The sequence below is a fragment of the Nothobranchius furzeri genome, chromosome 13 (assembly GCF_043380555.1).
Source record: "Nothobranchius furzeri strain GRZ-AD chromosome 13, NfurGRZ-RIMD1, whole genome shotgun sequence".
NCBI lineage: Eukaryota > Metazoa > Chordata > Actinopteri > Cyprinodontiformes > Nothobranchiidae > Nothobranchius > Nothobranchius furzeri.
The window spans coordinates 41,657,404-41,798,634 of NC_091753.1; the positions used below are offsets into that span (position 1 = coordinate 41,657,404).

General features: G+C 41.4%; 10 protein-coding genes, 1 long non-coding RNA gene and 1 other non-coding gene across 14 annotated transcripts in view; 7 read left to right on the top strand and 5 right to left on the bottom strand.

The window, feature by feature from the left end:
- Positions 1-8,711: 8,711 nt before the first annotated feature.
- On the top strand, positions 8,712-61,615 carry ppp1r37 (protein phosphatase 1, regulatory subunit 37). The gene is made up of 13 exons (XM_015951452.3): positions 8,712-9,677; positions 39,172-39,269; positions 50,529-50,574; positions 53,159-53,259; positions 55,863-55,982; positions 56,614-56,764; positions 56,871-57,026; positions 57,174-57,286; positions 58,077-58,218; positions 58,292-58,458; positions 58,632-60,072; positions 60,171-60,251; positions 61,387-61,615. The coding sequence occupies exons 1-12, from the start codon at positions 8,942-8,944 to the stop codon at positions 60,245-60,247; spliced, it is 3,348 nt and encodes a 1,115-aa protein (XP_015806938.1). The 5' UTR covers positions 8,712-8,941; the 3' UTR covers positions 60,248-60,251; positions 61,387-61,615.
- Positions 61,616-65,637: 4,022 nt separating this feature from the next.
- On the top strand, positions 65,638-71,105 carry LOC107380284 (uncharacterized). Its single transcript, XM_015951451.3, has 7 exons — positions 65,638-65,894; positions 67,042-67,108; positions 68,104-68,697; positions 68,999-69,211; positions 69,298-69,566; positions 69,644-69,831; positions 70,659-71,105. The coding sequence occupies exons 1-7, from the start codon at positions 65,775-65,777 to the stop codon at positions 70,951-70,953; spliced, it is 1,746 nt and encodes a 581-aa protein (XP_015806937.3). The 5' UTR covers positions 65,638-65,774; the 3' UTR covers positions 70,954-71,105.
- An 828-nt stretch (positions 71,106-71,933) lies between these two features.
- Positions 71,934-72,020, top strand: trnastop-uca (transfer RNA opal suppressor (anticodon UCA)). Its single transcript has one exon. It is a non-coding gene; the product is annotated as a tRNA-Sec (tRNA).
- Positions 72,021-75,631: 3,611 nt separating this feature from the next.
- mrpl28 (mitochondrial ribosomal protein L28) lies at positions 75,632-77,964 on the top strand. The gene is made up of 6 exons (XM_015951450.2): positions 75,632-75,768; positions 76,279-76,592; positions 76,779-76,931; positions 77,007-77,141; positions 77,247-77,333; positions 77,551-77,964. The coding sequence occupies exons 2-6, from the start codon at positions 76,308-76,310 to the stop codon at positions 77,644-77,646; spliced, it is 756 nt and encodes a 251-aa protein (XP_015806936.1). The 5' UTR covers positions 75,632-75,768; positions 76,279-76,307; the 3' UTR covers positions 77,647-77,964.
- A 6,828-nt stretch (positions 77,965-84,792) lies between these two features.
- On the bottom strand, positions 84,793-94,430 carry relb (v-rel avian reticuloendotheliosis viral oncogene homolog B). 3 transcript variants are annotated; one of them, XM_015951448.3, is made up of 11 exons: positions 94,259-94,430; positions 94,106-94,180; positions 92,871-93,052; positions 90,413-90,733; positions 89,477-89,643; positions 89,281-89,372; positions 89,064-89,195; positions 88,840-88,944; positions 87,444-87,659; positions 87,256-87,330; positions 84,793-85,295 (listed from the first exon to the last, which is right to left on the bottom strand). In XM_015951448.3, exons 1-11 carry the CDS (start codon positions 94,290-94,292, stop codon positions 84,928-84,930), a joined length of 1,767 nt encoding a protein of 588 aa, XP_015806934.1. In that variant the 5' UTR covers positions 94,293-94,430; the 3' UTR covers positions 84,793-84,927. The 3 variants fall into 3 exon arrangements, with proteins under 3 accessions (XP_015806934.1, XP_015806933.1, XP_015806935.1); XM_015951447.3 differs by having other exon boundaries at positions 94,106-94,183; XM_015951449.3 differs by lacking the exons at positions 92,871-93,052; positions 94,106-94,180; positions 94,259-94,430 and adding an exon at positions 91,607-91,744.
- A 2,180-nt stretch (positions 94,431-96,610) lies between these two features.
- clptm1 (CLPTM1 regulator of GABA type A receptor forward trafficking) lies at positions 96,611-110,052 on the bottom strand. Its single transcript, XM_015951446.3, has 14 exons — positions 109,916-110,052; positions 105,192-105,322; positions 104,095-104,218; positions 103,596-103,754; positions 103,288-103,405; positions 103,102-103,187; positions 102,148-102,268; positions 101,813-102,057; positions 101,450-101,543; positions 101,174-101,364; positions 99,885-99,980; positions 99,440-99,575; positions 97,581-97,748; positions 96,611-97,073 (listed from the first exon to the last, which is right to left on the bottom strand). Exons 1-14 carry the CDS (start codon positions 109,988-109,990, stop codon positions 96,898-96,900), a joined length of 1,920 nt encoding a protein of 639 aa, XP_015806932.1. The 5' UTR covers positions 109,991-110,052; the 3' UTR covers positions 96,611-96,897.
- Positions 110,053-111,592: 1,540 nt separating this feature from the next.
- tbcb (tubulin folding cofactor B) lies at positions 111,593-119,471 on the bottom strand. Its single transcript, XM_015951445.3, has 7 exons — positions 119,330-119,471; positions 118,850-118,996; positions 118,581-118,724; positions 113,638-113,734; positions 113,206-113,397; positions 112,330-112,402; positions 111,593-112,239 (listed from the first exon to the last, which is right to left on the bottom strand). The coding sequence occupies exons 2-7, from the start codon at positions 118,967-118,969 to the stop codon at positions 112,125-112,127; spliced, it is 741 nt and encodes a 246-aa protein (XP_015806931.1). The 5' UTR covers positions 118,970-118,996; positions 119,330-119,471; the 3' UTR covers positions 111,593-112,124.
- Positions 119,472-120,991: 1,520 nt separating this feature from the next.
- six5 (SIX homeobox 5) lies at positions 120,992-126,397 on the top strand. The gene is made up of 3 exons (XM_015951444.3): positions 120,992-121,755; positions 123,697-125,159; positions 125,411-126,397. The coding sequence occupies exons 1-3, from the start codon at positions 121,082-121,084 to the stop codon at positions 126,085-126,087; spliced, it is 2,814 nt and encodes a 937-aa protein (XP_015806930.1). The 5' UTR covers positions 120,992-121,081; the 3' UTR covers positions 126,088-126,397.
- A 1,812-nt stretch (positions 126,398-128,209) lies between these two features.
- Positions 128,210-130,149, top strand: six9 (SIX homeobox 9). The gene is made up of 3 exons (XM_015951443.3): positions 128,210-128,777; positions 129,127-129,287; positions 129,810-130,149. Exons 1-3 carry the CDS (start codon positions 128,235-128,237, stop codon positions 129,964-129,966), a joined length of 861 nt encoding a protein of 286 aa, XP_015806929.1. The 5' UTR covers positions 128,210-128,234; the 3' UTR covers positions 129,967-130,149.
- A 604-nt stretch (positions 130,150-130,753) lies between these two features.
- On the bottom strand, positions 130,754-134,478 carry qpctla (glutaminyl-peptide cyclotransferase-like a). Its single transcript, XM_015951442.3, has 7 exons — positions 134,027-134,478; positions 132,848-132,994; positions 132,484-132,777; positions 131,947-132,108; positions 131,394-131,493; positions 131,200-131,316; positions 130,754-131,126 (listed from the first exon to the last, which is right to left on the bottom strand). Exons 1-7 carry the CDS (start codon positions 134,243-134,245, stop codon positions 130,981-130,983), a joined length of 1,185 nt encoding a protein of 394 aa, XP_015806928.1. The 5' UTR covers positions 134,246-134,478; the 3' UTR covers positions 130,754-130,980.
- Positions 134,479-136,220: 1,742 nt separating this feature from the next.
- LOC139062515 (uncharacterized) lies at positions 136,221-137,450 on the bottom strand. The gene is made up of 3 exons (XR_011516055.1): positions 137,414-137,450; positions 136,434-136,528; positions 136,221-136,356 (listed from the first exon to the last, which is right to left on the bottom strand). It is a non-coding gene; the product is annotated as an uncharacterized lncRNA (long non-coding RNA).
- Positions 137,451-137,603: 153 nt separating this feature from the next.
- LOC107380274 (ribonucleoside-diphosphate reductase large subunit) overlaps positions 137,604-141,231 on the top strand; it is a 6,374-nt gene continuing 2,746 nt past the window's right edge. Inside the window, exons 1-3 of the mRNA XM_015951441.3 lie at positions 137,604-137,766; positions 138,610-140,591; positions 140,671-140,859. Coding sequence (XP_015806927.1) covers positions 137,745-137,766; positions 138,610-140,591; positions 140,671-140,859 — 2,193 coding nt within the window. The 5' untranslated portion in view covers positions 137,604-137,744. The remainder of the gene's footprint in view (positions 137,767-138,609; positions 140,592-140,670; positions 140,860-141,231) is intronic.

The following is a 141,231-nucleotide window of genomic DNA, read 5'->3' on the forward strand; positions in this document are numbered from 1 at the left end:
GCATTTCAAAATAAAATTCCGCAATAGTCAAATGTTTTCGTAATCAGACACTACAGAAAAACCACACGAACACACACACAGATCGAACTTGTGTGCGTGTGTGACCACGTGAAGGGGTGTGTGGTTTTGGGTGTCTTTTCACAGGAGCAAACAGGACAGAGAGGTATAGAAAGTCTGGGGCAAGCAGTTAAGATGGATGACTTTAAATTAATTATGGAAGTTGAGAAACACAAGGAGCTGTACGACCCCCGAAAAACATGATTATTTACGTACCCATTTCGGAAGAAACTGCCAGGATACAGCTGCAGAATTGGAGCGGGTTCCAAGAGATTCAACTGGCAGAAACAACTCATACCATGGGTTCACACACACACACACACACACACACACACACGCACGCACGCACATGCGCGCGCGCACACACGTAGAGGAAAATAGCTGAGAAAAGGCAGAGAGGAAATGGAGGACACCAAGTGTTTTAAAAGAAAAACTACAGTTGAGCCGAGGCGCGCCTCGACTGGGGCGCGTCTGATCTGAACTGAGGAGCGGCGAGCAGCGGCCGAATTTCGTGAGCGATTCGCTTCTCGGCGCTTCGCGGCGCTTCCGCGGCCGGTGTGTCCCCGGCCTAAGTGTGAGGAGATGAAGGTGTGGATTACTGTCTCAAGTTCATAACGGGACAGAATGGGACTCAGCTTTGCAATGTTCCTGAGATGGAAGAAGGAAGTGTGAACAAGAGAACTGACAGGAGAATCCAGGGTGAGAGCTGGGTCAAAGGTCACACCAAGATTCCTGACAGAGGGTTTGGTGTGAGTAGCAAGCTGACCAAGAGAGTCTCTGACTTTGGGAACCAGCTTGTCTGGGGCACAGATGAGGATCTCAGTCTTATCTTCATTCAGCTGTAGAAAGTTCCCACCCATCCAGGTTTTGATAGAGTCTAAGCAGGTGTGTAACAGCTGCAGCTTAGACATCTTGTGGGGCTTAAAGTAGATGTACAGTTGGATGCCATCTGCGTAAAGATGGTAGGAGATTCCTTTGAAAGAGCTCAGGATGTGCTGAAGAGGAAGCAGATAGAGGAGGAAGAGCAGAGGCCCCAGCACAGAACCTTGTGGGACACCATGGGTAAGAGAGGTAGTGGAGGATCTAAACTTGGAGATGGCCACAGAAAAGGAATGTTCAGAAAGATAAGAGGAGAACCACTCCAGAGCAGTTCCTGATAGGCCTACTCAGTCTCTCAGCCACTCCAGTAGCAGGTGATGGTCAACAGTGTCAAAGGCTGCAGTCAGGTCCAACAGGACCAGAACAGAACAGTAAAGGAATGCAAGTAAAGCTGCTCGTGTGGGCTATTCAGAGATCAAGGTTGCCAAGGTCAGGGCTTGCTTCATTTCAGGAAAATGTCAAGTACATGAGCATGACAGCAAGGCTTGGGAGTATTGAGTTAATTCAATGCAATTCAATGTGAATGCACAAAGCAGGGGTCTGTCACTTTTTTTAAAGGACAGGCCTATGGCCTTGTTTAATTTTTCACCATTCAGTACCACTGTCTGACTGTATGGTCTTTATGGACATTAGGACTTCTCATCTGAGTATATTCCTGTCTGTCAGATCTGTGCTTCCTGGAAGCAGCATGGAAAATGTTTAAAAATTAAAAGTGGCCAGCTCTGATCACTGCAGTTGATGTAGAAGAAAACAACTTCAGAGTCAAAATGGTGTTCACATTTTTCTAAAGTTTGGGTTTGTTCATTTTGATTTTTTTAATAAGAAGTTTGTTTTACTTTCATGGTTTTTCTGTGTATTTTGATGGCTCCACTCCCACAGATGTCCTTCTTACCAGGCATAAGGGTTTAGTATATTGTAACGCTCACTGAAGCTCAGGAGGCAGGTGTTCTTCCTTTCACAGCTTTATTACTTCAACCAGCTTTGTAGAACCACGGGAACTCTTTGGCCATTCCCACGCCAACATGAACGAGAGCTCACACACAACAACACACTCCTTCACCACCGACGCTGGATAGACCCATGACCTCATCCCACTGTGGTCGCCGCCCACTCTCCACCCAGTGGCAGACAGGCAATAGGTCAGCGTCGGCTTCCTTCTGGGCTTTCCACTCCGCTGCGTCCACCACCTGGAGCACTCTACAGGATGGTTGCTCCACTCCGTTCACTGCGCTGCGCTCCACCTTGTCCCTCCTCTCGCAGTACCGGCAGCCGGCTGCTGCACACGGACGGCGAGACAGGGCATCTGCGTTAGCGTGACGGGCCCCCTGGCCTGTGCTCCACAGAGAAGATGAATGCCTGGAGCTCCTCAAACCAACAAGCAACCTGTCCCTCAGGCTCCCGGAATGACAACAGCCACTGCAGGGTGGCGTGGCCAGTCCTGATGCGGAATGCTTTTCCACATAGGTAGTACTTGAAGTGTCTCACTGCCATCACCACAGCCAGCAGCTCCCACCGGGTGACACAGTAACGTTGTTCGCTCTTGTTCAGGACCCGGCTGAAGTAAGCCACCACCCTCTCGCCGGCTGGACCCACCTGTGCCAGTAAAGCTCCCAGGCCCACATTACTGGCGTCAGTGTCCAGGACAAACTGCAGATCAGGGTCAGGTGGGGCAAGGACTGGAGGCTTCGCCAGGTACCGCCGTAAGTCATCGAAAGCCTGCTGACAGTCCTTGGTCCAGTTAAATCTGCAGTCCTTCTTCAGCAGGTCAAACAGTGGTGCTGCAACAGAGGAAAAATCTTTAACAAACCGTCTGTAATATGAGGCCAAGCCGAGGAAACTTTTGAGGTGGGTCTGATCAGTTGGAGCTGGCCAGGCACTGATGGTGCGGACTTTCTCCTCTAAGGTGCTAATGCCCTCCTGACTAAGCTTGTGGCCCAAAAACTCCACCTCTCTCCTCATGAAGTGGCACTTGTTAGGGTGTAGTTTTAGACCTGCAGTGGCCGCCTTGCCCAAAATGTGTCTCATGGAGTCTAGGGCACTGTCAAAGGAGCTCCCATGCACCAGGAGATCATCCAAGTAAACCAGGCACTTCTGCCCTGGGAAACCTGCCAGTACACTGTCCATTAGCCTTTCAAAGGCGGCGGGCACGTTACACAGGCCGAAACTCATGACACGGAATTGCCACAGTCCCCTATTGGTGCAGAAGGCCGTCTTCTGTCTGGACTCAGGAGACAGTGGCACCTGCCAGTATGCACCTCAGATCCAGTGTGGAGAACCAGGAGGATCCCACAACCAGGTCCAGACTCTCATCAACTCTGGGGAGGGGGTATGAGTCCTTTTTGGTGACCTGGTTAAGTGGTCTGTAATCCACACAGAACCACATGCGTGAACTGTTCTTTTTGGGGACCATCACCACAGCAGAGGCCCAAGAGCTGTCAGAAGTCTCGATGATGCCCATCCTCAGCATCTCATCCAGCTCTTTATCAGCGGCTTCTTGGTGAGCCAGTGGGAGGCGGCGTGGGTGCACTTTAATGGGTCGGGAATCCCCTGTTTAAATAACATGCTCCACGAAATGTGTCAGACCCATGTCGTCCTCCCAAAAGGCGAAAATGTCCCTGAACTCCCACAACACCTGCCACAGGCTCTCCTGCTGCTGGTGTGCTAGCCCCTCACAGTTTACAGACCAAATTTCTCTCATCGCTGTCATCTGTTCTCCCTCCATGCTGGGCTGCTTTGTAGATGGTGATGGCCAGGTCTCCGCGGCGCATATCGCAGCAGCAGGAGGGGGTGGGTGTGACGATGGAGGAATTAGCTGGACACCCTCCCCCCTCCCCCAACAGTCCTGGTCCAGCACACCCCGATGATTCGTAAAAAGTCCAGTCTGAGGATGCAGGAGTCCGAGGATGCAGGAGTCCTGCACATCAGCCACCCAAGCAGGGCACGTTGAATGCCCCCACCTTAAAATTGAACATTCCTCTCCCTCTCATGGGGGCCAGGGCCCCTATGACAGTTCTCAGTTGCACCTCTGTTCTTTGCACCGCAGCTCCAGGGGGAACAACATCAGGCCGGACCAGCATTGCATTGGATCCGGTGTCCAGCAGTGCACCCCTGATATCATAATGGGTAAATGACAGAAGTCCCCCACCCTGGTCCACCCCACAGCAATGACCATTCTTGGTGAAGGTGACGATAGTTGCCGGCAGTGTGTGCGATGATTTCACAGGCCCGTGTACCCTCCTCTACACGGGCCTCTGGCTGTTTACCGGCAGTCCTGTGAGCCTAGGGCACTGACTGATGAGGTGACTCACCTGCCCGCATCCCCAGCAGTTCTGTGGTTTGCGTCAGGGGCCACCACGAGCGGTGGGTGGCCGAGGAACAGTCAACTGTGCTGTCTCGGGCAGGTCCTCAAACCTCTCTGTCCGCTGGACAGGCGTTGATGTAGCCCTCACCACTGGCATGTTCTTGGCTACCCCGGTGGCTCCCATCAGCATATCTCTCTCCACCGCCAACTCCAAGGCAGCGCTGAGTGTGGCTGGGCGTGCAAGCTGGGTCTGAACACGGAGGTCTGTAGGGCTGAGGGCCTGCAGGAACTGGTCCTGGGGAAGTTCTGCCTGGACTGCGAGTGGTAGGTTGATGTATGCCCGTCTATAGCGGCACTCTATGTCATGGGTCAGAATACACAGTGGTTCCCCTGGCAGCCTGCGTCTGTTATGGAACTCAGATCGCAGCAGTACAGGCTGATCATGCTGGCCAAACCGTCTCTGCAGCGCCCCCACCAGAGCATCATAGTCCCCTCTCTCCTCCTCGCTTAGTAGCAACAAACAAGCAGCTGCATCCTCACATAAACAACACCCCCCCCCCCCCCCCCCAACCCTAACTCACCTACAAGACTTCTAGCCTGTAGCCTGAAAATAATAACATCACGTTGTTGTGGGAGTTTAGTAACTTAGATCATGTACAAAACAAACTGTCTAATATATGTGCTTTATAACATTGCTGGTGAGTGATCGGACTGCTCTCAGAGCTAACTCAGGGTCCAGAATCAGACATGTTCTAATGAGAACCGGGTCAGCTTTTTAGCAGAAGGAGGAGCTACTCTTCAGTGTCCCTCCTGCTCTGCATCAGCGCTGATATTACTAACTGGCACAAAAACTTAACACGAACCCGTCTGTGACATTATAACACACACACACACACACACACGCTCGCTTCGAGCCTGCGGCAGTGTGAACTGATTGTCTAAATTACGTGAACCACTCTACGTCTCTCTTACTTTGTATTTATAAATATAGCAAATATAGCTGCAAAATTACAGGTAGGGAACGATCTTTAGAAGCTTCGTCTTCGTCTTCGTCTTCCTCCGCTTATCAGGGTCCGGGTCGCGGGGGCAGCATCCCAATTAGGGAGCTCCAGGCCGTCCTCTCCCCGGCCTTGTCCACCAGCTCCTCCGGCAGGACCCCAAGGCGTTCCCGGACCAGATTGGAGATGTAACCTCTCCAACGTGTCCTGGGTCGACCCGGGGGCCTTCTGCCGGCAGGACATGCCCGAAACACCTCCCCGGGGAGGCGTCCAGGAGGCATCCTGACCAGATGCCCAAACCACCTCAACTGGCTCCTTTCGATCCGGAGGAGCAGCGGTTCTACTCCGAGTCCCTCCCGAATGTCCGAGCTCCTCACCCTATCTCTAAGGCTGAGCCCGGCCACCCTACGGAGGAAACTCATTTCGGCCGCTTGTATCCGCGATCTCGTTCTTTCGGTCATTACCCAAAGCTCATGACCATAGGTGAGGATTGGGACGTAGATCGACCGGTAAATCGAGAGCCTGGCTTTCTGGCTCAGCTCCCTCTTCCCCACGACAGATCGGCTCAGCGTCCGCATCACTGCAGACGCCGAACCAATCCGCCTGTCGATCTCCCGATCCCTCCTACCCTCACTCGTGAACAAGACCCCGAGATACTTAAACTCCTCCACTTGAGGTAGGACCTCTCCCCCGACCCGGAGGTGGCAAGCCACCCTTTTCCGGTCGAGAACCATGGTCTCAGATTTGGAGGTGCTGATCCTCATCCCAGCCGCTTCACATTCGGCCGCGAACCTACCCAGCAAGAGCTGAAGGTCAGAGCTGGATGAAGCTAGGAGGACCACATCATCCGCAAAAAGCAGAGGCGAGATTCTCCTGCCACCAAACTCGACACACTCCACACCACGGCTGCGTCTAGAAATTCTGTCCATAAAAGTGATGAACAGAACCGGTGACAAAGGGCAGCCCTGGCGGAGTCCAACCCTCACTGGGAACAGGTCCGACTTACTACTTACTTACTTACTTCTTTAGAAGCTGTTAAATGTAATTATTTAGCTTACTCACATCAAATTGGGCCCAAAATCTCCATTTTGAGGAAGCAGCAGTCGGCGGGATCTGGCTAATTACTGGAACGACTTGGACTAAAGCCTGATTCATGCTTCTCCGTCTGCGTCAGTGCGGAGACACGCAACGTCCTTGCGTGCCTGCCGCAAGGACAGACGGAGTCGAGCTCTCTTTTCTAAACATCCGTCAGTCGAGACGGACAACGTAAGCTTGTGATTGGTCAGGACGCCGCTGTTGTTTACAGCGCTGCCATTGCGCCCTCAAAAACATAAAGAGAGCCGATGATAACAAGCGGCAGACATGGAGAAGCTTGAAGAATACCTCACGAAAAAACTCTAAAAAATGAATGTTTAGTTCCCCCGTGACTGGAGGAGTGAAAAGATGCGCAGCAAGCGTTTTATTTGTGGACGGAAATGACAGGAAACGTGGGTTTAGAGGTGGAGAGCGCATGAAGAGGTGGAGGAGAGTGAGAGACAAATATGTCCGTGTTAAAAGTCTCTTATATACACAAAAAAAACACAATATAAACACACTATCTTGGACCGATACATGACAGGATACCACAGAACAGCGCTACGCCCTCTGTTGTCCTGCCGGGCAATTGCTTTGCAACACTCTCCAGGAGACGGAGAAGTATGAGAGCAAAACGCTTCCGTCAATCCGTGCGTGTCTGTCCCTTGCGGAGCTGACGGAGAAGCATGAACCAGGCTTTATTTGTGAAATGCACTTCAAACCAGCGTAACCCGGTTCAAACTCCATCCCGGTTAAAACTCCATCAAGTTGCTGTTGTACTCGACACAACGTCACGTTATCGGCCATACATTACCTGCCATTTTTTATCGCTGAAAGTTTTATTCTAGTTTTTTCTTTTTATTCTATTTTATTCTATTTTTAATCTTATTATTCATGTTATATGTAGCACATTAGTACCGAAGCAAGTTCCTAGTTTGTGAATTGTTTGTTCACTGACAATGGCAATAAACCTATTCTGATTCTGAAAGAGTAACATGTAAAAAACACTTAACTACAAAATCTAACAGCCAAGCTACTAGAACTAAATAACTATAATACTAGAAGCTTTGCTGGGACTCTGACACAATGCTAATGCTGACTACAGCACAACTCACTTGCGGCTAATCCAGCCTCAACTGCTACAAGGCTGTTGAGACCGCAGTGATTGTATAACCTACAGCCACAGAGCTGCTACGTAGTACTTCTCTAAAATACGTAGCATTGTTCTGCCATTGGCTATAACTGACTCAAAATAAACGTGTTTTTGAGCTGAAGATGGCGCTAGACTGACGTTTTTAGACAGAATTTAGAGCTTTCAAAGAAAATGCAAAAAAATGAAAAAATAATAACTACACATGTCTAAAACACTATTAAACACTCATTTATACTAGTTATCAGCTAAAAAGGTTGATTTTGATGTGACTTGCTCTTTAAGCGTCATTATATTAATTGTACCTGACCCAAAAAACGATTTCAGATGAATATCCACTCCTGTAACAATCTGCTGAATAAAACAAGATAAACGTTTTAGTGAAAAATAATAAATTATATGTTATAAACAGTGAACTTTAATCTCAAATCACCTTGTTTTTGCAGCGTTTCAACATCCCTGCGTTTGCTGAACGTTCCCAGCGTGGTTAAGAACGTGCTGACGTAAGACGCATGAACAACAAACGGTTGTTGGACTTCAACAGGCTCGCGAGGGGTACCGCCGAACAAAAACAGGCTCAGCTGACTTCACCCAAGACCGAAATACTCTCAAACCCGTGAAGCTGGGAGTCGTGTAACTATACTTTTCTAAAAACTCAGCAGTGTTTGCCCCGCCACGGTTCTATAAAGCTACGGCTAGCTGCCGAAACGTGGTCGTTGCTCGGGAGTGTGACGCCTGTTTTTTCCGTCGCTGCCGCTGGTCGATGGTTGTGATGTGAGCAGAGTTGCAGCACGACAGAGAGGGTGAGACCTACTGGGGCTACTGTGGGAATATATTGTTTTGTCGCGAAAAAATGAACTTGAAGAAACGGACGGGCTCACCTAAAAGAAGCAGGAATGCGACCTAACTCGGGCCTGGACGTCCGGGCTAACAAACGTTAGCTCTCTTTAATTCATGTTGACTTGGTTTGGTGTCGGATTGTGAGCTCACTTTGCTACCGTAATGGAGGCACCTTGAGTGACTTATTCGTTTCGGTGTATTGGCCTGGTCATATTTATTACTGCTGATAATGTGTTGACGACTAGGTCGGTTTCTACTTGGAGCAATAGACCAGTTGACACTCAATCATTTAGTTTGCTTTGTGAATAATACTGAAACATTGTCTGTTTTGCACAGGTATAACACATTACCTGTGTTATGTTTTTTGTATGAATTTGCACTTTAAATAGTTAAATCTTTAGGATGCACCAAAGTCATTCTGTGACGTTTGGTTTTTGAAATCAATTTTTCAAAAATTCTCAATGACAAAAAAAATTCTAAAGCACTTAAAAGTGATTTGTCAATACAGGACCAGCATATGTGCCCATCTGCTCACATTTTCTGAGGCCACGAGCACAGGCAGTCTTGTTAGTTTTTGTTAGACACTTGGTTAACTTCCATTCAGTGTGGCAGTTAAAAAACAGTTTCACTGGAAATGTAAACATGAATATTGAGGAGCAGCGTATAGATTTGTGTAATCTCAAAACACAAAGCAATGATGCTACCATTGACTCAGAAGGTGTTACTCCTCCGATTTCTGAAATAATGACAGACGGTAGCACAGAAACACAAAACATCGTTCCTACAGGGGGCTCTGAAACATACCCGATGCCTCAGCTCACAGACAGTCTTCAGGTCGCTGAGAAGGACAACCAACAGGAGCAGGATGCACTAGAAATAGATGAAGTCAATGGGAATATAAAGAGCTGTACCTTGGACCCTCCTGTTGATAATCCCACCAGCTTGATCTTTTCCAATGATGAGCAGCATAAGACTGTTATTAAGGAGGAAAGAATGAAGGAGGATGTGGACAATAATTCTGCAAGCCATGTCATGGAAATAGGGGATGATGGTGGGGATATGGACATTGGTGTGGATCTCAGTCTGGACGAAAGTGGGGTGTTGGAGGCTGAATCTAGAAATGTTCATTTGAGTTCAGATAATATTCTGGACTCTGAGTCTACTCCTCAGGATACTCCAGCTGGTAGAACTGCAGAGAGCCAGGAAGATGCAGACCAAATGTGCAGCACTGAAGCTTCAGTCACTAATCAAGCCGGACTCTATCCTTTGGTGGAGGAGGGGGACGATAAACAAAAAACAACTGGCAAAAGGGTGACATTTCCTTCAGATGATGGTATTGTCTCTGGAGCAGTGGAGCCAAAGGATCCCTGGAGGCATGGTAATGTTTATCTGTTTTTGCTTGTCTACATGTGTAAATTACTTTTCTAGTAATTCTGATTTGCTTGCATAAACATGTCAGGTCACTGGGGGTTACCAGAACTGATTTTAGCAGCATTTCTGATTAGTTTGTGCCTGATAAGAAAAGTGTGATTGTATTATCGACACACAAGAGGTCTGTGAACTTCTGGGTCTTTAGGTGGAACCTTTCTTTGTCTTTCTGCTAAGCTTCTTCCTGCATGGCCCCTTTACTGTGTATTTAGTCATGGGGCAGCTCCCATTTCCCCACCTCCTTCTTATAAAAGATTGAATAGTCAGCTAAATAAATTCTCCTTGTTTCTGATTTCCAAACTGCATATTTAGGTATTGGCCCACGTTTTAGTTAAATGTGTTATATAGACTGATTTCCACCACTCCTTGAGGTGTGCCATTTTATCATGGCAAGTTCCTGTTGGTTCAATGAATGTGTCTTGGAAAGTTCATGAAGGATGTGGCACTACCATAACTTTGACTCATAGAGGATTTAGTGTTACTTGTTTCAAAGTTAGTGGCGTGGTGGAAAATTGTACAAAACTGTCTAAAATCAGCTGTAACCAGGTCTCGTTTTGCTAATTAACTGTTTTTGAGTCTCACTCCTCACAATATTAATCATTTTATATAAATGCAGTAGCCTCACGGTGGTGGAGCTGGGAGGTCTTGTGTCACTCACATTTAATCAGTATGTGAGGATAATGTACTCCATTAAAAAACAAACATACAGGCTTAACATAAAAACTGTTATTTGCTCACAGCAACTGACATCAGTTGACACAGTTACACAGTCGACTGCTGTCTGGGAAAATGAAAAATGATTTTAATTTAACTGCCAGCCTTACAATCTGCATGTTTGTGATAGAATAGAAAAGAATAGTCTTTATGGATCCCACAGTGGGGAAATTCACTTGTTACAGCAGCACCAACACTTAAAAGAATAATTTGAAGAAAAATAATAACAATGGTGAAATGAGTGTCTTTAAGGGTAATCTATCGAGTCTTTCTTTTTACCTGCATTACAGTGTATTTAACCAAAAGGTAGGCAGGACCAGTGGAAAGCTCACATATGTGGGTTGTCCTGATGTAACAAAGGGTTGTAGAAATGTTCCAAGGAAAGGAGCAAAGGTTATATTCATACTTCTTATTCTGTTGCAAAAGACCAGCCACTGACGATGACAAAACTAAAGTATTGTTAAGCGTGTGCCACTTGCCCCTTTTCTGACCCTGTAATCAGGCAGCCACAGTTTGGTTCTTAACTGGGGAAAACATCTTTAGTTAGACTGTGGGGAGCAAAGTCCAAACCAGTTAGCCAAGTTTTCTGGGCTTTGTGGAGCACATGACAAACAGTTAACTAACTAAATGACTCCACTGTATTTTTAGACAATTTATCAAACAAGTTTATCATGCTGCTTATTTAAGTTCCAAAGTTCCTTCAAGATTGGGCTTTGGGTATGGGGTAGACAGGCAGCTGATGGCTATGAACGTTATCACATGATAAAATGTTTGTCTTACCAGAATGAAACAATGTTTTCATGTTTTAGCCTGTTGTGTGTGCATAGCGGTATACTTTAAAAATGACTGAATTAGTGCTGCTCGACTAATGGAATTTTAATCACAATTACGATTTGGGTTTTAAATGATTATCAAACCAAAATGTGCCGATAGTTTGCTCCTTCTTCGCGGTTTACTTTTTCGCTGCTCTGAGTTACAAATCGAGTGCACCTCCCACATAGCATTGCCAAATTAGCAACTTTGCGCAGACTGTATTGCTGCCGTGCGGCGCCATGGCCGAGTCTATGTAGGAGTAATGCTGATTATGAATTATTCAGATGTTTGTTTCTTCAGTAGGTGAAAGGCATTTTAATTGGGTAAAAATAAGGTGATTTACTCTGACATTGTTAATTAACTGATTTATTTTATCATCAGTTTCTTTGGCTGATTTCCAACCTGTCCATTTTTTTCAGTAATAGTTTACTCTCCTTAAGATTTTATTTTGATGGATAATTTAATATGGCCAACTACCAGGAAAGGAAATTTTCAAGCATCAAACTGTTAATTTGGCAGCTCGCTATCCTTGTGGTCTGATTTTATTCTAATACTGCTGAAGGATGCCCAGATATACGTATAAATAACCAATAATAGAAATCCATTCATCAAGGAGTTGTCCGTACCATGAGCAATTTATAAATACCAAAATACATTTCTATGTATTTCTAAATGTTTCTAAATCATCTACAATACATTTAAATACATTCAAAACAAAATTCAGCCTGATTGGGTCTAAATGAAAGCTATTTCAGTGATGCATTTAATGCAGTTTTAACAGCGATTCAGACGTTTCTGGGGAGGTGTCTTTTGTCTGAAATTTTCTCAGGCCTCAGTATATTCACAGTTTATCCACACCTTTCATCTGCAAGTCTAGTGTTGGTTCAGCTATCTCCTTGTCTCGTTTCATTTGTCAAAAACTTAACTGTGAAATGAGCTCTTAAAGCCTGGAGCTTTATTCACAGAGTTGTAAGTTCAGACAACAGCGAAGAATATTGCTGAGAAATATTTGCATAGGAACCAACATTTGGCCTAATATGTACAAGAAAGTGAGCGTCTGAAATGAAATGGTCTACAGTAGGTTGCCATTCAGAGTAAGCACTTGATTTGAGAGGGAATAGTCTCAGAGGAGCATTAGTAGGCAGCTAAGGAGTCAAATTTCCATGTGCTTCTTGGCACTTGTATTTTCAAGTGTTATCTGGTTTTGTGGTTTCAACAGTCATGCAATATGTGAGGCTAGAATTAAAGAGAAACACTAGCCACGTTTACATGCGCATATTTAATCGGATTGAATGCCCATTCAGATTGAAAATTCTGCATGTAAACATGTCAATCAGAATATTCTGATCCGATTCGGCCCGATCGGATTGAAATTTCAATCCGATTGAGAGAGGTGGTTTATTCCGTTCTTCATTCCGATTGACGTGCATGTGCACAGCCATTCGGATTGTTGGGGTAAAACAATGCCCACTGCGCATGTGTGCAACAGCCAGCGGGCCTCTCCGCTGTCATTTGGACTGCCTGACTTCAAAAATGACGGTGTAATTAACAAGCGGCGGCTTTTAAATCCGACAACAAGCCGTCCCGTTTCAGTAATATTTAATTCAGAACTTGCATTTTGTGGAAGTAAAATAAAAATCTGATTATTGCACAAATCATTCGACAAAGATGTTCAAATCTTTACTGGAAATACGCAGGTTTATCGTGGGGGTTGCAGCGCACGGATCCCCGTTTCTGTCAGCTTTGAACACAGCAGCTTCTGCAGCAGGTGATGGAGACACGCTTGTAAAGAACACAGGATAATCTGGGTTTTACAGACCTGATTGGAGGCTGATGTTGGGTAGGAAAACGTCCTCGGTTAAATACTCTGGACGACAGTAAAGTCCGTGTTCGTTAAAAGCACGTAAACGCAGATGACCTGAGATGCGGTTCGTTAATGATGAACACAGGCTTCTAAACTTTCTGAACATCTTCTGTTATTTTGTTTGAACAGATTTTTCTCAACAGTTTCAGCTGATCGTCACATGTTATTAATAATAAGCCACAACAGAGCTCAATAATAAAACATGAGGCTAACCCACCCCCCACCCCCCACCCCCGCTCTGTGCCGCAGCGCAGCGCAACATCTGTCAATTCAGACCTGCGGACCAGCTGATCAAGAGGCAGACATAACCCTCCCTTATTTTAATCAACAATAAAATGCAGCAAAGCATATATCTGCAGTTATTCACTGAAGAAAACGTAACTTCTATGAGCTAAATAAAAATATTAAATTGAATAAATGGATCAGGAAAGCAGGAAGAATGGTTATTTCTGTTTTTACATTTTTCTTTTCGTTTCATGGCGTTTGTTTACAATTTTTCTTTCGTGAAAGGCAACTCTGCGCATGCTCAACCTATTTAATCGGATTAAATGCTTGGTGCATATGTACGCACGGCATGATCGGATCATTTCAGTTCGTGTCCATGTGAACAGAGATTCGGAAATTCCGATCAACCAAGATTTCAATCGGATTGAGGAAATTTGCCACATGAAAACGCAGCTATTGATGTACAGCAGCTCTACTGGTGAAAACGGACTTTGAGCTTCATTTTGTTCCCATACACATTAGGGCCGAACGATTAATTGCATATGCAATTAAATTGCGATGTGACAAAAGGAGATTTTCTAATCGCAAAGGTTGCAATTTGACTGGCAGTGAGTGGTTAGCACAATGCTAATATACATTGAAAAACCCATAGGGATGCTAATGCTAATATCGCCGATTACATTCTTACAAATTACGAATTAGGAACGTGACTAATTATTACATTTGGAGTCTAAAAAAAAGTAAAAACTCTTATTAATCAATTAAGTACAGACAGATATTTTAGTAAAGCTAGAAAACTGTTAGAGACTTTAACTCCACTGGCTAGCAGCTATGAACGAAATTGAACTACGGAAGCTCTGCATGGACAAAACGTCAAAAACTCTAAAATCAAAATACTTCAATAAATGGGACACACCTCCTGCAAATCAATTTTCACAATTGATGCTAATATCTATGGTTCTTCAATGTATGTGCTCCTGGCTGCAAAGCATTGTACCATAAAATACAAAATTTTGTTTTTACTTGTGTTTATGTAGACAAATAAACTTGTTGATATATGTTGATAAATATGTAGATTAGGGTTGTCACGGTATGAAAATTTAACCTCACGGTTATTGTGACCAAAATTATCACGGTTTTCGGTATTATCGCGGTATTTTTTAAACGGTGTTGCATATGTTCAGAAAGCATTGATAGTCCTGTTCTACACAAACTGAAATAGTTCTGAAAAGGTTTAACAGTGTTTATTAAACCTAAAATAACACAAAGCCTTAGCAAAAGTGCAACTTTTCACAAGTAAAGGAACAAATAGCTTATTTTTCTGGAACTTGTTACAGTAGTCAGTGCAGGTTTAAATTATACAAATCCAAACATTCAAAACATAAACAATATGTAAACAAATCAAAGAAACACCACTTGTTTTCTCATATACTTGTTTTCTTCATTATCAAAATGAAAATATAAAACTCCAGTCCACACTTGACTTGAGCACTGTACAAGTCAACCATAAAAAATATGTATTTAAAATAAATATCCACTTTAAACAAATTACTAAAATAACTACTACACTATGTAATCAAATCCAAATGTTCAAGTATAAATGGCATTGAATAAGTAAACAAATCCATGACAAGGAACTAATTGTATATTTCTCTTCATCATCAACAAATAAGATGCTTCATCCAGCAACAGGGTGTCCGTGACACGGTTTAAATGCTGGCAGAGGACGCTGCGGCTGCAGTATATAGTGACTCGTTGCATTCTCCCTCAACCAAAAGTCCTCACGTCATGCATTTCAGCTAAAATGCTAATGTTATCTTACCTTGCACTGGCTGTGGAGACGTGGGTGATCGTCACGCAGATGTGCCATGAGATTTGAAGTGTTGCTGCCTTCTGCAGACACTTGTTTCCTGCACGTTCTGCAAACGGGATAGCCGTCTTCTATTAACTGTCCCTCAGCATTTTTCAGAAATCCCAAATATGCCCATACTTCCGATTTAGTCTTCTTTGAGGGCTGATGGATGTCCTGGGCGCTGCCGTCGCCTCCTTCGGCCATTATTTCAGCTTCAAAGTTTTGGTGCCGTTGCAAATTAAAAAGTGCGTGTGCGCGCAGCGGGAACTTCAGCTGAAGCGACGGTGGCTGGTAAGGGTCATCGCGCCGAAACCGCGGCCACGGTAAACCCACCGAGATAATATAGTTTTTTAAAAACTGGACGGTTATTTTTATTGTCAACTTTTTTACCGGGGTTTACCGCTATACCGGTTACCGTGACAACCCTAATGTAGATACATAAACTTGTTTATATTCAGTACAAGTTACATAGATTATTTATTTTATTTTTATTTTTTTGCTTCCGTTAGTTGAAAAATGAGAAAAGCCCCTTGAGAAAATAATCATGAATTAAATCGCAATTGCAATATTGAAGAAAAAAAATTGCAATTAGATTTTTTTCCAAAATCGTTCTGCCCTTATACACATCATAAGGACAGTAAAATGTGTGATTTTCTCTCTCTCTCTCTCTCTCTCTCTCTCTCTCTCTCTCTCTCACTCTCTCACTCTCTCACTCTCTCTCTCACACACACACACACACACACACACACACACACACACACAGGTTGCATAATGATTTGGGGAGTTTCCTTACCTCCCTGGGTCAGTACTTGAGGGATGCTTGTTTTTTCTCTTGACCAAAGCAAATACTTCATCATATCCTGACATTCCTCGGCTTCTGCGTGTGCTTCATACCTTCCACCACCTCCTCTGTTTCTTTGTATTCCCAACAGGCAAGACCAGTGTAGGAGCAGCTCCAGTTTTTTTTTATTGGCACAGTGCACATCATGATAAAAGTGCCTGATCATGCTTGATGTGCAAAGGTATTAGTTTTAGCAGACTCATTAATTAAAACACAATAGTGCTAGAGATGGGAATTGATAAGTTTTTATTAATATCTGTGACATTGTCCATTCTGTTTATCGATCCAATGATCAATTCCAGAGTAGTTCAGTAGGTGGAAAAAAACTAATAGCTCATGGCCTCCTGCATTATAACTGTAGGTTTACTTATGATAAATCATTAGTTGTACCTGTATCGGTTGGAAAGCTCTTTCCAAATGTTCTCCTTTATGCTCCATGTGAAGGCAGAGTCATCTTCTTGTTTGGTGTAGTGTTTCTGTAGCTTTTGCAGAGTGGGAAAAATCTCACCACAAATCGGGCTTTAGTCACTGGAGTCTGCTAGTGTGGAGGTGTGTATATAAGGTAAATGATACTAACTTGATAGGCTGTGTTAGTTGATTAGTTACCTGCAGTATTAACAGGAGAGGATGTGTGAACGACACCGCTGATGCTGCATTGAAATTCACTTATCCGGAGCGGATCAAAACACATCATTACCTCGAAAGCCCGATTCATGTGTCAGTGCAGAGACACGCAACACCATTATCCGTCCTTGCAGGCCTGCTGGAGAGCCCCGCAAGGACGTACGGAGTCGAGCTCTCTTTTCTAAACATCTGTCCGTCGAGACGGAGAACGCAAACTTGTGATTGGTCAGGGCACCGCTGTCATCTACACCACCGCCATTGCGCCCTCAAAACCATAAAGAGAGCCGAGAATAACTAGCGACAGACACGGAGAAGCTTGAAGAATGCCTCGCGAAAAAACTCTAAAAAATATGAACTTTTAATTCCCCCGTGACTGGAGGAGTGAAAAGATGCGCAGCAAGCGTTTTATTTGTGGACGGAAATGACAGGAAACGTGGGTTTAGAGGTGGCAAGCCCATGAAGAGGTGGAGGAGAATGAGAGACAAATTTGTCAGTGTTAAAAATTCTCTTATATACAAAAAAAACTAAACACACTATCTTGGACCGGATACATGACAGGATACCACAGAACAGCGCTACGCCCTCTGTTGTTCTGGCGGAAAATTGCTTTGCAACACTCCCCAGGAGACGGAGAAGTATGAGGGCAAAATGTCTCTGTCTGTGCATGCGTGTCTCTCCCTGTTAGAGCTGACGGAGAAGCATGTATCAGGCTTAAGTTTTCGCATGTTTTGTGCCCAAATGCTTTTTCCTTCTCTTGATGAAATATCTACTATGCAATTATTGCAAGTTACCCTATTATCCTTTCTAGTAAAGTATAACCAAACTTTTGAGCGTTTGTGCCGTTTAGACACCATGTCCGCTACACAGCCTGCGTGGTGACGTCATTCGCGTCGACTGGAGTTGAGTTGATAAGGGGAATTGTTTGAAAGAGTGGCGAACGATTCCTAGGAATTGAAACAATGGGAACCGGTTCTCAACAAGAACCGGTTTTCGATTCCTAACCCTAAAATAGTGCACATATTCAATTTTTAAAGACACAATGTGTAGTTTTTAACAGTTAATCTCTGGAGATATCCATCAAAATGTTGTTGAAAATGAATTAAGTGATCAGTCAAAGATACTTTATTAATTCCAGAGGGAATTGATGCCCAGCTGTTGAAAAATATTGGTGGCTTCGTAACATATAACCAGAAAAATCAGGTCTAAAATACATGGGAGCGGGTCTAAGTCTCTGGGGATGCCGTATTGGATGCAGTGTTTGCTGGAGGTTGCGCTCCCAAGGATTTTTGACCCCAATGGGGTTGGTAAGGTCTTACTCGAACACAAAAATGCTGCTTGCTTGCAATGATTTAGGGATCATTGCCCTCCATCGCCAGGGAAAATGCACATTGTCACTTTAATGTGCGTGTTTATTAATAATCACTTGACTGCATTTTGCTATGCACTAAACCTTTTAATGTTATTTTTCATTTTAAAGTCAACCTAACTACCTGGCCTACATTATACTCAATTTCATGTTACTGTTTTTCCCTAGACCCCGCATGAAGTATTGGTTATTGTGCCTGGCCAAATTACAAACTTGAAAGCAAACCTTTGGAGTAAAGCGCTGACAAAAGCATTGTAAAATTACCACAGACAAGTGCAGGGTTTTGTGGTCCATTAAAGCCATAGGTTTTGTAAGTCATTCCAACAGAACATTAAAACATTTGATTGTTGAACTACAAGTAGGGTTGGGCATCGAGAATCTAGCATCGATTGGAACCGGTTCCAACTGTTCATTTTTCCCGGAATCGCTCAACGTTTTTTATTTCGATTCCTAGTGTGCAGACGGAAGAGGAATTTGCGGCCGATCTCCGTGAAAAATAAATGTGATCTGCAAATTGTGATCAATGCTTTTCAGAGCTGATCACACCAGCTGTCTGTCTGCAGCACCGAGTCCTCCCTCCCCCCAGCCGGCGCGCAGCGGCCAGATATAAACAAACGCGTCTGCCGAACTTTTACTCCGTAATGTAAACTTTAAGTCCTGCAGCGTAGGGGAAACTTGTTAAAATACGTCAACAGGGTGGATTTAATAGAAGCTTAAAGAACAAACTCTGGATGTTGTGAGGTCAGTTTGTCTCACTGCAGAAATAAAAACACACACGGAGCATCAGCAGTCAGACACGTGGGCGTCGGTAGGCTGAACAATAACCTGTAGAATAATTAGCCATCATACTAGAGCAGCCTCTCTGTGGTGGACCACACCAGCTTCTGCCACAATAAATAACTATAATAATAATAATAATAAATCACACACAAAGCTGTAAACATTTTAATTTTCTTTCTGAACTATTTCTGTTGAGAGTTTTAATGTGTAAAATCTGTTAGTTTGTTACTGACAGCAGCTACATTTAAGTTTCACCTTCTGTTCTGACTGAATGCTTCTGCAGCATGAAGGTGTAGTTCTCAGTCATCCTGGACATGATCATCATGAGAGTTTTAGCTGAAAACAGCTGGACGTTTCTGGATATGTTTGACACATTTAGCCTCTCATCCCAGAGGCTTCTTCCAGACTTTGGTTGTGGTCAGAAACAAACACACTGGTGCTGTGCTGCAAGTCTTTATCTTTTTTCTCCAAACATATTTTTGTCTAAATGAAGGTAATGTTGTTGTTCATGTTGAAGTTGAGATTATTTCATCAAGTAGGACCTGTGGTTAGCTGGCTCATGTTAAACATGTCGTCTTCAAAGAATCTGAATCGGGAATCGATAAGAACCGGAATCGAAACGAGGAATTGGAATCGGAATCGTTCTAAATCAAACAATGCCAACCCTAACTACAAGTTTAGCCACATTTTTACGTACATATGTTAAAGTTCTGCTTTTTCTTTTGCATCGAGATGACGATGTAGAATCCAACGGAGGCATATCTTGTGCTAAATTATCCATGTTGCTTTTATCAAATGTCTGGCGTTTCTGCTCATTTTCCATTAAACTGACAAATATGGGCCGAGGTCACTGGGGCAGAAAGACATGGAAATAGTAAACCACTGACACAGATTTAGATCTGGCTCCCTGCTTTATGCTGACTTTCATCTTTCATTCACAGTAGCTGCATTAAAATGCAAAGCAATTAAAAAGGAAAAGTACTTAAACACAATTTACTCATGTCAGTGGTTTTGCAGTGAGACTTTAATTGCATCTGTATATTCTATACAAGCATAATTTGATATTCAAAGTATTTTGGGTCTATCGGCAGAATCAGGATCAGTTTTTTCTCAGCAGACACGTTTAATGCCATAGTATAAATATGTATTTAAATACTTACTATTTTCTCTAAATTCATTGGTGCTGATATTTTTGTCTTGTTTTTGCATACATACACTTTCACCTTTTGTTTTTTCCTGTGTATTTAAGAAGTAAGCATGTGTCTGTGTTTGTTTTCTGCTGAACCCTGCTCTGTGACTTTTTGTCTGTCTTTGCTGTGACCTTGAAATGCAATAATTTTACAAACAAGGCGAGTGATTCATGGTGGGTGCAGCGAACAGTTTTGCAGCGTCTTTCCTCGTCGAACAGGAATTTCTTGCTCTTCTCTCATACTCCAGCTTTTCTCACCTGTATTAAGTCTTAAAGTGATGAATGACCACACAGTTCTCAGAAGATTCATGCATTTAAAGTTAATGCACAGGCGCACAATTCTGATTTCTAGCGTAAATCTAATTTTTAGCTGAGAGGTTGTTCTGAACAGACAATTATTGTTGTGTTACTAAATCCTGGAAATCCACATGAACATGTTGTGGTAATGTTTAATAACCTCCTGTAGTTGCTGTGTCAGCATTTATGTGCAAGAAAACCCAACACACTATGATCTACGTGGATCAGTACCCTGTGATTTGGGAACCAGTGTTGTGTGATTGTGTGTAATATTAGGCTTTTGTTAAAAGCTTGGTGGTTTGTAGGTGCTTTTCCCACCAGTCTTCTATTTTAAACATTGATCTGGAAGCAGTTAGTTGGAATACATCCCTTTGTTTGTAATCAAACTGATTGTAATATAATCTCTAAGCACTGGCATCCCCCTAGACTGCAGAGAATTATCACCTGTTTGTATTTTGAGGATTATTATTGTCTTCTTTTGGAAGCTAGTTCAAACACTTGGCCTTGCCTTTTTTTTTACTGCTGTGTGTTAATGATGCTGCTGCCACAACACAGGACACAGCACACAGCAGTGTGAAATGGCACTGAACAGGATGGGAGAATGGGAGGGCAAGACTATTTTGATCACTGACGCCTGCATGTTAAGTAGGCAGCTCTTTTGTTCTGATGCCAACGTTTCCAAAATTTTGCTGAAAATTTGTCCTGGCATGTTATAGAAGTCGTGGACCAAAAAATATCAAAGTCACCAGAAATTTTTTATTTTGTTCGTCAGTTTGACAGAAAAATAAACACTTATGGAAAGAATTATGTATGCATTTTACAAATTATGCATTTATTTGTAATAGGGCTGCAACAACGAATCGATAAAATTCGATGAAGAAATGCGTTGGCAAAGCTTTTCGTCATCGATTCATTAAGTTGTGCAACCTTTAAGTAACAGTCAATGCGCGTAGCTCATCTGATGCGGTATCAGAGCATACCGAGGAAGATCAGAACGAGAGGCACATATATGTCGCACGTGTAATTATTGTGCAAGGAAGATGCCTTTTACTGGCACACAATGTGCTAATCTAGGTGCTGTGGAGGAAAACGGAGAAACCAACAAAGACACAAAGGCAGAAACAGTCCAAAGTTTGGGATGAAAAGTGTAACTACAAGCAGATTAGCTAATGCTAGTGAGTAGCAGGCTTACAATCAAATGGGTTCCAAAAAAACAAGACTGTTTAGAATATCTAAACTCTAGAAGCAGAAGAAAAGTCCCCATCGTCATCCTGTTCATTAGCTGTCTGCAGCTCTACGGAGCAGAACCAGTGTCGCTGCCGTCAGGTTGCTGCTTCGAGTCTGCTCTGCCCAACACCGCTGAAGGAATACGGCAAGCCACTGTAGCGTTTAATTCACAAACGCATCTATCTGTGAACTTAATTTTAACTGGATTATTGTTAACACATACATAATGGATTTGTCACCATTCCATTTTAGGCAGGAGAAATTAAATGTTAGTAGCATTTTAGTAGCTTACTACTGAACATGTTAATGAAATGCATAACATTTTCCTCATCATAGTTTAATTATGGATATATTTAGGTGACGGCATGTTGTTTTGCACGCTATTGAACCGTTTTCTATATGTTCTGTTGTTAAAGTAAAGGAAGAAGAGAAAAGGTTTTAACCTAGCAATGTTTAAATTGGGGGGGGGGGGAATATATATATATATATATATATATATATACACATTCCTGATCAGGTTTTTTGCATTCAAGTCCAAATAATTTTATTTTGAGAATCTACTGATACAGAGTATCGATCTTTTATTTCAATAAAGAAAGCGAAGAAACACATCCAGAATGTTTATTTTTTATTTAATTAACTTTATTTCAAAATTTTAACTACTCTGTTAACAAACAGAGCACAGTCGTGTTCTGCTGTTAAAGTAAAGGAAGGAGAGAGAAAATGCTTCCCTAGAAATTTTATAATTTTCCTGTTTAATCCAATTGAGTGGAAACCCCATCCGATTTATCGATGATCCAAATGATCATTTGTTGCAGCCCTAATTTGTAAGCCCTGATGAATGTAAAGCTGTTTTGTAGGTGCTTCGTGCTTCGAATCCAATCATTCTTGGTCAGTGCGCCCCAGGGCAGCTGTGGCTACATCGTAGCTCATCACCATCAGTGTGTGAATGTGTGTGAATGGATGAATGATACACTATAGTGTAAAGCGCTTTGGAGTCCTCACTCTGAGAGGCGCTATGCAAATGCAGGTCATTTATCATTTATCTTGTTAGTGCAACATTTTTTTAAAAGACTTACCTGCCAACACAGTTTCTTGTTTGTCAACTAAAATTTATTTTTTCTGCTTTTAAATTATAAACTTTAGGTGACTTATTTCCCCAGAGTTGTACTATGTATACATGTTTTTTCACCCTCCTATGACTATGCTGTTCTCTTAAAGGGAACCCAGGTTACAAAACTTTGCGGTTCTTAAAAGATAAATGTTGGCATAAGTTATATTAAAATGGTGGGAAAAAAACGTAATGTCTTCATTTTTATAAAATTTGTAAAAATAGTTTAATTCGTATGTCACCATTGTTGTTAGCGTCACACTGCACTCTGGGTAGTGACGTCATATGGTTGCACCGGCCGGCTTTGGGACCCTGTAGGGACCGTTCAGCGACATCAACATGTCATCTGTTCAGCCTTTTCAAATTGAACCAGAGCGAAACATTAATGAGGACATCACTGACGATGTTTCACAAAACGAGCATCAAAATGAAGGGTGAGATGAAGCGAGTGCAGGACGAAGCAGGTGGTGCATGTGCGTTTGTCAAGAGCTCACATTTTTGTCAGCAGAAGTTAACAGTAAGCTATCGTGTGATCAAACTTATTCAATTATGAATGATTTTGGAGAAGATTAGCATCCAGAGCTGTCGTGTGCTTTATAGATGATTAGGATATTCAGTGAAACGACTGAAATCATTTTTGCAGATATTATATATGTGGAGAACACTGTATTGCTACACTTACTGCTTGTTTTTCTGACGGGAGAGGTGAATGTTCAGCTTCATCCGAGACGAGTGGCGTGTCCGATGGTTCGCCCAACATGACAGAAGCAGAAGCTGCAGGAGCAGGTTGTCGGCTCAGGAGAGCGTCCAGCATCTCTTGTCTCTCCGAGGGTATTTAGGCTCCTTGTGTGGGGAAATGGTCAGTAAACCATTTAGTTTCCGCCTTCTCTTATACCCAGCTGGTCTGGTGAGCTCTTTAAGTAGTTGTGGTCTACTATAAGCCTCAAACGCATCAGGAGAAAAATGTTGGGAACACAGCCGTGGATCTTTGGGAAGTTGTGTCCACAAGGCATCTTCCCACTGCTTTCTCCTCTTCTTGCCAGTGGGAAAGCTGTGTAAACTCGCATCACTCCCCTTGTTGCCCTCTGACTGGAAATTACATCCAAAAGCAGCACAATGCGGCATTTTACTTAATTATTAATACAGTGAGCGCGTAAACAAACACTAGCGTCAATGGCTATTCTTCCAAGAGCAACCAATATATGTCATCGCCCCAGAGTGCATTGTGTGTAAAACATGGCGCCCTACGTATGTCCAAAAATGTACCAAATATTATAGATTAATAAATAAGCAGAAATTTTTGTGTGTTTCTAACATAGTTTGGTACAACAGAAAACTTGTGGCTTATTAGGGCATACATGTCCTCATAGCTGGAGTTCATTTTAAAATGTCAGTTATGGTTTTGCTAGGGCTGGGTGGTAAGACATCAAATCAATATCATGATCGGTTAAACAGTTCACCTTGATAACAATAAACATGTCTACCTGCACAGTGGCAGTTAGAGGGAGCAGTAGTAGATTTGGTGGAGGAGAAAAATCTTTCAACAACATTTGTAATTGTTCGCTGCCGTCGACGTCTGCCAGCCGCTAGTCACTGCCCCGCCCACCTCTTTAACATTCATATCATTTTCCATTTCCTCACCATCTTTCCTTTCTTGTTACAGACAGGATGGTGTAGAATCGTGTGACTAAAGCTTGGTTTATGCTTGACGCATTCAATTTCCGCGCAGTGATGCGGCTTGCGGATGGAACGCGCTTCACAACTCGCAGCGTTTATGGTTTGTGCGGCTCGTCTCTGCGGTGAGCCAATATTCTCCCAAACTGAACGGGGCAGCATGGAGCTCTACAGCATGCATCCAACACTACACCATAGTATAGGGCTGGGCGATATGGACCAAAACTTATATCTCAATATCTTTAAGCTGAATTCCGATATACGATATATATCTCGATATTTTTCCTCCTGTAAACTGTTGACAAGTTAACTCACTTCAAGCTCTTGAGAAATTATATACATAAATCAGTAGGTTAAATGCATAAAAATGAATTGATTCTTGTCAAACTTTAACCATAGTGCCTATTCTCTACCAGTCTGAGCTTTAGTAACACAGGTACAGCTGTCTGCTAACACACACACACACACACACACACACACACACACACACACAGACAGTTGAGAGCCAGAGATGTATCGAATGTCCCACAGGCACTTTTTAATTATATATTTATAATTAATGTAAAATTATTTAAATTTCATCTAGAGGTGGCCCATATTGACTACGTTTACATGCAGCCAATATCCGGGTTATGATCGGGTTAAGGTCGGTATTCGGGTTTCTGAGTTGATCAGAATAACCCGTTTACAAGCATAAATGGAAAGAGTTACCCCCTAACTTGCATAACCCGATTTAAAAGTGGACGTTGGGGTAGTGTCAGGATGTATGGACTACGTCAAGACGCAATATGCGTCATATTTCGCTGTCTCTGTACTTTCGGCCGTCAACAAAAGACATAATGTTCATACTTTTCACCAGACCGATGAAGACAGGTTTCCTCGTCACTCCAAAAGTGTGGTGCTGTGCCGCGACTTGCCATGTTGCTCCCAACTTGTTGTTTACCTCCGGTGTTCTGGCGCATACAAGATGTCTCGCTACTCAAAAGACCAAGATTCCTTGCGAACAGAGCATGCGCAGAACACACACTTTGATGGGGAAATCCCGATATGCGTTTACACGACCAAACATTCGGGTTAGAACAGGGTTACCCCAGGTGTAGTAACCGGGTTTTTAAAAACCCGGTTATGAGCATATCCGGGTTTTTGGCTGTGTTTACATGGCCGTGCGGAACCGGGTTATTGTGAATATTCGGGTTTTAAAAGGGTTACTGGCTGCATGTAAACGCACTCATTGTATAGGTCTTGTCCAGAGAAAAAAAATCCTTCATGTTAAGCTAAATGTACGATGATATAATTGCATCTACTGAAGATCACATGGGTCATACACCATGGATTATTAGTTATTAGAAAAACTAGTTATTAACTAGTTGTTAGTTATTAGTTAGCAGTGTTGGCTCATATCAGCGATTATAATGTAATGATTCAGAGTCTCTGGTTGCTCTTTTATGAGTGTTATTTTCGGGCTACTGTCGCCATAACCCACACCTTACAAACTCAACTTTTTCATCAGAATCACTCGTAACGGAGTATTTACTAGCATAGCAAACCACAGCGGAAAAAAACGGAACCGGAACAACATTTCTCACCCGTTGAGTTCGCCTTCAAAATAAAACGGTAACCCTATAGTTTACTATTCAAACCCTTACAATGTTTCAGGTCATTTGGCCATTCCGGCTTTCCGTAGCCGTTTCCTCATTACACAGGGGAGGGAGGGGTTTGGCTCGTCTCTCCGCACAAGCAGGATGGAAAACAGAACTCCGTTGGCATTGAACGTCCCCAAATAATTAAAAACCAGGAGGCCAAATGCAAAGTTTAGAGCAGCACATTTACCCAGAGACCCTCAGACTGAGCAAACTTGTGAAAATACACGTAATAGCCGCTTAGAGACGGAGCAACATGTCGCTAGCATAGCAGCTAATCGCTAGCATAGCAGTTTGGCCAGTTATATCGATATAAAGATATAAAGTCATCTTATATCTTGTTTAAAAATTATACCGATATTTAAAGAATATCGATATATCGCCCAGCCCTACCATAGTAGAAGTAGAAATTACTGTTTACAACACGGCATTTCAGCATTTTTAACAGCTTCCTCGTCTTTTCCGACAGCGCAAGCTCTTTCTCTCCAAGAATTATTAACAACATGTTCATCACGGTGGTCTCTGAGAGCTGAATCATACAAATGTCTGTATTTACGAACCTCTGCAATACTAGTTCTTGCCGGTCCGCCATGTTTTTCCGCGTCCGTCCGCGTGGTTAGAAATTTTCCGAGGTGCACGTTGCGGAAATCTTGGGCCGCGTGGAGGGGCGTGGTTGTTAAAATGACACAACTTTTCCGCGCAGAGCCGTGCGGACCTCGCGGACGCGTCAAGCATAAACCAACCTTAACTAGCCTGGCCTGCCAGGCTCCTCCTCTGTTTAATTATGCACAGAGAAAGGGTCTGGGAACTAGGGCTGCTCAATTAATCGAATTTTAATCACGATTACGATCTGAGTTTTGAACGATTATAAAAAACAAAACAAGCCGATTATTTGCTCCTCCCGCTTGCGCTGCCCTGAGTTGCAAATGAAGCGCTCCTCCACAGTGTTGCCAACTTAGCGACTTTGACGCTATTTCTAACAGCTTTTCAGACCCCCTTCTTGACTTTTTAATCCTAAAAGTACCTAGCGAACACCTCAGAAACATCTCTGGTAACCCTTAGCTACTTTCTGGATAACTATCGTCGACGTTTCCTGCAGGTTAGCTAAACACTCCGCCTGCACTCCGGACCGTTCTTCAGGACATTAGGAAAGGGAATGATGTAGTGATGTGTCGGTCGCTAAAGACAGCTCTCGGAGCCGCCCTGCTCCCTGTTGGAGTAACCAGAGTGAGTGACACACACACCGCACCTGCGGACTCCTGAGCCGCTAAAAACAGCTAAATGTGCGCGTGCGGCGCGCTAAACACACGTGCAGCTTGCCCCTGATTGCTGTGAGACCGGGTTGGGGGGTGGGGGGTGCAGCTGTGGTTGGGACAATTATTACATTAACTGATGGACTTGTAAATAAATAGTTTGTAAATAAGGTAGAAATAACTTCCTCACGCTGATAAATAATAACTAATCTCTCTGAGGACACGGTGCTAGTGCACTCTCCTACAGCACCTTGACACAACTCAATAAATGTTATGCAACATTTTGTGAACATCAATTTATTTGCATTTATTTGTTATAAATGCCACTGTATAATTCTTGCTGTCAGTATTTGCAAGATATTGGTATTTGGTTCTGTACTGGTTAGACTTAAATGAGTTAAACCAAGGTCTACAGCCCTTGGGTCATAGACTATGAGCTATAAGTATATTGGTCTTTTATACAGGGAATCAGGAGTTCTTTTAGTGATCATCTTGTTTCTTATTTTTGTCCTGATTGTGCTCTGAGCAATTTTATGACTGAATAAAAACAAATAAAATCAACATAAATTGAAAAATCGTCCTAAATAATCGTGATCTCAATTTCAGTCACCATAATCGTGATTATTATTTTTGCCATAATCGAGCAGCCCTACTGGGAACTCTCTTATTCAAATAACCACACCCCCTGAGAATTCTAACCGAGCCAATCAGAGCTGAGTAGCGTATGTCACACACCATAACGCCGAGTTTGTCATAAACATGGCGACTGAAGCGGAGTTTGCTGTGGTTCTTTCCTCTGTTCCAAATGAAGTGGACATGTCTTTAAAACCACCACAAGTCGAAGCGCTAAAAGCCTTTCTTCTAAAGAAAGATGGTTGCGCTGTTACCAGACGCCATTTTTGACTACAGCAAAAAAAAAAAAAAAAAAAAAAAAAAACTACAGCGGTGCAGTCGGCATTTCCATCTTTTTTCTGATTGGTTATTTTTGAGCTGGCTAGTCCCGCCCATCATGTGCCTCCCTGCCTGTGAGTAACCAAACTCTTTCTCTGTGCAGAATTAAACAGGACAAGTCTGGCAGGCCAGGCTAGTGACTGACTACACAAAGTCATGTGAGTCCACACCATCCCGTTCGTAACACGGCATCTTAAAGGAACATGAACATTGGCAATCTACACGCATCTTTCCCTTTTTTGTTCAGGACCTGATGCCTTGATATGGCCAAATTGGTGTTGGTAATAGACTCTAAGATAGATTTCTGTACCAGTAAAAAATTTTGGCATATTGCTCACCTCTAGCAATTGCTACATAACTAGATAAAACAAGTGTCTTATCAGTCGTTTGTTATTTCATACAATTTTTTTCTCTGCTGAATCCTCAGCGAACCCTGCAGCTCCATGTGCATTATAGCAGTAGGTGAGCAGGTTTATCAGCACTAGTCCTGCTGATTCAACAGTAGTTTTCACAAGTCAAACTGAAGAAGTACAGATCGTTTTGTGAGTTAATGCTCTTCCAGTGAAATCCTTTCTTTCAACCAGATTTTTCTTCCCTTTCTTTAAATTGGAACAGACATTTCTGAGAAGACGCCACAAGTTGGTACTTGATTTCACACCAATTAAAGAGTAAGACTGGGGGTTGAAGGTGGAGAAGTGAAGAGAAAAGCAGACTTCCAACGTGTAAAGAAATGGACTCAAACTTAATGAGCCCACTCAGCTTTTCAGCTTATTTAGCAATTTTCTGGGATTATGAGCAATTTACATCTCTTACATGACTTTTTGGTATTCAGAAGTAAAGTGAATGCTGACAGTTGTTTGTCATATAAATTATCTTCATTTGTCAGCTTCTTCTCTTTAAAAGTAAGATGTTAACTCGTTATAGTGTGTTGAAAGGTGAAAACTGCATGTGAATACAAGCCCTTAAGGTTTGGCTTCAACTTCAAGCACTTTTCTAGCCCTTCATGAGGTAACCGTAGGTGTTCTTAGATTCCTATGGGTGGTTTTAAAAAGTACATTTGATCAGAAGTTTCAGGAGAAAAGTGTGTCATAAACTCATTTTGACATTTCAGTTTCTTCAGAAATTAGGCCAGTATAGGTTCATATCCTGCCTACCTTTACTAATGGTTAAATGGAAAATGGCCTGTATTTGTATAGCGGCTTCTTAGGGTTTTGTTTGCTTCCTTTTGTTGAGTTGTTGCATAGCAGAGTGGAGAATACACATCCAGGACAGTGAAATGCATTTCTAAGGTCTACAAAATCCTCCTTTAGGAAAGAGGTTTTAACCAGATTTTTGGACAGCTTTTGAGCAGTTTAGCATAAAATAGGAGAAAGCAAGTTTCATGCATAGTATTTCCATATTAAAGCATGTTATTGTGTTAGTAGTTTGCTCATTTGGCCCAGAAAAGTAGCTCAAACTTAACCAATACTGCAGCAGACATTTGTTTAATGGGCTTGTTGTGGGTCAGTCTGTCCTGACATTTTGTGGGTGGCTTTGTTTTGATGTTCAGCTTCAAGGAAGGAGGAGATGGCTTTCAGTTTGTGTGTAAATCCTAATAATGATACAAACTAAAGTGTTTATGAATTTTTAACAGTATGAATAGATAAATTGTTTGTGCTGTCTTCCAAATGACTAAATTAAATAGACAAAATTTAAAGCCTGTATAAAAAGCTTAAAGTGGGGGATTATTTATTTGCCTTTAGTCTAATGATAGAATATGGACAAAATGGATCACATAACACATTTTTCACGTTGTAACTCGGCTGCCTGCTCTACCACCCACACCCGCGGACCCTGGAGATACAGTGATCAGCCTACCTGCTGCACACCCAGACTCCAACCGTCTGCCAGATCGAGCCAACCGTAATGTGGGCCATCAAGATTGCCGCTCTGTATGTCCTCCTCTTTGCTCTCCTTCCTGACTGTTTTCATCTGATAACTGGCCTGTATCAATACGTGGCCGCTGAGTTCTTCCGACTCTGGGCCTCCCATGCCGGGCCTCCACCTCCTGGATTACTTTGGTGCCCCGAAATTGTCCTCCCTCTCCGGCGGAGATACATACACCGGGGCACCTGCAGAAGTCACAACTTCAGTGGTCATAATCCTCACTCGCTCTGGTCTGCAACCCGTCGCCCTTCAAGGAGGCCTGCTCGCCGTGTCGACCACTCTGTGTTAGCCTACCCAGCTAGGACGGCTAACGCTCCAGCTGGCCTGCAGACCTCCTCTGCCGCCAAATTTGGCCTGCTCAATATCCACTCCCTGATGAACAAAGGCCATCATATCCACTTTCTCCTCTCTGACAACAATCTGGATTTTCTCTTTTTGGTCGAAACATGGAAACATCCCGACGACTTCTCCTCAATGAACGTCGCTACTTCACCAGGCTATGTTTACACTTCTAAATCCCACGGATCACGAGGAAGCGGTCTCGCGGTCATACACCGTGAGACTTGGAAGGTCCTCCCCGTGCCTGTTCCTGCACTCAGCTCTATGGAATGTCTGGCGTTTCAGCTCCCTGGACCAACTCCCACCATTATTGCTGTTATTTACCGTCCGCCTAAACCCCATCTTGACTTTCTGTCCCAGTTTGCTTCTCTACTCGCCCATCTCTCCACTCTATCTTCCAAATTAATTTTGCTGGGAGACTTAAATGGACAATGACACTCTCCCCATCACCAAAGACTTTTCTTCATCCTCAGCCATGGACTTCTCCAACACATCGACACACCGACCCATACCAAAGACATATTCTGGATTTAATATGCTGTCCCGGTCTCACTCCTCTCAACTGCTCAGTTACTGATCTCCATTTATCTGATCACTTCTTTCTTTCCTTTTCTGTTAACTCCCTCTCTGTCATACCAAGACTACCCGACTTATCCACTTTAGGAAAATTAAGGACATTAATCTGGACACTCTCTTGTCCCAACTCATCCCTTAGCTTTTCTGATATACTTTCCTGTCCTGATGAACTGACTGACCACTATAACTCCAATCTACATAACATCCTTGACACCTTGGCTCCATTAAAAACCTGTTCTGTCAGTTTCTCTACCTCTGCCCCCTGGTTCACCCCTGATCTTAGGACTTTGAAAGCTGAAGGCCGGCAGCTGGAGCGTCAGCTTACTACTCCGGTCTCATCTACTGCAACAGTGAAAATTCTAAAACTCTTATCTCTCCTCCACAAAAATCTTTCAGTCGCCCACACACTTTATTCTACTGACACCTGCAACAGCATTCTTTCCGTCTTTAACCATAAAATATACAAAATTCACCAGAGTCTTCATCTAACCAACCTCATTCACTTCCCTCTGATGATCTGACCTTCACTGAATCATTTTCCTGTTTTCCAGTACCTGACTCCTCCCCTGTCTCAGACCTAATTTGCAAATCCAAGCCTTCCACCTGTCAGCTCGACCCACTCCCATCCATCCTGGTTAAATCTTGCCTCCCATCCTTGCTACCCTTGATCTGCTCCATCATCCACGCCTCCCTCCAGACCGCAATCGTACCTCCAGCCTTTAAAATCGCAGCTGTCACTCCATTTCTCAAAAAGCCTGGTTCAGATCCTAACAATTTCATTAACCTCCGCCCCATCTCCAACCTACCATTCATTTCCAAAATTCTTGAGAAAGTTGTCACCAACCAACTTCATTCTCATTTATCCTGAAATTATGTGTTTGAATCTTCCAGTCCGGTTTTCGCCCTCACCATAGCACTGAGACAGCTTTGATAAAAATCACTAACAATCTCCTAGCTGCTGATTCTGGCCAAACCTCAATTCTCATCCTACTTGATCTTAGCGCAGCATTTGACACCATTCCTCATCCAGTCTTACTCCATAGGCTCTCTGCAATCGGCATTTCCAAAACTCCCCTAACCTGGTTCAAATCATATCTAACAGATCGCACTCAATTTGTCCAACTACGCACCTTCCGCTCTAACCCCTCCCCTTGTCACATCTGGTGTTCCTCAATGCTCAGTCTTAGGCCCCCTTCTCTTCATATTTTACTTACTTCCACTCAGCAATATCTTCCATAAATTTAACATCAATTTCCACTGCTATGCCGACGACACCCAGCTCTACTTCTCTACCAAACCCAACACTCCGCTCCCTGTATCCTCTCTTCTCAGTTGTCTCTCTGAAGTTAAATCCTTTTTCTCTTCCAGCTTCCTTCAGCTTAACAGTGACAAGTCAGAAATCCTCCTCACCGGCACCAAGCCTTCCCTCTCCAAGATCAGTTCATTCTCACTTAGCTTCGATAACACTACACTTTCCCCTACCATTAAAGCCAAGAGCTTGGGTGTCATTTTGGATCACACCTTATCATTCATACCTCACATCAACAATATTACAAAAACTGCTTACTTCCATCTCCTCAATATTAATCGACTCCGCCCCTCCCTCAGCCAACACTCTGCTGCTATTTTGATTCACAGTCTTGTCACCAGCCGCATCGACTACTGTAATGCCCTCCTCTCCGGTCTCCACTAAAGTCACTCACTAAACTTCAGCGGGTCCAGAATTCCGCCGCCCGTATAATCACCAAGACCTCCATCTACGATCACATTTCTCCTGCTTTGCACCATCTTCACTGGCTCCTTGTTAAATACTGAATTGACTTTAAAATTATTCTGTACACTTTCAAAGCCATCCACAGTCTCGCTTCTCCATATATTTCTAATCTCATCCATGCCATCACTCCCACTCGCTTGCTTCATTCAACATCCTCTGTTTCCTTATCTGTTCCCCGTATTCACCTCAGTAACACTGGAGCCAGAGCGTTCAGTTACTCAGCCCCTAAACTCTGGAACATTCTCCCGTCTGACATCCGCAATATCAACTCATTCTCAACCTTTAACTCCCAACTCAAAACTCATATATTCCGCTTGGCTTATCCACCATAACTATACTCCTTCTTCTATCCTTCTCTAGCCTAGCAACCGAAATCCTCCATTCCTACATTTTTATCTAGTCTTAACTCATGTTTTAATTAGATTATTTTATGTATTTATTTGTAATGGTGGTTTTTTTTTCTTGTATGTACCTGCACTTGTAAAGTGACCTTGAGAGTCTTGAAATGTGCTTGAAATAAAATGTATTATTATTATTATCATCATTATTATTATTATTATTATTATTATGGTTCAATCAGTGCTAAAATATGTCATTTATTGTACTGGACAGAAAAGGAATGTTGTGAATAAAAAAGGAGGCATTTGATTTTTCTTTTCCAAATTCTGCTTATAAAAGCTCTTTATGAGTAACCAATGCCCTGGGAAAGGTGTGCAGCATGTTCGGGGAAATGCTGCAGCTCTCTGAATCCAGCTGAACCAATAGAAAAAAATTAATACTAATAATTTATCAGGTTGTTTATGATCATCAGGTGCATTGCCACTCTGTGAGTCTTTTGTTCTTCCTTAATAGGTTGCAGCTCAAAGACAGTGAAGGTGTGAGGTTAAAAGAACATTTTGTTGATCACACTGCTGGCAACGCTCTTTTCCCCAGATATGTGTGCTTTTACTTGTTGCAGGTCTGCCTGTTCTTCAGGCTGAGTAATTGATTTAAAATTTGTGAGTGGTACGCCTGCAGTTTTTCCTCGCCCTGGGATACTGACCCAGCTGGTTATGTACTGTTAAAAACAGGTGCAGCAGATCTAAGAATAGCTACTTTTGCTACAGTAAGCTAACAAACATGAATTAAAATCAAATACAGAAGTCAAGCACCATGTTATGATGCATTACCGCAGCCACTGAGGAGCTTATGTCACCATTTTCTGTCTTAGAATCACGGGAAAACAGATTTTCCATGAAAAATAGGTGACCCTGTAAATTTGTCTATTGTCATGTTTGATGGCCTTGGTTTCTTTTTGACAAACTCCTAAGTCATGACTCTGAGTATGTACAGTTCTTCCTCTGGCCTCAGCTCAGACAGCAGCACACAAGATGCTGAAGATGGTAGCCAGCAACAATAATGGAGAGGCTGGCTGTGTTGTTAAGCAAATTTTATGTGTCAGGGCAGATATATCCCGTCCCTCCTGACCCCGCTTCAGCAGAAATATGACCATCTCGTCTTTAATTCGTCATGTGTGGAACTTTTCAATAATGCCAAGTAGAATAAAAAACAATAACTCAGGAAGGAAACTGAGGAATTTCAGACAGTAAGAGTCCTGCTGGTTTGCAGGCAGTCTACTGACTCCGTTATGTGTTGTGTGCTGCTACCCCCTTCCAAGAGCCACTAATCCTCACATATTTGAGTCCAAAATTGCTACTGTCTCCTTAAACTTCTGAAAACTTAATAGAAAAAGGGCAGAAAGGATAACTGCTTTGAGTTTGTCCTGCAGCACATTTATTCTTTGGATAACTGAAATAAGGGCACAATTTTCTACATGCTGAAGCCTCAGTGGCCTTTATCTTTTACATGTTTCCCCGTTCACATTTCCCGATGGTGCATTAGATTTTTTGCTGTTTCCTGTGATGTTTATGCTTTAGCTTAATGCCTGTGGTTCACAGACGAAGCACATTTCCTGTGGTGGTTGGTTGTTTTTTTTTCTGTGTTTTGCCCTTGGAGCCACCATATTCTGTATATTATTAGTTGTTTAACCTGATTCTTACAGATGTGGTTTGGAGCAGTCTGTTTTGGCCTCTTCTCTCCTCCCATTTGCCTCCTCATCGCCACTCCCTTCATGCATGTTGCTGCAGCTTTGGGGAGAGTGCAATAAAACAAGGATGGAGCTAGCAGAAATGTAGGCAGCAGCTGTAACTCAGCCTTTAATGGCTTTGTTTACTTAAAGCTCATTCCTCTGCCTTATTTCTGCATTTCAACTTTTTATTTCACATTAACATTGTGTGTCTATTTTTGACCCTGGTTAAACACCAGTCTCCTCACACAGCTTTCCCAAGTACAGCAGTGATAGATTATTTCTAATTACAAGATACTGATCCTCATTACTCTTTAAAGCTGTTTCCATCTTCCTCTCTTGTCCCTCCCCTTGCTCTAATTAATAAGCTGTGTGAAAATACCCCATAGTAAGGACTGAACACTCTCCACCTCAAACCTCACCTTCCCTCAGGAAATGTTTACAGACACACTTGCTCCACATCAACTCTGCACAATAACACTTTTCCAAGGAACACTTTGTTCACTGGAACGCAGACTGTACTTGACAAATTTTAAAGACTGCTCTCTTTTGCACTCATTGGAGTCACACTTAAGGTAAATCCACAAAGCTTGCCAGATTTTTTTTCTGAGTAAGGCACAAATGTCCAAATTAACATCCGTTGAGTCAAAAAAGCACATTATGCAGAAGTATTCATTAAGTGTACAACCTAATTACCGTCTTACAACATGCAAGGAAATGGAATTAATGACTGCTGCGTTTGTATGCACTCTAAGGAAGGTGCATTTACTCACAGCCAGAGGTCACATGATCCATTTTCCCAATCACTTTCATTGTGAAAGTAATAAACATTCAATAGTACCATTTAATTTCCATTCATTTTTAATTAATATTTAGTCCAAACAAGCTGAACAGAGTACCCCAGTAACAGAAACAATGCAATTAAACTGTTTCACCTAAAGGTGCAACATGTAATCTAGTGAGAATATACAGTAAGAAAATCCCAAAAGAGTCTAGTGTTCAGTCATTTTGGAAGGAAGGTTCTACTGAAACATATTTCATATCCAGCTGCTGTGTGAATTTTTCTCCTTTCAAAACAAAGGAAGGAGGTAACCACTATTTACTATCAGTGAGTGTGGGGTTTCCGTGTCTCCTGCGAACTAATACTGCAGTGCAGACAATTGTAATTTGACGGCTGACCAAAAGCTCCATATTTGTCTAAAGTGGTTGCATTAACCACATTTTTCCACAGGATGTCATTTTTACTTCATTTCTACTAAATGCACTTTTCAATTAGGCGTGTTTCACCCGCTGCAGCTCAAATGCCTTCTGCTCCACGTAAACTTGAACTGTGCACCTGCTTGTGCATAGTCTATTGTCTAAGAGGGCTTGCTGAAGAGGCTATAGAGCTCCGGACGTCACGTGACTCTCGGAGAGTAGACACCATGTTGGCAGGCAACAAATGTAAACAAAATGAACGGGATCGGCTTGGATTATACTTCGTCGGAGTTTACTTCACTCTTAAAACCGAAGAAATCGTTTTATATAGTCAGAAATTAAATAGACTAAACATCTCCGACCCTTACCGTGCCCCTGGGATACTTTTTAAAAACGCCAGAAGCTGTCGGAGCGGACTTCTTACCGGACCTGGCCGGGGAACCCCTTGGGATTCCCCCTTTAGGAGCTGGGCCTCTTGACGCTACTGCCCCCGCAACCCGACTCCGGATAAGCGGATGAAAATGGATGGATGGATGGACAAATAACATAGAGTTTAAATAGAGTGCTGTGCTGTTTGAATGTGTAAACTGAACATCAAGAGAAATCACTAGTCTGATTTTTTTCCATGAATAAAATAAATATGTCAGGCAGGATCGTCTCAGGATCTGTCTGAGATCGGTCTCGGTGAGACAGATAATAGCAATCCAAAGTGCTTTTTATGTGTGATCTGACAATTGATCAACCATTGCTTAAAAATTAAATACTGCTTAGCCGGTTAATTGCTGTGATCATAAAACACGTAAACGGCAGCACGCAGAACTCACGAGGCAACGTTTTACGTGACGTTTACTTGTTACTATGAGTAATAAGACGGAAAAAGCCACGCCAAAATAAGTTTAGGAAGCCCACTAAGAATCGTAATAAAAGCATTTAAAATAAATACCATACACAACTGAGGAAACGTTGGTTTAAGTACGTGATAGGAAGTGGTCGCTGCATAAGCGAAAACCTTTACACTCTGGGTCCCACAGCTTCATTTTAGCCCGGTCACTAGCGCGTTTTATTACAATGATCCAACGTTTGCAGCGTTCCAGATCTTGGGGAATCCTGTAGATGGCTTATTCCTTATGTCGTCCGCGTCTGTTCTGCATCCTGTGGCACAACAGGAATCTACCATATTTCCGATTTGATTGAGTTTTATGACAATAACAAATAGTCCAGCTGCGGGCTTCTTCCTGCCAATATGGCGCCGTTTTGATTTGAACTGTTGCATGCCGGGAGAAGTGACATCAACTCCTGGAGCTCTATAGTCATGAGGTTCAGGACTTTTGCCTCAGACTCATGGCTGTTTAAATGTTCTGGATGAATCCACCCTCCGCTGGCACACTTGAGACTGGAATAACAAGTGTTACTTCAGCCAAAGTTTTAAGATCAGGAAACATTTCTCCAAATGAAACTACCAGAAGTCTACCAGACTCTGAAAGATAGAAGGGTTTCCACTTTCCAGATCTGGAAACACTTGGCATTGTGCTCTTGTGCACTGGCCTGTCATGGACGTGCTCCGAGCGCCTCTTTAACGTGCTGTCAACAGCAACATGCGCCAGATGTGTGACAAAGTGTGAGCTAATGCTCAGACACTCGTTTGGGAATATTTTCTTGATTCATTATCTTACCTCTGTAATGTATTCTGTGCATAACATGTAAAATATCTGTGCACCTGCATAAACTGGTAACAAACTTACTCATTAAGCTATTAACAAATAAAATAAATAAACAGCTCTTGTAAAAATGACCGTTGAAAGGCTCAGCCTATTGTTGATGGTCAAATAATTTGTCCAATCACACTTCAGCTTAATCATTGAATTGTGAGGAACCTCAAGATTCCCACCTCTATCTTAGACCAGGGCTTGTTGCAGGATCAGGGTTCAAATCATTTTCTGTTGTGGGAGACAATTTAGTCTGGATCTGAAAACAATGTACAACATGCATTTGCAGGCTTATCTTATTTGCGTATCGCAGTTTCATATGCTGTATGTGTCTAGTGTGAGTTTCAACACTAGTGGTGGATGATTAACTGAAGAATGAGAGTTACTATAAGAGCCACTGTGGGAGATGAATGATTGCAGCGTTAAATGTAACTGAACAGTGAAGTGGGGACGAGTTCTCACCTTGGCAAAATCAAGATGCTGACTGCAGCAAAAGGTACATTTACAGAGAGACATAACAGCCTATGTGTTTGTCCAGTAATGCTTTAAAAGCCCATATCAGGCAAAGCATGTCATCTTATTGGTTTGAATGTTATTTATTTTCTTTCATTTATTTCTGCATATTTTTTGATTTTCATTTCTGATTTGGTCCCTTGCTTGATCCTTGAGCAGAGTTTATCAACCAGAACGTTGTTTTTGAATGCTGCCCAGTCATCTGACTGGAGTTAGCCCCTGCAACAGTCTGGGATGGTAGCTGCAGCTAACCCACACAAAGACCAAGAACAATGCTTCCTTTTTGCTGACTTTTAAGTAGGGGAACTTCTTAAGGGACTACATTTTCTGATCGTTTGTCAGCAGAACGCTCTTTCTGCGGAACAGTGAAGCATGAATATTCTTGTTGTCTCAAGTAAATAGTGTCATAGCTATACCGCAAATAAATATAGATGTTCAGTACATTCACAAATTCATTCCAGATGGTTAATTTGTGATTTATGATTCTTTGGAAGAGATGAAAATCAGAACACATATTTTTACTGGCCTCACTGGTTCATGTGACCAATAATTAAACTGGTGAGCTCTAGCCGTTAGATAAACTAATGATAAGAGTGTCTGCGAGCAAGCAGTTATCACACAACCGTGTTTGTCTTTTGTATGTATTTTAGGGTCATATTTCACCAGTGCACACTTTCCAAACTTAAATGTTTTAACTTCAGAACTGTACAAGAACCGTTTCTAAATAATTTATTTTTATTTATCTGTTACTTTATTATTCTATAAAGGAATAGAAAGTTATAGAACTTAAGATAATAGTAATTATAAAGGATTTGGACTGGATTTTTTTTTCATCTTGTGGTTTGATTCATTTCAATTGTCTACTTCTTATAAAGAGCCTGAAATGAAGCAGCGCTAACCTTTTGATATTCATTTTTTGTTTTGCAGCTCATAATGTGACCGTGGAGGAGATCCTCTCTTCCTATAAACAGGCCTGTCAGAAACTCAACTGTAAGACTATACCCAAAGTGCTCAAACAAATACAGGTAAGGGTCAGTTTACACACACACACTGGGTTTTTCCACCATAGTGGCTTCAGTGTTAGACTGAGGCTAGTGCTGAGGCTGGATCATTAAAAGCTTTAAATAAAAAGAAGTCAAGTAAAGAACAGCAAAGATCTGGTTATTCCAAAGCTCATTTAGCCTTTTTACTATAAAATAAATAATCTGTTTATTCTCCTTTTCATCCAATTTGAACTGTAAACACTGTCCTACAGGCCATGTGTTACTCCTATCGAATTTAATCATGGCTTAACATCGTTCTTTGGTTTTAACAAACATTTATTGTGGGCACAATGTCTTGAAGTGCCTCACAATGCTCAAAAATGCCATCAGTATTAAAAAAAGAAACACAAACTTTAGTCTATAAAAAATATCGCAGATTTGCACAAATAACACACAAAAAGCCTGCAGAAAGGTACATTTATTCACATGGCTCTCTGATTGTCTCGTCTCGTCTTCCTCCGCTTATCCGGGTCCGGGTCGCGGGGGCAGCATCCCAACTAGGGAGCTCCAGGCCGTCCTCTCCCCGGCCTTGTCCACCAGCTCCTCCGGCAGGACCCCAAGGCGTTCCCGGACCAGATTGGAGATGTAACCTCTCCAACGTGTCCTGGGTCGACCCGGGGGCCTTCTGCCGGCAGGACATGCCCGAAACACCTCCCCGGGGAGGCGTCCAGGAGGCATCCTGACCAGATGCCCAAACCACCTCAACTGGCTCCTTTCGATCCGGAGGAGCAGCGGTTCTACTCCGAGTCCCTCCCGAATGTCCGAGCTCCTCACCCTATCTCTAAGGCTGAGCCCGGCCACCCTACGGAGGAAACTCATTTCGGCCGCTTGTATCCGCGATCTCGTTCTTTCGGTCATTACCCAAAGCTCATGACCATAGGTGAGGATTGGGACGTAGATCGACCGGTAAATCGAGAGCCTGGCTTTCTGGCTCAGCTCCCTCTTCCCCACGACAGATCGGCTCAGCGTCCGCATCACTGCAGACGCCGAACCAATCCGCCTGTCGATCTCCCGATCCCTCCTACCCTCACTCGTGAACAAGACCCCGAGATACTTAAACTCCTCCACTTGAGGTAGGACCTCTCCCCCGACCCGGAGGTGGCAAGCCACCCTTTTCCGGTCGAGAACCATGGTCTCAGATTTGGAGGTGCTGATCCTCATCCCAGCCGCTTCACATTCGGCCGCGAACCTACCCAGCGAGAGCTGAAGGTCAGAGCTGGATGAAGCTAGGAGGACCACATCATCCGCAAAAAGCAGAGACGAGATTCTCCTGCCACCAAACTCGACACACTCCACACCACGGCTGCGTCTAGAAATTCTGTCCATAAAAGTGATGAACAGAACCGCTGACAAAGGGCAGCCCTGGCGGAGTCCAACCCTCACTGGGAACAGGTCCGACTTACTACCGGCTATGCGGACCAAACTCACGCTCCTCTGGTAAAGGGACTGAATGGCCCTTAACAGAAAGCCACCCACCCCATACTCCTGGAGTGTCCCCCACAGGGTGCCCCTGGGGACACGGTCATAAGCCTTCTCCAAATCCACAAAACACATGTGGATTGGTTGGGCAAACTCCCATGCCCCCTCCATCACCCTTGCAAGGGTATAGAGCTGGTCCACAGTTCCACGGCCAGGACGAAAACCACATTGCTCCTCCTCTATCTGAGATTCAACTATCGATCGGACCCTCCTCTCCAGTACCTTGGCGTAGACCTTTCCAGGGAGGCTGAGGAGTGTGATCCCCCTATAGTTGGAACACACCCTCAGGTCACCCTTCTTAAAGATGGGGACCACCACCCCGGTCTGCCACTCCCTAGGAACTGCCCCCGATGACCACGCAATGTTGTAGAGACGTGTCAACCATGACAGCCCTACAACATCCATAGCCTTGAGATACCCAGGACGAACCTCATCCGCCCCCGGGGCTCCGCCGCTGTGTAGTTGTTTGACTACCTCAGCAACTTCTGCCCCCGAGATCGGACATTCCATCCCCAGGCCTCCCAGCTCTGGTTCCTCCTCGGAATGCGCATTGGTGGGATTGAGGAGCTCCTCAAAGTATTCCTTCCACCGTCCGACTATAGCCTCAGTTGACGTCAGCAGCTCCCCATCCCCACTGTAAACAGTGTGAGCGAGTTGCTGCCTTCCTCTCCTGAGGCGCCGGACAGTTTGCCAGAACCTCTTTGGAGCCGATCGATAGTCTTTCTCCATGGCCTCACCAAACTCCTCCCACGCCCGAGATTTTGCCTCGGCAACTGCCACTGCTGCACCCCGCTTGGCTATCCGGTACCTGTCTGCTGCCTCCGGAGACCCACAGACCAGCCACGCCCTGTAGGCCTCCTTCTTCAGCCTGACGGCTCCCCGAACCTCTGGTGTCCACCAGCGGGTACGGGGGTTGCCACCACGACTGGCACCGGCCACCTTACGGCCACAGCTAGCAACAGCCGCCTCGACAATCGCAGAGTGGAACAAGGCCCACTCGGACTCAATGTCCCCCACTGCTCTCGGGACGTGGTCAAAGCTCTGCCGGAGGTGGGAGTTGAAGACCGTCTTGACAGGTTCTTCTGCCAGGCGTTCCCAGCAGACCCTCACTATGCGTTTGGGTCTGCCAGGTCTACGCGGCATGTTCCCTTGCCATCTGATCCAACTCACCACCAGGTGGTGATCAGTTGACAGCTCCGCCCCTCTCTTCACTCGGGTGTCCAAAACATACGGCCGCAGGTCAGATGATACGACTACAAAATCTATCATCGACCTGTGACCTAGGCTGCCCTGGTACCAAGTGTACCGGTGGGCATCCTTATGTTCGAACATGGTGTTCGTTATGGCCAAACTGCGGCTTGCACAGAAGTCCAATAACAAAACACCGCTCGAGTTCAGATTAGGTGGGCCGTTCCTCCCAATCACACCCCTCCAGGTCAAGCTGTCATTGCCCACGTGAGCATTGAAGTCCCCCAGCAGGACAATGGAGTCCCCTGATGGAGCACTATCTAGCACTCGTCCCAGGGACTCCAAAAAGGGTGGGTACTCTGAACTGATATTTGGCCCATAAGCACAAACAACAGTCAGGACCCGTTCCCCGGCCCGAAGGCGCAAGGAAGCTACCCTCTTGTCCCCCGGGGTAAACCCCAACACACAGGCAGAGAGTCTCGGAGCTAACAAAAAGCCAACCCCAGCCCTCCGCCTCTCACCCGGAGCAACTCCAGCAAAGTAGAGTGTCCAACCCCTCTCCAGGTCTCGGGTTCCAGAGCCAATGCAATGTGTTGAGGTGAGTCCGACTATATCTAGCCGGTACCGCTCAACCTCTGCCACAAGCTCGGCTCCTTCCCCGCCAGCGAGCGAGGCTCTCTGATTGTGTTTCAACTAACTTTACCCCACGATCAACAGTGTAATATGTGGAACAAAAGATAAGTTCCTTAGATGTTAATGTGTTTTAACCAAAATAAATTAACTTCATTAATTACATAAATAAAATTGAGATATTACCTGTTTATTATTGTATGTTTTAATGTATTACTAATATGTTTTATTTTCCATTTTTAATTGAGTCCTCTGAACTAATAAGTAAAATATGAGAATTTCTACTGAATGCACCATGATTCAGAAGCACCAATACCTGATCCTGGTATTGGTATTGAGGCCTCTCTCTAGTCAACGTGTTTGTTTTGTTATCCCCACAAACCGATACCTTAATATCAGTCTAGTTATTGATAATCTTCTTTTTAAAGAATCGTCACCACTTAAAAATGCCAACAGCCATTTATGAACTCTAATTTGAATTTATAAACAATTTTGCAAACAGAATTCTTCCGAACCATTTTAAGCAGGATTTATAAACACCAGCTGGTGATATTAAGACTGTTTATAAACAGATAAGCAGGCAGTGATTGTGAATGCAGCTCTATGTGGTAGACTGGACATCCACTGCGCCACTTACTGTATTAAAACAAAAACAGGAAGATGACTGATGAGTAATTCCAGTGCTAGTCTGACTTCTTTGTAATGTGCAAGGTCAGTGTTTTTATTAGTATTTCCTTAAAAAAAATAAAAAAGACTAAATGCTTCATTAAATCAGATCTGTTTAGTTGCTTGTTGGTTTCTTTGATACCTCTAGTCTAAACACACATTTTCTCTGGCTTAAAACTGGCACTGGGTTGGTGGCGAGAAAAAGTAAACAACTATAGCGGCTGAAGCAGACTAGAGCGTTTTAAAATATAATCATGGTTTAATAAAATTATTTTTAGCTTGAAATTATTGCATTTGTTAACTTTTTAAAGCTTTTTTCCCTTGAATTAGTTATTTAATTTACTAAAATTGAGCCGTCTTTCTATGTTGCAATCTACCTCACTGCAGACGCAGTTCAAGTGAGCTTTCTGAGGAATAAACTCCAGCTTGGCTGGTCATTTCATGTTTAGCTGTTCAAAACTTGATTCCTCAACATATAAATACAAATGTAATTCCTAAGAAGATTTTCTGTCTCTAATAAAAAAAATTAATAAAACACAATAAACAGAATCTGTCTCATGTGACGATAAATTAAAATCATCAAACTTCAGCGTTTAACAACTCAGTTTTTTTGTTAAACTGTGGATATAGACACCCTTGGACAAAATGTGTATTTTTGGATGAGTGCTGTTAAAGTATATTTTTGGGGTAGCAGTATCTCAACAGGTTGAGCGGGTTGTCCAGTAATCGGAAGGTTGAAGGTTCTATCCCGGCTCCGGACAGAGAATTCTGCTGTCCTTGGGCAAGACATTTAACCCACCTTGCCTGCTGGTGGTGGTCAGAGGGACCGGCGGCGCCTGCGCTTGGCAGCCTTGCCTCTGTCAGTGCGCAGGGCAGCTGTGGCTACATCGTAGCTCATCACCACCAGTGTGTGAATGTGTGTGTGAATGGATGAATGATACACTATAGTGTAAAGCGCTTTGGAGTACTTACTCCGAGAGGCACTATACAAGTGCGGGTCATTTATCATTTTGCGCCTTTTTGTGTAAGGCTGGTTTTTAGTCTCTTGATAGTATCTCACACAGGGATGTGTCATGTAACCCTTCTGTGTAAGCAGCTTCTCAGATCTGTTCAAGGAAGCCTCAGAGCTCTTTGTTTCTTTCTGTGAATCCCGTGCCTTTCTGTGTGAACTGACACACGTGTTTTATTTATAATACTATAGTTGGTGTTCAAGTGTTTCCCAGTGAGGTAGTAGTTTCCTTTCTCAGATGTGTTTTTGTAACGGAGCAGAACACAAAGAAATGCGAATCCGTAGCGAGAGAAAACAGAAAGGCCTTTTCTGTATCTTGTGCACAAAGAAATAATAATGTCCACTTATGTCTCAGTCTGCATGATGCTCAAAACCTGATGTCCAGCACGGACATGATTGTGAAATATCTACACCCAACAAAGTTCAAATGAAAGAAAAGGTTGCGCTGTGGTTGTCCGCGCATATTGTAAAAGTATTCTGGCTGTAAGAACAAACTATTCCTTTGAACTCAAGCTTACAGTGATGTGAATGTTCACAAGCTGGTGAGATGTTTTCCTAAACTTTCAGCTGACCAGGCAAGTGATTGATTTTTTTTTTATATGGATTTTTTTTTTTTATTTATTTTTTTTTTTTGCATAGTACTTTCAGTGTTATTTATTTCAACACAAACCAGTCAGGTGAAAATGTTGTCTTACTCTACAAAGTCCATTTTTACTTGACAATGCATCCAAAGAGTCAGACGTGGGTTAAATCGGTTCCTTCACATTTTTGCATAAATACAGTCAAAGTTCTCAGCTTCAACAGTAAATTATCCAGGCATGGCTAAAGCCCATTCTTCATCTACATGATAAATCTTTAAGTTGGAGTTCATTTCTTAGCTCACTGTCCTTCACACACTTATTTATCATATTTGTTCAGATCAGTTTTCTTTTTTGTTGTTGGTGGAACAAGAGTGGGTGTGTTGTTCTCACACCTGGAGAAAATACAGTGGGTCTTTGTTAAAATGTCATTTTTACATATTCATTTTTCCTACTTTGAGCCAAAGCAGTCTGTTGGTCCTCTAACTGTAACCGTTCATTTCTGCTTAGTCATGCTTGCAGTTAGCAGCCACACAAACAGGCTTCATGACTGGCCAGTGAGAGTCAGCTGGACAGAGGCATACAGCCATTTACTATTTTCTCCTCTTTCACTCTAAATGCTTTCTTTATTAAGCCCAACTGGATTGCTTTTATGGCACCTTGCCAGTAAACAGGTTCTGCACCTTATTGCCACTTGTGTGTGTGTGCGTATTTGTCAGCTTTTTTCAGGGGTCACTATTTAGCAAATGCATGATGAATGTGCGCTGCAGAGGATCTCCCACCAGAGTCTTAAATTTTGCACATTTAGTGGCTTTGTGTCACATTTTTGCAGCTTTAATTTCCACATGAACAAGTGGTTTTCCATCATTTGCATGCACTTAGGGAGCAGAAACGTGTTTTGTGTGAAGACTGGTGCTACTTAAAAAGCATATGGTTCACAATTATGTGCAAAGTCTGCTGCAGACATCATCATTCCTTTTATGATCTATTTTTTGTTGTTGAAATGATTGAATCTGAAATTATTAGAATATATGAACATGATCTTAAACCATTTATACAACTCTTAATCACTGCTGGGTATAACTAAGCCATGCCGAAAAATACTGTTTTTACATTTATTAAATGTTTTTATTAAATTGTCAGATTATTAAAAAATTCACAAACCATTATGCAATCATTTCCATATTTAAATGCAGCTTAAATCTCCATTTTAAACCACTTAAAACAAGGCTTAGGATCTTCTCTGGATTACATGACTGTGTGCAAAATAGATGTGTTGTACCTAACAATCTACAAAATTAATATATTAACAATTAAAATATGATCAGAAACTGAAACAGTTGCTCTCTTTTGTCCACCCACAGCACTCATACTCATACCACCACTCATGCAGTGCTTCGTTATACATCACACACTATTTTAGGTTTTGTCAGAACTTCCAGAGAGGAATTTATTCTCAACGTAGTTTTACTGACGGGTGCCTGGATAATTACTGAATTACTCATAAATCAACTCAAATCATTCAGTAAAGTTTTTTTATTCAGTATTTGCCGTGTTTTCGGGGGACTGTCTGCATTATGCAAGTGGCCATGATCTCTCAGCAGAACTAAATCAGCTTCAGAACAGTCAGCCATGATGGCGAGGCAGTACAGCAGGTGTCACAGAGTTCGTGCTGAATGGACCGGGCAGTCATCTAGAGATGGGGATTTGCTGGTACATAGTTTTGAGGGCAGCACGCTCTTTTTTCATGTTTTGTTTTGTTTTTGGGATGGTTGGTTGTTTTGAGCAGGACGAGAGGTAATTTTGATGTGTGGTTCTGTGTAAAATGAATTAATGATTACTATTTCACTCATAGGTTAACAGGTGGCCATTTGGGGGGGATAGGATTTATACCCTTCAGGACTGATGAAGGTAGCTCTTTCAGGGGTCAAGTCCAGAGGGACGTGCTTAATATTTCTGCTGAAATAACAACGTAAAATAATTTTCAGGTATTTTTGTCATGAAATGCTGTGGACGTTTAGAGGTTTGAGTCATTTTAAGACTGCTGCATTTGGGTCGACTGCATCCTTTAATAGCCCGTTAGTTCATCAGTCCTAAAGAACAAAAAGATCTTTCTCTAAAGTAGTCATTCAGGAAGCTGTCTACAAACGGTGAAGTGGTGCTTCTTTGTTTTTACACAGAAAACCACTTCAAATAGAGCTGATATATCCTTTTAAATACCAACATTCAGTTTGTGTTGCTATAGAGCACATCAGCGATGGTGAAGTTACATTAGCAGTCACACATGTCCAGGTTCAAAGAAGCATAGTCAAAACACATCAAAGCAAATCGTTTGTAGTGGTGTGCTTTGCTTAGGTGTGAACATGTTTTTTCCACTGTCTCAAACCAGGGGTGCCTCGTAGGGGAGTTTTCTTGTTTGTATGTTTTCTTGCACAAAGCCTCCTCTCAATATTTTTGTGGTTTGCAGCTTGGTTTAACTCTTACTTGTTCCAGTTAGAGTTTTAGGTCAAATTTACACTTTACTGAACATTTAAATTCCTATTTGAACTCCTCTTCAATGCTGCTTCTGCAAATCAGAAATTTCATGCTTTGAGTGCTTCATAAAAATTTCCTTCATGCAAAACACAAGAAGCGTTTACCTTCTCAGTTACCTAGTGGTAGTGTCTGCCTCGGGACTGAGAGATCAGGGTTCAAATCCCGATCGGGTCATACCAAAAACTTTAACAATGGGACCCAATGCCTCCCTGCTTGACACTTCACTTTAAGGGGTTGGATTGGGTGGTTCACTGCTGCAGCTCACCGCTCCCTACAGGGATGGGTCAGTGTGTGATGAATTAACGGGGCTTTAACTTTAGTGGTAAAATCTGCACAGAAAACAACATTGAAATTGTTATTTTACTCCTTTTTTCTTTAGGGATTATTAAATAGCAAAGACCACCAATAATTTTTTATTTTGAGTTCATTTTTTTAAAAATAAACCTTGTAACGGATTGAAATGACTGTTTTCCACCTAAAAGTCATTTCCCCCCTCTCCTCAGCAAGAACTAATCTGCATGAGATATTCCCTCAAGGTCTCATGCATTTGCTTCTAAACTGTTTTCCTTTCCAGCCCAAGAGAAGAATGAAGACAAAGGACTCTTTCTTTTTTAATAAAACAAAGAATTAGCTTATTAAAAATAAAGTGTTAGTCAATAATAAAATGTGAAACAATTTGTGAAATGAAAATATTAATTACTTGATATTATATATTCCTATAGAATATAATAAGTAATATAACTTTAAATGTTTCCACAAGAGACTGATCACACGTAAGGCTAAGCCACATTACACATTGCTTTTACTGATCCAATCAGAATCTTCCAGATCTGACGGAGGCGTGGTTTTGGTGGTGCTTAGTAAATCTGTCCTCTTTTCATTTGACCGTAAATCAAAACATCCAAATTATAAAACTATGCCCACGTCATCTTTAACGCCAGTTCAAAGCTCCTAGAGAAGTTGTCCGAGTGGCCAATCCGTAACTTTCCTCTTCAGCCGAAAGAACCAACGACAAGCTGGATAAAATCTGTTGCTGTTCCAACTGCTGCAACGGTTCCTTTCAGAATAAAAGATGAACCATCACGACCCCTTTTTGGGTCTTGCTAGATGCCAATAAACTGTCGTGACCCGGAAGTATCTCAAAGACTGGACTGGTCGGCGGCCGCGGCTGTTCTACAGGCTTCGGCTCCAGAAAGGTCCAAGCTGGACCTCTACACCTCCTGATCTAGACGGGGACTTCCGCCAAGGGTACGTAGACCGACAGAATGGCGTCTCAATGTGTGTTATGAATCTCCAAATCAAAGCTTAGCGCGAAGACATCACCTTCACTCCCATCAGAACTAATCGTTTCTCTGGATTTGCTGGTTCTGAACAACATTCCACATTACACCATTCTCCGTCTCACTTCACCTTAGTTACACCATACATTTAGTGTTTAAAGTTGGTCTAATTTTAATTTGTTTAGTAATAAATCTTTAAACTTTTAAAACTTGACTCTTTTGTCTCTGAGTTAATACGAAGTTGTTACTAGGGATGAGCGACTACACCACTATCTGTATCTGTATCTGTTCAACCAACTAAATTATCTGTATCTGTACTCGGAATGGGCGTGACACAACCTGGAAGTGGGTGTGATTTAACTGGAAGTGGGTGTGGTTTATGTCAATATATTATTTTAAGTCTGAAATTGATATGGTTTGATCAGAAGTTGCTATGTGTATTGTTTATTTGAAAACTTTACAGAGCAGCCTCTGAATTGAGATTAAATTTTTTGATCACAATAGTAAAGGAACTTTTACAGAACAAGTTTTTCAGCAAAATCAGAACATTAATATTTAAGTGCATGAATTAATGCATCTGAACTCATGCAGTAGGAACTAGGAAATATGAAATGCTAGAACCAGACACAACTTTATGTATATATTTTTATTTTTATTTGATTAAATTGATTTTTTTTCTTAATGTTCTTGGCATTTTGCCCCACACAAAGTTAAACAAAACAATGTTGATTAAGGTGTGTGTGTCTGAGAGAGATAGAGAGGGAGAGAGAGGGAGTTAAAAAAAATTAAAAACCCGACCGGAGCGGAGGTAGTGAGTGACTGATGCAGCACGTCAGCTCTGTCTTGTCAAATGCACCATGTAAGTTACGAAAAAAGTAACTTTAAATATTCAACCGAAAAAGAGGCGAGCTGAAGAAAACCTAGGGGAAAACTCAAGAAACGTGAGCAACAGTGAAGCAATCACAGCGAGATCCATTACTGTCTATGTGTGTGTGTGGATGAGCCGGACGGACTGCGCTCCCGGCCGGCTAGAGAGTTTTGTGTGTAGGGAGGGGCAGGTGCTCTATGTGACTGGCCAATCATAGAGCGTGAAGACAGTCAGTTACCCAATGAGGATTTTCCTTCAGCACGATTACAGATATTTACGAGGTTTACTCGTTTCATGCTCGTATTCGTCAAAAATGCTTTATCCGGCTCATCCCTAGTTGTTACATAATCCATGCAATAAAAAGTTCCAATCTTCTGGTTAAAAGTACGCAAAGATCCATAAGATTGATTTCATATTTACTATGGAATCTCATGTCTTATGGTTCATTAAATAGTTATAAATTAAATTCTTACAACCTCTTGGCTCATTAGCAGTTTGTCAGCCGTCCCACCTGTACTGGTTAAGTAGAAAGACACATGGCCTGACATACTGCCACTTTTGAAGTTCCTATCGATGGGGCTCCAGCAGCAGCTTAAGTTTTGCTTTTGCAAACAGAATCAGCTGAGATGGTAAACTGGAACGATGCAGATCTTTCTGAGCTTCTCTCCATTTGAGCTGAAGCTCAGATCACCAGACAGTTCACAGGGAAAATGAGCAACAGTCACCTTCTGGAGCGCCTTGTGAAATGAACTTAAAGTGCAGCTTCAATCCCAATAAAATGCAAGTTATGCCCAAGCTAACAGGAACTCAGTTACAGCGCAGACACTGGTGTCATACCCCCTTTTTATCGTCATTGTGTAATCATTTGTGTTCACACCACAGTCTGACCACTTATGAATGACCAAAGGCTCCCTGATGCTGGTTCAGCTTTGCAGCAAACTGGCAGCATTATTTTATGAAAGAGGCTGAAGTGAACTCAGTGATGCTCTTTCTTTTTTGTTTTTGTAGGAACTGAAGGACCTGACACAGCGTAATGAATGCTTAGATCTAAAAGGTAAGCAGATGAAACACCAAAATGTCCCACATAATGTTCATTGTTATAGTCACACTCACCATAAATCTGCAGCACACACTTGTTCAGAACTAAGGTTTCACACGTAAGAATGTACAAAAGCAAATGATTGACAGGTCTGTAAATCAGGTAGCTGCAGCCTCCAATAAAAGCAAAACAAGATGGGTTTCTCATTATTTATTCACCAAAAACAGGCTAAATAGTAGAATCTAAGTGTGAAATGCTAAACCTATAAAACTTTCAATAACATTAAAAAGCAGTAACTAATTCTACTGTAGTATCTTATCCTTTTCTTTTAGAGAGAAATTCTGACCCTCTTTTTGCAATGTTGCTTCAGTATTTTGAGGCCAACGTGTTTTTGGTGGGATGACTCTTCTCACCTCAGTATTTCAAATTCAAAGATACTTTATTAATCCCAGACGGAAATTAGGGTTTCAGTACACACAATTCTGAGATCAGACATACATACATAGGCAAAGACACATGACAACAATTGGTGACTGTGGTCATTCGCAACCCGGGTCACGCTACCTTAATAGAGAACAGAGGGGTTACATGAGGATTGGGTCAGGTGGAGGGGAAAAAAGGCTTTTCAGAGTTACCTTCCACAGGGAGGGCAGCTTTGCTATGCAAAGAAAACACCTCAGACAGAAATGCAACAAACTTCAGACATTACACAACGTAAGTGTCCACTAGGTGGGGTGGTAGGGTTTTGGGACTCTCCACACATCAGGAGCAGCAGCCCTCGATAAGCAGCGCTCTTCACCTCCGTCTGGAAAGGGGTGGGAGGTCGTTGGGTTTACAGAGCACAGTGACTCCTGGAACGATTCAGCAGCCTTCACAGCTCGCGGTCCCACCCAGGCCGGGATAGGGAGACAGATTTGCCATGGCGATGGCAGCATTCCACATTTCTTCTGAGGGGGGGTATTCGTTTCAGCCGCACAGGCTCAAGGGCACCAGATTCAGATAAGAAATTGTTTTGGGGCCAGACAGAGATAATTTCTTCTCTGTCTTGGAGTTCTGCTGGTCCTCAACCTCTCAAAATCCAATAATGGCATAGATTAATCTATCCCAATCCCTGCTGATACGTCCACTCGCTCCTTGATCTCATCCATCTTTTGTGCCAACGCATGAGTCTCAGCCAAAGTTCCAAGCTTACGACTCATCTCGACAATTATGAGTTTGTGAATTCACAGCGCGGTGCAATCCATCTCTGAGCTCTGGGAGTGAGCCAATATTGCTCGGCAGCTCGTTAATTTTCCGGTAAGTCAGGTAACCTCCAAGGCCAAAGAGCAGGAAACCTGACACCAACACCACGAATATCCAGACGTCTTCAGAATCCTCTACAGACAGCTGAGATAGGCAAATCAGGTTCCACTGTTTCCAGGAGTCCATGATGTGCCCAACTGGATCTGTCCCAGAGGGGCACCCGGGAGCCCCTTCTCCCGTTCTCATCGTTGAGAAAATTTTGTCAATCGCGTTGAGTGACCAACTGACCAGGTCCATTTTTAATAATTTCCTGTTTCCAGAAAAAGTGTAGAAGCTCTGTACACCCAAAGACAGACATAGAGCCTTGGGGATAAGATAGGGAGGAGAGGAGGAAAAAAGCGTCTATACTCTCCAAGAGCCGGAAGAAGAATGACAAAGGAGGTTGAAGTTTTCAATCAGAAAATTTAAACACCTGCATTACTTTCAATTTCACTGTTATATAGATGTGCTATTGTGTTTGCAATGTTCACGTAATCACTATTGGTGCACTATTCAGTCATGACTCCTACTCCATGCTTATTGCACACAGGCACTTACTCAGCTTACAGTTCTGCCTTTTACATCGCTGTGTTATTAATAAGCAGTAATTAAATTAATTTTGAACATTTTTAAAAGGTCTCTGAAACGTTTTTGTCCACATCGTTTGATGCATCAAAAAAAGATGACATCACCCACTCCATCTAAGATATTGCCCATCTGTTTCTCTTCTCTCTCCCTCTCCTTTATTTTATATATATTTTTAGCATGATTCAGTCTGACCTCAAGGTGAATTTGTGAGGACATTTGCTCCTTAGAAAATTGGAAACTGTCTAGAGTGTACTTTCAAAGGAAAACTTTCTATTGCAGAAAGATGGACTTTGAATTGTTTGGGAGTTGTCTCTTCCTTTAAGGGAATTTGTTTTTGGGAATTGTCTCTCTTCTAAGGGTTGTAGGAGCAGCAGACTCACAGAAGTCTTAAATAGGTCCTTGTACTTGTTTATGATGAAATAATCAAAGTGTTTGATTATCAGCAGATGGTTGCTACTTTCGCTCTAAATCTGCAGTATCGTAGTTTTGGTGAACTCATTAGCTTATTGGCTGGTCCTTATCCGTGTGTTTTACTTTGAATTTAAGACCCGGAAATGACCAGATGATTTTTTTTGACCCCCAATATGTAAAATCGCAGGGCCAACAGAGGTCTTTTTTTTCACTACAAACTGCAGTTACATAAAGGCATTGTGGATATTTCTATTTCCTGTAATGTGCAACAAACCGCATCTTCATTGTTAAATAACCCTGGACCTGTGCATATCTTCAGGTGAGAAGCTGGACTACAAAGCATGCGAGTCTCTGGAGGAGATTTTGAAAAGAGTCCAGTTTAAAGTGATCGACCTGGAGCAGACAAACCTGGATGAAGATGTAAGACCTTTAAAAAAGAGCCTTTCTTGTTTTGTCGTCTTTAAATGTTTTTATTTGTGTCTTTTTGCATTCGGTCTCCTTGTGATCATCTGTTCCGCTCTTTCTGCTCTGACAGGATGTGGAGTGTTTGTCATGGTTTGTCTGATTATCCCAGATGTCCGCTTGTGTAAACACTAAGAGATGTTTGGGATGTGGACAAGCACAAATAGATCGTGTTTCTGTGTGAGAACCCTAGACATGTCACTCCTGAGCTGATGCATCTCACAGACAGCACAAGTTAATGCTTATTGTTTTCATCTTCTTTTTACTCACAAACTTGATTCTTCTGCATGATAATTAATGTACTCAAACACATTTATAGATGAGAGAATTGTGCTTTAATGTCAGACTTCAAAAATCCTTCTAGTAGGTTTATCTTTTTTAATAATTTTCTAGACTTATTGAAGCCATAGTTATCCGAAGATGTCCTTAAAAGTCTGTCCCGTTTTGTTTATACTTCGTGCATTCTGAGAAAAAGCCTGTGAACATACTTGGCCAAGCCAGACTTGGCATGTAAGACTTGCATCTCAGCAAAAGTTCAGGCAGTTCAGCAATGAAGGAAATATTTTATAGCTTGTTTTAAATGTCAAATAACATTTTATGCCAATTCTTTCAGTTGATACTGAAAAACACAAGAACACATTTTATTACCTGGTGTACGCAGCTCTCCAAGATGTCTCCACTGAGGAGCACATTTCCTACACAAGATGTCACATCGGTTCACAAATTCCTGTCTTTATTGAGTTGTTTTAAAAACAGTTTATTTTGTAAATATTTGCATGAAAGACACAGTGTGATGCACAAGAGCAGGAAGTGTTTTCTAATGTGTAGTGAAAAGTTTTTAACTGTCCTTCAGATCTTTATTTATCCAAGACTGTTGAAGCTCTCTTTCTTGGGTCTTAAGAAAATGTTCATGGCACACGTGACTGTGTTTTTCTCCTCTCTTTTAGAGATGATTGTTCAAACAAATAACTAATCAGTCTATACAGATAACAACATTCAGCAAATAGAAACATAAACTGTGTTTAGTTATGATCCTGTGAACTTTAGAGTGAGCTGAGAGTCATGTTGAACTGGCCCAGATTTTTAAAACATCATCAAGCTTATTTTATTTTGAAGTTTAGTGCTAAACATAGTTTATTATAATAATTTTCAGCTTACTGAAAAGCAAACATATTTTAAATGTATCAATAACAAGGTGTGGCGGCTGTAGTCAGATTTAAAATTAAAGCTGGATAGAAGTAAGGACGTAGAAATTCCTTCTACTCTGAAGACTCGAAGTGTGTGTGTGTGTGGGGGGGGGGTGAATCAAGTTCTGAAATAAAATCATGGCAACATTAAATCACGATACTCTTCATGAGTCATTAAACAAGTGTGTGTTTTATGAAGTACAAGCTTTGCAAACATCTAAATAAACAGCATTAGGATATTTCTTTTTACCGATTTGATTGACTTTGTCGGAAATGTACATAAAGCTGCTGAATGAGTCATGGAAACGAGCTCCCGGCCTTGAACTAAAAAAAACCAGACTGTGAAAAGAGAAATGATGAGAGGAGTGTTGCCGGTAGAGCTGAGATTGGAGAAATGGAGATAAATCAGGCGGTAAATTGATGAGAGAACCAGCTGATCTTTAGAATGGGTGTGAGGTTTGGAGTAGATGGTTTCATTTGACTCGTATCTGCTGCTTTGGCATCTTCTTGGAGGTGATCTGGAACAAGGCGTTTTAAAAGCATGTGAAGAAGCAGACATGGAGAGTGTAGTCACAGGGTGGCTTTTATTGGCCTAAATGTGACTCATCTTTACCCACCCAATACACACACACACACAGGGAGAGGTTAGCAGACGTTACACAATAAAGCGCTTTAAGACTTTTAGTAGATTATCCTTCAACTGGCTGCACAGGAGAATCTCTTCTCATTGATCAAATTGTATTTTAAACCAGATAATTTTTTTGTCCTGAACTAAAATTTAAAACATATGTTGAGTCAAACTCTAAATAATGTTTTTTCAGTTGTAACAAATAAAAATTGTCTATCTGAAACAATTTAGTGCTACCTTAAACTTGGACATAAAATAGTTTCAAAAGTACCTTTTTAATGTTTAAACGTGTGTATGTGTACATATTATTTTCATTGTGTATTTTGTCTTTAATATAGATGCAAATTTAAGATTTTTTTCTTGACCTGCTTTAAATATAATTTGAGTAAACGGTTTAAGACGAGTTGAATTTTGAGCTTTGAGTTTCACAGAACTAATTATAAATTAAAAATGTGCAAGACACTGTATTAGTTTGACAATAATCTTGGAACTAAATTAGCATTGTTGTCTCTTTCTTGTTTTCTTTTAAAATCTGTGTGTTTATAGATTACAAACACCTGAAGCCCTCAGAAAACTCAGTGTTTCTCTCCCGCCCTCCTGAGGGCTGTTACCCTGGCAACCTCAGCTTCTTCTGTTAGCGTCTCATAAAGGTCTTGACTCTGTGGCCAACTTAGAGATTTGTTTTATTGGATTTTAATCGCTTTTTTGGCCTCTGTTCTCTTTCGTGTGTGTGTTTGTGTTCTCAGGGGGCGTCGGCTCTTTTCGACATGATAGAGTACTACGAATCAGCGACACACCTCAACATCTCCTTCAACAAACACATAGGGACACGGGGATGGCAGGCCGCTGCACACATGATGAGAAAGGTCAGAGGTCATCTTTATACATGCTAGCAAACATCTACATCCTGCAGAAGGAAAGTCTAAGATGGAGGAAAGGCATAAATCTCACCAGTTTATTTTTCAGATAAGAAACTCTTTAAGATGCAAAAACATTATAAATTTTATAAAATCAAGCAGAGAAATGTGCAAAACCACATTACAGAGACAGTCCCTTCATCTACAACCAGTCAACATCAGATGATTAATGAAAGATGGCCTGGAGACACCACACACACTCACTCACACAGGAGGATCGTGTTACAGGCTGCCATTACAGAGCTGCAACTTTTTTTAGCAGAGCAAATAGATCTTAATCAGCTCATCTTTTGGCAAATGCGTGTCTTGGATTAAACGGATTAGAAATAAACTCTGGTGTCTTTATTTAGACTTTAGAATTCATGCATTTTGTTATATCACTTTTTTTCCAGAAAATTGTTTATGCTTTTATTTTGAAATTATTTGGGGCAAAAATAATTGACATCAGAATCAAAGGACCTAACAGAACTATCTTGCATGGGTGAAAAAGTACAGATTTGTGTGTTTAACACTAACTCATTTGAGCACCTGCACAATAAATCCACTCACGCTTACCTGTGCTGTGTCCCCTCTCCCCCAGACGAGCTCTCTTCAGTACCTTGATGCCCGTAACACTCCTCTACTGGACCACTCAGCTCCCTTTGTAGCACGAGCGCTCAGGATCAGTGGCAGTCTGGCCGTCCTCCACCTGGAGAACGCTGGTCTGTCTGGCAGACCGCTCATGTTACTTGGTAAGGCCTTTTTGTCCTCCAGTTCCCACCATCATCCAGGCTTTTCATCCTTCTGTATACATTTATACAAGGTTAATTTTCTTCTGTGGGTTATGTTGGTGGTCAGCTACGGCCCTGAAGATGAACATGAACCTGCGGGAGCTGTACCTTGCTGACAACAAGCTCAACGGCCTTCAGGATTCAGCTCAGCTCGGCAACCTGCTCAAGTTCAACTACAACATTCAGATCCTGGACGTGCGCAATAACCACATCCTAGACTCCGGTAAGCAGCGCAGTAGTACTCTTACACAGGCTGATGTTCAGGTTTTGTGTTTTATAGACATGCACAATTGACCGTGTGTGTGTGTGTGTGTGTGTGTGTGTGTGTGTGTGTGTGTGTGTGTGTGTGTGTGTGTGTGTGTTGTCTCAGGTTTGGCTTACTTGTGTGAAGGACTAAAAGAGCAGAGGAAAGGCCTCGTCACTTTAGTGCTATGGAACAACCAGCTCACACACAATGGAATGGGCTACCTCACTGCTGCACTGGTATACCACACACACACACACACAGATTGATCAGTAGATGAAGAAACATTTACATTTGAATCTTTTCCATTTAAAAAGACCATCAGAATAAACTCATGCGTTTTGTTAGAGAAACTACTCTCCAGTTTCTTTATGTGCAGCTGGGAGAGAAAGGTGTGTGAATGAGGGATTCATCTGCTCCATAATGAGTGTTGTGACATTTGATGCGAGTTGACATTTTCATGAGGGATTATCGTTAACGCGCCTGACTGTTTTTGCTGTTCTCGTCGCATCTGTGCCCACGTTTTAGACTAAAATGTTTCCACAGCAGTTTATTCTACCGATGAGCTGTTGTGTTTTTGTTTTGCTTTCATTATCTTATCCTTTCAGCTGTTTTCGCAGAAACTCCATTCATTATCTCGGTGTTTGCAGCCAGACTCTTCTCTTTTTTTACATCTTTAGTTTCCCTAAACATAAATCTTTCCTGTTTTTACAGAGTAAACGCGTTGTTCTGGTACATTAGTATTAGTAACCCTGGTAGCAGTTTCACAGATATGTAAACATGCATACTTAGCTTTTTTTCACACCTAAGATTTGACCCTAAATTATATAATTCAATTTGAATACCAGCAAATTGCTGTAAGATTATCTAGGATCAGGACAGCTGATTAAAGATGCACAGTTGGATGTTGACCAATTGAGTTTTTTATTATGGCACCGGGTCTTTCTCTTGTTTGCTTGGACAAACATCAGCTGACAAGACTTTGGTGTGCAGTGTTTAAGGCTGAATCTGTATTTTTGTGTCTTTCAGCCGTGCACCCAGAGTCTGGAGACTCTGAACCTCGGTCACAACACAGTCGGTAACGAAGGCGTCCTCAAGCTAAAAGAAGGACTGATAACCAACCGCTCTCTGCTCCGGTTGGGGTTGGCTTCCACCAAGCTTTCCTGTGAAGGTAAGCATTGTTCGGTTGATGTTTGTGTGTGTGAGCATCTACTGCAGCTGCTGACTCAATCTTTTGTGCTTAGGCGCTGTTGCTGTGGCTGAATTCATTGCTGAAAGCCCCCGACTGCTGCGCTTGGACCTTCGAGAGAACGAGATCAAAACCGGTGGCCTGATGGCTCTGTCGCTCGCTTTAAAGGTCAACAACTCTCTGCTGCGCCTCGACCTAGACCGAGAGCCCAAGAAGGAAGCTGTAAGTTGAAAAAAGATTGATCTGAGACTATTTGTATTACTTTAAAACAAAAAATGTTTATTCTTTGATTATCCTATTGGAATTACCAAAATAAAAAAAACTAACCTAACTGGTAAAAGATCTCTGTAGGTTTTAGAAACGTTATATCTGAGCTACATTTTTCTGCGTTTCAGGTGAAAAGCTTCATTGAGACGCAGCGCGCCCTGCTGACTGAGATCCAGAATGGCTGCAAGAGGAATTTTATTTTTGCCAAGGAGAAAGAGGAAACTGAGCAGAAGATGAGGTTGTCTACATCCATGGCTGAAATTGCCACAGAGGACGGGACAAAAGAAGAAGAGGACGAAGAGTCCGCTTCTGTTAAAAGGACAGAAGAGGGTGAGAAAGAGCAGGAGGATGAAAACAAATCGCAGTCGAGCAGCCAGTCTGAAGAAAGTTCTGAGACGAGTGTTCCTCCAACAAACCAGGAGTCAGACTCCGACACTGAGGATGAGGATGAAGGGGAGGTGGTCATTTCTTCTACTCCAAACTCCTCATCTCTCCCAAATCAAACTGCTCCTCAAGCCTCAGCAGTGGCCTCACATTCCCCCCTCTGTGCCTCATGTACACCCTCACCCCCCTCCACTTCACCTGCAGGAGGACCCAGTGTCATACCTGGGATAACAGTCACAGAGGCAACAGTTCCTCCTGGGACACCTCCTTCTCCTGGGCGCTGTATATCCGTCTCCAGTCCAGGGAGGGGTCATAAGATTTTTATGGTAACTCGGGTTGAAAGCCCCCCTGAGCAGCAGCAGCTACAGTTTCAGAAAAGTGCTCCCGCATCAGCTCTTAGTCATGGTAAAGAGGTCACAGGGAGGCCTCTAGACTCAATCACATCCACGACTCAGCAGATTTTACCTCCATCCACACCACAAATACCAGAGGATGTGAACAGGAGCGCACCTGCTCCATCAGCAGAGGGTAAAATAACCGACGGGAGTCCCGCATCACGATTAGAGTCTGAAATAAACGTCACCAAGTCATTTAGTCAATCCAGAACTTTAGATTCAGCAGGAGCTGCAGATCCACGTACACAGACACCAGCTTTACCTTGTGATTCCTCATCAGTGCAGGATGAAGCGCAGCTCCCAACAGAGGAGGTAAAGGAGAACTCTAAAAGACCCTGCCCTGAACCCGCCTCTGTGGGAGGAGAAGAAAAGGAGCAAGACCATAGATCGGTAAATCCCTCCGAGTGTAAAGAGAAACTGAACGAAGTATCAGCGCTAGCAGCTGACTTAGAACAACAGACTGACCAAACATCAGAAGAGAAGCTTGCACCAAACCAAACAGAGACTGCTCCATCACAGCAGGGGGCACCAGTCAGTTTGATGCTAAAGGAGAAACCTGGTTCAGCACAGAACGAGGAAATGGGTTCGAAGTCAGAAGCTGATCCTGATCCAGACTCACCAGTCCAACAGGAGGAGTCAGCTGATGAGAGCTCGGCAGACGAGTGTTTTGCTGACGCTCTGGAGGGCGAGGTTGTTGGTTTAGCTCTGCCCAACGGTCTGAAGCCCGAGTTCTCCCTCCACCTTCTTGACAATGAAAACCCAAAACCCGGCAGCTGTGTGATGGAGCACGGTGAGAGTTTAACCTCTGCTCTGAGCTTCTGCAGCTGTTTGGTTGTTTTTTAGCAGGAGAAACCCACGTTATTAATGTGTGTTTTGCTTCTCTTCCAGTGAGTTCTAGTTGTGGGCAGGAACTGGAGGAGCTGCTCCTCGAGGCCAGCATGGACACTGGGAGAGACGCTTCATGAACTGGTGACGTAAACACCTGTCTGCCTTTTCAGATATAAAAACATTTAGATTGTTAAATCCACTGACTTTTGTTCACATCAACTCAAAAAAATAGTCGAGGAAGTGCAATTTGTTCTTTCAGAATCATCTCTCCTTTCTTTCAAATGAGCCAGATTCTGGTTTTCATCTTTTAAAATGTTCTAGATCAAACACTCTTTGAAGTTCTTTCAAAGGTTTTCTTTGGACTTTGGCTGTTTTCTGGCTTTACTGGAATAACTTGAGATTAGGGCTGGGCGATATGGACAAAACCTTATTTCAGAATCTTTTAGCTGAATTCCGATATACGATATACATCTCGATGTCTTTCCTCCTGTAAAATATTTATAAGTTAACTCCCATCAAGCTGTCTTGAGAAATCGTATACTTAAATTCATCAGCAGATTAATCAGCAGATCTCCGTAGCTGCTTCCTGATTACACGGGGAAGGGGTTCGACCCGTCTCTTCACACAAGCAAGATTAACAAATCTCCTCAGCTGCCACGGTGAAAAGGCTCGCTAAAACACAAACGAACGTCACCAAATAATTAAAAACCATGAAGCCAAATTAGGGCAGAACATTGACCCAGAGGTTTACTGATTGAGCATACATGTGAGATCACATGTATGACCGCTTGGTGACTAGCAGTAGCTGTGCCTGATAACTCTAAATACACTGGTTGTATATTTAACAATATAAACGATACTGAGCCATCTTGTTTCTTTCTAGAAATTATATCAATATATCGCCCAGCCCTACTTGAGATGCATCGTAGTTGGGAGTGATTTAGATCTTTAATTTCTTCTTAACTCCTCAACTTCCCTCCTTTTTAACGACAAACTGCATAATGTAATGCTTTTGTCAGATACAGGGACAGAAAATGAGTTAAGAAGCGTCATATGACCGAAGAAACATTTAGAAAGACAAGTGAAGAACGATTTATAAGGTTTAAAGAATAAAAAATTTATCAGTGAACTTAGTGGTTTTATGATGGGAAGATGATAAAAACAGTAACATTTCTCAGACTTTAATACTGGGACTCAGTTTTACATAAAAACGTGTGTGTTTGTGTGTTTTTTTGACCTTCAGAGTAAGTTTATCTTATGTGGTTTTCTTCTCCAGGCTCCGAGGGCAGCAAGCCAAAACAGCACTAAGGTGGTTTGTCCAGCTCTGAACATCACTGGTCGCTCTACTATGTTTTTGTCATTTTTGTCCAACTTGACTACCGACACATTTCCCCGTACAACAGGTGACTTGATGTTAGAGTCAAAGTGTCAAACATGAAAAAAACACAAGACAAGCGCATCTTTTGGAGCTCAGCTGTGACCAACGAGGACCCTTCTACATCCACACTACATCAGTCACAGGAAAACACGGGGAAAAGACACAAATCCCCCAGTCGTCACTACATTTAGTCAGTCTGGGATATTTATGCACAACTGATTGTGCGACCGAAACAAACCAGAAGATAAAACACTAACCAAAGACATTTTTCTCAGCCCTTAACCTGCTCTCTCTCGGTTGTTGCTGGGCAGAATACTTGCAATCAGTTTTTCATAACTGTCAGAGACCTGGTGAGAAGGAACACGAGGTATCAGCAGTGGGACCTGCTGAGAAGACCTGCTGGCTTTAAACACTTGAGATGTTAAAGGCTTTTATATCCAAGGAAGCTGAGGATGTTAATCCATCTGTCTAAATGTAAACAGTGTGTTTCCCTCCTCCTCTCTAAACTAAAACTCTATGGGACCTCTGCCAAAGTGACTCACTTCCTGTTTGTTTTCTTGTCTTCTGCTCGGTTTTGCTCCTCAAGATTTGACACAAAGAAGCTGAACCCCCTCCACCTTTCACTGTTAAGTCTTTAAAAGCTGGAGTCTGTTATGTGTCTCTCTCCCCACCCCCGGAAAAAATTGAATAACTTTAAAAAATCAGCCGTATGAGAAGTTAGGACGGTCAGATGAATGCTTTTGGTTGGGTTGGCCTAGTTTTTAAGAATTTCTGCACATTTCTTCTCCTTGTTTCAGCTGTGAGCCTCCTTAATTTGTATTTTTTTTATCCTTTTCCTCAATGTTGCCTTCGCTTTTTCATTGTTGCATTTTTCCTCTCATTCCATCACTTTTTTTGTATTTATTCTACAGCTTTGAGCTTTTTTCCAGTTTTATTTTTCCCCAATTAATTTTCTTTTGGTCTGGGTTTGCTTTTGAAGCTGACCCCTTTTTGTTGTATATTTCATATTCAGAATAGAGAAATTATTTAGATTAGTCATTTTTGAGTTGGGGTAATCTTTAACGGGAGGATTAATGGAATGATTTAGTTCTGGGACGCAGTCGTGAAATCAAATACAAAGAAGCTGCAATTATGTGGAGGTCGTTGCTGTTTTTGCCTTTGTGCAGCAGTGTCCATAAGGGGGCGCTGATGGCTTTTTTTTGTGCAGACAAGATCAGTTTGAGCTGAATTCCATTACACCAGAATTATAAACACCAACAATGTGTCTGAGATCTGGTTCCTCTGCCTTTTTTATTTTCCTCTGAAAATCAGAACCAGGCAGCGTTCAGCCGCGCCCCGCCCCCCACCCCTCACTGCTCCCCTTCACCCACGCCATAGCTCCACCCCACCATTTGTAATGCTTTAATTTTTAGAAATTTTTAATAATGATTTGTTAACTTAATTGAAATGTGCTGGTAATCACAAAGATATGTATGGCAAAATTTGTTTCTCTCAAATAAATGCATGTAATAAATGACTGGTGGGTGAGATTATTCAGACTTGAGGGATCTTTGGAATAAGAAAGGTCTTCTGTGTTTCTGTAAGGCTTTGGGTTTTATTTCTGCCACCTTTTCAACCGTAACTAAAATAGTTACAGGTGTGGGATGAAGATTACACGCTGTCCTGCATCTGTCACTCATGCTTGATTTTTGACTGTAAACAGCTGTACCGATTGCTCAGGGTGGATTATTGGTCTCACCAAACTCTGGATGTTGTGGGGTTGTGTTGGTCGACGCAGCTCTGCAATATCGCATGGACATCAGCAGTTTTGCTAGATTGGCAGACGGGGGGTGGGGGGGGGTGTCCTCCTATTTAAAAAGCCGGTCCACAGGATGTGTTCCAACTACAGGGGATCACACTCCTGAGCCTCCCTGGTAAATTCTTTTCAGGGGTCCTGGAGAGGAGGGTCCATCGGATTGTTGAACCTCAGATTCAGGAGGACAAATGGGGTTTTCTTCCTGGCCGTGGGACACTGGACCAGCTCTATACCCTTAGGGGGTCCTGGACGGTGCGTGGGAATTCACCCAACCAAACCACATGTTTTCTTTTTTGTAGATTGGGAGAAGGCGTTTGACCCCTTGGGGGGTACTTTGGGAGTATTGGGTACCAGGCCCTCTGATACGGGCTGTTAGGTGACAGGTGTCAGAGCTCGGTCCACATTGCCGGCAGTAAGTTGAGCTTATTTACGGTGAGAGTCGGTCTCTGCCAAGGCTGCCCTTTATCTCCAATTCTGCTCATAACTTTTATGGACAAGATTTCTAGATGCAGCCAAGGTGTTGAGGGGATCTGTTTTGGTGGCCCATGGATCTGTTTTCTGATTTTTTGCAGATGATGTGGTCCTGTTGGCTTAATCAGAATGTGTTGAAGCTGTTTGCAGCTGGGATGAGAATCAGCTCCTCTAAATCCGAGACCATGGTCTTGAGTCTGAAAAGGGTAGAATGTGTTCTCCAGGTCAAGGATGAAGTCCTGCCCCAAGTGGAAGAGTTTAAGTATCTCAGGGTCTTGTTCACGAGTGAGGGACAGATTAAGCACAAAATTGAAAGGCGGATTGGTGCTGCGTCTGCTTTGTACTGGTCTGTCATGGTGAAAGTAGCTGAGCCAGAAGGCAAAGTTCTCAATTTACCGGACGACCGACGTTCCTACCCTCACCTATGGTCACGAGCTTTGGGTAGTGACCAAAAGAACGAGACTGCGGATACAAGTGGCCAAAATTAGTTTTCTCTGCTGGGTGGCTGGGCTCTCCCTTAGAGATAGGGTGAGAAGCTCAGTCATCGAGGAGGGGCTCGGAGTAGACCCTCTGCTCCTCCACATTGAGAGGAACCAGTTGAGGTGGCTCGAGCATCTGGTTAGGATGCCTCCTGGACGCCTCCCTGGTGAGGTTTTCCGGACACATCCATTCAGGAGATCCAAATGAAGACCCAGGACATACTGCAGGGACAATGTCTCTTGGCTGGCCAGGGAATACCTTGGGATCCTCCCGGAGGAGCTGGCCCAAGTGGCTGGGGAGAGGAAGGTCTGGACCTCCCTGCTTAGGCTGCTGCCCCAGTGGCCCAACTCTGGATAAGTGGAAAAGAATGGTTGGATGTTTTGTTTTTCAGCAGAATTTATAAAGTAATTGTATTTATTTCAATCAAAACAAAGTGAACTTTGCAGGGACAAAGCTGATTGTTAATCTCAGAATCCCAGTCTGACTCCTGGAAAAGATGAAAGCTGTGCACTTGGTGAACCTTGTCGTCACGAGTGGAGCTATAGGAGCCTCCCCGGGCGCCAGGGTGTGGAGGACAGGGTGGGAAATGCTACAAATTCCTCTGAGTTAATCCAGAGATGTGATGGCACACTGAGAGGGCTGCGAGAACATCTAAAAAAATTAAAGGGGTGGAAAATAAAGCTTTATGTCACATGGACTCTAAAAGAACCTGAAACCAGAGAAGTGGGGGGTGGTTGTTTGCTTTTTTGTCATTGTATCAAAACTATTAAGTGTTCTGACCAAGTTATTATAAACGGTTATGTTTTACAATAAATATAAACACTTCAGGGGCTTTGTTTTCACTGAGATTAGAACTGATCATTTGGAGTTATTTTCTTACAGAAAAACTAATTTCTTCATATTTTGTTTCAGAGGATTTAGATTCTCGTAGTGCTCATATTTTCTAGAAGCACTGATCATCTCCTTGGCTGATTGTGTTTTTAAATTTATTTCAAATTGCTTCCTTTCTTCTTAGATGTTTTTGCATTAAAACACATTTTTGAAAGGTTTGTGGTTTTTTTCTTATGATCTGAAGCTTTAGGTCAAACCTCCCTTCCTGTTCTGCTTCGTGGCTCGCGAGACCAGAGGAATTCCTGAAGCTTGTCTCGAACCATGCTGATCAACTGTTCACAGCTAAAGAGTTATTTTATTTTCTTCAGAGGAAGAAGATGGTAAATGTCCTGAAAAAGACGTCCCACTCAGCTGGGATATTGTTGACTGCAGCCTGCTCTGGTGGTGACGAGGTGCAGACAAGCCAAAAGACGCAACGGGCGACCAGAAATGTGAAGAATAAAACAAGTGCCAACATTCCAGCATGAACAAAAATAATGAAACATTTAATATTCATCCTGGGGGTTGTTTAGGGATGTGATCTGGGTCCGGCCACGCCTCAGGAATGTGCTGGCATAATGGTGGAGTAGCAGGAATTTATCTGGGGTATCAGCTAATGTCTGACCTGTTGGTTCTCTGCTCAGCGGACTGAAAAAAGACAAGAGGACATATGGGACAGAGGCATCAGGAAGGGGTGGGGATCATTAAGGTCAAGGAGCTATCATCAGGAAGAGATCCTAACTTCATGTCAACACTGGAAACAAAAGTCTTGTTTTCAGTTTTCATGGTGGTCAGTGATTTAAATCTGTACCGTGGCCTCTGCAGCCACTTTCATGTTTACTTTTGTGTTTTATTGAAGGAGTGGTGTGCCTTTCATACCTTTTTAATGATGCTTTTACACTTGCTGTGTTATAATTGTTTCATGTTTTGCTGGTGAAGGTTCTCCGCTATGCAGGAAATGGTAATCCAAAAGAGTTCAGATTAAGGCAACTGGACTTCTTTGGTTTCTTGAAGTTTCGCATCTCATCTGAGGAGCTTTGTCAATTCTTACGGGAATATGAAAAGGTCAGGTTTATAAACTAGTGGGTTTTTTTTGTTGCTTAATGAGCTGAAACTACCTATGAATACCCCTACCCTCCCATGGAGTTGTTGGTGTCATTGCGTCCTATTGTTAACATGATTATTTTGATGAGATGATGAAGGGTGTGACCAGAGTTTTGGAATTAGGTTTAGATCTGCATTGTTTCATCATTTGATTAGATTTCATAACAAATAAAATGTGCTTACTTACTTTACTTACTAATTATAATAATTGGCACATATTTCTGATATTACCATGCATGCTTTTAGGCTCTGTTTCCATACCATTTGCAGGCCAAACTTTGGACTTTCTTTTCCACTGTTCTGTTTTGCAGCTTGAGGCAAATTTAAGCTTTGTTCTGCTCTCTGACATCAAATGATCCACATTCTTTTGTAAATTAAGTAAGAAAAAGCTTGCAACATTGAATAAACCTCTCTGACCTCACTGTGACAGTTTGCATCAGTGCTATCTCACTCAAAGGTCAAACACTTATTTCTGTGTTTTGGTTGTGCAGACAGGAAGTTGTGAATACACCTGTGAGGTGTTTTCGGAACCGTAATCTGGCTAGTGTGTAATCCTGCCAACACAATGGGGATTTAATGTGCAAACAGCAGAATGTGTGAAAAATGGGTGCGGTGTGTGTGTGTGTGTGTGTGTGTGTGTGTGTGTGTGTGTGTGTGTGTGTGTGTGTGTGTGTGTGTGTGTGTGTGTGGGGGTGTGTGTGTGTGTGTGTGTGTGTGTGTGTGTAAATGATGACAGCACCCACCTCCTCTCCTGCTCACATGACTGCGATTAGAGCCGAGGATGGAGGAGCAGTGAGAGAGTGATGGGAGTAACGAGAGTTTTGTTTTTATAGTATTGTTGCACGGATCACATCCCAGACTCCAGCTTTCCTCTGGTTGCGGCTGAAGATCATCTTCTGGGTAAACTAAATGTTACTTCTTTACCTCAAGCAGGTTGACTCATACAGCCAGATAGAATTATAATAAAATGTGTCTTAAAAACTGAAAGCACTTTTTGCTTCACTTTTGTTTTTATTTGATTTGTTTTACTACGGCGGCAGAGGCTGCTGGAGGATTAAAGTCAAATGTGTTTTGGGAAGTGGTCGGAGAAGTTTTAATCCAGTCAGATGATCGCCAAAGAGAACGGGTTCTTTTAGGTTCAGATGAGATCAAAGTAGTTAAAGTGAAAAATCATTAACGTAGGAAATAATTCCAACGAACTATTTGTTACCCAAAGCTGACAAACTTTTTAGAGAAACCAAATCATGGTTGAGGGACAGAGATTTTTTCACAAGCTGGTTTCCTCTAAAACCAGCGCCTTTGGCTATTTTTACTTTAATATTTAACCTTTTTGGATCAAAAGAAGGATCACACACGAGTGGTGAGATCACTCAAAAGTTATGTTTCATACTAAAATTTGACTTTTTGCTTCCAAGGCTTCTCCTGTGATCTTTTAACATGGTTTTGACCAATAGCCATTGAGGATTTTCTGACACTCTTTCACAGTTTATCTTTGGATATTTGCAGCTTTTAATCTCTTTCTCAGTCATTTATCTGTTTATTTTCAAAAAAATTCTGTTTTTGTTTGTTTTGTTTATTAAACCGTTCGACCCATAGCTGATTGATTCATGCACAAAAGCTCCAGGGACGAACCAGTGTTGTGCCAACAAGAATCCTTTTAAATGATTTTTTTCACCAGCAGCCAGTAGGAAAAGATTAGTTTTCCAGGGTGATTCCTAACAAATTATTAGCTGAGGACTTGACACAGTAGATGATTGTCTGAAGGACTTCCAGGATTAGTTTGTTTGCTGCAGATGGTCTCTGAAATATAAAGAAACAAGAACCAGTTAATTAAACCAGTGCTGGTTAGGGCCAATTGCATCTTGTTTTTTTATTTTTCCTGACTATGTTCACAGTTACAGATATGACCCGGTCACAGTGGTGCATGCTAGGAGTGATCACACTGCTGCTGCTGGCTCAGATCACCACCAGCCAGCTGTGCAAGTCCCTCATCACCATGGTAGATGCCTTCCACACACTTTTCATCCTGGTGCACATGGTGCTCCCTCGGCCTCCGACCGCAGACCTCATCAAACCTCCTGCATCTCCTTCACATGCTGCTTCCTCTTTAGGGGAGCAGCCTGCATCAGCTTCAGATGTTAAACATTCTGTCCATGAAGCCTCTACACTTTTCTCCTCTACAACAACCTCACCCACAGCTCCAAGCTGCAGTCTGTCCTTTCCCGGCAGCAGGATGCAGGCTTTGGGTGTTTTCATTTCAGCGCTCCTCCTGACCTCTCTCTGCATTTCTTACTTCTTGGAAATCATCAGTCAGATACTGGACCCCCACCCAGTGCAGCTACCCCTGCTGCCTGTGGCGGTGGGAGTGGCCGGTCTGCTCTGTAAGGTGCTGCCGTTTGTCCTGAACTGGGATCAGCTGCGGGATGGGAGGTGGGCAGAGAGCTTCGACCAGGCAGAGGCTGGATCTCACCTGCGAATGAGCCCCAAAGGTAACAAATAATAGAAGTTACAGTATGCAAAATGATAATAAATTAGTTTAATCTTTGCTTTGTCAGTCGAATGAAAATGCATTGGATACAAGAAATTTCTGATTTCATTAGAAACTTCCAACTATTTTTTAACAGTTATAAGACTCAATAGAGTTTCAAAGTAAAAGCTTAAAATTATGAGCGCATTCTTGTATGTGATAGAAAGCTTCAAAAGCAGATCACGCATGTGTGAATGTGCGTGCGTGTGTGTGTTCAGCTGTAAGACAGTTTTGTTTTTCATTCTTCTCTTTGACTTCGACAGGACAGGCAGGAGGAGCCTCACAAGGCCAAGGGGAGGCCCAAACTGTCGTCCAGTCAAACATTCCTGCTGCTCACGACTCCCTCCACAGCGTGCCACTTGTCCTCTGTAATCCAGGGACATCCAGCATTCCTGATATCAACTGTAAAAATCAGCAAAAACAAGAAATCCTCAGTGCGAGCCATTCTAACACCTCCTGCTGTGATGGACACCCTGGTATTAGAGTTTTTAATTGTTTAAAATCCTCATATCACGGACAGCGTGATTTAGACACCTGGCTGTTCTGTTTTCTCCACTTTCAGATGATCCAAATACCAGTTCAGTCTGCAGGTCATCTCCTCTCCCTGAAACGTCTGTACGAAACAGCTGCAGGACACTCTGCCTGCTGTCTTTTGTCTTTGTCATTCGGGGACTTTTTACTTCTGTCCTGGCTTTGATCAACAGCCTGGTGACGCTGTTCATCGCCTCTCAGTTCCTGCACTGCTCTGCAGCCAGCAGCATCCTGGTCTATCTGGATCCAGGTCTGTCTCTGTTGGCTGTGGTCTCACTGATAGCTGCAGCAGCTCCACAGGTCGTACATGACGTCACATGCTTTAATTACTCAACTGAAAACACGCCTGTGCTGATAATTCTGACTGATTTCTGCAGGTGTACAGATTAGGACTGCTGCTGCTCCAGGCCTCACCTCCACACGTGTCTGTGTCTGACCTCAGGAGGAGGATCGTAGATGTGCCTGGAGTTCAAAACGTGCACGACCTCCACATCTGGCAGCTAACGGAGTCCCTGGTGGTGGCCTCAGTCCATGTGCACTGCTACGCTGGGCTTCCAGTGCACAGGTGGAGTTTAGCTTTTTGAAGCAGGAACTGATCTTATTTGGAAAAAACTAATAAAATAATAGACTTTATGTTGACCATCTGAGATTAATAAAACTATTGAACATCCAAAGAAACATCCAGAGTTTCTCATCTGGACCAATAATGGAGAAATGACTGATTTTGGTTGTGAATTTGACTACGTTTCTCAGAAATGAAACTCTAACATCACAGAATGATTTTTTTTTCCAGAGGCTACAGGATCAAAAACTGTGGTTTGAATTCAAGTCAATGGGATGTTTTTACCCTGAAGTGACTCAAGAGGGTTGAACACTAAATCTGTTGCTGTGCAAAAACAAACAGTTCAGCATTTTAGCTGCTTCTTGATTAATACTGATTTGTAAAAACTGCCCCAGGCAGAAGTAACTCATTTTTGTGTATTTTTTAAATAAATCACATCAATGAAATGGAGTAATCAAAGTAGCATTTTAAGGGGTAAAATCATCAAAAGACTGAATTTTAGGTTTGAACAAGGCAGAAGTTGTTTAACAAAAGGATTATTGGTTTATTGTTACAGCCACTTTTACTAATGGATGTTTTTATCCTCTAATGCCTCAACAGGGTAGTAAATTAAAATAACGCCAGAATGTTAAGGGGTTAAAATGTGCTATTATGTATTTTTTTTTATTATAATTTGAATTATGTGAATCATCTCAAACCCCTTAATTATGCAGGGGATCCACAGCAGGGTCCAGAATTTTGTTTATTTATTTATTTTTGTTACTTTAGGTGATAGAAAAGGAAACAAACTTTATTGTTTTTACTAACACTTAATAATTTCACATTCCCAGGTTTGCTGATCTGATGTCAGGTATCACCAAGGTGCTGCAGAACGTAGGTGTGAGCTGTTGCACCATTCAGCCAGAGTTTACTACCTCTGGGCCACCTTCATGCAGCGAGGGCAACCCCAAAAGGAACACCTGCCCGCCCCCTCCTCTCCCAACCTGCAGCCTTGCCTGTAGGAGGGCCTGTGCTGCACATATGTGCTGCTCTCTTCTAGAGGAGACATGGAGTTTGCTGAGACCTTCAGCTGTGGAAACAAGGGACGAGCCTCAGAATCTGGTCATCGAGAACATGTTCCTCTGAATGATCCTTATGTCTTGTTTTCAGCTCTAATGTGAGGAGGAGCGTGGGTCAGCGATGTGAATCATATATTATTTTTGTGACATCAACAGAAGCTACAATGTCCAAAGTTTGCATCATTTTCATATGAAAATTTGTACCGTGAAGCTCTACGTGTCTGGTCTTGAATAAAATAAATGATTAAACATGTTGTATTTCATCTCATATGATAAATTATGACTCACAGTTTCAATCCACATTTGTTCAGAGATGATCTATTCCTCTGTGTTGTAAAGGTTTCATTTAGCAATTGATTTTAAAGTCATTAACTCTCTAAAATACATGAGTGGAAGTAATGTTATTTGTTGCAACTTATTCTACACACATTTTGTTTCCATAAATATGCTATTTTGTCATTTCTCATATCTCAATCAAATGTAAAAACTAAAACCATTTAAGTGCAAATTTACCATCTAGGAAACATTTTGTCATGAGCTAAAAAATGGGGGCGGTTTTCAGTTCCTGTAATTATGCTGTCTAGATTGATTATGTACCTGTGAAACCAAAGGAAGGAAGACAACTCAACATGTGAACATAAACAACTGTATGAGTGAAAAAAAGCTATTCCATTTGTGTTTGTAAATTTTTGAAAAGTTGGCCTGCCAAGCCAGAATAAATAAATAGATTATTGTAAGGCAAGAATTTGGTCTAGTTCACTAGGCAACTGAAAAGGCCTATCATCTCACGTTTCATGACGAGTTGAGGCTCCACCCCCGTGTTTTCAGGCAGCCAATAAAATGCGACAATTTCGTAATTTACGGAAATCACCTAAACATTTTTCTCTTTTTTGCAGTTATTCATTCAACAAGCAACTTTATATGTACAGCATGCGGTTTATGTTTGTTCGAATGGTCTGTAGTTGAAACATACTAAATGTTAAACCGTAAGTGAAACATCTGTGTCTTTTATGTTCTATATATATGACTGGCGAAATAGCGCCAATTGCCCGGATGAGCCTCGGTGGTCCGGGGTGCGGGCTTCAAACCCGTAGCTGCTTAGCGGCAGAGTGGCTCGATTCCACCTTTCGGGCGAGAATATGTAATTATCTGACAGCCACCTCGAAAATAAGTTGTAAATTGAAAGCTACTTTCTCATTTTTTTTGTTTAAAAACCATTCACAATATCTGACTCAACTTCCTGTCCTGTCCTGATGGACTTCAAAATAAAAGTTCGACAGCGTCATCTTTCCTGAACTACATAAACTAAAAGAAAAAAAGAAAATCCAACACATACCTGAAAACAACCTGGGGGCTCCATCACTCTTCCGTATATAAGCTTATCAGCTAAAACCCTGCTTTTGTCAAAGTCATTGAAAAACAAATTTAAAAAGACGTCTTCAGTCCATCGACGGAGCCGTTACAGCTTAACATGTTAAAATACAGGTAAGTTCAAATCAACTACCTTTGACGCTTCGTTTAATGCGAACTTCCGCTGGACAACTGTCGCCCTCTAGTGGCCGTAAAGTGACGCTACAACTAATGACGGCCAAAAAAATAAATAGAACAGACTTTTCTTTGGCTGGTAAATTGCACCTGCTGAAATACAAAATCGTAGCGAGCGTGTCTTCAATAAAACAATAAAAGTGGTAGGTGACAGTGGCACCTCAATCGTCTGCTGTTTTTTAGAGATTAAGAGCCAAAACTAGAGCATGGTGTGTTGTAACCATGTTTGGGGAAAACAAAAATTAAGCAGAAGGTGGAAAGTGACCAGAGGCAGCTAAAGCTAGTACGTTAAGTATTGGTTTCAGATGGTGTCACTCAAATTTTTAAGGCTTATCTTTTGTGAAAAGACAGAAGGTACATCTCTTTTTTTTCCCAACAGTTTTGTATAGGAACACCAGATACTAATTATCAGATGTGCGCATGCTGCAACCACTGCATGCATTGGTTTAGTACTTCTCCTTGGTAACTGTAAGAAGAAATCACTGAAGAAATCACATCTATTTGCCCGGACGGCGATCACCAAGGCTGCTCCAGAGGTGCAGTGCCCCCACAGAGAAAACACTGGATGGCATAACAAAATATCAAAGATAGCAAGAGATATGGGTAAATGGTGATGAAAAAATATATAAGTGGTAAAACAATCCAATGTAGATATATTTATTTTATTTACCCGGATTGGGGGGGGGGCTATCATCAGATTGATGACCTCTGGGTACTGAGACTTAGTGAGCCACTGAGAGGCCACCAAAATCAGTGACAGGCTCAACCTGTGCACTCTCTTCAGTACCGCCGGAATCAGTTCTACTGGAGGATAAACCGTAGAGGAGAACATTGGGCCAAGGGTGCGCCAGAGCATTCGATCCCATTGGAGCGGTCTAATCCGTTAAGGAGAAGAACAGGGTACCATGTGTGTTTGCGCTCGATGCAAACAGATACACTATTGCCCTGCTGAACCTCAGCCAGATCTGGGACACCGCCTCAGGGTGAAGCCTCCATTCCCTTGACAGAGGTCCGCCCCTGGAAAGCAAGTCTACCCCGTGGTTGAGGAAACTGGAAACATGAACTGCTCTGAGAAAGGAGATTCAGATTGCACCAGTGCAGCAAAGTGTGGGTCAGATTCAGTAGAGGAAGAGAGCGTGTGTGGTTGATGGTAAATGGTAAGTAGCCTTCTCAGGGTTCTACAACCAAGCACTTCACAACACAATCAGTCATCCACTCATTCACACAGACATTCACATGCTGGTGATGGGGATGGCAAGGTGATGATGAGCTACGATGTTGCCACAGCTGCCCTGGGGAGCACTGACAGAGGCGAGGCCTGCTGAACGTTGGCACCGCTGGTCCCTCCGACCACCACCACCAGCGGGTTAAGTGTCTTGCCCAAGGACACATCAGCAGCAGTCTCTGGTCAAAGTCAGGATCAAACCTGCAACCTTCCAATTACCGGACAACCTCCAGGTCTGCCTCCTGAGCTACAGTTGGAGTCTCCTGAACTGAAAATATCTTAAAGTTGTGGAGACAACATTATTATGACTTGTTTAATTGTGTACCAAGTGAACCGTACAAAATGGATCAAACTGAAAGCATAGATGGAATCATGTGACATGAGGTCTATAAAGCTATTACTAAACTGCCTAATAATAAAGCCACTGGGTTGGATGGCATATCTGCTGAACACCTAAAGTATGCTAGCAGTAGATTAGCACCACTCCTTGCTAAATGCCTTTCATCTTTTCATGCTCGTGGATGCTTGCATGATTCAATGCTAGCTGTTCTATTGGTCCCAGTGATGAAAGACAAGGGTGGGAGAATTGGTAGCATGGACAACTATAGGCCCGTTGTTCTGGTTAGCACACTCTCAAAAGTCTTGGAAATAATTCTGCTGTACAGAAATTAATGACACCTTAAAAATGCCAGATAATCAGTTTGGATTTAGGGCTGAGCTTGGTACAGAAGTGTGGATATATGCTCTAAAGGAGATCGTGACAAAACACAGAAACCAGAACTCTTCCATCTCTATGTGCTTTATAGATAGATGCATCCAAGGCATTTGATAGTGTTAACCATTGGAAACTATTCATAAAGCTGCTGCAAAGAGGTGTCCCAAGATGCATTGTACACATCCCGGTTTATTGGTATGGTCAGCAAATATTACAGTTAAAATGAGGTAACAGTATCTCTGAGCCATTTAGCATCAGTAATGGAGTCAGACCCTTCTTTTTAACCTGTACATGGATGACTTATCAGTGAGATTAAAAGCCTGGAGGACTGGCTGTGCAGCTGGTGATGGTGCCATAAAATCAACTGATGTATGCAAATGACTTAGTGGTTCTAAATCCGAGCTCCACTGGTCTACAGCAGTTACTAGATATCTGCTCTGGCTATGGAGTATAGCACAACATTGTGTATAATGCAGCTAAAAGTGTGGTTATGACTTGCTGGGCCAAGAAGGACAAGTTTCCAGATTTTTATCTGTCAAACTCTGTGATTAGTGTCATCAAGAACAAATATCTTGGTCATATTATCACAGAGGGCATGAGAGATGATGATGACATGTATAGGCAGTGCCGTATGTTGTATGCTCAGGGAAATACACTCGCTCGTAAGTTTGGGTCTTGTTCTGGCAAAATAAAGATCAAGCTGCCCACCTATGGACTGACTATTAGAAATGTAGCATGTGTAGGTGGCAGGTTCCCTTTAATGACTTTGACACCAAGGAAGCCCAGATGTACAAGTGCATTGTAAATGTGAGGGTGAGCACCCTACAAGCTGCCTTAAGATTTTTTTTATAAATGTATTTGTTGGCTGAACAATTCTAAAAATGTGATTGTCTGAAATCTAACCAATACCTGCGCCAGTGCAATACGTTATCAGTCAAATATGTGGAAACCCTGGTATAACAGTCTTTTTCTTTTTTAGATTAGGGAGTTACAATCATTTATGCTTTATTTTCACACTACTGTTATTATTGTCTCTTATTTCTGTCTTCATGATAATTTTGTCTTTTGTGCTTTAGCGTGTCATATTGTGCACATTTCTTTTTATTTTATCTGTGCAATTCTTTTTTCTCCACCTCTGTGATTTGGAGTCTAGAATTATCTGGAGTAAAGAATACTCGATTTGACACAAGAGGACAGTAATTTTCCATACTCTGCCAGAAAAAAAACCGAAGAAGAAAAAGAGCCAATCAGCTGTCGGAGCTTCTGTCCGTTATCCAATCACGTTTTTCCCGGAAGTCGGGTTTTATCGGATGATGCGTTATGTCCTTGTTAGCTTAATTTTGGGGATTAAAAACAAATTTCTAGTTTGGTGGTGATCGCGGCCCTACTAATTACTGGTAAGGAATTTCAGCATTCTGCTCATACCCTTTCAAAGTATTTTTAGACGGAAACCCCGAAGGACACGTGTTCTAATTCCACTTGCGCCCTGCAACGAAGTAACGTTATGAAATGTTAAGCTATTAATGGTTGGATTTTACAAAATGCTGGTGATTTTATTAATGCAAACATTAAAAATGACCTTTATTTAGAGGGAAGTGACCTAAGCAGCTCTGGACTTTATCTCCATTTTATTAAAGCGTGACTTTAGAAACCTTGAATGTGTTTTTGACTAAAACACATTCGTGCTGATGTGATGCCGATTTTATCAACGTTAGACTAAAACTTGTAGTCCAGGGTTGATCAAATCAACATTACATAAGCACGAGTGGCTTTAATTGATTATATATATATATATATATATATATATATATATATATATATATATATATATATATATATATATATATATATATAATTGATATTGCCATGTTCCAGATTTTTTGTTGTAATTTTTCTTATCCTTTTAGGTTTGGCAATCTAAGAATATTAGTAAATTATGCCTTATCATAAGTATCCCCCCAAAATCTGGGAGGCCCTGAAAATGAAGCAGGGCATCTACACTCGCCTTCCCAAACATTACCTCAAGTCCCTGGAAACAAAGGAGCCAACTCCTGTTCACTGGAGGCCCCTGGGGGTCAAGTACCGAGCCAACCCAAAGACTGGACTGAAAGAGCGAGTGCAGGACATCCCAATCCCCCTGCACTACCCTCCAGAGTCCCAGGACGGCCTGTGGGGTGGAGAGGGATGGATATCTGGCTACAGATACGCCAAAAATGACAAAGTGAGTCAAACTCTCTTTCATTGTGTTTGTTGGATGTTTGTCTATTTAAATACTTTTGGTTTTATGAAATTCTTGTAGAGTACAAGTCATGCCTCCTTGTTCTTTTAGATTCAGATGTCAATTACACTTGATTTTGCTCAACTGTTTGTCTAAAGTTTATTAACGCCTGACCTGTCTCTTGTCCAGATGTCCACACGTCTGATCAAAATCTGGAAACCACAGCTGTTTAAAAGAGAACTCTACAGCGAAATCCTTGATCACAATTTCACCATCACAGTCACAGCTCGCACTCTGAACCTGATCGATGCAGCCTTTGGTTTTGACTTCTATATTCTGACCGTGAGTGAAAAATGATCCTGATGTCATGGTAACCACTGTGATTTAGTGGCAATTCTAATCTCTATCTCCATTTAGACACCAAAGGAAGACCTGAACTCTAAACTAGGGATGGACCTGAAGAGGGCAATGCTGCTTCGCCTGGCACGCAGAAACTCAGACCTTTACCCCAATGATCCGGTCAAAAGAGACAAAGTCTACAGCAAGTACAAGGTGCATCAGAAGTGTTTCAGCATGACAAAAAATGATTAGGATCTTTTATGATTGATAGTTTTTGAGAAAATTAAAATGTCTTTTTCTCTGCTTCCTTTTGAGCAGCAGTTTGAGATCCCTGAGGAAGAGGCAGAGTGGGTGGGTCTGACTCTGGATGAGGCTGTGGAGAAACAGAGGCAACTGGAGCACAAGGTAATACTCAGGTTCACAGTTTAGTAAAGTGTTGCAAAGTTCTTGAGAGCCTTTGATCTTTTTAGAGTCGGTTACATTAACATTTTTGTATGGCCATGGCTGAAATTGTTAAAAGATGAATGAGTTAAATCACTAGAACTACAAAAGTAAAGAGTGTTCTGATCGTTTTCCTTTACGACTGTTTGAAGTTTATTGACTTTGTTTTCTTTTATCCCAGGAGCCCGAACCTCACTTTAAGGCCTTTGTGGAGAAACTTGTGCAGGAACTGGAAATGAAGAAACTTTTAGAGCCACATGTCACAGAGAAGCAGTAACATCTGATCAGCACAGAGACTGAGATGTGAAGTAGGTTGAAGACACTTCAGATGGTGGTGGGACCTTAAGTCACGATAATTCAGTAGTGAACACACAATGGAGAAGAATTCCTGCAGTTTCTACTTTTGTTTTGATCCTAAAGCTACCCTGAAGTGGAAGATTGACAAATGACAGTCGGGTTGGAGTCATTTTTATTTATTTCATCTGTTTGTTTTTTATTATACTTAAAGAATTTTCTTGAGTCATTTAAAACTTAAAAATGCCTCCGATTTGTCAATAACTACCTAATCCAAAAATAAAATACAATTATTTCCCAATAAAAGTTCTTTATTCCTCAAATTATAATGAAATGTATAATTTAAAAAAATACAACTGCGTGTTCATTTTAGTTTAGAAGCTGGACACTATGAAGAAAAAAATGCCACAATTGATTTGTTTTATACAAAAGAACTGTTTATTGTTTTTAGACATTTCTACAGTAAAAATTAAGCCTGAGATCATCTAGGTTTAGGTTAAATGTACTAGAGACACAGTGAAAATAGTAGAAAAACATAACCTACTTGCTGGGATTTCCTAAAGTTTGTAAAAAAAAAAAAAGTTTATTTGTGGGTTAACACATTTAAAACACAATTTAGTGTCTCACATGTGGGATTGTATTTATTATAACAATAAAAAATCACTCCCAACATGCAAAAAGGTACAAGGTTTTGTCACTAGATGGTGCCATCGTGCCTCACATCTTAAAGATGCATTAGTGGAAAAACCAAATAGTTTGAATTGTAAAATCAGAAATTAAAATGAAGTAAAGACAAGAGTCTGACCTCCACGAAACCAACGAACACCAGGTGTCATACTAACGCCACCTTAACGAGTCTGACATGATTATTTCTAAATTTTGTTTTTTAAGAAAGAAATGACCAAAAAAATAAAAAATTGCATTTAAGTTTAACATTCTGATGAAACTAATGTCATAAAGGTTATTAAGATGGGTAATGTAAAAATGCTGAGGTCTGGAAAAAAAAACATTAAACTTGCCACCTGGTTTTGCTTTCAGGCTGTGTGTGCGTGTGTGTGTGTGTGTGTGTGTGCGCGCGCGCGCGCGTACGTGCGTGCGTGAATTTTGTGGTTGTGGCTGCCTTCTGTGGGTCGATGGTGAGTCCCTCCTAGTGTGGGGACTCCCGTGGGTGTTGTATCCTAGCAACAGAGAAAATTTGGTACCTGTCTGTTGTAAACACAAAGGTTTATTCCATATATAGACACAGCCTCTGACTGGAATTACCCCTCTTTCAGCTCACATGTGAGAGAGGTCAACAAACTCAGACACTGGTGAAGGCTGTCATACTTTTAGGGTTTTGACCTTTATCCTTTTTTGGTTGAAGGAACACAAAACATCTGCAGAGTAAAATGTTTTGTTTGCTTCTTCATTAAAACCTGTCATTTTTTAAACTGATTAGATTTTGCAGCAGCTCTTTCTGGCATGTTTATTCTCACCAAACTGGCTCACTTATGTAATATTTATTCTTTAAATTTTGAGAATAGACACGATGATCATTTCCACGAATGCATGGAACTTCTTGGTGAATGCCTGCATCACAAAAAGGTCACCTGACACATGAGGTGTGGCCACATTCAAAGCTCCTGGTTTAGTGAAAACTGAAGTATGCCACTGACAGTTCCCAACTGAGGATAATACTAATCCAGCCTTCTGGCCTTTGGTTGCCCTGATGTCCTGATTTCTGCTCAGTATTCCCTGGCCCTGAGTTTAACCTTTTTTTCTTTAGAGCTTTACATGGACAAGAACCGCCATAAATTGCTGATCTTCTCAGTCCCTACACGCCCAGAAGGTCCCTGAGGTCCAGTGATCAAAGCCTACTGGTTGTGTAGCGCACCAGGCTAAAGACCAAAGGTGACAGATCATTTGCTGCTGTGGCCCCTAGACTCTGGACCTCTCTCCCCCTGAGCCTGAGATCAGTGGACTCAGTGGTCTCCTTTAAAAAGCAGCTGAAAACTCACCTGTTCAGATTGGATTTTGCGTGACCTTCGTCATCACCCTTTCCTTATTCTGCTCTTATTCCGCCTTTCCCGGAATCCACTGATTTCCCTCTTTCCTATTCATTTTCTCTCTCCCTTACATTTTTATGACAATTTTTATTTTTTTCTCATTGTCAACATATTTTTAATCATATTTAAATTTTTTGTTTGTTTTTGTGAAGTGTCTTGTGATTTTTATCTTGAGAATATATATATATATATATATATATATATATATATATAAGATCATTCTCTTTCTTTCTCTTCAGGAAAACAGAGTTTGGTTAGAACCAGGCGTTAGAACTTATCTACAATCTGAAGAGGGTTTTTAAAACGTAGAAAACGTTGCAGTAATTAATTGTTTATTTGCCTATAAAAAACCCATTTTATTCATTGTAGTAATAATTTTATTCTAACTGTTCCTTTTGTTGTTCATTATGTTGATAAAAGAAAAGAAGGGGTCTAAGTACAGAGCCCTGGGGTACACCTTTCTACCAAGATGTAAGAAGAGAAAGCCGTCAAGCAGAACGCATTGTTTTCTTTTTAGTCAATCATTAACACTAACAGCACAGTCAGATAGGCAAACATTACAAAGTCTATCTAGGATGACATAATCCACAAAGTTAAAAGTCTTTGATGGGTCAATAAATGGTTCGGCACCGTGCTTTTTAATCCCTAGGTAACAATAAAATAATTTACTACCTTTGTAGCAGCATTAATGGTGCTTGTCACTTTATGGAAGCCCAGCTGGTGTGGTGATAAAATACTTCTGTGTCTAAGTCTTTACATTGCTCCCATAAAGGTCTGTTCAGGACACTAACCTGACATGTAACTGTAAGAATTTCCATCTGATTCATCTGTTATTAAAGGAGAATCCTTAACAACACATCTTGTTCAATTTGAGTTCAAAATTTCTTGGGATCATTTAAATTATTACTTTTAGAGAGATAAAAATCAGACCTGTCCCTGTAACGAATCTGAATTTTTCTTAACAAAAGAGGGGGAAATGCATTCTGCTGTATATGAAGTGCAGTCATTTGGCTACTTCCACATCAGAACTAAAATAACTTCCTTCCGTCTTTCAAAAGAAGAGTCTAAACCTAAAAATGCACCTCAAAAGAACCTGAAGCTCATAACAATGTTCTCCATTAAAACATAAATATGTTACAAGCTTAAGACTCTTTGAGATTCATGTGTGTCTTGACTCTTATTTTGAAGGACTGAAGGAAGTCTTTTGAGTTCTGCTGTAGATGTAACCAAAAATCGAACCTTCATATTCCGTGAAATGACATGTTTCTTGTCATTTACTCAGTAAAAACACACCCAGAACCCTCAGTTACAATAATGGTAATCAACAGAACAAAAAACATCCAGTTCAGGAAGATAATAGAATAATAATTATTTTCCTTGGGTTATGTTTGAGATAGATTACATATAAACTTTATTTTGTAAATAATATCTTTTGCTTCCTCAACATTTTGACCTCATTCCTGAGAGGGTTTTTTTTATTTAAAAAAAATTAATTAAAATAATCTCAACATTTCTTTCTTGTTTTTAACTCTGATTCTCAGTGATTCTAATGCAAACATTTATGTTACAGTAAGTATGCAAGGTTAAAGAATACAGTGGGGCAAAAAAGTATTTAGTCAGCCACCGATAGCACAAGTTCTCCCACTTAAAATGATGACAGAGGTCAGTAATTTTCATCATAGGTACACTTCAACTGTGAGAGACAGAATGTGAAAAAAAATCCATGAATTCACATGGCAGGATTTTTAAAGAATTTATTTGTAAATCAGGGTGGAAAATAAGTATTTGGTCAATAACAAAAATTCAACTCAATACTTTGTAACATAACCTTTGTTGGCAATAACAGAGGTCAAACGATTACTATAGGTCTTTACCAGGTTTGCACACACAGTAGCTGGTATTTTGGCCCATTCCTCCATGCAGATCTTCTCGAGAGCAGTGATGTTTTGGGGCTGTCGCCGAGGAACACGGACTTTCAACTCCCTCCACAGATTTTCTATGGGGTTGAGGTATGGAGACTGGCTAGGCCACTCCAGGACTTTCAAATGCTTCTTACGGAGGCACTCCTCTGTTGCCCGGGCGGTGTGTTTGGGATCATTGTCGTGTTGGAAGACCCAGCCACATTTCATCTTCAAAGCTCTCACTGATGGAAGGAGGTTTTGCCTCAGAATCTCACGATACATGGCCCCATTCATTCTGTCCTTAACACGGATCAGTCGTCCTGTCCCCTTAGCAGAAAAACAGCCCCAAAGCATGATGTTCCCACCCCCATGCTTCACAGTAGGTATGGTGTTCTTGGGATGCAACTCAGTATTCTTCTTCCTCCAAACACGACGAGTTGAGTTTATACCAAAAAGTTCTACTTTGGTTTCATCTGACCACATGACATTCTCCCAATCCTCTGCTGTATCATCCATGTGCTCTCTGGCAAACTTCAGACGGACCTGGACATGCACTGGCTTCAGCAGCGGAACACGTCTGGCACTGCAGGATCTGATTTCCTGCCGTTGTAGTGTGTTACTGATGGTGACCTTTGTTACTGTGGTCCCAGCTCTCTGCAGGTCATTCACCAGGTCCCCCCGTGTGGTTCTGGGATTCTTGCTCACTGTTCTCATGATCATTTTGACCCCACGGGATGAGATCTTGCGTGGAGCCCCAGATCGAGGGAGATTATCAGTGGTCTTGTATGTCTTCCATTTTCTGATAATTGCTCCCACAGTTGATTTTTTCACACCAAGCTGCTTGCCTATTGTAGATTCACTCTTCCCAGTCTGGTGCAGGTCTACAATTCTTTTCCTAGTGTCCTTCGAAAGCTCTTTGGTCTTGGCCATAGTGGAGTTTGGAGTCTGACTGTTTGAGGCTGTGGACAGGTGTCTTTTATACAGATAATGAGTTCAAACAGGTGCCATTAATACAGTTAACGAGTGGAGGACAGAAAAGCTTCTTAAAGTAGACGTTACAGGTCTGTGAGAGCCAGAGATTTTCCTTGTTTGAAGTGACCAAATACTCATTTTCCACCCTGATTTACAAATAAATTCTTTAAAAATCCTGCCATGTGAATTCAGGGATTTTTTTTTCACATTCTGTCTTTCACAGTTGAAGTGTACCTATGATGTAAATTACTGACCTCTGTCATCATTTTAAGTGGGAGAACTTGCACAATCGGTGGCTGACTAAACACATTTTTGCCCCACTGTATATAAAAATAAATAAAATGTTGTGCTCTGTTATCTTAACAAAATATCATATAGACTGGAGACTACTTTGATTTCTGCTCTCAGATAACTTATTTCTGCTTTTTCATTAATTGATTTTTTTATTATTGAGCTAATTGTGTCCTCCCGTCTTTGTAATTCACTTAGTTTATTTAGATTTTGCAAGGAAAATAAAGGTATAAATTCCCAAAAAGTAATAACCCCTCTCTAGCAAAGTCCACCATAAGTGCACAATAAAACTGCACATTGAGACAGGTATAAATCACTGTTCCTGCCTTTAGCTGAGGGGCGATCATGTCCTGCGGACAAGTTCAGGCAAGTTCTAGCAAACCGGCTGGCTGGTATTATTTTTACAGGAAATAAAGTATATTATTCTTTGTCTACTCATGATCAAAGGGTTTTGGAAATGTGCCCTGAGTGGAGTTTCCCCTGTAGGGTGAGTGTGTATTCAGTTCAAGTCAACAGTGACGGGAGCCTGAAGGCAACACCTGCTCTCTCACCTCATGAAGTAACCAGGCACGCTGATGGACAACGGAAGAAAGGTGATCATTACCACAGCTGTGTTTACCGTCCTGTGAAGTTAGATTTACAAGTGCAAGATAGGATAGCTACTGATTTATTGGTAGAATGTACAACTTATTAACACAAAATAAGGGTAAAATGCTATTTCCCAAAGTGTCACAATCTGAAAGTTTCCTCAACCCAAGTAGTCGTAAAAGACTTACTCAACAACAAATTTACTGGAAAAGCAGAAACTGTGTTTTCTCACTCTAGATTTCAAAATGTGGCGGCTTCTCTGTGACCGAGGGGCATTTCACTGAAAATGTCTGGTAAACACCGAGTAGATTATACGGTTTACAGTTTCTTAGGCATGGTATGCAGGTTTCTCAAATAGAAGCTGACATTTCACAATGAAGTTTAAAAGTTATCTGCATATTTCTGCCAAGATTCATCGATGACGTGAATGATGGAGTGGGTGTGGAATGTCTGTGGGTCGCAGCAGCTAGTTTCTACATCTGTTCTATCACTTGTGCTCTTTTTACAGGAAGTAACAGCAACAAAGAGTATGTCGATAATAATATTTTATTCTTTTTTGACATATTTACACTACAGCACAAGACTATTAGCAATGAACGAGAGCAAAACTGCAGAACAAAGAAGTGACACAAACAGAGCTATGAATAGGAGGGGTGGTTTGGCACATTTGGATGCATCAATAATAACATTAGGAGACGACTACATAAAAGTTCTGTTGACTGGAATTATGATTAAAATATTTTAGGGCAGGAAGTTGGTTTATTTCCCTATAATCCGTAACAACCTAAACACCTACAAATAATCAGGATCTCACCCTGGGTTTATTTCAGTAAGCAGCAGTTAAGGGAGTCTGAAGCGTTCCCGGGTTAAGGTTAAGTTCTCCCTTCAGTTCCATGATGGCTGAATCACTTTACTCGGACTTTTAATGTTTAAAATTAATGCCTCTGACATTTACAGGAAAGAGTAAACCGTGATGGCCTACTTCTGTTCACAGCCTCGTCCAGCAAGGCTTATGGGCCATTCCCATCTGTACCGGGTCGGCCCGGGCCGGGTAGCGTAGGTTGTTTACATATCTGGGTGGCCTGGTATTTTTCCGGGCCAACCAAGGCTCATTCTCGGCCCTCTTCTCGAGGGGGTCTGCTTCAGGCCGACCAGGGCCAACACACCCACTGCTGACAGCAAATCACACCTTCCATTAGAGCAAGCCTCTGATTGGTGGGTAGAATCAGCCCACATGGGCTTAAGGCAAGGATGTGTGGAATCAACCGGGCCAGGCTGGGGCCGACTGGGGCTACCCGGCCCGGGCCGACCCGGTACAGATGGGAATGGCCCATTAGTGGATTCCTCCCAGAGCAGAAAATGGAAACTGCTTCGGTCTAAAACTTTGTTACACAGTGTGAATTCCTGGAGCAAAGGGCTGTTTAGCAACAATATGATCTGCGTTTACGTGCTTCACTGCTTCAGACCTCATAGCTCTTCTGTTTTCACCTGCATTGTGCCATCATGCAGTTCTGGTTGTGGATTCTGGTTCTCGCTCACCAGTGGGTTAAACTGGATGTCGTTAAAGGGTAAAAATTCCTGCGAGTGTAAGCCGTAGTTCGTGTTAAAGTTTGTGCTCATATTCGCTAATATGTTGGTGTCCATGTCAAAGAAAATGTTATTGTCAAGCATTGCTATTAAGTTAGGATTTTCAATCAGCTCTTGGGCGAGCCTTTCCGCGTCTAAGGGTTCCAAGTATCTGTCCATCTGAGTAGTTGTGTCTGTTGGATGGTTCTCATGCAGAAACATCTGTGTTGGATTTGAGTACGTCTGGTCTGGTGGTGGTGGCGTGGTTTCTGTAGGACAGAATAAAAAAGCTGCATAAGCTTTCATGCATTTAGTTAACATTGAGTTGAAGTTGTACATAATTCTACCAAAGTATTGAATAAAAATAGCAAACAGCTGAAAGTGTGTTTCACTCATATCTCCACAAATAACACAAGCCTGAAGGTGTTCTGCCATGTGGTGGAGTTGCTAATGCTAACAGTTAGCTTTTACTAGCCGAGATGTTCTCTGCTGTTTCCTGGATGACAAACCAATACAAGCCTTCCCAGTTGACTGTGTGACGTAGATATGTCAGGCTTTAAAATCCCCATCTGTCTTCTATCCGAGGCTATTTTCATGTTCAGCCTGCATGACAAACTCAGAGTGACCAATTCTAATCAGAATAAATAAATGTTTTTTCTGTGAACCACACCTTTAAAGCTACAATGGTAAATCTGCAAAACAAGCTAGCTTAAAACATTTTTTCATGCCTCTCAACAATGTTCTAACATAGTGTAGCCTTAAATATCTTGTGGAGATAAAAAGAAAAAATGAAATGGCTCTCTGGCAGTTGTCTAAAAACCTTAGGGCAATAACACGGCTCAGTCCGAAAGCAACGATTGGACCAAAAGGTTGTCTGTCCCCCCAAACCACCGCACCTCTGCATTTACCTCACCATGTATTTAGCTACAGAACACCACTGGTGTGAGAGGTTCTCCGCTCAGTAATGTCAGAGAAGGAGAAAATACTGGCTGCTACCACTCCAACTTTAGGACAAACTACCAGAGCCCCAAAAAGAGAAACACCTTTTGAAGTCATGGACAACAAAAGACATTTGGACGTGGAAAAATGCAGCTGGTGATTAGCACCCTCTTGTTCGCTCTGGTAATGTGGGTTCTGGTGGCACAGGGACGCGTGAGAGTTCTGTGACCGTGTTTGTGTTTAAAAGCTTGTTTTGCAGATTTGCCATTGCAGCTTTAAAACGAGGCAATGTGGTTCATCTGCCTGAGATAAAATAGAGTTGTTGGAATAAGGCAGTGTGTAGTTCATTATTGACCACCTTTTATAATCACACGTTCTTCGTGCTTATGTAACATGTCGGTTTATGTGGTAGTTTATTACTTCTTCATTCACATTTCTGTACATTCCCACATCTGTTTAGAGAAGTTCTTCAAATGAAGCACCTTCATGTGACCTGCTCGTCACAGGACTGGTGGGTGAAAAATAACTTGTTTACTGACATTTTGAGTTGATCCTAAAAGCCCAAAGTGATCAAATGAGACCAGATGCTGTTGGTGTCTGAGTAAACATGAGCGGTTACACAGGTTTCTGAGACAAACTCTTGTTACAGTAAGAGAAACTCTGATGTTTGATGATTGTTAACTTTTTCATTCATGCTTCTCAGTTTCTCAAACTAAAGTTTTTGTTGCAGGTGAATAAATGGCTGCAGTTCTAGGGAGAGGGTATGACATCATATGACTTTTTGTTAATGTGAAGTAAAAAGAGTCATAATGTTGTTAACCTAAACATTTTTTACAGTGTTGCTGCAGATTAAGTTGATCTGCTCGTCCTGTCACAAGACTAGAATTAAAAGGTAATAAATAGTTGAGGATTGCTTTGATTTGTTTACTTTTGGTTGCGTTTAATACGTTAGTTTGTTTCAATTTCCAACTTTATAAAGAAGCTCTTATTTTTTATTTATATTTAAAAGTTCCTAAAGAATATCTGACTTTCTTCGTCCTGTTGATATTATTGAGAGTGTGGTTGTCTGAAACAGCTGAAGCTGCTAAAGTGAGACAAGGAGAAACTGGGGATTTTTTTGTTTGTTTGCTAAAAGCAGCGATTTTGACCAATAGCCAGAAAATGCAAAACCAGTGTCTGGTTCTGCTGAAGCAGAAAGTCTGCTGACTAATTATCTCTACATTAATGGAGAAAAATCCTTGTTTTTAGACTCACTGCAAAAAGAAAACTAAATAAAAATCAAATTCTCACCTGTCGGACAAGAATTCTTGAACACGCTCGCGTCTCTCTTTGTCGTGGCTCTTTTTCGCTTCACTTCATAAGGATCTGAAATTAGAAAATAAAAGTTCACACCCTTCACACACAGCTGTGGGACCAGTTTGACCCGTTCTTAGATTAACATGTGACCAGCACAGAGTAAAAACCTAGTCCTGACTGACCTGTGTTGTTTGGAAGGTATGTGAAGGTGATTGGATCACTCTCCATCTGGTCTGAGATGCGCCGCAGGAGGACATTTACCTCCACCTCTTCTGTGATGTCCTGGTCCTGGTAGGGGGGCGTTTTGAACACAATGGCTACCTGCCGGTGGACTTCCGTCTGGGCGAACTCCCCATTTGCCTTCCATGACCCTTGTCTGAACAGGATCTCAATGTCGTCTGTTGATTAGAAAACATATAGAAATGTGTTTATTCTTTAAAAAATGCATACAGATGTAATCCAAGCCTACTTGTACGTTTCTTTGTGTGTGTGTGTGTGTGTGTGTGTGTGTGCAGAGCTAAATCATCTTTCTTTTGCTACTGTCCGTCTAGATCATCATCTTGTGTTACTTCCCTGTCGCCGTGGACATTAGCAGTAGCTCAGGATAGCTTGTTCTGCTGTTAGCATTACCACGACCATCATGATGAAATGGGTTGGGACATGCAAATTTACGGTGTTGTGTCTAAGTTCATGACATGTTAAACCATCTTTTCAGAATGAACCATTTCTCTGTGGTCTCTAAAACATCTGATTTACATAGGAGGTCTGAGACGGCACAGGCCTTTTGGTATGCTGCATTAGACACCCCAAGCTGCCTATATTTAACAACACGAATGTGAATGAGGTTTAAATCCTAGGACCGCTTCAAATCTAGAACAATCTATTTCTGTGTAATTTTATCAATTAAAAACAAATAAAAATGGTTTTCAATGAGGAGAAAACTTAGAAAATGGTAGAAAGAGCTCAAGAAAATGATTCCACTCATCATACCTAATAAAAGTAATAACTCCTGTGACGTTAACCCAGCCATAGTTTTGGCGTGTCTATATTATTTTAAATTACACAACATCAGTCACATCTAATACATTTTCAGTGGCTACTTCAGGGCAAACATGCCTATTAGACAGCAAAGTTCGCCTTTTTTTTGTGTTGCACCGATATGAAATTTTTGGGCCGATACCGATATCTATTAAGATCACTGTTATGGCCGATAACCGATATACTGACATTAATGCTTTTAAAATCAGCAGATTTTGTATAGAATTAAATTATTAAAGCTGAATTTACGTTACTATGTACACACGCCACACATTTACAGTTCTGAGATGATTACAATCACTGTTCACATGATTAAACAATTACACATCACCCCCTCCCTCTGAAACAGGCAAACAGAGACAAGATGGAAAAATATCGGTTGTTGATATCGGCCCAGTTTTAGTTATCGAACAGATACCGATATGTTAAAATATGACTAACATCGACCGACACCGATATTGATTCCGATATATTGTCCATCCCTACTTTTTTTGATAATAAAAAGGCTTGTGTCTTTTATGCCTTCTGAAAGTCTCCTACCTTTCTGGACTTTGTCACAGAGCATGTAGACCTCAGTCTTTCCCTTGCAGGACCCTTTAAACTTATTCAGGTTGTAGATCTTCAGCTCTGATGTAGTTGTGGCCTCTTAATAAATACATAAATGACAAAGCGTGAGAATCAGGAAGTTGAATTTGGTTTTTTGGTATGGGTGGTTGGTTCCTCTGTGGCACAGAGTCACCAGGAGGAGTTTCATAAACTCTTACTCTTGTCATAAATGGGTTTGGAGACGACTGGGCTGAGGGAGTCTTTCCTGCCATCCTCCCACTCGAGCTCGCACTGAAAACACAGACGCACCGAGTTCATGTCCATGTCTTCGATGCCCTTAGAGTGACCAGCTAGGAGATAGGGAGCGACAGGTTTTAGACAGGGTCTCGGATTGAGGATTCAAGTATGCAAACACGGTTTGGGCGCCAAGCTCACTTTGAAATGGGTCGATATTTTGGTTTCTCCTCTTCTGAAGCGAGTCATCCAGTTCTTTCCTTTTCACACACTGGATACCAAGATTAGCAAAGCTGCAAGACGAAACAAAGTACAGGAAATACTTCAGTTGGGATAATTTGTTTTACAAATCAGTTAGGTTTAGATAAAACTGAAGGGGGGGGGGGGGGGGGATTACCTGTGACATCTGTTGGTGTTGGGATTAAATGAAACGACACAGATTCCAGTGCTGACTGGGCAGTCTTTACCCACAAGGGCGTGGGGGTGAGGTCTGTGTGGGGGGTCTTTGGTCACCAAAGAAGTAGTGACTGTGACCTTCTTTATGTGACTGATGTCACCCTGAATCTGGAAGTGAACAGGAAAAGAAAATATAATTAAAAACAGGCGAGAGGAGGGGGACACTCTGGACAGGTCGCCAGTCCATCACGAGGACAAATAAGACATTCAACTATCCACACACATCTACGGGCGAAACTGTTGGTGTGTGTGAAATTAGTTTGTTTATTTTAGTGATTGAACTTAAAATGAGAAACTATTATTTGCGAAAGACTTATGACATGCAAAGCCAGATATTTCAAGCTTTTATTTGTCATAATTGTGATGACTAGGGCTTACAGCTTACGAAAACGCCAAATTCAAAATGTCAGACAATTAGAATAATGAGAAAAGGTTAAATATTCTAACATCACATTCTAATCAGCTAATGAATCCAAAACCCCTGCAAAGAGTTTGTGAGCCTTTAGATGGTCTCTCAGTCTAAGTTGGATTACTGACATAAATGAACTTCTGCACAATAATCTCATTTTCCAAGTTTCCGCTGTAGATTAGCACAGTTATAATTTTATCATTTTAAATAAGCATGCTATTGAGTCTGTGTGTGTTTTTGTTGGTACACAGTTGGGGCTAAACCTTGTGTTTTTGACCACAATTGAGCTGAAATTTGTGGGGACTTTCTAAGTGATCGTTACAACCCACTTCCTCCCAGCCCCACCCTCTTTATACACCCGTCTGCACAGGGCCACACATCAAACGAGATCAACTTGTGGTTAAAAACCTTCCCAACTGTCTCTGAGATGTTAAACTCCCACCGAAGAAACAAAAACCAAGTGTGTACCTCTATTGTGGGCTGCGTCTTGTTGCTATCAGTGCTGGACGCCCCCAGGATGCTGCCGGCCGAGCGTCCTTCACACTGGTAGCGAAACCTCATGCCCCTGTCCTTGGGCTCCTCCACCACCACCAGCCTGGGCTTGTCCAGAATCTGTGCCAGCGGCTCATTGTCACATTGACTCTGAGATGAAACTGAACCTTTCAAGGCCATCGAGCACGGGGAGCCTCGAGCTCGGTCCGAGAAGGCGGCTGAAGAGGAGATGGCAGCTCTTGGGGAAGGAAGCGTTGATGTTGGGCGTGCTGTCTGCTGCATTGAGTGAAAGATAGGCTGTTGAGGGACAGAAGGGGGGATAATAAGTTTAGTTTAAACAGTCCAAAAAATTTTTGAATACAGGAAGAGACACTTTTCTTCATTTCAATATAGTTAATGAAGTTAATGATGGCAAATTTAGATGAGCGTTAACCAGAAGCTGCAGGGTGACCATTTAAACAGCCATCTTTGTCCAACATGTCCAATAATGACTTCCTGAGTGTTTTATTAAAATACACCCAGTGGTACCTGAGATTCCTTAATAGCCAACACACACACAAATAAAAAAAAAACATTACAGCCCACCATCAGCGTTGCAATTGCTGAAACCAGCACCTTCTGCATCAGCTGCAACTGAAAAATGTACCTTACATTGTGCATTTTTGGTAGTAATTAAACATCAAGTCACAACCAGAGGAAATAAACATTCCCAAACACATTTCTTTAAAATACGTCTGCTCGCATTTCCTCAGGAATAAAAACTTTATAAGAAATATGAAGCTGCTCGTTCCTCCATACGAGAGCTCACTCTAGAGCTGAGCATGTGCTCTTCAACCCCTCCTCTTGAATCTGATGTCTTTGTTTTTCCGTTACACCACAGACCATCAAGTCTTTCCGTTCCACTCACACTTAATAACTTTCTCTTCACTGCTTTTACTTTCTGTTTCTCCCCTCCACTTTATCTTTGCTCAGTCGAGCCTTCGGTAGGCCTCAGTTTAACGGAAAACAACAATAAACCGCGAGAGGTCATCACAAACGCTGAGATTGTACCTGCAGAGAGCGACAGAAGATGCACCTGTTAATCAGACATCTGAGTGTGAGCACTTTCTCATCCTCACATGCCACAGATGTCTGTTGAAGAGTTAGTGTACAGCTGTGTGTTAGTAGTACCTGCTCAGTCACTGTGCCAAACAAAGGCCTGGCTGTCAAAGCCAGCCAAGAAGAAGAAACGGGAAGTCAGCTCAGCCTGATGCTAACCCACCAGCAGCAGAAGCGATGCTGTGCAGGAAAAATGTGACCTTTAACCCCTGGTGGGTTTGGCTTGTAAACAGTAAAGAGAGCAAACTGAAAGCAGGAGTCAGGTTACAATTTTTCCTACGTAATCTCCTCCTCCTTTAGCCTCATCCTGGAGAGATGCATGCTGGGAAAGTGTGTCACAGTGACTCAACCATTAAAAAAAAAAGCTGCCTGGCAAGCCAGACTAAACAAATATATTATTTATTTTACAAACTTTGCAAAGCAAGAATTTGGTCTAGATCACTAGGCTAGTAGTTAGATGCAACAACATCAGTGGAGTTGTTAAAGAGTAATTCTTGTTTCCTGCTGTTCTGTGTCTGAACCTGTCCCTGCAGGCTGCATCGTCATTGCTTCTTATCAGATAACAACACCACCGATCTCAAACCACGTGCTTTCTGCTAAGTCTGGCCTACTGGGCTGCCCAGCTACTGCTCAGTTTCAGTTTGCCCCACCAGCTTTCCGGTCTTTAAAGAATTTCTCAGAAATACTGAATTCACTGAAAACAAATAAGCTGATTATCATCTCATCTGTTTTACGACCCTTCAAAAGCTGCAGAATCAGGATTTATGCACTGATCACCAATAAATTATTGCAAAAATATAAAATCTCAGTAACAGAGCAGCAGATTGTTGCATTTTAAGTCTACACTCTAAAGAAGTTGGTTTCAGCACAACAGTTCAGTTCTTGTACAGAAAAACTGGTTAAATTAACTTAATTTGAAGTTGAAGTATGAAAGTTATTCACAAAAAGTGAAGGGATATTACTATTTATGTCTATTTTTGTTGTTATTAATGCTACCCTATTTAAAAATTGAAATACCATGCATAATAAACAAATGATTTAATATTAAATTAGAAAATGTGCTCAATCTGAAACATATGATCCATCTGGGAAAAAAATAGGATATTTGCCATCTTTAAACTTATTTATTCAGTATTGTCAATTTAATATCTCATTAACCCCAAGCAGACTTTTTAAAAACTATTTTCCCAAAGCAAACAAATCTGAGGTAAACAATTTCTTTTGTTCCTGCTCAGAATGTTTTTGTTATTTTTGGAGCAACCCAAAGAAAAACCACAAGTAGATGTTGCCAGACCAAAACAACACACAGGAAGCTGCTACACAAACACACACTCACTTTACACGGTGCGCCTCTCGGCACCAGCACCGGGTTGGAGGTCGGTGAAGGGTTCTGATGGAGGGTCCTGTGGTTCTGGTGGAGGGGGGGTGAACAAAACGGGTCAGGAGGAGGAGGGGGAGGTCCAGGGAGGGCAGAAACTGGGAAGTCGCAGCTCTCTTTGAGATATTCTTCTATTAATTCTGCATTAGAGCAAAGAAATACCTCATATTGCTTCATAAAATATAGCCAAGATATAAAGCAGGTTTACATTTGATAAAGAGATTTAGTTTTTTCTGATTTAATAAAGCAATTTGAATATTTATCTAGAAGATGTACATGGTAGATGTCTGTATTACTGTAAGTGTTTTTTTTTCAAAGACAACCGCTGAAGTTTAACTTGTGCTGTTGCTATGGTTACGTACAGATGCTCTGTACTTTGAGTGTGGTTGTTTATGTCAGACTGATATTACAAACTAGTTTTCTGCATTTTCAGTGTAAAAACATAAACAGTGTGTAACGTCAATGCTGAACAATAGTTATTATAGAACATTTTTTGTTAAATTTGGATATTTATATTTTTAAAAGTCTCTTTTTACAATTTTTCAATCTATTTTAACAGTTTTAGATGTTTACTCTCACATTAGTGAATAAATAATAGAATTAGTTGTACATTTATTTACATTTTACATTCATTTATGCAAAAATGGTGGAACTGATTATTTGAATCAATCAATCAGATTTATTTATAAAGAGCTTTTCAAACAAAGTGCTACTCAAAGTGCTTTACAAAATGACCCCAGATTCCCATAACAGGTTAAAAACATTAACAAACGTATACAAGCACACGCACGCACGCACGCACGCACGCACACACACACACACACAAGTAAAAATTATATTTGGCTGAGTCCAGATGAGCCAAGTAAGGTAAGGCAAGGAAACGCCATCAGAGGAGCCGTCTGCCCCGGCAGCATCAGGTCTTCCACACTAAGGGCGCTCAGTGGAGGGGGAGCATAGACCCCCACCTATAGAGCGCCCAGGAAGCTACAGTCGACCACCGCTCCCGGGGCAGAGGGCCCCTACAGAGGTATGTCCATCACAATATGTGCATTTCCTCTTTTCTAATGTGTTACGCACAAATCACTGTCCACCTCTACTTGGACTCGAGCCGAGGTCAGCTCAGGACACGTGGTTTAACTTTTTTAAGTTACATTTTGAAGATCAAATTTTAAAAGAAAAAAAGAATGACTCACCTAATTCTCCGTTGGAGCCATGGAAGAGAGCACCCGGTAGGCGTGCGCTCATCCCCGGATTGGGTGTTGGCTTCTCTGCTAAAACAGATCACATTATTGTCAGAGGATCATGTCAGTTTACAAATAAGAAACCCTAATGAGCATCCAGCCTACCGGAGGTATCGTTGAAAACATCCATGCCTTTCATCCTATGTCAGGAATTGTTTTGTTAAAAATTCCTCTGATGTCGCTGATTCGTTTCAAACCGGATAAATCCAGGAATTCGTCCTATCCCCTCAAAAAGCCGTCTACACGTATCTGAAACTGCTCTTGTCAATCTACACACCCACTCTGAGCGTTTGTCTGGGTTCTGGAGAAGCGATGAAACTTCCTGAAGCCATGTGTATAACGATCTGCAACGAAGTATTTTTTCCCCCTTTTTTTGTTTCCGTAGCGTCCTCTCTGATTGGCTGTGCGCGCGGAAATCCCCAAAGCGTCACACTGGGAACCCACACCCCTGCAACCTCATCTAGTCGCTACTGACTCTTTCTTCAGTCACTGGTTAGACTCAACGTGATTTGAATAGTCAACCAAGAAGGTATCATGACCCATAAAAGGAGATATGATTGTTCTTTCCCCATCATGTAATCTGAGCACACGTTTAGATGTTTTTTTGGTTTTTACCAACGCAAATCAGCTTGCAAAAAGACGGTTTTATATTAGAAGGCAGTACAAGTGTGATTTTTCCCAGATGTTTGGGGTATTTCTCCTGGTTGCATCAGCCCTTATTTTATTTTATTTTTTCTGTTACCCCAAAACCAAAATGTGTGGTGGATTTACGCCAATAGGCTTCAAACACGTATCTTCTGTTGGAAGCACGTGAAGCTTTGTTGTGCAACAGTGACACCTGCTGGCCACCTGGAGAAAACAAGTGCTGGCCATTTGGAGAAGGAGAAACAGAAAGCGAAAGTGAGGTGTTTAGAGGAAGCAGTGACTCAGCAGCACTGATGGTCCAGATAGCCTAGGCATCTACAGATGATAAATACACGTTTTCAGTAACACAAGTGTACACCAATATTACAGTGAAAATCATTTGAATCCAAAATCTTGGAAGCTAAGAATTTCTATGTATTTTATCTAAAAGGGTGACACACAAACAGATGTCTTTGGAAGTTTCTGAGTATCTAAAAGGTGTTGCTCACAGTAAAATACTGCAAATGCACCATCAATATAAATATAATAGTGTCACACTCTGCTTCAGACATTTTCCCATGGGATCATCACCAAATTCATAACACGAAATACAATCTGGATTTCCCAAAAGATTACTGAGCCTTTAGTTATTGCTTCCTGCTTCTGCCTAAATCTACAACACTGTGGGAATATGTAGCGAGAGATGTTCAAAACTATTTAATAAAAACTAAATTAAAAGAAATCACACATTCACTGTAACCAACTTTTTAGGACGATGCAAACAGATATATAAACCACTTTTTAGTGTTAAATTAAAAATCTTGTATTTTTTTATTCAAAAGTTGAAAACTGATCAACTGTTTTTTTAACTTTTGACTTTAGTTCACCCTTTTTTTGTAATCTCTTAAACTGTGAAGGCTGTTGACCTTGTTTTAAAAAGTACTCAAAGGAAAATAACCGGTCTCTCATTAAGCTGCTAATAAAGCACATCAATAAAAGGTCTGTTCCATGCAAGGAATGTTTTTACAAACATCAAAAATTAAGAGTAAAGTTTGAAAAACAAAATAGCGTAGACATTTTAAATCACACAGAATTTTTACTATAAACTTGAATTTTCAAAAAATTGTATACGCATCAACATGGAACCTTTTTTCTGTTGTGATTTGGAGCACTCAAAAAGTAAAAATAAAGAAATGACAACCAGAAACTGTTTTTTTCAGTACACATTTAACCGTCTTCTGTTCATCAAACTGATCAGAAATAGAACATGGATGTTGTTTAGAAATAAAGTTCGCAGCCAAGAGGGAAAGTAAATCAAGCTTACAAATGATCAGTTTCAAAACACATCTGACACGGGAATCATCAACAAGTCTGTACAGTTTTAGAACATACAAAAGAATGTTTTAGTGACTGAAAAACAAAATGAAATCATTGACAATATTAATATATTTATATTAATACCAACAAGGCTGTTATTTTGTTCCTGTTCAAGTCTAGAACAACTTATTAAAATAGAGTGTAGTAGTCATTGTTTTGCGGGTAGTGCCCCACAGGGTCATCCATCGGGTCTCCAGTCACCACGTCTCTTCCTCCAGTGTGGCTCAGGGTCTTTCCAGTTTCCTCCAGCACTACTCACACCACTTTCGAAAAAAGGGTGCTCACATGGAATGAAAAGAAAATTTCACAAGGAATCGACACAAAGTACAAGAGTTGCACTTGGCCCGTTTCTCCCCTGTATTTATATATTTTTTTTAAAAAGTAGAATATCTGCAACCTGTTCCCCTCCCAACATCCACTCCAAGACACTGTTACCCTTTGAAAAGAAATCAAGAATACAGTACACCACATTTTATTTTACTTCACTGGAACTGCAGAACGAGAGGGCGGGGACAGGTGGGGAACAGAAATAAGAATTTACCAAGTCTACACTGAATATGATTCTCTGTGGGCCCACAAAGAAATCGGAGGGAACAGTTCAACTGCAATTTTTTTCTTTTCTTTTTTGTAGCGGAGTCCATTATAGCTAAATGACCAGTGCCCCCTCCTAATTTAATTTCAACAAGTCCACTTTGCCCCCACAGTCAGGGCCATAGGCAGAGGGGTTAAGAGCCAAGTCTTGCTTAATCATTCTTCTTCTCTCCTTCTGGTTTGTTTGTGATGGCGGCGGTGGTGGCAGCAGCTGTGTCTGCTGTGTTGTTCTGACTGTGGTCTACTCCACTGGTCCCGTATTCATTGACCCGGTTAGGATCCACCCGGTAGATCCAACGCTGGTAAAGGTAAATGAAGAACACCACATCTGCAGGACAGCAAACAGATTGATCCAGTAAGTACAGCTAAAATAACCTTGTGTTCGTGGTAACTTTTCTAACACATGTTGGCTGGACTTGAAATGTTCCTATATAAGATTATTACAATATCCAAATTTTTGACCATAACATTTCAGCAAGTTGTGCTTCCATTTCCAATGTGTCCATGTGTGCAATCTGGTCATCAGCCACTAGAGGGAGTTAGAGAACTAACTATAGCCTATAAAATAAATTCCCTTGCGCTTCCTTTTTGAGGAAATTTACATCAAAAGTGCATCTTCCTCCAAAAAAAAAAAAAAAAAAAAAAAAAAAACAAATCCATCTGGATTTACTCCCCACCCACTTCATTTCTCACAATGCTGAACAATGAGTCAAATCCTGAAACCCCTCCATGCAACAACACTGCACACATCCTCCAGGCACACACTGAACATGCTTCCACTTGAGGGTGATGATAGAACAGATGTAGTTATACTCGTTTTTCAGAAAGGACTCACCATCTCTGAGGCATCCTATCCTGTACATCATGGGCATCTTGATCACAAAGGCAAACAGGTCATCAATAAAAGTATTGAGAGCCTTGTAGGTGAGCATCCTCCACGGGAGGTGAGCTACAGATTTCATTTTGTAGTTGATGAATAGTTGTGGCGTCATTGTAATGAAACCTGAAAATAAATACAGAAGATAAAAAAAGCAGCTGGTTATATAAACGACTTCTTAACCTGAGCAACTAAACTAACCAACATTATGGTGTTTTGAGTCTAAATATACACAGAATTGGCTCAGGCTAGTGAGAATGAGGTAACCATGATGCAAGTATAACAACATGAGATGTGTCAGTAGCTGCTCAGAGACACAAAAATAAAACAGCCAAATCACGGGTAATTAAAGCGGTATGTAACTAAAGAGGTAGAATCTAATGGGAACCATTTTTCTGCATTAGGTTAAAGTTGTACACTTGTTTATTTAATACATCTGCAGTGGTCTCGAGTAGGAGTGAATGCCTAAGTTGTACTCTGGGTAGAAAAAGCACTGGTGCACCTGTTTCAGGATCTAGAAGATTGCCAGATCAGAGGAGAGCATCAGACAGCAGGATATGGAATCATACTTCCTGATATTTGGACATCTCACCTCTGATTGGCTAACAGCAATGCAGCTCTACCACTGACTCCATTTATTTTGCAATACTGATGTTTTATCTCCACAAATAACACCAGCCTGGAAGAGTGTTGCCATGTGGTGAAGTTGCTAATGCTAACAGTTATCTTCTACTAACCGAGAAGTTCTCTGCAGTTTTATGGACGCTAAACCAACAACAGCCTACCCCGTCATGAGTCGAGATGGGTGAGTCCATGAATGTTAAGTGACAGTGTGAGGTCACACTGTTAGGATTTTCAAATCCTAGAGTTTCACCATCTATTTTCTAGCAAAACTAATGCAGGAGATGGGTGTATGAGGTTATTTTTATGTTCAGCCTGCACGACAAACTCAGAGTGACGGATTATAATCAGAAATAATCGTTTAAAAAGTTTTTTTCAGTGAACCACACCTTTAGAACTAAAGCAGCCAGAATCAAATAGATATTTCGGTTAATATCAAGTTCATTTCTATGTAAAAGTTATAATCACTTTTTTCCATTGATCATAACTTTCTAAATAACCCCTGTTCATAGAAATAAAACTGGCCTTTAATGGGACAGATAAGTTCATTCTTAAACAGCTTACACAGAATTTCCCAGAGGTTTGTGCAATGTTTCGGTCAATTTTGCATTATGTGGTGATTTGCTGCTGCTGATTATTTTTACACTTGTAAATAACCTCAGATTAATAACCTAGAATAAAGACTAGGGATGCTTGACATAACGGCATCGACCAATGTTAATCATTTTTTTACATATTGATATGTTCTCACATTGCTTCTTATATTAATGTAGTATCAGTTATCGGGTATAGCGGTGATATTAATATCAGATATCGGCCCTGATTTCCATATAGGTGAACTCCTAATGAAAACTTGAGGGTGGTATATCATTTATGAAATAACTTGGCATAAACAGCCATGACATTTTGGAGGTTAAAGTCATTTTAAGATGAAAACCACGCACGTTTGTAATTTAGAAAATTAAAAACATTTGAAAATGAGCATTTTTATTTTCCTCCAAAGTTTGTTTGCTTTTTTCTTATTTTGCTGACAGCAGTGTGGATTCATCACCACTTTAGGGACTTTTGCAAACTCACCTCACACACATACTGCTGTTGAATTCTGTATATTTACAGTATATGAAGACTTGCATTCACATTAAAGGTTATATATACAAAAAAAAATAGGGGGGGGGGGGGGCATCAGACAAACTTACCAAAGGTTAACAAGAAGCCATAAAGCATGCTGAGTATCCACGAGTACCAGCCTTTATGCTCCACGTACAATAAACTGTAGATGGCATAGCACCCAAACAGAGGGTAGAGCAGCCACGACAGGTACCTGAAGGCCATCTGACAACAGAATATGAAAAGAAACTCATTTTAACAAAAAATGTGACTCTAGTGAAACTGAACAGTGTGTCCTCAACACGCTTCCTGAGTGACCACTTGTGATTTTATACAATCAGCAAGTTGAATAAAATATGCACCAACGTGATTTTTCACAAGATTGTGAATTTAGAAGGATTCATTCCATCAAGAAACAACAGCATTACCATTTAATTCAGTTTTAAATCTCTTATGAAAATCTAAATTATGATTAGAGGCTCATCTGATTGGACAGGTGTGTTGGGGCTGTGGTAGAACACTGACTGAACTTACATCATCATAGATTTTGGTTGAAGACTCCACATATGTTGACTTATCTGAGAATACCAGCCTTGGGATGATTCCTGCAATTTTGTTCTCTCGGTCAAACTGTAGGAAAAACAATAATCAGAATCAGAAAACTTTATTGGTCCCCATGGGGCAATTAATTTGTAGCTTACCACACAGAATAACTCGCTCATAAAAACAACCAAGCAAACAATCCATTTATACAATCACACAATGTGTGTCACTACCAACATGCCGAAAACATCCTAAATGAAGGGTAGAGGATGAGCAGCAGCCCTCCAAAAATGGCACATGCTTAAAGCCGATGATACTTCGCTGTTATTTCGCCACCCCTCCCGGCTCAGAGTTAAGCAGCTCAATAGCTGATGGAACAAAGGAGTTGGCAAAGCGGTTTGTTTTTCGAGAAGGTACATAATAATGACGTCCTGAGGGCATAAGAGAGAACTCAGAGTGCAGAGCATGGAGGGGCTGACCAAGGATACATTTAGCCTTTTTTCGCGCCCTCTCCTCCCAAAGAGACTGTAAGTCTCTTTGTTTGGCGCCAATAATTTTGGAGCAGATTTTTACAATGCTCTGCAGCTTCTTTTTGTCCTTCATGGACAAGGCTTTGTACCAACAAACAAATGAAAATGTTAAAATGCTTTCTATAAAACAGCTATAAAAGTTGCAGAGAATCCTTTTATTTACGTTAAAATAGTTCAATTTCCTTAAAAGATAGATTCTCTGCTGAGCTCGTTTAAAAATGGAGTCCGTGTTTGTGACAAACCGCAGCTTGTTGTCAATCCAAGAACCAAGGTATCTGTACTCTTCAACCACCTCCACCGTGGATGATGCTACTACCAAGGTGGGGTGGTGCGGAGCGTCTAAAATCAATAATCATATCCTTGGTTTTTTTGACGTTCAGGTCCAGGTAGTTACTGTCACACCATTCTACAAAATCTGACAGCACGGGACCATGATTTATTTCAGATCCCGAAAGTAAGGACATCAAAACAGTGTCGTCCGAAAACTTAACCAAGAACCTGTTGTTCTGAGTGACCCTGCCAGTACCAAATAACGTTTTGGTACTGGAGTATAACTAACACACACACACACACGCGCACACGCACGCACACACGCACGCGCACACGCACACGCACACGCACACACACACACACACACACACACACACACACACACACACACCCTCTTTCAGCTACTGAATTATGTTTTACAAACATAATAAAACTATTTTTACCATTAAAGTTCTGCTAAAACAAGTTTTACCAACTCACCTTAACATCCATGACCTTGGTGATTTTCCACAGGTCAATGAGAAGGCCGATGAAAACGCTGACCTGCACCACGAAGTTGGTTTCATTGTCCAAAATGTACAGCAGCACAACTAGAGACTGAAACACTCCGAATATGATGGAGCGCACCGATAGCCCCTCAAGAGACTGTCTGCTGTTCCAAAACTGGATATCTGAAGGGAAAATGACGCTGAGGTGAAATAATTTGTTTTTAAATCAACATTTATTTTACAAAACGCCGGGCTGTTGGCTGCTTACCGTTCTTGAATGCAAGAAACTCAAAGATGCTGTGCACGATGGAGACTATGATGGTGAGTCCCAGCAGGTATGGGTTGGTTTCCAAGAGAGCAACCTATTAAAAATAAAATGATGTTTGACTTAACTTTACCTTGTGGAAGTAAAGAGAATAATTCTCAGTGTTTAAGTTCAAACATCAACAAACTCAGTATAGTTTAATTTAACTGTGTGTGTGTGTGTGTGTGTGTGTGTGTGTGTGTGTGTGTGTGTGTGTGTGTGTGTGTGTGTGTGTAACCATACCAGGCATTTCCCCACAGCAGTGAGCTGAATGTAAATATAGTTCAATATAAATCGGTACAAACTGCTTTAAACTGGAGTTTTCACCTTGACAGAGTCCTGGTCTTCATCAGATTGCTCGTAGGTGTCTTCAGGTAGAAAATTCCATGGCGAACGAGCGTTCTGGGCGGCGTACAGCTGCCAGCGCCACAAAGACAGTGGGCAGTAGGTGAGACGCAGCGGGAGTTTAGTCAGGGTGTCGTTGATGGGATAGTAATCCTTCTGAAGGTTCCAGTAGTCGTTGAAGTACACAATAGGGTAATAGTCGCCACTGACGGCATCAAACTTGACATCTAGAACCAGAAGGGAGAAAATAAAAGATGTGAGTCACGATTAAGAACAAAAATTAAATCTATGGTGAATTATTGGAAACAGGAACTTACACTGGTCCAGGGGAGGTGGGACAGAGCCTTTCACCCAGGCTGTGTGATCATCCACCATGTTGATGGTGAGGTTAGGGTGCCAGTGTGAGATGATCTCCACTGGGCCGTGGCTCTCTGCCCGCTGTGATCAAACAGTTAATAATTCAGTTCAGTTAACTTACAAAACACAGCCAGTTTAGCCATACTGGTTAATGTCCCCCCGTGCTTGTGAGCGTTTCCCAAACTATTGCCTCATTATTTCTGAAAAAAAAAAGGGGTGCGATTTCAAATACTTGTCTTGTTTTTATTTATTTTTATTGTCGGATATTTTCAGTTCACAAATGCACAACAAAAATGCAGTGATAATATTTCATAAGATTGCAAATAAAATGTTTATATTAGCAGCACAGGTGAAAAGGTAATTTAAATGTTGAAAATTTATTTTTTTTGTTCATTATGAAAATTAAGTTCGTCAGGGTCATTTTAAGAATGATTTCTGAGCAGAACTTCTCAAATCTGGCTTTTTGTAATAATTATTTATTTAAAGCCTTTGCTCTTTAAAGACATTCACCACTGGAACGATTTTCAAAAGTACAGTCTCACCTCACGAGACCCAAATGCTTAATTGGCAATAACTGATAATATGACTAATTTGTCTGAGAACAATTTGATAAATGTGTCATTAGGTGAGTTGTTTATAGTTTGTTGATTTTGGGGTGACTGGATGAAATGTGGGTGTAATATCTCTCAAAGCATCTCACAGATAAAAAACACAACTAAGATAGAAGAGGGCGGGGTTAATGCTACTCTTTTGAACAAAGCACACATACGTGCTTTTTCCCCCCTCACAAAATAAACGTTGTATGTTAAATGACTTTAAGGTCAAATTACACCAAATTAAAAATAAAAATGACCCATAAAGTCTTAAGTATTTGACTCATTCAATAACATTTATAAGGAAAGGACAAAAACCACCTTAATCATCTCAGGATCAGCTTCTGTTTCTCCTGTGAGAAGATTCTTGGTTTTTAGAAACTTTCTCCTCTTGAACTTATTTAGCACTGATGAAGTAAATAAGAAAACAAAAACAGCATAAATATTAATAGTTTGACACATTCAGATATGATGTATTTATTTCTAACTTGTGTTTGAGGTTCTTACTTCTTGTTGAATGAACTGTTGACAGTCTGCGATACTGTCCTTTGCGTTTGGGGTCTGGGTGGAATCCACTTTTGGTGAAGTAGATGTGTATATACAGGGAGCCGTTATGTTGCACACTCTGCAAACACAACACAAGAGAATATATTTAAAAATATTACAAACTTTAAAATTTTCCAACTTCATTCATCACTTGTCTTTTCTGATCTTGTTATATTTACGTCTGTCTTCCTGATCTGATGCCAGTTCCTTCCTCCCTAGAAACATCTCTCTCTTTATCTTATTCTCCTTAATTCTCAGTCATGCCTCACCTCTGGGATGTCCAACTCTTTATCGTGCTGGTAGCAGCCATCTTCACCCTCCCCTGTGTTCCAGTCTCCATAGACTAGGTCTCTGTGGAACCAGAACAAGGTTTCTGTGTTGTTGAAGTCAGAGAACACCTCCTCCTGGGACACGTACACGTACAGGTCCTACATGGTGAGAACATCAAGGTGTTTATCAGATTACGGTGTCAGGAGAGACAGAGCAGGGCAACACAGGGGTACGGTCCTATTACTCCAGGGGATCAGAATATGAGAGATGTTCAGGAATGAGATTTCAGCGTCTGACGGGGAGCTTTTTATGTATAGACCGGCAATGAAAAAATACATCTGATAAATATGCAAAGATAATAAACCCAAACCTGTACAAAGTAAAAATAAATGTCAATTTAATCTTTGTTTTTTATTTATATATACAAACATCTTTATCTTTTCAAATTTACATTTTTTTTATTTATTTCCACATGCAAAGATCTGGAGGGTTCCATACCATGAGTGTGTTTTTGGGGAAGAGGTTCCTGCTGGGAACTCTGGGGGCCCCTGCTGGTGTGTTGGGGTCAGGAGTAGATGGACCTCTGCGGAACCAACTGCTGATCGCCCAAATTATGAAGATTCTGGAGAAAAGCAAAATAGAAAACAATAGAAGACACAAGATGAGTTAGGAAATACGAATGTGGAGATAACGAGTTGCTGATAATGGTGTGAGTGAGCTTAAAGCCATACTAAATTAAAGCAATACTATCCAAATCTTTGATATTTTTAAAGAGCAAGTCACCCCCTACCAGAGTCTTATTCCATTCCTACTTATGTTTGAAAAATGCAACAAATGCTGTTGCCTGGCAGACCGGGAGGGTAGAGCTGCTAACAAATACACACACAGCCTTACAACGGCATTGTGACATCATAATGTACCAGTTAACATCATAGCATACCTCTTAGCCAATAGCGGTGGCAGATTTAAATTCAAATACAGTGCAGAGTTTTTACCTGACGACGGCGCAACACTGACAGTTTTAGGCAGAATATTGAAATTTTAACTAAGATGCACTAAAGTGCCAAATTGTTGATTACACGTGTCTGCAGCACGATTACACACTCGTTTATTTAGTTTATCAGCAAAAAAATAGTTGATTTGGGGGTGGCTTGCTCTTTAAATCATTTTCTTGAGCCAGTATGTGCTAAAATGACCCTTTACAGGGTAATGAAATGTTCTTCACTTCAGAATGCTAGTCTGGTTCATGTTGCTTATCAGACCTTTGTCCACCCATCAAGTCTAAAAAGCTTAATTTCTGAGGCCTTTTTAGCTTGCCCATTTATTTTTCCGGCAATCTGTGCAAAAATATAAGGATGAGTCAGAAAACAAGCAGTGGTACAGAGTGAAATCTCTACAAAGAACGTAGAGCCAAGTCTACAGCAGGAGCTCAGCATACCATCATCCATACTTACCCATTACATTTGGGCTGCGACACCACCATAATATAAATTCAATCAATTACTACGCCAGTGGCATCAGAGCAGGCTTTTATCCATCCATGAGCTGGCTCTCTGCCTGAGACAGGAAAGAGTAGGCTGACGAGTGAAACTCACCTAAAGAGGACTCCTTTAATGACTTGCCATGCATTTGGTGCTTGTTGCTGCTGCTGTTGCTGAGGGTCCTGTGCATTTTCTGCTGTCTGCACAGTCTGCCCATCTGTTGCAGCAGTCCCATTGCTGCTCACCTGCAACCAGAAATAAACAAAACACATGCTCACTGTCAGAGAAAAACATTTTCAGAAATCATCAGCACCACTGGCATTAAATTAAGTCACTTGTTGATTCATATGCTGTAAATTTACACTATATTTTGCTGAAAGCTTAAAATTACAACTGAATTACATTAATAGGATAGAATTTTAAGTATCAAGTTTGCTCTTTTTTTTATTTTTATACCATGTCCTGTCTGGCTGTGAAGCAAACAGAATTGATGTCTGAATGCTGGTGACAAGCCTTACAGATTTACTCTCAGGTGGAGCATCAAAGCTTCTGTTTTTATTGTCATGCCTGATACTTAAAACCTTATTGTTATTGTTTTTTTGAATGCTTGTAATTCCGACCAGACACGGAGACAGAGGTGAAGTTTGCTCATATTTTAATACATATGCAGTCAGCTGTACGCAATGCTGATGCTAGTTTTATGACATAGGTTCTGGATCTGCTTGGGGTCCTGCGCCTGTCGATGATGCCGAACTACAGCAATACCATTCGGCCAAAATATATTGCATCTGTTTCAATTCAGTTTTTTTCACATAGGTTTTGGAAAGAGTTTAACAATTTTGTTATTAAATTCATGTTTCTTACCATCTAAATGTTTTCTTTAGAACTGCAATTTGTTAATAAAGCATCTTGTCTTTGTATTTACAGAATGTGAAACTAAAAACAAACAGACTGTACCAGAAAGCACAATATTTCTTGTTTTAAAATGCATTTACATAATTAGCTGTCCTGTTTGTATAAATGTGGATTTCTTCTGTATAATTAGTTAGTTCTTATGTAAATAAATCAGTTCATTCAAAATGTTGTGTACATGTTATTTGTTCAATAAAGTTCTTTTAAGCCAGTCCAGCCAATCATCTAGTGTGACGTCATCAGCAAGCGCAGGACCCTGAGCTGGCTCACGTAGAAGGAAACCCCAGAGCCTTAGACCTATATTATCGCATTTTTTTTTTGTTTTTCCAACAACATTTCTATTGATATTTCCATATATTAATGGTAAAGACTACACATTTCAGTTTAAGTGACAGTGTGGAAGATTTGTCAGGCTTTTCTGATCCAAGCCTTTTTCACGCCTATTTTCTGTCAGAAGTTAATGCAGGAAATAAGGGTAGAAAACTAGTTTCTCAATAAGCCTGCATGTTAAATTCAGAATGAAAGATCATTTTCAAAAATAAGTAAAAAAAAAAAAAAAAAGGTTTCTCAGTGAATCTGCACTTTAAATATTTTTTATATTTATTTACTGTACAACCTTTAATTCTTCTTATGAATCTGTGTTGCCATTAAGCCTAAACTTTCCACATTGGGGGAAAACAAATGTTTTTCTATTCTTTTCAATTCCATTCCATTCTATATTTTTAAGTGATCACAGAGCCTTGAGCACTTCCAAAAAAAAATGTAAGAATAGTCACCTCTTATTTTGTGTGTACGTTATTGCATTTCACAGCTGCAGCATTTACCCCCACCCCTCAGTGAAGGCCACATTCTATATAAGTGACACAATAGACAAGCACATGCCAAGTCATGAGGCTCATTCACTACCTAAACAGTAAACATCTAATCTCTTCTGTTGTTATAAACACAAGGGACACCAGAGGCTGGCCCCCTCAACACTAACAAAACATTACCGGTTCAAAATGTTTCTATTATTTAACAATTTTTTGTTTATAAAGGGGCCAAAAGAGTCGGGAAATAAGTGAAGACTTAAACAGAGACATGAGCTTTTGTCTCCTAAAGGAAATAAACTTTTAAATCACTAATATGCTCAGCAGCAGAAAACGGTTATGTCCCACCTTGACATAATAATTTACAAAGTGTGCATTATTAACACAGGTTGATAATTAACTTAGTATTCAAGGTGAATGTTCTACATCAAGTGTTCCCTCTGTCTGGCATGAAAAGAAAATGTTTCGATCTAACATTTGTTCAAATAAATCAATACTACCCTGGTATTGTTTACAACACTTATTAATAATGTAGAGAACAGCTAACCTCACCCTAACCCTGTGCTGAGCTTATGATTGTTACAGTAGAACAGATATATGTGATTACATCAGACTACTGACCAAGTCCCTTTGAGTTTATCGCAGAAATGTCAGGCTTGATTGCATAGAGAACTTCACAAGTGCATCTTCTAGAAATACCAACTTATTGATTTTAAAGACATAATGTAAAATTAGGGGAAAAAAAGTAAAACACACGAGACCATTTTCTTAAAATTGATTTTTAATCTAGATGGTTTAAGACATTTTCTAGGATCTGAAAAGCTCTTCAAAAAAAGAGTTATATGTTAATAGATAATCTGGCTACGGGGTAATGAAAATATTCCAGACATAAATTAGAGATGGGACAATCTTGGATTGAAAATTATTATCAAAAGGACTCTTTAAAGTACCAAACTAAGGTACTACTTTAACTCTAGGGATAGACCGATATATCGGGCTGCTATTTACCCTTTGTTATATATCGCATCAGCTGATATACCTCATTGTAGAGCCAATTTATAGTCAGGCGCATCCACGGGCAGCTTGGTGCTGCTGCCGTTGTCGGTACCAGATCTGCTCGGGCAAGCCAGATCGGCTCGGGGTCCTGTGACTGCAAATTACGTCACAGTAGATGATTGGCTGAACGTAAGACTTACGGAAGTTGCGATACCACGTTTGTAAAAGTTACATTAGAATGTCGACAATGATGATTTTGATTGGTCAGAACGAATTTACGTTTGTAGTCCTGTAGTCCAAAAATCAACACTTTTCAGAGAAGATATGCTATTTCCAAAGGAAATGTAAAATAAAAGCAAAGATATCAACTGATAAACGGTGAAACTCGAAAACTCTTGATTTTGATTAAATGGGGTAAAAGAAAATCTAAGAACTTTATTGAAATGACAGCAAGCAACATTTTGAATGAATGAATGTATTTACATAACGACTAAGGAAATATACAGACAAATTCCACATTATTACAAACAGATATGGCTTCACATGCAGTCTGATGTTGGTTTTATGTAGTTTCACATTCTTTACAAAACAATGATAATATGGTGTTTTATTAACAAATTACAATTATAAAGAAAACATTAAGGTGGTAACGAACAAGAATTTATCAACAAAACTGCTAATGTCTTTCCAAAACTTAAGTGTGAAAACCAGTGGATTTGCCGTAATGTGACGTCATCAGCAGGCGCAGGACCCCCGAGCCGATCTGGTACAGGCACCGTATTTTATTTAAACATATGTTTATGCTCCTGATAACACCTGCTTATTGAATGCTTTAAAACGTTATTTTTATTTGCCTGTTTATTAATTAATCCTTGGTCAGTTTAATGAGTTGTTTAATTAACTTTGGTTAAATGTTTGATATCAATTCCGAGCAGTGCACAAAATTAAAGTTCAAGAGTTGGTTAACTCCAGTGTTCAAAAATGGATTCCAGTTAAGATATGTTGCGCATCGACTACAATTACATTTTAGTAGGTAGATAAAGTGGAAAACGTCTAGAAATCGGCCATGAAAACCTGCCTGAAAAATCAACATCACATATCGTCCAACTAACCCTGACCTCGAATTACAGCCATCAGTATCGGCACTAGAAAAACCCACATCTGTTGATCTCTACCTAAACCTACTGATTTATTTTTCTGGTCTCCTTAATGAATTCTGATTTGCTATGGTTAACCGTATATGGCTATAAAATCAATTTGTGTGGCTATGATAAGATTTTAGAATTGAGAGACTACTGGTTTGGCTCAAAATAAATGAATCATGTGACCTTTAATAGCATGGAACCGGTGTAGCACATGCTCGTTGTTCAGCAATTCACAGAGATGAGAGCCTAAAGGATATCTTCTTGATGAACAGAGTAGGTCAGTTGACTGTATGGATATTTTGTCGTCAGTTGAATAAGTCGTGACTGGTTTATGTAAATCTCACTGGCTATTCTACACTTAGGTACATTTTAGTAATTGTCGTTGTTTGGTGTCAAAGTTCAGCGCTCAGTCACGTCATGTCCGTTCAGAAATGTCTACTTATAGGACAACTTATTTTTGAAGGTTAAGCAATCCTGGCGACAGCTTCACCTGCTTCGTCAGACACCGCTGCGGTCAGCAAAGCTTTCTCTGTGTGGGTTTGGTAAAAGTAAATGACCAGGGGTTGAAATATCAGACAAAAAATCAAACTGAGAGACTGAAATGAGAGGCAGCTGTTTAAGATTGGCTCACTTATTCAAGACATGCTGGGCCGTTCAGGCCTTCGGCTTACTGATTCACACTAATGCAGCCCGATATTTTGTCATTGTTTTCCTGACATCGGTCTTCAAGTAAAATTCACCGTCAACGCTACCCTAGGCCCGTTCCTCCACTCGTTAACGATTTCACAACTCATCGTAAATGCTGAAAGATGTCGTTTTAAAACCAACCGGCACTGACGTCACTGGAGCTCACGGAACGGTCGCTGAAACATTTAAAAACCTCCATTCCCGCACACGACGTTCCCACCACTCAGTTCGGCCCGCAGTCACACACTGTAACGAGCGATAACTGGTGAAAGAATGTCATTAATATTACCTCGCCGTTGCTCACGGTAGATTTAGTTGATTCGCTCTCCTGCGTCGCCATCTTTCTCCCGTCTCTATCGTGCATATGCACTGCTAAATGGGAAACTGCGCTAAGTCTCGCGAGAGGTCAGATGTACAGTCATCGCGTGACGTATGACCTCTCGGCGGAATGATGAAAAATGTGAGTAAAAAGTGTGAAAATACTTACAAGGAGCCGTCTTGTAAAAACTAGATGACGAAAGTAAGTGAAAAGCAGCTTAGTTGTCACCACTGCACTTTGGAGCAAAAGCGAAATTCCTAGACTTCTTCAGATGGAACTACTAAATTGTAAATGGAATCCTGGAAATGTATAAACTAGTAAACTGAGCACGGATTTACTTACTCTTATACAACACGAAAAAGATACATTTGTAAAATAACCCATTTGAAAGGCTTAATTTTGCACCTGACTGAACAATTTATTCAACAAAAACAATGACTCACTTTTAAAATAAGTTAAAACCATAGATAAGTCTATGGGTAGGTTAATCGGTTAAAAAATACAGCTACTTAACCCTCTCAGGCTCAAAATAAGTTTTGAGAAAAGGACGAACAACTAAAACATTAAGGGGTACTTCTGATGCTCATGAAATAGGCATGTGGAGTAACCAGGTAGGTAGGTTTTAACTGTTGCAAATCTGTAACGCCTGCCTTCAGAGGATTAAAAAAATACTGATTCAATTTGTACGGACAGTTGTTTATTTTTAAACTTTAATTACCCATCATTTGGTACACAAACACCAACACATTTCAAATCAATAACTGATTTTGTCTACTACTATCTGACAGATAATTTACTTTTCCCCTCAAAACTTCAGAAAACAAAGAAAGATGGGTTATTTCTGATTTGGAGCAAAACTATAAAAATACATTTAAGTGTACTTGAAAAAAATGCTGTAGTCTTAACAGTAAATAGGGAAGTAGACGTAACACAGATGTGAAATTACAGCCGTTTCTTTTGTTTGAAACCATTTCTTTGATGTACAACCTGTTTTGCTGCAACACTAATATTTTAGAATTGTTTTCTGTATGGGAAAAAAAACCAAATGTTTCAGGATTTAACATCTCTATTAAAAACTTGCTTCTAAGGATGAATGCATAAGTAACTGTAGCACAATCTGTACTTTATAAAGAACTACTTTCTTTGAGTCTTGACCATCCATTCAACTTTTATATTTAGCCGCAATGATTCAAACAGATCTGTCATACTATAAAGTATCTTTCAGGTTATTTTTTAAAAGGTATTGAAAGCTTTGTTTGAACATTAGTTGCTGCTCACGTTCTCGGAGTCATCATTTTACTTAGAAAGACCTAACACAGTGGTCTTACCAAAAATTAACCAATATATTTGCAAGAATTTAACAAACCCTCTAAATGTTTTTCCTTGTGTTAGTGTATATGTTATTGAATTATTTCTCCTATCTTCTGAGCAACATATAAAAATACAGAGAAGTGCCCCCAGACATTAGCATACCAAAACTGACAAATGAAACCCCAAATAAAAAAAATATAAATTAATAAAAAGAAAAGTAGCTGTCCTAAAAAATGGTCACCAGTATTGAGATCTGTTGACTTGGAGATCTTGGTAGAAACAAACTTTCCCATTGGGTGCAAATTTAGAGTTCAAATAAAAATAAAAAACTACAGGTAGTTATACAAGTACTGACATGTGTTTGATTTACTGTATGCCAGGGTAATTGTTTTCCCAACAGCTTTTCAAATCTTAGACAATGACAAAGCAACACAATCTTGACAATACCAGAACTAAATAATTATAAACATTTGTACATACAGTCATCTTTAAACAAAGCAACATTGTATGACTAATGAAAACATAAATTGTTAGGAAGCTAGAGAGAAAAAAAACTGAAAGTGTGAAAATATAAAATCAACCATCTGCAACAAAAACACAATCGTGTATAAAAGAGATTTAAATCCATGTTGGTGGTTTTCTTCTGTTTCGAAAACAACTTGGCAGTTGCATCCATCAAGTTACAGTAAAAAAAAGCTAAAGTGCTTTAGGATCATGCCTTCCAGAGAAGCACAAACAAAAACCTATGTTGCAAAGAAATGATTCTCCATCTCCTCTAATGAGCAGATAATGAACATTTGAGGACAATGTTTTAATTTTGGGTCAAAGAAATGACCAACATAAAGAAAACTAGTGATCAGAACCAGTCCTACATCTCATCTAAACCGTAATCCTCCTCGGGGAAGTCTCCCACAGTCACAGTCTTCGGCTTCACAAATGCTCCGTATTTATTCTCACATTCAAAGTATTGTTTCCCCTGAACGCTGTGGAGACACAACACAAATCAGGAAATTACATCCAATGCTGCTGACACTGCTCTAATACAAGACAAATATTTAAGATAATGTGCTTACGTTCCATTGTGTTTGCCCAGGGGTTCGTCATACTTCACACCCACCCAATAACCCGGCTTGAAATCTGTTGTACCTTCAAAATATATAAATTGTTGTTTTACAAACGTTGTTTCAGCCACCATACACCATTAAAATTCTTTTTAAACAAAAGCACATTTTCAAATGGTAAAATGCTCATTCATGCACAATAACCATCTTATGACACATCTCAATTAAAATTTCTGACCCAGATTTTATTAAGACCATTCTCCTGGTTCATGTTCTACAGGTTCATTACACACCGACTTCCAATTCTACTTCGGTTTTCGGAAGGAGCACAACATATTTTTTAAAACATCTCTTTCGAGAGTTATTTTATAATAAAAACTGATCTGTTGACAATCTGAAACCCGGCACAAACAGCCATGTTGTTTTAATGCAGTTGCAGATGCTGAAATTGTCATATAGGGCTAAAATGACCCATCGTATTATTTTAATGTTTCAATTTTTTAAAAAATCCTTGAAGCTATACTAATAGAATTGATGCTGTTTTAGACCACGTGACTGCATGTTTCTCTGTGATTAAGTGTTTCACAGGAAGTGTCATTATTACCTAATAGGTCAACAGCAAAGTCAACAACTTTGTATAAACAACGGATGTGTTGGATACAACTGTATTCCCTGCAGACACAATGTATTTGCACAATAAGACTGCAGGGAAACATGCACTCAGCTCTACACGTTTTGATTTATAGTGAAAACGAACTTATTTACGGATGGATTCTGCTTTTCAGGATATATTATTTAGAACATCTAAGCTGACGAGGAACTCGGCTGCCTTCAGACTCGGGCTGTATGCTCCAGAGACTAAACCAGGTGAACTGCATCCACACTTACCAACATACATGACTGTGCCAAGCTTTGTGGGTTGCCCAGGAACTTTCACTTGGCAGCGGCTGCCAACAGAAATGGCATCAGCAGCAGTCTTCTCTTCCTCATTCCGAGCAGCGAGCTCAGCTTTCTTTTTGGCAGTCTCTTCCTCGTTGTACGGACCAACATGGAGTTTCTTCATGAATGATCTTGCTGAATCTAAAAATGTATAACATCAGTGTTTTGTGTGTCTGGAGTACAGATTTCAACTAAATTAGTCTGTTTTTATGATTAGACTATAATCCAATAGGTAATTTTCTGGTTCTGGAAAAATATCAACAGCTAAAAATGCTAAATATGAACATGTGAGCAACAACAAAGATATAACATTTTTTTAAATTATAATAAGTTACAAAATCACTTTATCTTTAGAAGAAAAAAAACCCAGTAAATTTCTACCTGTTCTTTTATCATAGGCGTCATCTGGGAGCTCAAACTTTTCAACTTTGGAAACATCAAACAACTCTCCCACCTGACCTCCACTTTTATCAATAACCTGTGAAGGAAATAAAATGAAGAAAAGTCTAAACATCTGTTCTGCACTTTGATGCATTAAACTATACACATACCCAGGGGTCAGAAACTCGCATGCGGCTCTTCCATCCATCTGACGTGGCTCACTGTGCTTGTAAAATAATGACTGGATATTTAAATAAAATGCTTTATATTTTACTGCATTAATTTTATATCTGTATGCCAATTCTAAATGTAAAGATTGTCTGCGTAAACCTGAACAGTTCCAACCTGGTCTTACTGTGAGACCGGGTTGACGGGTCACGCTTGTGCGTAATCATAGGCGCTTTCTGAGCTGAAGACGATGTGAGATTCTGGGACTTTCCTCAGACAGGCTCATGGATACGACGCCACATCAGAGACAGGAACAAGCACTATTCAGCCAAAGTTTCATAATCAGGGAACATTTTCTAAGTGACAAGTCTCGCTTCAGTCGGAGGAATCTTTCCGCATGCGCTCTGGTTCTGCGACGGGCTCCAAGCCCCTCTTCACATCTTCAGCTCGCTGTGCACCGTACGTACACGCTGACAGTGAGCTGCGCTGAGCAGTGTCCAGCTCAGATGTTCAGAAGGAAATCTTTTCTTGAGTGATTTAGCTACATCTGCGATGTGCATAATGAATAAAATGTCAGTTCGTCTGCATGCGTCGGGGTAATTCTTTCTATTCGTTCTCCGTCAAAATAAACGGTCAAATACGGGAACTATCCGGTCAACACATGCCCTGCTTTTAACTGTTCTGTTTTCTTGTGAAAATTGTTGCAAAGAGATATAATTTAACTTGATTAACACCAGAGCCAGGCGCACTGCGCCGTTATCTCCGTCACTGTAAATGAGGGAAAAACAAATTGATCGGATCCTTTTCTGACCTTCCCCACCTACAAAGTTTAATTACAACAATCAAACGTGACAGAGCCTGGATTTGTATTCTGAACAGTCTAAACATGTTTTAAAAAGAAACGTATGACAAAAGTGGCACCTGCTCAGTAAAACCACCAACAGGGTGAAAAATATCAAAATATTGTAGGCAAGAGACGGGCTACAACTTCTGGATCCATTTTATATAAATCGTTTTATTGATTATCGTCTTATGAAAGATAACTTTGACGTACACGAGCGACCGGTACTGGCTGCTGTCACCTGTTGTGATTGGTTAAAGCAGCGCTCTGCTGTCTGAGGGTAGGCCCCGCCCACAACGCCGCGGCTGCTGTGGCTCCCAGTGTTTTCTTTACTGTGGGAAATGGGTAATAATGGCTCTTTGATGGGAACAGGTTGCCGACCCCTGCGCATACCTAAAGGATTATTAGGAACACCACACTAATTCAGTGTTTGACCCCCTTTCACCTTCAGAACTGCCTTAATTCTACGTAGCATTGATTCAACAAGGTGCTGAAAGCCTTCTGTAGAAATGCTGGCCCATACTGATAGGATAGCATCTTGAAGTTGATGGAGATAAGCGGGATGCACATCCAGGGCACGAAGTTCCCGTTCCCCCACATCCCAAAGATGCTCTATTGAGTTGAGATCTGGTGTGGGGCCATTGTAGTACAGTGACCTCATTGTCATGTTCAAGAAACCAATTTGAAATGAATCAAGCTTTATGACATGGTGCATTATCCTACTGGAAGTAGCCATCAGAGGATGGGTACATGGTGGTCATGAAGGGGTGGACATGGTCAGAAACAATGCTCAGGTAGCCCGGGGCATTTAAACAATGCCAAATTGGCACTAAGGGGCAAAAAGTGTGCCAAGAAAACATCCCCCACTACATTACACCACCACCACCACCAGCATGCACAGTGGTAACAAGGCCTGATGGATCCATGTTCTCATTCTGTTTACCATACCATTACCATACCATACCATTTTATTTATAAAGCGCATTCAACATGGCATTACAACCAGACAAGGCGCTGTACATTAAAAGATTACAGTTAAATTAACACGTTCAGAATGACATTTAAAGCATAGTTTATAAGAAAAAATGAAAACAAGAAAATACTCGAACTAACAGTCGTAAAACACTAAAAACGCAAAGGAATGTGAAACAACAGATAAAAACATATGAAAGAACCACAGTAATACAGATGTTAATTATTGTGCATTCTATTGTAGAAAGAATGCAGATGTCGAAAGTGGTCCATGATTATGTATTATATGCAAGGTTGAAGTAGTGAGTTTTCATGCGAGATTTAAAAATGCTAATTGTTGGTGCTTGCCTCACTAGTAGTGGTAATGCATTCCACAGCTTGGGAGCACAGACAGAGAAAGCCCTTTCTCCACGGCTTTTCAGACGTGCGTTTGGAAGAGCTAGGAGGAGCTTATCCTCAGACCTGAGAGCACGAGGCGGATTGTAGTAATGGACGAGTTGACACAGATATGGAGGAGCTTGACTGTTCAGGGATTTATAAGTGAGCAGCATGATTTTGAAATTGATCCTGAGATGAACGGGCAACCAGTGGAGAGATTTTAGAATTGGTGTAATGTGCTGTCTTCTGTCAACTCCAGTCAGGAACCTAGCTGCTGAATTCTGGACTAGCTGAAGTCTAGATTGAGCTGCTTTACTGATGCCGTATAAGCAGGAGTTGGAGTAATCCAGCCGTGAAGTGATGAAAGTGTGGACTACTGATTTGAGAAGACGGACACTCAGGATGTGCTTAAGTTTAGAGATACGCCTGAGGTGGTAAAAACATGATTTAACTGTGTTATTGACCTGAGCATCCATCTTCAGAGCCTGGTCTATTTTAACTCCAAGGTTGGAAATTACAGTGGAGACATTAGGTGAGAGATAGTTGAGGTCAGGTTGAAGAGTAGCCGGGATGCTGTGAGGATTAAAAACGATTACTTCTGTTTTGGAGTCATTCAGATGGAGGAAGTTATCAGCAAGCCAAAGCTTAACATTATCGATACAATCAGACAGAACTTGCATTGATTGAGTTGGCTTGAATGAAAAGTAGATCTGACAGTCATCAGCGTAAAGATGGTATGAGACAGCGTGCCTTCTGAAAATGGCTCCTAAGGGCAGTATATAGAGGTTAAATAGTAACGGGCCGAGTATTGAACCTTGTGGGACACCCCAACGGAGTGGTTGTGACTCGGATGAACAGCCATCCAACATGACTCTAGCGGCCAAATTCTGACTCTACCACTTGAATGTCTCAGCAGAAATCGAGACTCATCAGACCAGGAAACATTTTTCCAGTCTTCAACTTCCCAATTATGGTGAGCTCGTAAAAACTGTAGCCTCTTTTTCCTATTTGTAAAGGAGATGAGTGGTACCCGGTGGGGTCTTCTGCTGTTGTAGCCCATCCGCCTCAAGGTTGTGCGTGTTGTGGCTTCATAAATGCTTTGCTGCATTCCTCGGTGGTTATTTCAGTCAAAGTTGCTCTTCTATCAGCTTGAATCAGTCGGCCCATTGTCCTCTGACCTCTAGCATCAACAAGGCATTTCCCTCCACAGGAATGCTGCATACTTAGGATTTCTCATTTCTTTCTTTATTGAACATGTAAATCAATAGACAAATTAAAGTATTCAAAAAGAAACCCATACATATGTATATGCATAAATGTAGAACATGATCAATAGGAAGGTAAAGAGGTGCTGGTAAGCCAGGTAACCTCCCAGGCCAAAAAGCAGGAAACCTGACAACAACACCATGAATATCCATACGTCTTCAGAATCCTCTACAGACAGTTGAGATAAGCAGATCAGTTCCACTGTTTCCAGGAGTCCATGATATGCCCAACTGGATCTGTCCCAGAGGGGCACCCGGGAGCCCCTTCTCCCGTTCTCATCGTTGAGAAAATTTTGTCAATTATGTTGAGAGACCAGCTGACCAGGTGCATTTTTAATAATTTCCAGTTTCCAAAAAAAATGTAGAAGCGACGTACACCCAGAAACAGACAAAGAGTCTTGGGGATAAGATAGGGAGGAGAGGAGGAAAAAAGTGTCTGCACTCTCCAAGAGCCAGAAGAGCAAGTCACACCAAATCAACATTTTTTTGTTGATGAACTATATAAATGAGTGTCTGATCGTGCTATAGACAAATGTAGTCAATATTTCGGCACTTTAGTGCATCTTAGTTAAAATTAAAATATTCTGCCTAAAACTGTCAGCGATGCACCGTCGTCAGGCAAAAACTCAGCACTGCATTTGAATTTAAATCTGCCATCGCTATTGGCTAAGAGGTACACTATGATGTTAGATGGTACATTATGATGTCACAATGTTTTGAGTGTGTGTATTTGTTAGTGGCTCCGCCCTCTTGGTCTGCTAGGCAACAGCATTTGTTGCATTTTTCAAACAGGAAGTGGGAATTGATAAGAATCTGGTAAGGGATGACTTGCTCTTTAAAGTGCTTATGTATTATGTGTATTATTTAAATGTTTTATGTAAACAAATATAAATGATTATAAAATGCATCATATAAAAAGGCAGAAACGAACTCCTGTGCAGTGATGCTGAAGAAGCATCTGACTCTAGAATACAGCAGCATTAATTTAGTTTGGTAAATGACCTGTATTTGATTTAGCGCCTTCTAGGGTCATTCACCCAGGCACACACATATTCACAAACTGCTTTGAAGGACTATCATGAGCTCAAATAAAAATTGCAAACTAAATAAATGCCAATAGTCTCTCAAATATCTATTTCCACAACAGCTATGGCGGCACGGCTAATGGCATTTTGTTAATGGCATTTGTGTTCATTTTGTGTTTCTATAATCGCGAAGTAATTGTTTTCCATTACAAAATCAATGGGCCGGCTGATTTATCATAACAACTATAATGTTCAATATGCACTTACAAATTAATCTTATACATGCATACATACATTTATTCTGGAGTTGTCATCTATAGGATAGGAACCAAGTAAAGCTTCATCATCGTCCATTTTTTGTAGGAACGTATCCGCCACGCTAAAAATCTCCAAATCCATGGAGGAGGCAGAAACTCCCACAATCATCTCCAGTTTCCCCTAAATGAAACACAACAAATCAGACTGAAGAACCAGACCATTATCAATACAAAGTACTGGGTAAAACTCAAAGACCAAACACAGTGTCTCTGTGCAAGTATGTTGCATCCCACTGGCGTCTTTACCTTTAGTTCTGCTACAGTGATCCCTCTGTTGAACCTGCGCCTCACCTCGAAGGTGGAGAGGCTGCTGGTTAAACGAACATCCACACTGGGGTTGGTAACTATGGTAACTCCGCCGTCCATCCTCAACTATGTCTGGACTCCGATTGACTAGAATTACAAAAGTTGACATTGATTAAATAAATGTGCTTCCTCAAATTTCAAATGAAACTAACAGACGGACCAGCACTTACAAGACATTAGTACAGACCATAAACTACATTTGACTGGGGGTTTGTACAAGTTTTCATTTTAGTAATGCAAAGCTACCTTGTCTTCACATTTAATGTGGAAGAAAACAAAACAGTTTTCTAAACGGGCTCGAACAGTTTTAATACTCTGTCACATGCTGCTTTAGCTAGCTGCTCGTTTGGTGGTCAGTATCAGTCACGTTGGGTCCACGAAGACCTAAAAAAACGAGTTAATCTTGTCATAGTTACTTACGTGGATGTGTATTTTCCTCTGAAGTGCGAATAAACCGTACAGATGACTATCTGCGTTTCGAACCCTAAATAACGGATTGTAATTTACAGCAGACTGAGTTGCATATGCCTCGTTTAGTATTTACGCTCCAACTCAGTTCCTGTTACGCCCTGCTCTGGAAGGTTCTACCCGCCTCAGCTACAACCCACCAATCAACACTGAGATGGAAAGATTTCGACCAATGAAGAAGAAAGGCAATGTAACCGCCCACAAAACAGTTGATTGACAGTCATGATTACCAATCACCAGACATGAAAATTACAAAGAACGAACAAACCACTTGAGGGCGCTAAAGTCTAATCTAAACCACAATTAAAGTTTTTATTTCTAACCTCGAGATTTCATGAAAGTTCGGGTTTTGGTAACAAAATAAATAGGAAAATCATATGACTAATGTAAATAAAGTTGTTAGGACGACATTTGATCGGACTGACAATTTTGCTGAAAATATCTTCAGTTAGTTGCCTTTTTTATTTGAAAACAAAATAAGTCTCTTTACACTCATAATTATAATTTAAAAAAATATTAAAACACGAGAATGGTTATTGACTAGACAAGAGGAAAAAATAGGTAAATACTCAACTTAACCTGCAGCCTCACGGATAATATTTACATTCCTGCAGGTGTTAATGGAGATGCAGGTCTCCAAATCCCATTTTGAGGTTCATGTTTAGGCCTGCAGATAAAAGCTTTTCATTTTAAATCACTGAGATCAGGAGAAACTAAAGGAATGTCACGCAGAAAGTAAAAATACTCTTATGGGAACTGCAAAAATTCATAATGTGCTAATTAAATAAACCTGCTGTTGTTTACTCAAACAGCATTTACATTTAAACCACCAGACACAACAAAATATTGGATCTTTTATTAAAAACCAGACTTAAACACGTCTACCCGAACAAATGGGTAGGCACTTTATTATCATTACTTTATTATGGTGCCTGTCTTACATAGATATAATGGCTTAAAAGAAAATGAGAACCAAACTAGAAATGATCATTGTCTTTAATTAGTACACGTTTTCTTAATACTTTTTTTCTCAGTGTGCTTGCTACCTGAACATGGGAATTGATTTTTTAAATGTCTAATTTCTAGCATTTTATTATCTGGAAAACATTTGGACTTGTTTACAGGGGACATTCTAATTTAATCATGCCAACATTGTCATTGTTTGCCATGTCTAACAAGACTATTATAATTAAAGAATGCAACACAGAACATGCTTTTTTATTTGGAGTCAAAAAAAAGTATAACATGCACATATTATTTGTTTTTAAAATAATCCAAACCAAAATAAAATACATGTTTAGATTACCATGAGCCATTTACTCTTTTAACTTTAAGGATTTGTCAGTTTAAAGATTTTTCTGTCTACAACCCTGTTTCCTGTTAGGAACATATTGAAATTCTGAAACATAAAATGACGTTATGAAGCTCTGGTGACGAGAATACGTGCCTGCATCCTCCTTCATTGACTCCTGTTCAACCAGTTTCAATGTCCACAATAATCGGACTGTGCAACGAAGTCTACTAAGAATAATTAAGGCGCTATTTGAATTATATGATCTTTGACAAAGGGGTGTGCCAGCTTTCTGCTCGCAGGCACATTAATGGTTTATTTGGCTGCAGGAGGATGGAGGGCTCCGCAGAGGGAGGGACACGGAGAGAGACGGGGGAGGAGGAACTGCTAGTGGGAAAAAAGTTCAAGTGAAAATGGCTTCCTTGTCTTTAGAGTCTACAGAACAATCAGAGAACAGCCCGGAGGAGCCCCCAAAAGAGGAAGAAGAAGTCGTCCACATTTCGGAACAGCTGCTCCAAAGTTTTCAAAAGTCGGCTTTGAGTTTTTCCACTGACCAGGTTTCATGTCTGTGCGAGGCCCTTCTGCAGGCGGGTAATGTGGATCGGCTGTGGAGGTTTCTATCCACCATACCTCCTTCGTCCGATCTGCTACGTGGCAACGAGACCCTGCTGAAGGCCCAGGCACTGGTGGCCTTCCACCGGGAGGAATTCAAGGAGCTCTACGCTGTCCTGGAGAGCCACGACTTCCACCCGTCTAACCATGGGTTCCTGCAGGACCTGTACCTCAAAGCCCGCTACAAGGAGGCGGAGAGGTCCCGGGGCCGCAGCCTGGGCGCAGTGGACAAGTACCGGCTGAGGAAAAAGTTCCCCCTGCCCAAAACTATCTGGGACGGGGAGGAGACCGTGTACTGCTTCAAAGAAAAGTCCCGCAACGCTCTGAAAGAATGCTACAAAAGCAACAGGTACCCGACCCCCGATGAGAAGAAAAACCTGGCCAAAGTGACCGGACTGTCCCTCACACAGGTCAGCAACTGGTTCAAGAACCGCAGGCAGCGGGACAGGACCCCGTCCGGGAACCTCAGCAAAAGGCAAGCATACTACACAAACTTATTCACGCAGAGTGCAAAACATCATAATCAGCTTAACAAAACTCTCCTTTGTCTGAACGCCGATGCTGCATTTACTAAAGGCCCCCAAAAAACCTGCAGATGCATGTCAAGATATGTGTGTGAATTATTTAAACAATGAGATGGACAGGAGCTGACTTTTCACAGCAGTGAAGCTTCACATCTGAGACCAAAAGCATGTTGCTTTGTTATGAAATGTGAGCTCCAGATGGCCCACAATGGCTCAAGCTTCCTGAAACCCTGCACTGCCGCCCTCAGAGCCAGGGTGTCAGAGGGCCATGCCAAAAAGCTCCAGCGTTCAAAAGAAAAGGGGTGGTGTTAACGCTTTCACAAGGGCTGAAATCACAGGGTGCTACAGCCAAGCATGGGGGTAAAAGGTTTCTGAGAAGAACATCAAAAGACACTTATCTTTTCCCACATCTTAAGGTTGTGGTCATCTGGTTTAAAAAAGATCTGGTTAATCTGGCTGGTAAACTTTTATACAGTAATCAAACAGGGCTGGCGGAGCTCACTTTCCAATTTACACAGAGGAATAGTGACAGTGGATAGAACAAATGATAGAATAGTTGTCTGATATGACCCAGTATTAGCGATCCAGGTGCGAAATTCAGAAAGACCTGACTTGAGTCTTTTCATCCTGGATCTTTTTGTCACGTCTGACCTCTTTCCCCACATGGCGACGGTGGCACAGGAGTTAAGTGCTCGCCCCGTAATCGGAAGGTTGCAGGTTCGAGCCCCGCTCAGTCTGTCGCTGTCGTGTCCTTGGGCAAGACACTTAACCCACGTTGCCTGCTGGTGGTGGTCGGAGGGACCAGTGGCGCCTGTGTTCGGCAGCCTCGCCTCTGTCACTGCGCCCCAGGGCAGCTGTGGCTACATTGTAGCTCATCCCCACCAGTGTGTGAATGTGTGTGTGAATGGGGGAATGACTGATTGTGTTGTAAAGTGCCTTGGGGGGTTCCAGGACTCTAGAAGGCGCTTTATCAAATACAGGCCATTTACCATTTACCATTTTACATAAACACAACTAGAAGGCATAGCTTTTATGTCCATCAGGATTGGTGACCTAACATCTATTCCAAGCACAGCCAAACCCATAATAAAGCAGCTCCATCCTCCTTAGTTCCATAGCAGAGCAAAGCTACTTTATAAACATTTCCATTGCCACTACAGATAGACATTGAATTCTATGGTTATTTACAAGATTAAATATCACCACCAGCAGCAAGATGTTGCACTTTTGTACATCCAGGTGGTAGGGCTGTGGGATGTGGATTAAAATCAATATCACGATATATTGAGGAGTTCAGCTCGATAACGATAAATGGACGATAACTACATGAGTGCGCAGAAACAAAAGTTGTCCACTAGATGGGGCTGTGACATGTGTTAAGTTGAGTCAAAGTTGAGGTGGTACAGTTACTTAAAGTCACACGAACATCGCCAACCTACACACCTTTTCTTTTTTTTATTATCAAATTTATTGACACGGGAAGAATAATATCGATTAGAGTCTGAAATTTTGATAACGATACATTTTCGATTTATTGCCCAGCGCTAGCAGGTGGTCATGTCAGTCTGGAATTTTTCTTTCTCTAATAATTATGTTGCAACAATCTTGCAATGAAAAGTTTGCAGCAGGTGGAAGGATTTACAAAAACAGAGCATACATTTGCTTTAACTACTGTGTGATGCAGTTAGTTCACAAGTCATTTAGGGTGTGAACACTATTCCTCTGAACATAGGCTATTCAGGAACCCTTTCTTTAATGGGTATAGTTGCTTTAAACTCAGTTAAAAAGGTCAAAACATTCTTTTAATGCTACATGCTGAAATAATTTGGGGAAAACTGTCCACTGTACTAGTGTATTCTCTGTGTGTTTCATGTGTTCTTTTCATTTTTCAGTGAGTCTGATGGGAACCACAGCACTGAGGATGAGGCGACTGTCATGGATGATACGCCCGACAAACTAGATGAGCCTTCGATCTCCACCGCTCCCATCATCTCCGTTTCTGCTGTTCCTTGTAATGCAGGAAACCAACTTATCCTCAATGGGTCCAGTGGCTTCCTTACAGCCTCTCAGCCTTTACTCCTCAATGGAAATTCCCTCATCTCTGGCACAGGTGCTGGTGTTATCATCAATGGGGTAAACTTGGGTGACTGCCAGACCGTCACGCTGAGTCCTGTTGCCACCAACTCTCCTGTAATCCTAAACGGGGCTCAGGTAATAACCAAATCTGGTATTGGAGGGCAGCAACCACAGCAGACAGCCTCTGGAGCAGAACAGGAAGTCTCCTTGGCATCCAAGGTTCTGAGCCCTAACAATGTACCCATCTCAAATCCATCAACTATTGTTTCTTCTCCTCTGCAAGTAAAATCAGAGTGTGGCGAAGAAATTGATTTCATTGTTGTTTCTAAATCAGAAGGCAAAAGTTTGATGGTAACTCAATCTTCTTTACCTATATCCTCTTCCTCGCCAACGCTGTCCACTCCACCCAGTCTTCCTTCAGTAGTCTTAGCACCAAACCCTCAACACCAAGAACCCCTGACCGTCCCAGCCTCTCTGTCATCTGCAGGTGTGGTTATTTCTACTTCTGCAGTGACTCTGTCTAGTCAACATGGAGCTTACATTGTAACCTCCAGTTCTGGTTCCCAGTTAAACTCCTCTAGCTCTGTGGTGTCCTCCATCTGCTCCACGCCTCAGATCATGCCTTTGCCTCAAGTTGTTCCTACCATCCAGAGTACACTGGTATCCCATCTGGTCCAGCACTCTTCAGCTCAAGTGGCTCCATGCCCTCAACTGGTTCCACTGTCCCCTCTCACTTCAGCAGCTCCTCAGTTCCAACCTCAGACTCTGAGCACGAGCACTACACCAGCACAACAGCAGCTAGACGCTTCCGCGACCATGTCTCAGTGTCCTAGCACAATTGTTTCTATCTCGCAGCTCAACAGCAGCAACCTCCAACAGCAAATGATGCACCAGCTGGATCAGCAGACCACAAACTCAACACCAAGCAAAATCCAGACTATTTCAATTTCCTCCCCAACACAAGTGGTCCCTCAGACCAAGGGGAATACACCGGCACAGTTGGTCCCACTCTCAGTGCCTCAGCTGGTTCCAGTTTCTTCTGTTCAAACCACCTCCAACATCCCATTCCCACAAGTGGTGCCTGCCAGCCCTTCTCTTTCCATCCCCTCTGCTGGGGTGCCTTTACAGATCCTGGCTTCAGGTTCGGCTGCAGGAGGGATAACGCAGGGTCCACTTCGGATAAACCAGCTGAGGTCCATTCAGAGCACCCCAACCAGCATGGCCCCTGCAGTACAGCTCCTCAACTCCGGGATTCTCCAGCTGCCTTCTGCTCCTCCAGGTACACAATTAGAATTGAATCATTTCAAGGAAAGATGTAACAAAAAATAATATTCTTCCCTCCTATCAAAGTCAGATGAGTTTTGGAAAGACAAAAATAAGAAACTAAGTTTGAATTTATTTTTTAAAGTACCTAATGAAATGATAGATTTTTACTGTAGGTTATTCTAGTTGGGATTTCCTTCATAGTCTGTAAAGTTCTAATTCTTGGTGTTTCTAACATGCTATAAAAAATGTTTTAATGGTCTGTAGGTAACCTGGTTCTCAGTGGAAGTCCTTACCTGAGTGTCCAGCAAGGCAAGCTGATTTTGACCATCCCTGCAGGAATTCAGCTCGCCAGTTTGCCCGTGAAACCAGTCCAAGATGCTGCACCCATTCCTGCAAATGGAGTGAGTTCAGTTTTTACCCCGTCCCCACCTTCGATGGCCTCGCAGCCTTCAACCACCCCCGTCTCCACCCCCAGCGGCCTCACAACCTCTCCGCTGAATTTCATCCACTCATCTCCAATGTATTGTGCACCAGAGACAGCGGTCACCTCCAGCCATGCTCCTGGCATCTCTCACGTGTTAGAACAGTCGGTCACCTCCATGACACAGAACACCCTCACTCCAGAGAGCATGCTCACCCTCAGTCCCATCTACAGCAGCATGGCGCCAAACATCCAGCTGTCCCAGCCAGCATGGAGCCCCATGCCGCTTTCGGCTTCTGCTAATCTAACTCTGTTTGACGTCCGCGGGAAGGGAGAACTGCCTGTGGATCCCGCTCTGTTAGGATTACCTGGAGGAGAGTCGCTACTGTTGGGAAGCCCCTCTTCGGGGCAGGGTGAGGAAGCCAGCTCACCTCTGGGGAACCCAGAGGGGATGGACGGGGAAGCTAAGATCCTTACCCAGCTCCAGTCTGTTCCTGTGGATGATGACCTGGGCTTATAGTCTGTTGCTGACCGTGGCTCTGAAACAACTCTAGAGTGGCTTTTTAAAACAGATAGTTTTGCATGATTCACTCTTTTAACATTTTTTTTACATGTCTAGGTTTGGATACCATGATGGTTCGAAGCGGAACTTTTTAAAAATACCCTCTACAGTTTAACTTGGGTATGGTTATGTGGAAGCTGAAATTACTTCTCTGGGATTTTAAGGGAGAATTATACACCAATGAAGTTTCTGACCTAAAATCTTGTCATCCAGACAGAAGAGCGAACCTGGATCAGTCTGGCCCACTTACAGGTCTTGCTGTTCTTTCAGATGATCTTTGCTATCTTAAGGATTGTGGAACGCGTTAGGCTGAACTTTGTAGTTTGTGCTAGCAGAGGCAGTAGCATATTTTTGACACCCCCCCCCCCCCCCAAAAAAAAAGATAAAGGGCACATGCTCTCTGCCAAAACGTAAGATTTCCAGAACTTTTAATTTCTTTTCATGTTCATAACCTGATTTTATTCATCGTAACACTCCAGGAGTAAAGAAAATATTGTCCTTTGTGAAGAGTAGTCAGAGTTGTATGTTAAACGTTTTCTTTCTTTAAGGGCTATAGGACAGTATTTTATGACAATAATATTAATGTTACTGGAGTCTGGCTTGAAACATGCAAATTTACTGCATTGAATTCTCCATTTTTAATATGTTTTTGCAGTTTTCAACAAAGAATTCCTCCTTAGTTTGGTGAAAACCAATCATACAGGACGTAAAAAAGGGCTATCACAAGATTTTAACTATGCAATGCATGTTGAGCTCTTTTTCCTGGACAATATGGTGCACGAAGGCTGAGTGAACCTGCTTGGCCTTTAGGGAGATGTAAATAAGCTTGAAAGTGAAGGGCTGGAAGTGTTTTACACTAAGACATTTGCTGTGATCTCACAAACCAATAATTCCTTTCAAATGCAACTAAAAACTCAGTGTGACGATATTGATAAGTGCCTTATTTTAACACACTAGATATTTGTTGTGATGCAAAAAAAAAGTTATCACCAGTTTTTTATACGTTTATACCAAATTTCTGGCTTAATTTCTTTTGACTATACATTTCTGCATCAGTGAAACACAATGTGATGCTCATGGCTGCGTAGTTGTTACTCAAACTCGTTCTTTTTTGTATATTTTGCACATTTTATCCACATGTTTACGTTATTGTGTCGATGTGACGGCGGCTGGATGTGTAGTCTATTACAAGGTTTCACGTTGTTTCTGGAAATGCAAAAAAATTAATGAAATACAGAAGAGCAGATATTAGGATTTAAATGAAAGAAATGTGAGCTTTCAGCTGTCAAAACGTAGGTAGCGGTTAATCTGTTGGTCATTCGTGGTACACGATATACACATCAGTGATGGTTACAAGAATGGCCTTTGTATTTGTTTTTATTCGCATGTTTTTGTACAATTAATCTATTTAAAGCATGTACCAATCTCTTTTTTTTAAGTTTTCTTTATAAGTACTCTTGTGGAAAATGCACATATAGGAAATTACCTTATTATTACTTGTAAGTTACCCTTGTTGTCTAACTGGTCTCAGACTAGTGACGTCAAATGTGTTTAGTGGTGTTTTTTAATGGTAAACGCTTTCTGTCTGAGTCATCACATCAGTCTGGCTAAGAAGGGCTGCTGTCTTATTTTCACCAAAGATCGCTAACATTGAAACTAATGAATTATTCTTTGTAGCATGGGATTTGTTTTTGTCGTTTGATTATTTCAATAACATATACCACCACAAATGTAACCAAAGATGTTGTCCATTTGTTTTTGAAGTGTTTTGAAAAAGGGATCATTTGTCTGTCCTTGCAGGTTCTTGTTTTTTGTATTCAAATGCATTCTATTTTTTATATTGCATACTGTAATAAACATTTACAAACAAGCTTCAGTGTTTCGGAGCTGTGGATTCTCTTCAATCATCGTCTGTAAAAGGATTTGTGCTCCTAATTTGGCAACAAAATTTTATTCAAATGCATCTTTGCTGTGAACTCTTTGGGCTCTTTCACTGGTTGGTGGAACACCAACCTCCAGAAGGTGCGCCAGCATGTGTTTGAATAAGAGAAGAGGGGATATCTGGTGTGTTATTATAACCCTGATGGTGTCAGGTAACCTGAGGCATGATTACTCGACACATACATGCAGGTTCACTAGGTTTTTGTTCATGTTGCTGCACAGAGCTTCCAGCTCTCAGGGGAACAAACTCAAGTGAAGCTGTTAGGTGTTCACACACTCACAACCCTCCAGACCTCAGGCCTTTTCCCACAGGGATGATCTTCACAGCAGAGCAGGTCATTTGTGTGTGTGAGGTCCTCCTGCAAAGCGGATGCATGGATCATCTGGCCAGATTCCTCTCTACTCATCTTCCCTCTTCATCCTCCTCCTCTTCATGCCTTGGGGAGCTGGAGAGTGTGTTAAAAGCTAAAGCTGCAGTGGCCTTTCACCAGGGGCGCTTCTCAGATCTCTACACCCTGCTGGAGGGCTTCCCCTTCTCCGCACACAGCCAGCCCTTCCTGCAGCAGCTCTGGCTTCAGGCCCACTACACTGAGGCCGAGAGGCAGAGAGGTCGGCCCCTGGGAGCAGTGGGGAAGTATCGGATAAGGAGGAAGTTTCCTTTACCACACACCATCTGGGACGGAGAGGAGACCAGTTACTGCTTCAAGGTAGAAACGTATTTAATAAACTCAACTACCCTCACTATAGCTTTATTGTAGTAAACAACGGTAATTCAGTTGGGCTGAAAGTTTTTTTTTACATGCAAGTCACATGTGCTTTTTCAATACATTAATAACTAAATTAGTCTGCACTGTATGTACAGTCTATGGTCTGCACACTGAGCATAACTGAGTGGCTCCATTAATGTTGCCTTCACGGACCGCAGTTTTTTTTAGATGTCTATTGAAACCCATTAAAAAAAAACCTGCAACAGGTTTTAGATGCTCGTATGTGTTTCTGTAGTGAAAACGTGTTCGGGTTTTCATATATAATAATCTGTTTAAACAAACTGAACAGGAAAAATCTCGGAGTGTGTTGAGAGAATGGTACCACCATAAGCCGTATCCTTCTACCCGGGAGAAGCGGGAACTCGCGGCGGCCACTGGCCTCACGACCACCCAGGTCAGCAACTGGTTCAAGAACCGGCGGCAGAGAGATCGAGCCAACGACTTTAACAGGTTAGCGAGAAAACAGCATGTCGAGATTGTTTCTAAAAGTGAGAGCAATTCTTTTCTTTAAAGGTGAAGGAACTTGAACTCAGCACATGGAGGGATACACGTGGTCATAAGACTCAAATGTGAAAAAAGTAAACCACTGTTTAAAATAAAAAGGGAAAAATTTAATCAGACGATATATATATAAAGAAAACTGATTATTTTATCATAATTTACAGTGATAACAGACAAAACTAGCTTAAGACATTATAAAATAGGCTAACTTTAGCTCATTTTACTAAATGTTGCTAGTTTTAACTTTTACAAACCAAATCACTTTGTATTCTTTCTTCGTATTATTCAGTTTTCAAACGTCCCATTAAATAAACACAGAACGTTTCCAGCTACAATTAACTCATCTGAACTTTTTACTTCTCGTTTCTGAATAAATCACAAAACTGAGCTAACAGCACCCTCTTGTGGGTAATGTCAATAACACTGACTAGTTCTGGTTAAATCTGTCTGATGTTTCATGATTTGCTATAGTTTCCGAGCAACACTGACTACAGGACCACCGGGAGAAATTCACCTGTCCACTGACGACGACGTGTCCCCTGCAGGAAGTCCATACCTCCAACATTGCTACCGAACACCTCCACCCCTCTTTCATCCACCTCTTCATCAGCGGTCTACAGGTCTTTAGCTCATCGCATTCATTAATTAATCTTTCTGCTACTCCTTTAATTCCAATACCCAACAACACAGGACATAGTAGACAGGACTTTGGACTTTTCACAGAACATCAAAACAAGACAAATATTAGAAATCAAAGCATCATCGGGTTAAATTCATGTCACATTCGTTTTGTAGAGCACTGCAGTGGATGTCTTCGCCACAATCACACAAACATGACCTCAATAACACACCAGTTTTTCTGCTGCTTTAAGAGACCATACCGGTAGAATTTTTCTTATCTCATGTACTTTTTTTTTTAACCAACAAGAATTTAATAAAATTGTTGACTTAGCGCTGTGAAAGAGAACATCTGTTGGACTTTTTTGTTAAACATTGTTAAGATGTGTAGCGTCCAGCAATGGTCAGTTTAGGTACAGCCTGACCTTTCACCATCTATTCAACATCTGGTCAGAAAGGAGACACAACATTGCCTGTGTTCCTTTTAAAGGAGTCTGCTTCACACCAGCTGGGATTCACAGACTCTGCAAGTCTGAAAGATAAACAATAACTTTCTTTCCCAAGGTCCCATCTGTCTGCCTCCACAGAAGAACTCCAGCTCGAATCAGTTGCTAAATTCAAGAATGATTTGTTAAATTTAAAACAAAGCAGCTGATCTGAAGTCAAAATCTGGAGAAATTATTCAGATATGAGCTGCTGGGCTTCTATCAGACTGAACCAAGATAAAGCGCCTCTACATCAAAGCAACGGGATAAATAATCATTAAGGCCATCAAGTGTTCCCCACTATACCAAGACAATATAAAACTTAGAATTTATTCACATTTCCAGGAGCTATATTAAAATCTTTACAGCACATTTAGACAGAACCGTCCCGATGCATCCTTCAGACGACACTGAAGCCAACCCGGCAGCTGAGACATCGTCAGTGTCTGGATTCTCCTGTTCAGTTAGTCTCACCAGAGGCTTTCTGGTGATTTCTCTGTTTAAATCTGCTTGGTCCTCCACCAAAAGGTGTTTTCAGTTCAGAAGCCCAGGTATTCAGCCAGAAACACAGCCACGATCTTAGTGAGGTTTTCCACAGTTGGACGGTGCATGTTCTCCTCGGTGTCGTCCATTTTATGCCAGAACTGAGGGAAGGGAGTGGCAATGATGTGTACAACAGGGACACCTGTAAGGAAAAAAACAACAACAAAGGGATCAGATGCGTTTTAAGGGGCTGGCATTAAAATCTTGTCGCTCACCTTTGTGGAGGAAGGGAATGTGGTCATCTTGCACAGGTCCGAGGTAGACATCTTTTCTAAAGTACGCCTGCTCTGAGGGGTGAGACGACAGGAGACCCTGCCGATGGAGCCTCTTCTCTGAGAGGAGGGAGAAGAGATTGGACACAACAGGAAGGAATTCAAAGATTCTCCATAAACTTACAGCCAGGGCCTACCTGCAGCTATCAGGCGGTCAAACCACCGCGCCGTGTTATCGAAGTGATTTGCAATCAGTGGATCTGGACCACCGAGCAGATCCAGCAGAACAAAGAGGTCCTAAAAGGGAGAAAACGTAAAGCCAGAATTAGGTATTTGAAGTCTGTGTGGAGCAAAACTATTATATAGAGCAAAATGTAAACAAATATTTTATTCAGCATCACTTCTGGAAAAGGTTTTTAAAAAGAACATTTATTTAGTTAGCTCCATTTGTTTTTTTAAATATAAATTTGGACATTTTTTTAAACTTATTTTCTCAGCAGTTGTTTGATCGTATCAACGTTTTCAGGATCATCCAGATTATTTCTAACAGGTTACTCAGAGAATAATTGCTTATTATTGTTTTGTTTATCTACTAGTGAGAAATGTTTGATTTCATCACCAAAATGAGACCAGTTTAGTCTGTAGTTAAGGTAATTACTACACATTTACTGTTCAGAAGAGCTCATGTTAACATTATTTATTTGTGATGTAACTGTAGAACGCGGCTGGTTCTGGTCGCAGCGTCCTCACCACGGCCTGGATCATGGTGGCGTGAGTGGAGGCTGCAGCGAGAGGCGTGTTAGCCATGAGCTCAGCCAGGTGGCGAGAGCCGTACAGCGAGTCTGTGGTGGTCCATTCTTCAAACGACTCCTCACCATCAAAAAACACAAGCTGTAGGGTGACTGGGAGTTTCTAGAAAGAAAAGAAATGGAAGATTTATCTTCATCAAATATCTTCTATTTCAACTAGGTCCTCTCATCTTCTGTAAGCAGCAGCGTCTGAGGTGAGTTTTGGTCTGTCTGCAGCACTGTTGCAGCAGCTCCTTCCTGTAAAGCACAGCCTCTGGAGAGAGCTAGTGTTATACAAATGACTGCTGCAGTCATACAGGGGACTCAGCATTTTCTACCCACACTGCAGCCTTGGCGGCACAGCGATGAACAGGAGAATAAAGGGGGGGGGCTGAAACACATCAGCATCTTACATCTTTACTGTTCAGAAGGCAGAAAAACAAAAATTGAGAAACAATCAAATTCTGCTCAAGCTGCAGCCCTGACCAGAAACGCCTACCTGCTGTTTGAATGACCTGAGCTGAGCATCCAGAGAGGTGGCCAGCTCCAGGATCATAGCACAGGGCACTGCAGAGTCACTGGCCCCCACAAACACCCTCTCTGGAGCCAGCGGGTCTGGAGGCAGGGCCTTGGAGTCATAGTGGCATGCCAGGAGGAGCCTCCGCCGAGCCGCCGGGTCCAGAGTGGCAATGATGTTAGTAAAGGTGACCTGACCGCGAGGCGTCGGAGACTGGAAGGAGTCCAGGTCTATGGACCAGCCAGCAGACAGCGATGTTAGGGTGGAGGTGATGTGCTGAAGGAGAGCAGACAGTTAAAGATCAGGAGTTTAAAATGTGTGTGTGTTTAAATAATTGTAAACACACCTGCTGTACAGCAAGGCTGCCTTTTGTTCCTGGAAGCCTTTCTATCAGGATTGGGCGCAGGTAGGACTCCCACAGGCGAGTGCCATCCACCTGAGAGGCCAGACGGCGGATCTGAGCTGGAGAGACCTTACTGGGTTTGTGGGACCACTGAGGAGGAAAAAAAGTCACCTGGAAATTAAAGAGCAGGAATGGAAGCAGCGATGTTTGTAAAACAGATTAAATGAGAGCGAAATCTCCCAGCAACATGTACAAACATAAGTGTGACGTTTTGTTTAGTTATGGAAAAACTTCAATGTGATCAGGACTATTTTTATATGGAACAAACATTTGTATTTACTTAACCCCAATAAAATATTTCAAAGGAATCAGATTTTTTTTTTAGAGTGGGATGTCCGGTAATCGGAAGGTTGCAGGTTCAATCCTGGCTCCGACCAGAGAATGCTGCTATTGTGTTGTTGGGCAAGACACCAAACCCGCCTTGCCTGCTGGTGCTCTGTCAGTGCGCCTCAAGGCAGCTGTGGCTACATGAATGAATGGGTGCATGACTGTGTAGTGAAGCGTCTTGGGGGGTTGTAGAAGGCGCTATACAAATACAGCCACTTCCTGGGATTTGGAATTTGATTCAAAACAAAGCCGTCTTCACCCCAGACTGAAAACAAAATAGAGGGGAAAAACTGCACCAGGAAACACGATCTGACCTGTGCGGCTACTGACAGTATCCGATTAAAAAAGAAGGACGCACCCCACAGGTATCGTCTATATTCATAAAAAAGTTGATCACATACTATAAAGCAGAAACACGGGGCAAACTCAGATTAGAATGATTTAATGTTGTACTAAAAGAATGTGAATAAGATTATGTTAGTGTGCAAACTGAATTAAAGATTTATGGTGAATAATCACAGAACCTAAACTAAACCTAAACCTGTCATTAAAAAAAACTGGTGAGTCAGAGGAAGAAATTAAGGTTGCTTTAGATTATTTTGATCCAGCACTTTTCAAAACTATTCAAACACTCGTTCATGGAGTGGAAAATAAAGAAATGTTTAAAATGCAAAGGACAATAAAGATTTTGGGTCATTTTTAAGTGTTTTCCATTAATAAATATAACATTTATGAGAGATAAATGGTAAAACTCAATTAACAACGGGATATAATGTTTATTGTTGCTAGCTTTACCTTTTCTTTAGTCAGATCTGCAGCTGGCATGCGGTTCACCTGCGTCCCCGCGGTGTCGTTGGACAGGTAAACACCGAGCACCACCGCCAGCACCAGGACACCGAGAAGACACAGCAGCAGCACGCGGGCTCGGGGCATCCGCACCCGGTCACAGGCGGGGAACGAGCCGCCCCCGTTGCTCTGCTGCAGAGGCTTGTACCTCCGACTGGACCTCGACATGGCCGCGTCCTTCTGCAGTCCTGGATGCAGCTACGTGTCCAACAGACTTGTGGTGAAATGTAGGAGGGAAAGTCACACAGGAAGCAGAACCGAGGAGCACACGGTGACATCTGCTTCAATGTATCGATCCATCTTCAGCTCCTGAAGCTGTCAGCTGTCCGAAAGCTCCACGCGTCCAGTGCAGCAGTTTTCTGAAGACATGGCTTCATTTATATTTTGTTAAATGCGTGACGTAATATAAGTCATAATAAACACGATCTGGTTTAATGTCAGCAGCTCGTTGACAATATATCCACAGAAACTCCTCGATGTTTTATTAATTCTGGTGAAGAAATATCAAATTACCCCAAATGACCACAGTCCTACCCAGACGACTCATCCAAGCTGTTTTGTTCTACTCTCATGACGCCTCACTATCAAATGACACTTCTTCTTGGTGTTTATTGGCAGACAACTAATCGGTTCATTAGCGCCACCAACTGGTATGGAGTGGGAACCGGACGAGACCCAGCATCCTGTGATGGGACTAATAAAATCAAGAGATGACAAATGAAGTAATATTTAGGTCAATTTAACCCTTTACATGTGACCAGGACACTGTAATCAATTTTTGGCAAGGGAAAGTATCATTTTTTGCCATTTTTTGGGGTGTTTATGAATGTGGAAGAGACCCAGCATCCTGTGGTGACTAATAACATCAAGAGATAATAAATAAAGTAATATTTAGGTCAATTTAACTCTTTACAGGTGACCAGGACACTGTAATCAATTTTTGGCAAGGGAAATTATCTTCTTTTTTTTGTTGCCATTTTTGGGGTGTTTATGATGATACAGTAGACAGTATGAGTACAATAACATCAACAGATAATACATGAAACCCTTATTTGGCCAATTTTAGCCTCCATGAAAAACTGAGCGATTCAATCACTTTTTGGCAAAATGCCATTTTTGTTGTCTACAATTAAATCATCAATAAATAATTTAAAGATATTTTTAGGCATTTCTAGGTAAACAGGAGGGTGTAGTCACCATTTGGCAAGTGACAATCTTAATTTTATGTGATGAAGTGCTTTTATCTTGTTACTTTTAAATAGAGCAAAGTAATGCATAGATAGTAACCTACACAATGTCATTGTAAAGTCAAAGCTTGATCAGTTTAAATACTATTTTTCAAGTAAAAATGTGCCCCAAACTAGTTAACTGTGGCTCCATGTCAAGTGGACTAAAGAAAGGAAGGGGAAAAAAATCAAATTGCTGGAGAATTGTTTATTTCCATTTATACAAAGTTTGACTTTACATTCAATACAGGGCGCCATTTTACACTATTTATTTTTTAGTATCAAGGCTGTAACATAAAGAAAGTCAGTTCTTACCACAAACCATCTTTCAATCGCAAATATTGCAAAAAGGATTAATATATCCTCAATGTGAACGTTTAAGACAAATAGCAACACTTAAAACAACTTCTGAACTGGAAAAAACTAATATCCGCAATAAACATCTGTTTAAATACCGGAAGAGGTTATCTCTGCTTTCTCAAAGTCCATATTGCTAGATATGTCGAGTTTTAAGGCGAAATCCCGGGGAATTTCGTCTAGAAATGCAATTACCCTAACCGTGCGCGATCCCGCAGTGGCTAATCATTTTGTGGCAGCCAGCCGCTTTTAGGCACAACACCGGAAATAGTAACTGCCCTTAAAAATGCCTGGATACAAATTATTTAGTTTTTTTTTTTGTATTTTATCAAAGCCAATTAGTTTATGAAGAAAATAATAGTTTTTCAAGTTTAATTTAATTTATTCAATTGTTCTTTGAAAAAAAAAAACCCCGCCATGTGGCATGTCAATTTTATGATATCTCCATTCCAAAATCATGACAAGAATAATTATGACTTGATATGATAATTATACATCATTATGACTGCAATGTTAAAATTGTGAATTTGAAAGTCATTATAAAGATGGTCTAACTTGAAGCATCATTATTTTGAGTTTCAAACTCATAATCCATCCATTCATTGTCTTTTGCTTATCCAAGATGGAGTTGCAGGTATAGAGGGAAACTGTCCCCTGGGGCTGACGTGGGATCTTCTCTTCCCATTTAAAAAGTGGCTTCAGGAAATGGAGTCAAACTAAGAGTTATTCAAAGGCCTTGATAGATGAAAACCACAAAAAACAGGTGACCTCACCTGGAAATGGGAGACTGGAGCCTGCTCCTGAAGCTAGACCTGGGAGGGGAGCTCATCAGTGAGCACCTGAAGCGCCTCCTCTGTGGGCCTAATACCTGCGAGGAGTAGAGTCAAGCTCAGGTGCAGAGCAAGCAGGGTTTGCATGTGAGGATCGAATAAACCTGGGTGTGCAGGTCCCCAGCATTATCAGTCTTCAGTTCCAATGAAAGTCACAATGGTATTACTTTTAAACAAATTATTAACTTTAAAAGTCACACTCATGACATTCAAACTCATAATTGTGACATTACATTTCTGAAAAATGACTGAAAGTTAGAAAAAGTGTCTTAAACTCATAATTGTGAGTGAAATTCTTAATGCTGACAAACCGTGTGACTACACTATTGGATGTCACTTTAGCTGTGACATAATAAAATATGTCAAGCCTTCTCTTACCTGTGATGAGTTGTCATTACAGTCATATTTAAACACAAATTATAATTATAATTACCAATAATTATTTAAGTGAAATAATTTATAAAGAGTACAAATAAAAACCTATCTATCTATTTTAGTGAAATAATTTATAAAGAGTACAAATAAAATCTATCTATCTATCTATCTATCTATCTATCTATCTATCTATCTATCTATCTATCTATCTATCTATCTATCTATCTATCTATCTATCTCTATATCTATATCTATCTCTATCTATCTATCTATCTATCTATCTATCTATCTATCTATCTATCTATCTATCTATCTATCTATCTCTATATCTATCTATCTCTATCTATCTATCATCTATCTATCTATCTATCTATCTATCTATCTATCTATCTATCTATCTATCTATCTATCTATCTATCTATCTATCTATCTATCTATCTATCTATCTATCTATCTATCTATCTATCTATCTATCTATCTATCTATCTCGTGACCCTTTCAGCCACCGTCAGTTCAAAAAAACAAACAAAACCTGTTGGATGACCTACTTTGTTTTCAGCCCGCCAGATGCAAAGGATAGGAAGCAACGTAAATACGTCACTTCCTTCTACTTCGTTATTCCTACCTCTACTGTGATTAGTTGTTTTACATGCCACTCTGTGCGTTCTTGCTGCTGATTGGTTAATACTCATTCTCTACATTTTCCCCGGTGTGTAACGTCTTCCGTACAAAAAGAGCGTTAGCGGGTTTTTTAGGCTTCATTCGCGGTTCGTCCTGCGTGTGAGTCTAGGTTCTGTGCTTCTCTGCACATTTTGAAGCTGTGGGGAGGTTTACCGTGCGTTTTCTGTTACCTCGGCTGACCAGTAACACCAATTCAACATGATGCACGTTATCAAACGAGGTGAGTTACTAGCAAGAGCATTACAATTATATTCTAGCACGCTGTTCACTTTCTACTTTTGGGTTTTCCAGAATAATAAAACAGCGGCTCTAATTTTACTTCTCTGATTAGGGAATTTGTTTCAAAACTGAACCTTTAATTTCTCTACGTTAGCCATTAAACCTGAACCTGGTCACCTTCAGAGAATCGACTGCCCATCCAACTGCGTTGTTTAGCTAACTTTTAACATGTGGACTCTTTAGTAATATTGCGTATAAGTCCGTCAGAAGCACATTTGGCAGGAAAAAACGTCGTTTTTAAGCCATCGTCTGTTTACTCCAGACTCAGAATTGAGTCTTTGTTACAGATGGCGCCAAAATCAGTGTAACAGGCCCACACGAATCCCTGATCCAGTCAACGTCCTCATCTCTAAAGTGTCTTTATCGTTAAGTGGTAAATTATTATTATTAATAAGACATAGTTCCGGTGTTTCATTGTGGTTAGCTGGGAAAATAAATACCTAACAACATTTGATTTATTTTGTTATGTTGAATCACACTGTGTTGATACTTTATTTTAATGGAGAAGAAGATATACAATCTCTCATTGGGTTTATAAAAGAAGGTTCGTTAAAAAATTAAAACCCCTCAAGATTTAATGTACTTTGTGTGTTAGATGGGTTTCCTCCTCCCTGGGTGAAGAGCTGCAGGTTAATTAGTAATGCAGCAACTACTGCAGGCAAACGCTTGTCCACATATTCCCAGCAGGTGGTGCAAAACTACATTTATTGTGAATTAAATGAAAAGTCTGCTCACACCTTCTAAAAGCAACATCAGTGAGATATATATTTGTATTTTTTTTCAGATGGACGCCATGAGCGAGTCATGTTTGATAAAATCACCTCTCGCATCCAGAAGCTTTGCTACGGTCTAAATTCAGATTTCGTGGATCCAGCTCAAATCACAATGAAGGTGATCCAGGGTTTGTACAGCGGTGTCACCACTGTGGAGCTTGACACGCTGGCAGCCGAAATTGCTGCCACACTGACAACTAAACACCCCGACTATGCCATTCTCGCCGCAAGGATCGCTGTCTCAAACCTCCACAAAGAGACGAAAAAAGTGTTTAGTGAAGTGATGGAAGACCTGTACAACTACATCAATCCTCTGAACAAGCAGCACTCCCCCATGATCTCAAAAGAGACGCTCAACATTGTTCTGGAGAACAAAGACCGCCTCAATTCGGCCATAATTTACGACAGAGATTTCTCTTACAACTTCTTCGGCTTCAAAACCCTGGAGCGCTCCTATCTGCTGAAGATCAATGGAAAAGTGGCCGAGCGTCCGCAGCACATGCTCATGAGGGTGTCTGTTGGGATCCATGAGAGAGACATCGATGCAGCCATTGAGACGTACAACCTGCTGTCAGAGAAGTGGTTCACCCACGCCTCACCAACCCTCTTCAACGCAGGAACCAACCGGCCACAGCTGTCCAGCTGCTTCCTCCTCGCCATGAAAGACGACAGCATCGAAGGCATTTATGACACTCTTAAGCAGTGTGCCCTCATTTCCAAATCCGCCGGAGGCATTGGCGTGGCGGTCAGCTGTATCAGATCAACCGGGAGCTACATCGCTGGTACCAATGGTAACTCCAACGGGCTGGTGCCCATGTTGAGAGTTTACAACAATACTGCTCGCTATGTTGATCAGGGGGGGAACAAAAGACCTGGAGCCTTTGCCATGTACCTGGAGCCATGGCACTTTGATGTGTTTGACTTCCTGGAGCTGAAGAAGAACACAGGAAAGGAGGAGCAGAGAGCCAGAGACCTCTTCTATGCCCTGTGGATTCCAGATCTGTTCATGAAGAGAGTGGAGAGTAACCAAAACTGGTCCCTAATGTGTCCCAACGAGTGTCCTGGGCTGGACGAGTGCTGGGGGGAGGAGTTTGAAAAACTGTACACTAAATATGAAAACGAGGGGAGGGTGAAGCGTGTGGTGAAGGCTCAGCAGCTCTGGTATGCCATTATTGAGTCCCAGACAGAAACGGGAACGCCATACATGCTGTACAAAGATGCATGTAACAGGAAGAGTAACCAGCAGAATCTGGGCACCATCAAATGCAGCAACCTGTGCACCGAAGTTGTTGAGTACACCAGCAAAGACGAGGTGGCGGTGTGTAACCTTGCCTCCATTGCTCTCAACATGTACGTCACACCAGAACGGACTTTTGACTTCAAGAAGCTGGCATCTGTGACCAAAGTTATTGTCAAAAACCTCAACAAGGTCATTGAAATCAACTACTACCCAGTTCCTGAAGCTGAGAAGTCCAACAAGCGCCACAGGCCAATAGGAATTGGAGTTCAAGGTTTGGCAGATGCCTTCATCCTGATGCGTTATCCCTTCGAAAGCCCAGAGGCTCAGTTGCTAAACATCCAGATTTTTGAGACCATCTACTACGCTGCTCTGGAGGCGAGCTGCGAGCTAGCTGCCGAGTTCGGACCGTACGAGACCTACGAAGGTTCCCCTGTCAGCAAGGGCATCCTGCAATACGACATGTGGGACAAGACGCCTACAGACCTGTGGGACTGGAAGCTGCTGAAAGAGAAGATCGCTAAACATGGCGTGAGAAATAGCCTGCTGCTCGCCCCGATGCCCACAGCGTCCACCGCCCAGATCCTGGGTAACAACGAGTCCATCGAAGCCTACACCAGCAACATCTACACTCGCAGGGTCCTCTCTGGAGAGTTCCAGATTGTTAATCCTCACCTGCTCAAAGACCTGACGGAGAAGGGGCTGTGGAGCGAGGAGATGAAGAACAGTCTGATCGCCAACAACGGATCTGTTCAAGTAACTTGACATTTCCAGATCCACTTAACACGTTTTTCTTGTAAAATGATCAATAATAGGAACTTTTTCATTTTGACAGGACATCGGTGAGATTCCAGATGATTTGAAGCAGCTGTATAAAACTGTTTGGGAAATCTCCCAGAAGACTGTATTAAAGATGGCTGCCGACCGTGGTGCCTACATAGACCAGAGCCAGTCGCTGAACATCCACATCGCAGAGCCAAACTATGGAAAACTATCCAGCATGCACTTCTACGGTTGGAAACAGGTGCGCTAACGTCTGCGAGACAAAGATACAGTGGGGCAAAAAAGTATTTAGTCAGCCACCGATTGTGCAAGTTCTCCCACTTAAAATGATGACAGAGGTTAGGGCTGCTCGATTATGGCAAAAATAATCACGATTATGGTGACTGAAATTGAGATCATGATTATTTAGGACGATTTTTCTATTTATGTTGATTTTATTTGTTTTTATTCAGTCATAAAATTGCTCAGGGCACAATCAGGACAAAAAATAAATAAGAAACAAGATGATCACTAAAATAACTCCTGATTCCCAGTATAAAAAGACCAATATACTTACAGCCCATAGTTTATGACCCAAGAGCTATAGACCTTGGTTTAACTCATGTAAGTCTAA

Bases quoted from the DNA above. Each gene is read 5' to 3' on its own strand.
- ppp1r37 (XM_015951452.3), top strand. From the start codon at position 8,942: ATGAATATTGAGGAGCAGCGTATAGATTTGTGTAATCTCAAAACACAA. The intron at 57,287-58,076 runs GTATACCACACA...TGTGTCTTTCAG, and splicing joins GCTACCTCACTGCTGCACTG to CCGTGCACCCAGAGTCTGGA. The intron at 58,219-58,291 runs GTAAGCATTGTT...TTTTGTGCTTAG, and splicing joins CACCAAGCTTTCCTGTGAAG to GCGCTGTTGCTGTGGCTGAA.
- LOC107380284 (XM_015951451.3), top strand. From the start codon at position 65,775: ATGGGACAGAGGCATCAGGAAGGGGTGGGGATCATTAAGGTCAAGGAG. The intron at 68,698-68,998 runs GTAACAAATAAT...TGACTTCGACAG, and splicing joins CCTGCGAATGAGCCCCAAAG to GACAGGCAGGAGGAGCCTCA. The intron at 69,212-69,297 runs GTATTAGAGTTT...CTCCACTTTCAG, and splicing joins CTGCTGTGATGGACACCCTG to ATGATCCAAATACCAGTTCA.
- mrpl28 (XM_015951450.2), top strand. From the start codon at position 76,308: ATGCCTTATCATAAGTATCCCCCCAAAATCTGGGAGGCCCTGAAAATG. The intron at 76,932-77,006 runs GTGAGTGAAAAA...ATCTCCATTTAG, and splicing joins TTGACTTCTATATTCTGACC to ACACCAAAGGAAGACCTGAA. The intron at 77,334-77,550 runs GTAATACTCAGG...CTTTTATCCCAG, and splicing joins AGAGGCAACTGGAGCACAAG to GAGCCCGAACCTCACTTTAA.
- relb (XM_015951447.3), bottom strand. From the start codon at position 94,292: ATGAAAGGCATGGATGTTTTCAACGATACCTCCG. The intron at 90,734-92,870 runs GTGAGTGTGTGT...GTCCCTCAACAG, and splicing joins CGAGAGGCGCACCGTGTAAA to CCTATCTTTCACTCAATGCA. The intron at 89,373-89,476 runs GTAATCCCCCCC...TTCGTCTTGCAG, and splicing joins AACACCAACAGATGTCACAG to CTTTGCTAATCTTGGTATCC.
- clptm1 (XM_015951446.3), bottom strand. From the start codon at position 109,990: ATGCACGATAGAGACGGGAGAAAGATGGCGACGCAGGAGAGCGAATCA. The intron at 99,981-101,173 runs GTGAGTTGGTAA...TTTTTCCTACAG, and splicing joins CCAAGGTCATGGATGTTAAG to TTTGACCGAGAGAACAAAAT. The intron at 97,074-97,580 runs GTGAGTCCTTTC...GCTGTCCTGCAG, and splicing joins GATAGGATGCCTCAGAGATG to ATGTGGTGTTCTTCATTTAC.
- tbcb (XM_015951445.3), bottom strand. From the start codon at position 118,969: ATGGACGGCGGAGTTACCATAGTTACCAACCCCAGTGTGGATGTTCGT. The intron at 113,735-118,580 runs GTATGTATGCAT...TTTCCTTCACAG, and splicing joins ATGACAACTCCAGAATAAAT to GTTATTGATAAAAGTGGAGG. The intron at 112,403-113,205 runs GTAAGTGTGGAT...TATATTTTGAAG, and splicing joins TGGCACAGTCATGTATGTTG to GTACAACAGATTTCAAGCCG.
- six5 (XM_015951444.3), top strand. From the start codon at position 121,082: ATGGCTTCCTTGTCTTTAGAGTCTACAGAACAATCAGAGAACAGCCCG. The intron at 121,756-123,696 runs GCAAGCATACTA...TTCATTTTTCAG, and splicing joins TCCGGGAACCTCAGCAAAAG to TGAGTCTGATGGGAACCACA. The intron at 125,160-125,410 runs GTACACAATTAG...AATGGTCTGTAG, and splicing joins GCTGCCTTCTGCTCCTCCAG to GTAACCTGGTTCTCAGTGGA.
- six9 (XM_015951443.3), top strand. From the start codon at position 128,235: ATGATTACTCGACACATACATGCAGGTTCACTAGGTTTTTGTTCATGT. The intron at 128,778-129,126 runs GTAGAAACGTAT...CAAACTGAACAG, and splicing joins AGACCAGTTACTGCTTCAAG to GAAAAATCTCGGAGTGTGTT. The intron at 129,288-129,809 runs GTTAGCGAGAAA...GATTTGCTATAG, and splicing joins CGAGCCAACGACTTTAACAG to TTTCCGAGCAACACTGACTA.
- qpctla (XM_015951442.3), bottom strand. From the start codon at position 134,245: ATGTCGAGGTCCAGTCGGAGGTACAAGCCTCTGCAGCAGAGCAACGGG. The intron at 132,995-134,026 runs GTAAAGCTAGCA...TTTCCTCCTCAG, and splicing joins CAGATCTGACTAAAGAAAAG to TGGTCCCACAAACCCAGTAA. The intron at 132,778-132,847 runs GTGTGTTTACAA...GCTCTCCTTCAG, and splicing joins GCAGCCTTGCTGTACAGCAG to CACATCACCTCCACCCTAAC.